Source organism: Perna viridis, chromosome 10, assembly GCF_037379345.1.
Source record: "Perna viridis isolate PV_CMFRI_1.1 ecotype Kerala chromosome 10, ASM3737934v1, whole genome shotgun sequence".
Taxonomy (NCBI): Eukaryota; Metazoa; Mollusca; class Bivalvia; order Mytilida; family Mytilidae; genus Perna; species Perna viridis.
The window spans coordinates 42,067,308-42,174,971 of NC_142454.1; the positions used below are offsets into that span (position 1 = coordinate 42,067,308).

Sequence of the window (107,664 nt, forward strand, 5' to 3'; positions counted from 1 at the left end):
TTTTGTATCGCACTAGAACTATAACAAATAGGCTTCTTGAACAGGGTTATGTTGCTACAAGATTGAAGTCATCACTACAGAAGTTTTATGGTCGTCATCGTAAACTCGTGGATCGTTATAGTGTATCCATCTGCACCATGAAAACTGATTTATTCAACGGGTCAGAGTTTTCCTTTCCTCGTTTGTCTACCCCGGACTTGACTTTTTATGAGCAACTCGGCGAGTGTTTCTAGAAAAGCATAGGACGCTTACCCTACCGGTGCACCTGGTCTATGCTCCCATTTTTAGTGGAGTCCGAGTTGCTCATTTGCTATTGTTACTTTGTATATATGATTTTAGTTACTTTATGTTCTTTGTAGTGTATGTCTGTTTTCCATGTCTGGTCTTTGTCCCTGAATTACATTCTTTTGATTACCGCTATAAACTAGGTTCTCTTGATTACTCTTTCTAAAAGATATATCCGTATTTTCCCGCCAATTATTGAATGACCTTAAATATTGAACACCTGTACTTACCTTTATCTGTGCACCGCACCTCCATAGATATAGTGTTTGCATGTCCTGAACAAATTTTGCTACGTGTGGAGCCCTCGGATTCACCAGCATTGCCGAAGAAAGAGCGATAGCCGGGGTCAATGCTTTGTCTTTGGCCATGCAGAAGTCATCAATATTATACAAACAGAAAATCACACATGTACATTGACTAGGCGTTGAAACAAATTAAATGTATATATAATAACAAACATAAATATTATTATTGAAAACCAACAAGTACTACTGTTATGAAGAGAGGTCTTCAAATGAATACTAGTAAACAACTTTGCCATTAGCATTAGCTGAAATTAAGTACTTACCCGATCAAAGTCTTTTCATTTCCCTCTGTTGTGGCTGCTGCCTTCAAAGCTGTGCTTAGAAGTGGCACATGGTGTGTTATCTGTTTCAGTATTGTAGACCATTTGAAATCATTAAGGTTTTCCAGTGAACATTCATTATTCAGGACACATTCTTTGTCTTTCAACATAGACCTCACACCTTTTCTAATATGTAGCTAGCTGCATAATGTATTCCACAGCTCTTCTGGTACCCGCAAGTTGTTGTAAAGATAGATGAAAGCTTTCTTATACTCATAATGTTCAATGCATCTTGCTGCATAACCAACTGATTTTGTAGGGTGTTATAAAAAAATGAATAAAATCTTTAAATACAACTGATTTTCTAACTGTTTAGAGGAACCTTCATACACCTCACACGTAAATCTTTAACAACTTTAAAGGTCAATGCTAAAAAACTGATCGCAGTTGGGGAGTTTATTGGAATTTAACTTAACCCATTCACTTAATAAACATCGTATAGTTGTACAAAGTTTCGTGTAATGCACGTGTGTACTGCGTCCGCCATAAACATTACATAAACTTACATATGTCTCTGGTTTATACCAAATATCTGAATATATACATGTATTGTATGTCTCCGAATAAACCTTAATGCAAGAATTAAATTTTCATTAACTTTTCTATCTGAAAATGCTAGAACATAACTTTCCCAAGCCTTTTGTAGATTGAGGCTTCCTCCACTTTCTTGGAGTGGTGCCCGATGGTCTGTATATCTTAATTTTCCTTGGCGTTTTCACTGGCGTTCCCAGTGGTCTTTTCTCGCTCATTTTAACGGCATACAGTTTATCGATAGAATGAACACTGCACGGATCCGTAGGATGAATCCATTTCATTGCGGAGTGTTTCAAGTAATGCAATATCGCTGTATTGCAATAGTATTGAAATCGGTGTTTCTGATTTTCAGTTTTGATGTTTGCATTTAACAACAACATATTGTTTTATTCTATTTAATTTTTGAGACCTTTACTTGGTTTGTTTCCCACCCCTCAGTATGAATGGTTCATTCCTCGCCGATTGAGGAGTCCAATGAGACCAGACGATGGAAGAAAAGGATTTATGAGAGTATTTTGAAAGTTCGAAATCTTTCTACCAGCTTGAATTTAGTTTATAGACCGAAGAATTGAATGTTCTATTGGCAATATTGAATGGACAGAATGTATTTGCTGTATTGCCAACTGGGCATGGAAAGACGATATGTATTCGCTCATTGTTGTTGGTTGAGGTAGTTATAATTTTCATTTTAAAATATTTTTCTTCGTCTTCAGTCAGAATTTGTGCCAACTGACAAATTTAGTTGATAAACTTATTATCTGACAGTGTGTACTATTTACTGGATAAACTAATTATCTGTGTCCTATTTGCATTTCATTGAGTGAATTTGGAATTTGAAGGTCGATAAACCACTCGGTAAACCGAAGACGAAAATAATCCATGTTTATGGTTATTTAATCACATGGCCGCAATATATTTCTGTTTTTCCCAAAAAAGGCCACCACATTACGTACTCCGTCCTCTCAAAATTAAAAGTGTCATTGTATATCCAAATATCAGTATACTGTAATTTTTAGATGGATTGGACCATAAATCACATCGCCATTGTGATTTTCCCTTTAAAAGCTTTAATGCGTGACCAGGTTGTTCAGCATGGAAGCTATGGGATTCGAGCTGTATCTGTAGATCCAGAAACAGCAACGGAAACCTTCAATGGTAAATCTCTTCTTATTTTTGTACGATTGTTAAAGGTTAATATTAATAATTATAGAAGACTTCGTAATTAAACTCGGTAGAAAGATGGTATGTCCTCTCTTCGAGTGCCCTTTAATTCGTGATCCAATCCAGAAATTCTTTAATGATGTTCTAGAAGATGTTTTCAGGCTATTATTTGATCTTTTGTCCAAATTTTGGGAAAAATATATTCCTACGCGTGTCCAGTGCAAATATAAGAAAATGCATGTATTTCCTATTGCAAATATAAGATCTGGCAAGTTTTTCGTTGTATTTCTTTCTCCTGAGATGGCAACTTCCCGACAGTGGCGAGAAATATTTTTGAGTAAGATATGGTGTCAAAGATGTGTTTGCTAGCTTGTGATGAAGTTCATTGTCTCTCTGAATGGTGGGTTCACAGCTATTGTGTCAGGAAATAATGTAATGGCATGTAAATTTTTATCCGAGACTACAGACGCGGTTGTTTGATTGTGGCACAAATGTCAGACAACATGCCATACATTTACAGCACGCACATACAGTATACATAGTGGACACGAAAAGGTGATCTTTATGAATGTATATTTCCAGTTAATTAAATACTTAGAACTATGTGTATAATTTTACATAAAAGTGAATGATGAATTTATTAATATCAGAGTGTGTTCATTTTTTTTTTTACACTTTTAGGTCTGTGAACACTGCTGCCAATCTGTACAATTTTGTGAACGATTACCTCATACAAAACAATGATGGAAATGTAATAACCTTGGCAAAAATGTATTAAATGAAACGCAATGTTTGAGACATGGCATACTGCAGATATTGACAATCAAGGCAATGGCTGTAGGTTTGAAAGAAAACACTGGTTGTGATGGTCTGTGTGTTGACAAATGCTCATGTGACTTATGTAAATGTGTAAGCTGTTTTGAAATGTGTAAATGTGGCAAAAAGCTGCAATTTGGGGAAATAATTAGAACCCCTCATATAAAATGAGTACATGCTGGATATGATTATTCACGAGTGACTGCTCAGCTATTAAAACAAATGGCATTTCATTTCATGCTCCCAGTTTTTAGTGGAGTCCGAGTTGCTCATTTACTTTTGTTACTTTTTATGTATGATTTTATGTTCTTTGTTGTGCATGTCTGTTTTCCATGTCTGGTTTTTGTCCCTGGATTACATTCTTTTGATTACCGCTATAACCTTGGTTCCCTTGATTACTATTTAACAATAAACTTTGACATATTGACCCTATGTGTTGTAAAATGTTTTTCCTCTCACATTTTGTGAAATATTGTGTATATATGGTCGAGATGATCGTGGAAAAACACTAGAAATTTCGGTATGAGAAAAAAATTGAAAATGACTTCATTTAAGATGCATAGGCACCTTTTTGATCAGTTTTAAATATAAACAAAGATGGCGGCCTCCAGACAATTTGAAGCGGTCGTCCGAGAAAAACGTGCATTACTAACAAATAAGGTGGACTTCGGTATTCAAATTGATATACTTACATAGCAAAATATGTCTACGTTCGAATCATCTACCGTCCTGGATCCTTGTCGTGATGTTGTCGGTGCAATCAGTTCCGGTTTGAGGGGAGGCCGACTTGTAAAATTTTCCCGAACACTATATATAGGGCATTTTAAGGGATTCGGTGGTGGTCAAAACAAAAAATATCTCCCGCGACGTAGCCCAAAAGGAATTATAGGCATCATATGTTTGGCTGTGATATATTGTTTTCAGTTCAGTTACCTAAAAATGACACATTTCTGAATATTGTTAGGATGCGAACAGTTTTAATTTCAATAACGGTCTAAAATTCGTGTATAAAATATTAAAAACGGCAAAATTGTTATTCTTTTCGAGGTTGCGACGAACGACATACTTCTGCCAATTGAAAGCTAAGGGAATAAACATATTAAACCTTTCTGATTAGTTATATTTATTTTTTCTGCCTTAGCACCTCTTTTTTACTTTCAATAACTTCATACATCTTATAATGGTCAGTCAAAAATCCACAATCATGGCAGATCAGTCTTTGTCGACTAGAATTGTCCCACTTATTTTCAATGTCAAACTTTAAAAATCCCAAGCAATTTGGGTTTAATGATGCATGTTTTCTCATTTCAGTATTGACGAGTTCTTCTACACACCAAGGTACAAAAAGGTGAGAACTATAATTTTTACCAGAAAGATTTGACTCAGCTTCCTGAAGCAACTTCTTTCTTTCACTTGGCACTTTGGTGATCAGAACTAGCTATATGCTAATAAACTGGGCATCAAATTGTAGCAAAATATTATTTGTTTAGCATTTTATCATGATTTTTATTACATTTGTAATATTTTTCCAATTAAAGGCTTTATTTGACCCCTCCCCTATACCTATCATTAAGAGCAGAAAATTCACCTGGTGAGATTATGGTCATGCTGGGGCAGTACGTAATTTGATTATTTGGTTTTATGAACATTTTCAGCTACTTAAGTATATTTTTCATATTTCTAATACAAATTTAAGCAAAAAAATTTAGGAATTTACTGGAAAAGTTGCTTAGAAAGATAAAATTTGAAAAAAATAATTTCAGTGTCTGAGTATGATTATTCTTCTTAAGTTCTGGACTAAAAAAATCTTACCTTTTTTGTGAAGTTTTATTCTTAAATTGTAAATTTATATGTCTGGGTAGTTTGCCAATTTTTGCCGTTTTTTCCTATAGAAATGTATTGTAGCATGGGTGTTAATTTTTCTCAATATTTTCAAAACCGCTCAATTAAGACACCTAAAATTTTGTGTGTTAGGTCGCATAATGCGTTGAAACAAAATAATTTATTTAAAAAAAGTTCCGTAACAGTTGTAACACCACTATTTCGCGAACCAGTCACCTGAACATACAAGAAAGTAGCACTTATGGGACACAAATAAGACCCCCTTTTTTAGTGTATCTGCTGTCTGACTTAACCTACAGTAACTTTCCTTTCATCTGTGGCAACATCCCTTCAGCTCCTGCGTATGGAGTGTTCATATCACAACTCATACGTTATGCCAGAGCTTGCCGAAACTACGCAGACTTTTTGTATCGCGCTAGAACTCTAACAAATAGGCTTATGGAACAGGGTTATGTTGCTACAAGATTGAAGTCATCACTACAGAAGTTTTATGGTCGTCATCAAGAACTCTTGGATCGTTATAGTGTATCCATCAGCACCATGAAAACAGATTTATTCAACGGGTCATAGTTTTCTTTCCTCGTTTGTCTACCCCGGACTTGACTCTTTATGAGCAACTCGGTGGGTGTTTCTAGAAAAGCAGAGGACGCTTACCCTACAGGTGCACCTGGTCCATGCTCCAAGTTTTGAGTGGAGTCCGAGTTGCTCATTTACTTTTGTTACTTTGTATGTATTTTAGTAACTTTATGTTCCTTGTTGTGTATGTCTGTTTTCCATGTCTGGTCTTTGTCCCTGAATTACATTCTTTTAATTACCGCTATAACCTTGGGGGCCTGATTTAGAGGTTCCATAAGTTTGGCAAATTACTCTCAGGAAGTGAGGTTTTGACCCCCTTCCACTTTCACTTTACCGTTTTCTCTTGGAAGGCACATAAAGTATGTTCAATTTTTTATGAAATGCACAGAAGTGGTTGCCCTTCCCAGTGAGACCACTCTCACTCAGCTCGTAAGAAAGACTGTACACATGATCCGGACGGTACTTCGATTGAGCATGCGCGAAAGCGTATTATATATATATATAAGTTCGAATCCCGCAGAGGGAACGGCCAAAAATTTGCTTCGCAAATTTGACAGTTCTAACATCGTTGGGAATTTTTCAGATCTTTCTATACGTTTACATATCTTTCCTGTGTCAATTTGATCCAATGGAGCAGTGTAGCGAATAAAGTCGTCACATTCTGAGACGTTGTATAATATTGATTTGTTGTGACATGCATCATTAATTTGATCCTCTATCCTACATAATAACATCTAAATGAACTGTCCCGTACTACCATACATCGTGTACTAAGTTACAGCCCTAGATTAATCCTAATGTGGCAGAGTGGAATTTAACCAGGAATTGACTGTGGATATAATGTTACTCTTTCTATATATTTTTGTATTGTATTTTATTTAAAATAAGATATATGATTTGAGATTAATAAACGAATGGTTTATATGTTTATTAAAACTTACTCACATTTATAATAAAATGTATACATGTTGTTACTTGCATCAGTGCAATTAATAATCATTTACTTTGACTGATGGATTTACCTATCAGCTGATGAGCTATTTATAGAACTCTTTATTTCTCTTTTATTTATTGGTCTATTCAGGTCACATGTACTTTAAAATTCTCTTTGGGGTTTCCTTTGGAATGTGAGTATTATTCTCATTGAGTTTGCTCAGCTGGATGGCAGACATATTGATTTCCTTGAGATTTTTTATAACTTAGTCTATAGTTTCTGCCTAGTATTTCAACATTAATCTACTTTGGAAGTTTAAATTAAATGATTAGATTTTAATATGTTAAATAATATTTTTATTTAATGATGTACTCAAAGTGTTTGGTGTTTGTAATGAATGTTATTATTGTTCCATGAACACATCAGTTATGAAACATATATTTGCTTCAGGTTTTATATGATGTGCCATACTGTATTATACCAGACAGTTAACCTGACCTTTTCATCTATTTGAGAGGTAAGCAGTAAGTTGTGTTTTATTATAATTTTTTGTGTTAACATACCATTTGTGGCAATGTTTGGCAAACTTATGTTTTGCTGTTATTTTAAATCTTACATGTTGCATACAATTAATAGAGTATAAGAGATCTGTACAGAATACTATTATGTCAGAAGTTACAAAATTATATTGGTATGAGATTTATGTCAATCAAGAATAATTATAATTCATACATGTATACGCAAGATATATTGAGTCTTAGAGACAGACAAACACTTGAAAACATAATCTATATTTTATTCTAACAATATTGTACAGGTTGACAGAATATGTTCTTTATTTAAAAATAGAGTTATCGTTCTTTTCTCTGTACTTAAAAAGTATTTTATTGTATTACAGGGTCAATTAATTTATTTGTAACAGATTCCAATCTGCCTTATCAATAAAAGAACCCTAAATCATCCATGCGTATTTTGTGGATCCCAATATGGTTTCACTACGAGGAGGAATGAAATAAATAAAAATATGTTTTTATATAGCCTAGCTGGCCGAGTGGTCTAGGGCGCTGGACTTAGTGTAGACGCTATTGCCATAGATGTCACAGCGGTACAAGTTCGAGTCCTGCGGAGGGAACGACCAAAAATTTGCTTCGCAAATTTGACAGTTCTAACATCGTTGGGAACTTTTCAGACCCTTCTATACGTTTACATATCTTCCCTGTATCAATTTGATCCGATGGAGCAGTGTAGCGAATAGAGTCGTCACATTCTGAGACGTTGTGTAATATTGATTTGTTGTGACATGCATCATTAATTTGATCCTCTATCCTATATATTAACACCTAGATGAACTGTTCCGTACTACCATACATCGTGTACTAAGTTACAGCCCTAGATTAATCCTACGAGAAGGAATGACCCGGCCAGCAAAAGCTATATTTTTATATAGCCTAGCTGGCCGAGTGGTCTAGGGCGCTGGACTTAGTGCAGGCGGTGTTGCCATAGATGTCACAGCGGTACGAGTTTCAGTCCCGCGGAGGGAACGACCAAAAATTTGCTTCGCAAATTTGACAGTTCTAACATCGTTGGGAATTTTTCAGACCCTTCTATAAGTTTACGTTATCTTCCCTGTATCAATATGATCCGATGGAGCAAACGTATAGAAAAGTCTGAAAAATTCCCAACGATGTTAGAACTGTCAAATTTGTATAGTTTCAGAGGAGTTGCGGCTCAACGAAATCGGTCCCTTCCTTTAGTAGTATAGAAATGAACAAATTTTACTGCGTTGGCTTTCTTGTTTTTTAATTGAACATATTTTATTGCATAATTTAACAGCAAAATGATCGGACAAAAGTTATATCAAATCAAAAGCGACCTCTTCCCATTTTTCAGATCATACTTGTTTTTGATACAAATAACCAATTAATGCCACCATGTGTCTTGACACATAACTGTCCTTTATCTAACCAGCCATTTTTCATTTTCATAACACTTTTCAGAACATTTTCATTTTTTTTTAAATGTTATGAATAGAAATCGACCAATTACGACCTCTCAATGCCTTTGCTAAGACTTGTTCCTGAAAAGTAACTCACAAGATTAACGTTAAAGTACCAGTACAAAGTGTACAAACATTGTCTACTGGAAAACTCTACTTACTGCTTGTTTCCCCTGATAAATTTATGTTGATCGGAATGAAAACACGGCGGAACAAAAGTACTCATACATATCTAACTCGCAGCTATACGTAACAACACATTATACATCACAATAATTATGTGGCTCAATCGTTATTCTAAACAGCCATAAGGCACATATCATTTTCTTCTCTAGGTTTGTAATGGAAGGATTATTATTGAATCATAACACATGTACTTTTTTTACCATGGCTGAGTAATTTATTTTTGCCCTAATTTGGAAAAACTTTATAATTTTAAAAACAATCCGATCCCACAGTATAGAAATGGTCGGTGCCTAACATTGTTCGTAATATAAGTCACCATATCGCAAGGATCCGTGTTTTTACGAAGGTGCGTCATTCGTACAAGGACTCAAAAATGACATTCGTGTAAGTAAAGGTGTACTCATAACTCTGGAATTTGTAACAATGAAAAAATGAGAAAGTGTCCTGTATACGGAATAGTAATGGCACATCTCTTAAAAGAACCAAGTAGTTCATAGTTTTCTGTTCCAACCAGGATTATTTTTATGTATGTGAAAGGGACTCTTACAATGTCATGTAGTGCAGAACTATGATGCGTGTATATCAAACTTTGAAAATAAATAAAGACATTGTTTCCATTTTTTTTTTTGGTCTTTTATATGCATGTACTTTTATTGCTGAAACTGAGAAAATTTTGAAAGGCTTTACTATGTTTGCAAAACATTTTCCGTGCATTATATTTTAACTTCAAATAATAACGGAACCATCCAGGAGTTAGTTTAAACATATTTGTTCAGTCAAATACATTTCTGTTTGGATTTTACACAGTACAATAATACACACTGGATCAGGAAACAAGCAAAGCTTATATTTATATATCCCTCTCATTATAAAGTATGACAATTATAATATTTTATAACATAGTTTGATGCCATTTGTACGAATTTACGATTGGTTAGTACTGCACGCATCATTGACTTTAATTAACGATCGGTGGACATCAAAGAGCTGCTGTCACGGTCGGTCACTCGTGTGATTGCCGGCGCGTGCCGGGGAAATTGCACAAAAGACTAAATAGTGAATGATTCAATGAGTATTTGTATATCAAATTCAGTACAATAGTTGCATTTTTAAATAACCTTTCCAATGGTAGTACTTTTACTTCGGAAAGATGTCATCTTAAAGGTCTTAGTGCTACTTTTGTGGTCTTAGTGCACTAAGACCGATCTTTGCGGTGTTTAGACGTACCCTTTTTGTATAATAACTTGCTATTTACACTAGGATTGTACTGTAGATGAAATCTTAGTCACATGACATTACAGGGATCTATTTTTATACTTGGTCTAATATATCACCATTTAAATGTACGTAAATGTTCTCATACCGCCAAACATTTTATTTATTTCACCCTTTTTTTGAAATACATGTATATTTTATAAATTCGCTTGTTAATGAACATGTATGCTTGGTTTCCGTTTTCATTTCAACAACAAGTATATGGTAAGATGAAATAAGGTCAAACAAGAGAAAACGCCGGTGTTGTACAGTAAAACCGACAATAAATCAATTGTTGAACTGTTATTTGGGACTCAAGTGTCCATATCAAAAGACTGCTGAAAATTGTTATACGATGCATCGTTCATAGATTTACGGGAAGAAATATAGGAATGGGGGATATACTTTAGAAAAATAAAATAAAAAAAATATTCCCTTTTAGAATCCTCTCCATATTATCCAAGCGGAATATCTTACGATGCATATGTACTTTTACAATGGTAAGACAATTTTACAGTAAAATTTTCATCAACACTTAATACAAACCATACTATAAATTTGTAACGAAAAAATTTTGCGCAAAATTAACATGATTTTCCAATAAAAAGGTGAGTTCTAACCCCATGAACGACTCCCCCCTTTTCTTAGTGACACGAATCGCATCACAACCGTCCACAAGTTCGGATTTACACGCGATAGCAAATAGTACCTCATTAATACTTTTGACTCTCTTAAAATAGCATTTCAGTCATTAATTTTAGACTCTCACGGAAATTAAGACTGTGCATAATTTAACATTTTGCTAAAATATGACATGTTGGAAGAATTTTGACTGAAATATATATGTTGCCGTCACGCACATGATAATTATATTGACAAAATTAGCATTTTAGTAAATAATTTTAGAATATCATGGGAATTAAAAGTGCCTGCACTCATTTAGTTTGCAAGAATATGACACTTTCAAAGAATTTTGTGACTTAAATTAATATGTCTCGGCCATCTAATATGAAAGTTATATTGAAAAATTTAACATTTTATTCATTGATTTTATACCCTCATGGAAATTAAAAGTGTGCACACTCAAATATTTGGCAAAAATATGACATTTTTGAAGAATCTTGATTAAAATATATGTGTCACAGTAACCCATGTAATAGTTTCATGTGTCGTAGCCACCAACATATTTTTATTGAAAATTTTCGAAAAGCAGAGGACGCCTTGATTGTTGATTAGGTCGGAAAGTGATTTGCCGTTAGGCATTTTCATTTCGCCGATTTTGTGTGGAACGAACGGGAAATATTAATCATCCTCAACAGGGATGTCTACGACGTACACGTTCTCATTTTCACATATAGACAATGCATCGGGAAGTTGCATTTCATCAGTTTTTTGTACACATAATCAAACGAAAACTGCTGAAGTATTGCCATCCATTGTTCATATATAGCCCCTTTAAATTGCTCTTGATACAGCGGTTTCAGGGCTTGGTGTTTACCTTTGTACCTTTTTAGTAATATCCCTTGAAATATAATAATGTTTTGAAAGAGTAATCAATGGAACCAAGGTTATAGCGGCAATCAAAAGAATGCAATCCAGGAACAAAGACCAGACATGGAAAACAGACATACACAACAAGAACATAAAGTAACTAAAATCAAACAGACGAAGTAACAAAAGCAAATGAGCAACTCGGACTCGGACTAAAAACTGGGAGCATGGACCAGGTGCACCGGTAGGGTAGGCATCCTCTGCTTTTCTAGGAACACCCGCCGAGTTGCTCATAAAAAGTCAAGTCCTGGGTAGTCAAACGAGGAAAGGAAAACTGAACCGTTGAATAAATCAGTTTTCATGGTGCAGATGGATACACCATAACGTTCCACGAATTCATGATGGCGACCATAAAACGTCTGTAGTGATGACTTCTGTCTTGTAGCAACATAACCCTGTTCCAGAAACCTATTTGTTAGAGTTGTTCTAGCGCGATACACAAAGTCTGCGTAGTTTCGACAAGCTCTGGCAGAACGTAGAAGTTATAATATGAACACTCCATACGCAGGTGCTGAAGGGATGTTGCCACAGATGAAAGAAAGGAAAGTTGACAATTCTGAATGAAATGTCATTACGTTTGTCGTAAAATTTGGTCAATAGTTTTCCTTTACAATCGATTTCCAAGTGTACGTCAAGATATGAGGCTGACTTTACAGTGTCTGTAGTATCCTTTATCTCAAGTTCTTTGGGGTAGATGGAAAATCTATGTTTTTGATAATCTGAATCTGTAGAGACATGGGACTTCCATTCATGATCTTTGGTCCATGTAACCTTTCATTTGCAAAAAAAAAAAAAAAAAAAAAAAACCCAAGGTCATAGGTCATAGTGCTATCTTCCAATATTTACTTTGACGTGGCCCTGTTTCGTCATCTTTCAAGTTAACATTACCAAATTTGGACAAACGATACAGGCTGTTTAGGACTTCGATAGTATGACCTTGTCAGGAATTTCATTTTCAATTCTAGGACTTATCTCCGCTTTTTTTTTGTTTTTTTTTTCAACATTATCTACATGGTCCCTCCTATTCATTTTCAGGTTATAATGATCATACTTGGTGAACATGTAGTTAGTTGCTTGTATATTTTATTAGGTTCAAGATAGCACTTACTGTGGTCATCAACCAACAACGTGGCATTGGTTTTTCTGTGCTGTATCCTTGAAACAGATTAAATTGCTGCGAGTTCTACGAAAAAGCTGACTATGAGGTACCTCTGGAACTAGACTATTTGATTATAATTAATTATAAAAAAGTCTTAAAAAACCTAGAAATTCTAAGAAAACTTTAGAACAATTAAGAAAACAATGAATCATTTATGATTCAAATAAACAATACTTGTTTGTTTACAACTTCTTGAAAATACTACTATTAAAATAACACGTATACATATGTACCATTTCTATATAAAAAAAAGGTCAAACAGATCAGGCCAAACAATCTTATACTTATTACAAAACATATGAAAGAATATATAGTATTCCAACACCTCCCCTCTTAAACAAATACTACAATCAACCCAAAACTCGGAGGAAACCAGACGCCAGGTAAGGAAAGCTAACTTTGAGGTTAAGGTTCTTACCTTTTCTCTTCTGGAAGTCTACAAGAAAATGACGGTTTCGGAATTGTCCGGAGTGTGTATTCACCCAGCTGCCGCACTTGATTGATACTCACACGTTTGGATTTCATTGGTTGCAATTAAAAATTCGAATCCACAGTAAGACGCTTATGAAGAGGCGGGTTAAATCCCTCTGACATAAAAGGCATATAATGCTCCATATAAGTACGAAAACTGGACTTAGAAACCTGTTTCTAAGTAGAATTTTGGTTGGTCTTTTCCTCTCGTTTTCTCTGTATCCCGATTTTTAAAACATTCTGAAATCACATGACCTGGCTTCTTACAATAACCACAAGACATAAATTTTTTATCAAATGAATTCTCCCTATGACTAGGCCTATCTGAACTTGACTGGACTTTACCTTTGGAAACACCTGTAGTTGCCTCAACAGTTTTTTTTTCAGATTTTTGATTTTTTTCATACTGCAAACAAAATTGTGACCTCTAGAACTTGGACTCTTGAAACTTGTCTTTGGTGCCAAGCATTAATTATCAGAAGCAATAGCTGTCATAGTAATGGGTCTTTAAATCTAAGTGAACACACTGCTTGAACTGGTGTAGCAAATATCAAATGTCTTTACTATCAAAATGTTTATCTATCTTCTTTGACGTAAGCCATTTATCAAATAAATCTTCAATCTCTCAAGCAAGTTCTTCATAAGTTTAAGAATCATATTTCTAACTAGACCTAACTTCTGTTTGTAAGCGTCAGGTACTAACTGTCATAATCAGAACTGTGTTCGAATGAAAGACATGAATTACGCAGGATAGTTAAGGCATTTTCTGCCTACAGTATGAAATATGACAATTATGACATTGTCTTCCCCCTCAACTCATTAGTATTCACAATATGGCGTCGATACATTGAACGGCGGGAACAGTATAAAATAGTAACACAATTTTACCGTTGAAGGAAAATTAATAAAAATTAGCCTATATTGTAAAATTTGAGCGCTGAAATTTATTCTCTTTGAAAAAACATGACTAAAGTGTGATGTTTATGCATGATTTAGAATAATTCGTCTGCTAACATAACTCCGCCCAACCGCGAAGTTTTGACCAATGAAAAGAAAATCATAGTCAGCTCGAAGCTTTGAAGCGGCCATGTTTCGGAAAGCACCTGCCTATCACTTGGTACCAGTATCGTATTGCATATCCCTGAGCGGGTGTACGTCAAAACATGGATGCCATAAAAATATAGTGCATTTTCTTTTTGCCTCTCTACAAACTAATGTTTTGTCAAAAGACATGAACAATGACTTAAAAAATAGAGCAAACATCACACTGTAAGATGAAGAACTTTTTTAAAAGAAAATCTAACATAATATCATAAAAATGTTCCACTGAAAAGGTTGGTTAGGTGAGTGCAAAACGAAAGTGAAAGTAGGGAAAATGGCTATTTATAGTTCAAGACTACTTTTCTGTCCAATCTTCGTGGACTCACCCTATTTTCTTTGCAGGAAATTATTTTTTCACATGTCCTTAGAAATGCTACATAAGTGAAAGTTTTATTGAATCAATTTACATATTTTTTAAAAAATCCTAAAAATATGCACTTCACTATAGAGGTCTATGGGAAAATTAATACGATACTGAGACCACTTGCTCTGAAGTCTGCGTGAAATTTTGATTTATTGAGAGACTGTTTGATATTGAAATGTCGCGATTTATTGCCAGATTTTTATTTGAATCAACTGCATCTAGGACATTGAGCGTACGTCGTCAAATTCAACGACTATTCTGCATTTTCCTAGGCGTCACCGGATCGTAAGTATTATAGCACATGGTGATTATTTGACAGAAATTATGTCTTTCATTGAGTAGATACGGTCGTCCACACACATAATTTGATTCTTCTAAAACTGATGAAAGGCTAGCAATTGACTGGTATGAAATATTTGATCAACTGTACTGGTCTGTAACGCCCTCCCCTCCCCCTTTACACAAATTGGATTTGATGGAAGTTAACCTAAACAACTTCGCCCTATTTTTGGTCGTAAGCTAATGATTTTTCCTGCAAGATGTCTTTTAATAAAGATCTCCACTATGAATCTGGCACTGTACCTGTTTAGAACGTGTTCTATACTAATGCTCTATTAGTTCTGGTTGTTTAGATTGTGTTGCCGGACCGCCTACATGTACCTTTGTTGTAGAAGGTAGTTAGATTAAAATAATAAGTTAATTGACTTGAATAAAGGATTAATTCTACCAAATTGGGTTGCCGCTGAGCAGTTTAGGGTTTGATCCTCAGTTTTGTGAGTCAAATAATGTTCTCGATCCAGTTACAGATTGTGCTGTCTAAAATTAAATCAAAAGTTTTTTGAAATGTATGTGATGCTGGCAACATCAGTAGTAGCATCAATTATGACAACATTACCAACAGCTTCACAGTAAATTCTTGGAAAATGTCTCAACAAATGCCTTGATGAATGTCATGATTATCTGTACTTCAGAATGTAGTGATTATTATAATACGTGTATTTTAATCCTAGTAACTTGATTTTTTTAAGTGTCATGTCTTCAACTCAAGACATTCTCTTACTGACCACTGCATATTTCTTCTATGGGTTCTATTTTCAAGACAACAACAGTGCACTGACTTGATAAAATGATGTTTGAATTTGGTCAGAACCCTTGAAAAATCAATGAACTGTTATCTGATTCTGAATGAACAGTGTCCCTTAAAAAAACTCAATGAACTCGGCTTCATTATTTCAATAATTATTTCCTGTTTACCAAACTAAGTGTCACGGGTGGCTGGAACGCTTTCTTTGAAAAAAATAGTGTTCAAAGCAGGCAAAATAGTCTGAATAATGGGGCTTGGAATAGGACCTCGGTTCTGTTTTGCTGTTTTTCAGAGTATGGGAATGTTGTAACACCTTAAACACTAGTTGAAATTGACCAGTTCTGATTTCAATACAAATTTAGATATATTAATGAGTAATTAAAATAGCTCTTGAGGGAAAATCTGCCCCACATTATACCAATATTTCCTACATAACTACCATAGAACACCTGGTGATCTTTTGCAATTTGGGAAACCATTTTTTTTCACAACTTGCTATACTGGCTAGTGAAATATTGATCTTTAATAGAAATTCAACTAGCCAAATTCTTTTTGGTTTTTTGTCTTTACTATCATCTATTTTCTCTTTTATTTGACAATTTTCTGCCTTTCTTTTTCTTTCTTCAACTATCTTTTCATTTAGGCTAAAAACCACTAATTCCACTTCCCATAGGCTTCTATGCTAATTTCACACTATTCAATGGCTTCTCTGGACTTTACCTTAACTTTAACCTGCAGATGACTATATATCAGCATGATTCTACATATGTCAGCTCACAATCCTCAGAATGGCATGTGGGGTTAGCAGACTTGCAGTGCAGTACTGGTCACCGGAAGTGAAGTGTCTATAAATAGCATGGGAAATCCCGGTGTTTTCACAAGATAGGGGTATATTTAGAAATCATTATGGAGATTAGGCTTCACGTCACAAGAAGCAAAATGCACCTATAAAATGTACAGAAATGTTTTTCCTTTCAGAAACCGTTTAAATTTTTTAAATGAGATGAGAACTTTTTTCACAGCACTATGAGGAACAGGGGTAATTTCTGCGTAGGACTATTTTTGCGTACGTTCCAAATGCTCATTGGTTGAATTGGTGGTCTGTAACCTAAAGAGTCACTTTCTGTCTTAGAAAAAATAAATAACTATACAAGTATCTTCCTATACACATACTGAATGCATTTGCAAAGTTTCAGTGAAATGTGACAAGCACTTTTTTAAATATTTGATTTTTAAATATAGGGTAACCAAGGTGCACGAGCAAAAAAGTGACAATATTCTACCATACTTAAATGCATTAAATATTTGCAAAGAACTTTTTCTGACTTTTCAAATAAAAAAAATCAATCACAACTTGTTATTTAACAATATTAATAAAGAGATAGCCTTTAAAAGTAGTAATTTTCTGAAAAATTGGTCTATTTTTAAAAATTTATGTCTGACATGCCTCCCCCTTTTTCTTGATCACATGTCAAAAACCCTAAATCTTTAAATTTTCGCAAAAGGTGATATATTTGGCTTTAAATTTGTAAATACAGTGTTTTCACAATAAAACATGACAAGTAAAGGGCACCTAAAGCAAAAAAAGTACTCAAAAATGCATTTTCCATATTGCCATAGGGAAATGCTTATATGTCCTTAACCGCAGTAATGAAAGTGAGTTTTTCCTCATTTCTAATCAAATTTTTGCTCAAATTTACACAAAACTTGATTTCCAGTGCTGATTACCACCATATTTAAGTAAATATAGCCCTCAAAGTTAAATATTTGATATTTTTACTAAATTTTCTACACTTTTCACAAGATAGGACATAAAATTCAGCCAAAAAGACCAATTTTCCATAATTTGGACCTATAACTTAAAAAAATGCATATTTTGAAGGATTTTTGTAGTGTATTCCTCTCATAGCAAAGTTTACAAGATCTTCAAGTAGTTTAAAGCTATTCCAAGAAACTTATCATTTTGCCATGGCCTCAGCTTAAGGCTAAAAACCACTAATTCCACTTCCCATAGGCTTCTATGCTAATTTCACAATATTCAATGGCTTCTCTGGACTTTACCTTAACTGTAACCTGCAGATGACTATATATCAGCATGATTCTACATATGTCAGCTCACAATCCTCAGAATGGCATGTGGGGTTAGCAGACTTGCAGTGCAGTACTGGTCACCGGAAGTGAAGTGTCTATAAATAGCATGGGAAATCCCAGTGTTTTCACAAGATAGGGGTATATTTAGAAATCATTATGGAGATTAGGCTTCACGTCACAAGAAGAAAATGCACCTATAAAATGTACAGAAATGTTTTTCCTTTCAGAAACCGTTTAAATTTTTTAAATGAGATGAGAACTTTTTTCACAGCACTATGAGGAACAGGGGTAATTTCTGCGTAGGACTATTTTTGCGTACGTTCCAAATGCTCATTGGTTGAATTGGTGGTCTGTAACCTAAATTTATCAAAATCTTTTCCATTTTCGAATATTCCCTCCCGTTGAAGTTTTGCAAGTACTTAAAGTACTCCATTTCTGAACTCTTATTTTAAAAATAAAATTATATTTCAACAGATTCATCAGTATGAAACAAGAAAATAATTATCATTTGCTTGTTGTTCAATTTTATTTAGACAATAAACAACTAATTTGCAAGGTAACATTTCATAAATTACCAAGATAATTTCGTTTGACTGCTAATACGAGGTCAGGACCGTTGTGTAGGTTTTGGCACATCCTGTTTACTGGAGATTAAAATGGCAGATCGTAACAATGCTTTACAAGTCAATAAAATTGTGCAAAATTTACTTGACATATTCAAGCTAAACTTCTTAATATGTATGGAACATATATTTAATTATAATATTAAGGAATGTTTAACTAAATAAGCCGTTGGCTGGTTAACTTTACTTGGAACTCGCCAAATTACACATCTACTTGTATTTGGAAAGCTGTCGAGCGATGGTTTCCCACACAGTTTTAGGACAGTTATGGATTGCATAAATGATACTACATTTTGTATGATACTATCTTTTTGATGTGAAGGTCTTAATGGTGTTCCTATTGTAGGCTAACTGGGAACACTACTCAGTAGTATATTCTATTGCTGTAAGTCTACATGTACATGTATATTCAATAGGATTTCAAATTAAAGTATAATTTGTTTAACTGCCCTCAGAGACTTATTTGAAATAATGTAAAGAACAGTTTCATTTTTTCTACTAGTGAACATGCTCTAAAACCTATGTGTATGATCAGTGGTTATGCAAACCTTTTTATTTTTCCTAATTTCTTTACTGTTTTTTTTTCTTTTAAGACAATGACATTTAAATGTCGATGCTTGCAAAAGGGGAAAGACTTTTGATTGTCAGCATTAATACCATTACATTTGAAAGCTCACACATTTTCCTATTCTCCATGTAGCATGGTTTTATTTAATGGTTGATGGACCTTAATGCTTATAAAAATATATGTGTAGCTAAATGTTTTGGTCAGGCAGGCAGTAAATGTCCAAATGTTAGTTTATAATTTTCAACTTTCCGGATGGTTCATAATACTAAATAGCAAAAAATTGCCAAACCTCAATGACAATGTTATTATAAACTAATAATCTATTTTTACCTATTTAAAATCAATATTGAGGTCTTGGTGTGCTGTTGAAATAATGCATTTGATTTTTTTCTTAATATATGTATCTGCCTGAATATTGCCAAGGAGCGTGACTTATTAAGAGTGGTCACTCTGCATTTAAAAGCCCCAATTCAGTTAATAGTAGTATACAGTGTAATAGTATAATACTGTATTACATGTACATATGTACATGTATAATTAATGCCGAACTAAGTTTTGCCCCTTCGAGAGAAAGTTCCCTAATTAAACAAAGTGCTTACATTTTTTAAGTTATTTTACCTGAATTATTGGTTTGATAATACAAAAAATATATGTATGATAACATATTATTTATAATATTTTTGAATTCCTGCCCAGAGAATGAAGTTTTTTTTTTTTTTCAAAATTTTACCTGTACAAGGTTACTAAAAGTTGACATAAGCACTGTGTGTACATCAAATAATATGTAACAGTTAACTAAATCATGTTGAGCTAAAGAATTGTGGCTTTTATTCCAGGCTTGTGACTGGCAAGTTGTGATCAAAACCAACTTGGCTGCATTACCCACCCAACCCTTTTTTATCTTTTTTTCTTTTTTTTATCTTTTTTTCCTTTTATTTTTTTCTTTTCTTTTTTTCTTTTTTTTTCTATTTCTTTAAATATAAATTTCGAAAACAACATGTACAAAATCTAGACACATTCATAAATTCATACACAAACATTTCTATGGTGTAGTTAAGTCAATTTTTATATGCATTTACAATATTTCTTTCATCTCGTTGTTATACCCCATTTTTCTAATTGAGCTTTTGTTTGTTTTTGAAGCATTCCTGTTGACATTTTTCTTAGCCTTCCAAGCATAAGAAATCCAACTACTGCCTTGGCTCGTTCATACTGTTGTGAAAATGATGAGTTCGAAGGATTTTCTCGTGCCAGTCGCCTATAGTTGATGAACTTAATCACATCATCTGTATTCCCAAGTATAATTTTCACAAGCACTGATGCGGATATATATTCTGGAATAAAGGACAAGGATTGAATGTAGTCCTGACAGAACATGCTTATATGGTTAATTTAATTATTATTGAAAGGGGTTAAGTAGTTGTTCAGTTTTCTTTTTCACATGGGGTATCAACATAATGTTAACTTCTGTATTTAATTGCCATCAAAATTCAGATCTGTATCAACTTGAATAGAGTGTCCTTATTTGCCCCAACTCATCAGGATTTGACCCTTGCTGTTGTATCAAGCTGTGCTCTGCAAAGCATTTTACTTGGCATATTGAATTTGAGCATGTATATATCAGTATTTTTTGTTTGATAGAAAAGTACATTAAAAATTTGTACCTGCTTGAGGTGAATTGTCAAAACATGCTTGATCAGCTTCATCATCTGTCAGGTCAAATGGGTTGATACATGTACACTCTAAATCTTCCGCTGCAAGGTTTCAAAAGTAAATTATCAAGAATTTTATATTACATTTTCAAAGTGATTTAATATTAATCTGAGCCCAATTAATATTATTTGTTAATAAATATTAAATTTCATATTGGCCCTGTTATAGGTTTGAGGTCAGTCGTATTGGTCCAGAGGCATCACTGGTAGCCAATACGGCTGTCGAGGCCAGAATGATTGACCGAATTCTACAATAGGGCCAATATGAAATTACATGTTTATTAACAATATTATTAACCAACTTGACAAGATGATTTGTAGAACAGTTGTTTTCCTGTTTTACAAAGAACATGTAGGTTTATTTGCATTAATCAGTCTTTAATATCCTTTTTGTATGAAATGGAAGATTTTTTTATGTTTCTGCAGCTCTTAGTCCTGGTGATCAAAGTTCATGAAATCCAATTTCTAACTTCTTAATAGCGATGTCAAATGACCAGAAGTTGTGATACCATATTAGCCCTGTATAGATGCCCGATTTGAATTCATATCAATTGGTCAGTTTTTGACATATTTTAACGAATTTTGGGTACTTAGTTAATAATAAGGTCAGAATACCCATTTTGAAAGAAAATTTAAAAATAAACATTCTGTCAGGTTTCAGATATAAGATTCCTAATCATGATTTAAAATATTTTCGCCTCAGTTCAGTAGGTTGCTTTGTTCAACTCCTAGCAGTGTCGCACCAAATATTTCAAAATTGGTAAGCACTACTACTCCACCAGTCGTGTGGTATTTAAGGATATTAAATGAATGCTTGTTGGCTTTGATTCATATTTATGTGCCCTAGTGCTTCGGTGAGCTAGCAGTATTAAAGTCTTAACTTGGTGTGTTCGACTTGTACTAAGAAGGGTCTGTTCATTGGATGAATAGTTTTCATTCTGAAATTCTTGAAATGTCTGCCATATAATATTAAGACACAGTCGATCAGTCAATAATGAAAAAACAAATTTCTTGTCACAGATGAAGTATTTCGGCAGTTATTAGTATTCTTCACATACTACTTGGATCATTACAATCTTTCTTTTCTGTGTTGGCCTAAGTATTGTGGTAGAAGGGATTTTCTATTCATTTACATACCTAATGCTTTAACTCTACATTCTTTGCTTTCTTTTCGTGATCTTTTTGGCAGAACTTTGAAAAAGAAAATAATATTTGCAAGCCAATGGTAATGTTGTTTTAACTCCTGTTTACTATTGACACATTAATTAAAAATATATACACATGAGCAGTTAAAAATGTCTTGCGTTAAGAGTTTCATTTAAAGGGTCTATATGTATTATTCACCGTCAATCAGTGATTTTGTTCCTTGTTTTAAAAGCAGCCCAACCCTTTATTTTGTGGAAATTTTTGTTGTATTGGGATGTATGATACAGGGGACAGAAATGCATCATATGCTGATTCGGAACTGAAAACCGATACTGTACTGACAAAAACTCATTAAGTTGCAACTTGCCAAAAAAAATATTCCCTAAGGTACCGAGACTGAGAAATAACATCTTGAGGAACATTTCACTGGCTTCCTTACCTGGTTTTTGAAAATTATGCCTGACAAATGCAAATTTTACCCCCTTTGGGAAAAATATTTTTCAACATTTTGGGAAAAGTCTCCAGGGGCAACAGCCAATAGTCGGCTGCAGTAAAAGGGTAACAATTGCTGTCCATTTGATTCTGCTCTGGTGAAGTTTGTTATTTATTATGCCACACAAAAAATGTATATCTACAAATGTAGGTCAATTTGGGTTCGTAGGACTTTCTTATTTTCAAATCATATATATATTTTTGAATGACTATGTAATACTTACATGTACTTGTAGATTCTGTACAGAATAATTTTCTTTTTACACCTGGTCTGCTTTTTTCTAATGAAATAAAATAAAAATAAATTGTAAGAGTAATCAAGGGAACCAAGGTTATAGTTGTAATCAAAAGAATGTAATCGAGGGACAAAGACAAGACATGGAAAACAGACATACACAACAAAGAACATAAAGTAAATGAGCAATCTGGACTCCACTAAAAACTGGGAGCATGGACCAGGGGCACCAGTAGGGTAAGCATCCTCTGCTTTTCTAGAAACACCCGCTTAGTTGCTCATAAATAGTCAAGTCCGGGGTAAGCTTGTTTATAATGTAGTTAGTGTATTTGAGTATTCATTCTTAATTACAATTAATTTCTGTTGCAATGCATGCACATGATAATAATATAAATAGTTATAAAACCATGCATTTATCTCATGACTGTAAACAAGTCAATATTTGATTTATATTTCGGTCAAGAAGTTACCTGTTTTGTCAAGAGAGTAACTTGTACTTCTGTTTCTTGTCTTTTGTAGATTGGATTGAACATCATGACTACTACTGGGAATATTAGTTGGTCCTGCCATACAATTACATCAAGAATTAGCACATGTGAAGTGTAGGTATAAGTTGAATCACATCTGTAGCATGATTGTTGATTAATATTGTAATTTTTTGTTTAGTACTTTTGGTATGTGAAAAGTGAAGATTATGCAATGAGAGTGATCATTATGACCACGTTTTGAAAAATCCATATAATTCAGGCTCATAAAGCCACTGTTTTCGTTGAGACTGTTTTCCTATATTATTAAGTACTAGTCCATATGAAATTCAGACACTGCCTTTGATAAGGTGATTCATGGTGTAAAAAAATCCAAGGATTAGATGACAAATTTTTTTTTCTAAATACATGTATGCTATTTACTACTTAAAATAAAAAAAGTACTCAAATTGTCTTGCACACCTTGTTTGAACCTTAAAAAAATATTTTATCTTATGGTCTGTATATGGCAAGGTACAAGTTATATTATGAAAGCATGTATATGTAGTAGTCTTCTAAAAAGTTAACTGTACCTTGTGCTTCTTCAATACTGTCTATTTTAGATCCTGTTCCAGCTGTGTTAATTACACCATTGATCAATGGTTTAGAGGGTAAACATCCTGTCATGCAAAGAATGTTTATAAGGTATTAAGTTCAGTGTATACTGGTGAAATAAAAATTGTGCAAGCCCTAATTGCAGCAATATTAGATTGTTTCTAAAAGTTACATATCTCAGTTCATTGTGCTTGTTTTAAATACATCATGTACATGCATTGGAGGCATGGTGTTGTATTTTCAATACCAGTATGCTGATACAATTTTAGGTCCTAATGAAGTACAGAATCTTAATTTGCGAGGACAGTACCTGAACCGATCAGTTTTCGGTCAGTCATCGATCTGTCAAACCGATCCACCCAACTGGTGATCGCATCACGTGACCATAGAGCGGTCAATGTATTTTTACAGTTTTTGTTGTTTTCTTTTGTAATTTCACGCATATTTATATAATGGAATAGATTTAAACATCAATTTTTACCTTTATTTTACGTTTCTTTATTTAAAACAGATCTTACGTCATTTTATATAACAAAACTGCGATCAGATTGGTCACCGGTCATCGATCCGTCAAATGGTTGCACGGATCGGTTCAAGGACTGTACAGGTTGAACTAACATTTCTAGCCTCAATACTACCTACTGATTTTCTAGTACTTAATGTTGCATGTTCCATTTCCTCCTCCTTGCAATCAGTGCATAGTGCTCCTGAAAGTAACATTGACATTTTTATACCCTGCCAAACGTAGCAATGATGTAAACAAATGAGCATCATGGGCATATCAAAATATTTGGACAAAACCTTGTTAAATTTATTGCCCTTGAAAGACAAAATTTAACAGGGTAAGCAATTCAGGCTCCTTGGAGCCTCTTATTAACTGTCTTCCTAGACAGAACATATTATGTTATACTTTACAAGAGATATGATGTTTATAATTTTAAAATTTTATTTATGACCATTTGACTTGGAATTTGTTTTATTTTGTAGTAATGTATACCTGCTACTGAGATAAATGAGTCCTCCTTGTTTGATACTAGTACTAGGTTGTCATTACTAAAGATCATGTTGTGAGTTCTTTCGCCTAAAGTAAAAGGTAAATTTTGTAAAAAATTATTACAAGATAGTAAACTTCACATTTCTCTAAAACAAAAGACACTATACTTCTTTGTTAAATAAGATGATCAGATGGACAGAGTAATAAAAAAGAATTGTAGGTTTCCGACAGTTAACGTCTACTTTTTGGTTTTAAAATAGTCTGATAAGAAATTCAATTTTCTACTTGCAACAGGAAATCGGAACATCATAAATACATTTTTTGTGATGTAGAGTGAAATTCTAGAACACTAGTAATTAAAGATTTTTATATATTACTGTATACCGGGTACATGCAAGTACTTGGCATTCTGTGATATTCATTAAGCCATTTTCTTACCTGGCTTCAAATTAGTTTGTAGATAAGTTATTTTTCCATGCTCTTTTGTTTTGATTTGATGTAAAGGTAGAAAGAAACTTTTGTCATCTTTTACCTTTCTAAGACATGTTTGCCATACAAATTCCATTAATTTTTGTTCTTTTGGAACAGATGTTTGAACAAAATTTGCCAGAGGAGGACCTTCTGGCCTCGAAGACAGTTCCTCAGTACAGTCATGGAAAATGATGTCCTTTCCATTGTAATGCCACCACACATTTTGTCCTGGAAGGAGGAAATCTGAGATTCTTCGAAAATGAGACTGGAAGAGAAATCCTCTGCTGGTAACAAGGGTTTTGGGGAATGAAGTGTTTGGTTTCTTGGTTTCTTGGAAAGAAGCTGTGCTTCTTGACTTATGGTTGAGTCCTGTTTATTGAAATGATTTTTGAAATTTTCAGAATTTTGTTGTTTGTTAAATCTGAGGACAGTAATATCAACAATAAAACCGGGTTTTCTGTGTGTTGAACCAAGAGCGATTTTCCTAAGTGATCCAAAGGATCTTGCTTCTTTTTGTTTTGCGAGGATGGATCTTAAGCTTATTATACAAACTATTTCTGGAAGGTGCACTACAAGACTATGGAAATAGCTGCCATAAAATTTCCTCTCAGTGAGTTTCTCTGGTATGCATATGACAGTTTGTGCCAACATTCCAAAACAAAAGGTAAGGTTGTAAAGCCTTAGAACTGTCCTTGGTGACCTTTTTTTCCGCTGGACTATAAGCGATGTTCTGAATTTGTATCAGAGAGTTGATCATGTTTTTTATGTCCTCTGATATTTTGCCATCAACATGGAGGTCATCAACTTTTTTTGCCAAACGTACCAGATAAATTCTGGCATCTGACCCTTTGACTTGTGTTTTGTCACCTATAGTAGTGGTGTAGAATCTTTCAAGTTCTGTTTTTGTCGATTTGTCAGTAACGTGATTAGGCAACTCAACAATCAGGTTTTGGATGACATTTGTTAAGTCATGCAATGGCTCACAACTCATAACTTCATAATAGTTTATATTGTGCTCTTCAGTTGTTTTTTGTGGTTGATTTAAAAGTAAGGCAGGTGGACGACAAATGCCATGCAGAACTTCATCAAGTTTAGTTTGAAGGTCTTGCTTACTCTTTAGGTCGTATATATCAATGCCCCTCTTGTCCAACTCGCACTCGATCTCATCTTTTTTTAAGTTGTTAAAAGGATTTATACAGTTGTTGGATATGATTTTTTCCCACAGTACCCCTTTGACTACATGCTCCCTCCTTTCTTCTAAAGTCATGTAACTGATATCGAAGCAACGGATCAAGTCCATGTGCTGATTTGAGTTTACCCCACATAGACAACTATAGTGACCACCTCTTTTTTGGCCAGCTTCGAAATGTCTGGCAGGACCATCACCACTGAACAAGCGAAGTTTAAAATCATGTGTCCCATCAATGTTGATGCCATTCAGCAAATCAGAAATGTCCTCACATCTTGGTGTGGTACACAAGGCCTGCTCAACATCCTTTGATGCTTTAAAAGTTTAAAAGTTTCATGATGAAATATTACTTATTATTTTCCAAGGACTCGCTACATAGTTCCTTATTTTTAAAAATTTTCTGTACTCTATTAAAAAAGTGACAGATTTTGTTCAAATTTTGTAGGATTTTTCATCACCATTTCTAGTTGATTCGATTAATTTAAAAGTTATGGGACTAATTACTACATGTACAATGTATGTTGAGTTTGTACATACTACCCTATAGGAAAATATAGTGGACTACAATACTTGAAAACGGCTGGATGGATTTTGTTCAAATGTCGGACAGATTGAAAATGATTTTGCCAGGTCTGAAATAGATATAGTGTTCTTTTTTGTTTCAAAATCAAATGGTCCAGATACATGTATGTGACACATACATGTAGTATAATTTAAAGTTGATATAACATATTTACATGTTGTTGTTAAAATAACTGTGTGTGGCATCGGTCCTTTCACTTGCTCTTACTTGATTTTTTATATACTTAGCTTAAGTACTAGTATATCTATTACATGTATGTAAAGGTTAGAGTGTATTAAGCAACTTTTTAATGAATGAAGAGTGGGCAGTGGCTGCCTCCCCCCTTTATTCATTAAGAATTAACTTAATGTACTCTAACCGGCTTTGATTATAACCTAGTTTTTCATTGGCCAATAAAAAAATAAGGTGTGATTGTTACTTGATATTACTTATTATATCCTTTAGACATGTACACAACTTAAAATACTTTATTTTTCGTTTGAAATTTTCTATTCTTATGACTGTCAGTTATTGACAAGTTCAGCCTGAAAGGTATTTCAGTACATGGGAAATTATGTAGTTTCTTGCAAAATAAGAGTTGGTCAATAGCTGGGACAATAATATTCTATTTGCCAGAGGGAAGATCTAGAAATTTTAAAAAGTGGGTCCAATTAAGAAATTTATACAAATGTTGGGGACAGGTTTTGCAAATTTATTGTAAATCTCTTTCTAAACAAAGGGGGAGGGACCCTTGGAATGTGAGGTATTTACTTTGTCATAATTTTGATGTTCAGGCAGAAAATTTCTTAATGCTACTTAAGGGTTCACTTATCAAACTGAGTGTATGGTTGAAAAACTAGGTTGTATAATCTAGTTAATGACTGTAATAATAGCTTACTTTCTAGCACATTGTAGATATGTGTTCTTTTTTTGTTCATTGTATACTTAGCTTACTACTTTTATACATTAGTTTGATGTGTTTAGCTTACTTACTTGCACATTTTACTTATGATTGGATGTACATTTTTATGTACATGTGCTTATTTAATGATTTTATACTTATCTTACTTGCTGGCATTTAATGACTTTATACTTGACTTGCTTACTAGCACATTGTAGTTAAGATATACTGGACTTACTTACTAGCACATTATAGTAATATATACTTTACTCACTCACTAGCGGTAGCGCATTGTAGTTAGATATACTTGTACTTGGCTTACTTTAACTTGTACAATATATTTTGATGTACTTGTTTAATGATTGTATACTTACTTACTAGCACATTGTGTTTTGATATACACTCCTTGAGATGTTCATGTTTCCCATTTTAGCGTTCGGGCATCATTTATCGTGGGTTTACACATAGTTTTGCATTCGTTTAAACACACGATGGAAGCATTCGTTCAAATGCATGCTGGGAGCGTACGTTTAAAAGGCAAGATAGAAGCATTTGTTTATGTTTGTCCTTTGATTATTTCCTTGATTTAACTGTTATTTTTTATATTTTTTGCTATTATTAATTTATATAATTTCATTCATTTAATTTTTAATTTTTTTCTGTCTACATCATATGTCAATATTATTATTTTTCGTCATTTGATAGGAGCATTTGTTTAAACGCACGATAGAAGCATTCATTTTGGTGAGCATTTATAGTGGAAACGTAAATGTCTCGAGGAGTGTACCATATATAGTCATTTCTCATTTTATTACTTGTGACCCGCCCGTCTGTCCATCCATCCATCCGTCTGTCCGTCCGTCTGTCTGCGTTTTCCACACTTTTTTGTAATGCTTTTACCAAACGAGTTTGTTTTTAGTATTTGGCCCCATTATAAAGCATTTCAGATTAAGTTCAACTTTGGTTACTGTTGAATGATTTTTACGAAAGTTATGGCTCTTGGACTTAGAAAATTTCAGTGAATTTACAGTTTTCCACACTTTTTTGTAATGCTTTTACCTTTTGTATGTAGTCTTACTATGAGAAGTTACAGATTAAGTTTGACTTTGGTTACAGTTGATTGATTTAATGGAAGTTATGACCCTTCGAATTAGAAAGTCTCAGTGAATTTAAAGTTTTCCACACTTTTTTTTACTTACGGGGGACATTGGAACGCTGTTCTTTTATATGGGTTGGTATGATTGTACATGGAGATTACTTTGTTTGAATACTTGGTCATCTAATCAGTGGTAATTTTTTTTATTTTCATTGTATATTTATATGCTTACCTGACTGGCCAAAAATGTATAGGTTAGGTCGCTCGACTGCTGTTTGGACATCAACTGGTTGTCGTTGTGGATAACTTGTTTTATACTCCTCATTTGTTAAAAAAGTGCTGGTTTCATATCATAAGCTTACCATGAAACTAACATATGAGTGATTTAATATTGCAGAGTGATCATGCCATAGTTTAAAGAATAATGTGTGATCGGTTTTTTGTCGTACAACACCTAATTTTTTTAATCTCCTGATTTCTCTTGTAAATATTTTTCTGAGTGAAATTTTTCTGGCTGGTACTTGAACAGTTGTTGTTATAATGTTGCCATCTGGCCCAATTTTGTTTTGCTGTACAGCTTTTGGTGCAATTTTCACTCCAATATCATAGGTGTTGTCTTGGATTTTCTTTTTTAGAATTTTTTTTAAAACATTGATTGGTCTTCTTGATGGGACAGGTAGTTTATGCATTATTCTTTTTTTTTGATTTTCTAATTCTTTGCTTATACTCTCTGCCACTTACTCGTAGGTGTTGGTTAAACTTGGAGATGTCAATTCCTTGATCATATGCATATTTTTTTAAGACCTGACCTCCATTATTTACAGCTTTTCCATTACATGATACCTGGTATTGTTTGGCTAATTGGGACCAGTTGATCTGTTTTGATGCAGTTGTTTTTACATACTCTAAAAACTCATTTCTGTTAAATGTATAATTTTCAATTCTCCCAATATGATCTTTTGTTTTTTTTTTACCTGTTTCTATTTTTGTTTGTTGGGTCATGTTAACTTTTTCAGCTTGTTCCCTACCTATAAAGCAAGAATTAATTCTGTCCCTTTCATATTGGGCAAAGGATTGCCCACTTCCCAAAAGATGGTCTAAGTCATTGTCATTTTCTTGCATTGATTCTTCAATTTGGTGTTTAGTTTGATGAATAATTTTCTGGACTTTTTTTTGCCCCTCTTGCAGTTTCGCTTGGTTGAAGGGACAAGGATTCTGCTACAGCCTTTTTGAAATTAGTATCATACTTCCTTTCAACAACTGATTGTAGAACCTTCCTCATTGTTTCAACTGCTTTCTTTCCATTTTTCTGAGATGGTTTTGTGTTAGGTGGTGTTAAATTTTCAATATTTTTTTCAATAGCATGGAACCAGATTGTACAAGAATGGAAGCATTTGAAAAGCTTTTGTGTAGAGAGGAAGAGCTAGCATGAACTGTCATGCACTGGATGCAGTTGTCTATAGTGTGTTGTTTTTGGTCAGCTTCAGGAAGGTGCAGCCAATTGTTTAGACAGAAGTAGTCTGTGAATTTCTTTTTTTCTCCATTTTTGCTGTTGTTAATGAAATATTTGCTTTCAGTTACATACTTTTGAACCTTTTTTAACATATTTTTGAAAGTATCATAAGATTCAATATTTAGATTCTTGTAATTATTCATGAAGATAGTGTAATTTTCATGTCTCTGAGTTATTGATGTGTAGTTGTTGTATTTTGCCTCAATAAACTTTTCCTCTTTTTTTTCTGATGTTATTTTTGATTGAACTGATTCTGGGAAATTGTTGAATTTTTCAATAGCATTGCCATCTTTGGTCGATCTGGCAAGAATAACTTAAGCAAAGTTGCAAATATTCATAATTTCATACAATATATGGACCAATGAAAATGAAATTGATATATTCCTTAGCGTTTTAAAATCTTGAAAACAAAATGGCAGACATGTCTTCTGGTGTTCTTGCAGCTGATGCCCCTTAAAACACAAAAAAGAAACAAGATACAAAAGGTGTACAAGTTTACACTTAACTTAATATTTATGTTATTTATTTTAAAAGTCAATAAAAAAATGTAGAACTGCAAGTAATAGGAAAAGTTAGATTTTGACCACAAAAATGCTTAAGATGTTGAGAAAAAAAGTAGCATGAATATCCTATTTTTTTATTATATACAATGCATCATGAAGTCACACACATTGAATAAAAAAAATCACGAACACATTGAAATGTTTTGTATGTATGTTCACAAAGTCCTTGGTTCAATCGTTTATGCACAATGGTATGTCATGTCTGTGTCAAATGCACTTGCCTTTACTGGAGATAGATATTCTGCAGATCTACAAGTAAACAAGGTAGGTGAAACGCTTTTTAGTCCATTTTGTGTGGCAGCTTCTAAATTAAAGTAGGTCCAAAATGCATGATAAATACGACTGCGGATACGTTGGTTACAATATGTACAGTTGTATATGGGAAACGGGAAATTGCTAGTTCACTTAATAGAATTACACTTGTAAATTATGAAACAGTTAAAAAACGGATTTTTTATTTGAAACAAAGCAAAATTAGCTATCTTGGAGTAAGGGATAAAATTTACAGTTTTTTTGGAATCATATTTCCCGCATTCCATACGGAAAAACATTCCGGATCCGATTTCAAAATAATTCAGTTAAAATCACCTGAGCCCTTGAAAGTAACGGCAGTGTGCTTCAACTGCCCAAATTACGTGATGAATTACCAAAAATTACTAGTTGTTCCAATGGAACGATATGAATTTATTTTGGGGAATGATTGAATTAGAAGGCAATTTGTATGAAAACAGATGCTCGCAAGAGATATTTTTTTTAGAATCGTGGAAAATTGATAATGTTAATGCAAAAAGTTATCAAATTATGCATACTATTTCCTGAACGAGCACCGATAAACATGAAGGTTGGGCTTTCAATTAAACATGTGTAAAAGTTCGACAAAATCCGTTCAGTGGAAAAACTTGTATTTTTAACTTTTATTCTTAATGAGTTACGCTAGCGCAAAAAGTCACGTGACAATACCTTAATGGGTGTTTTCGTGGACAATTTTTTTTTGCAAATGTTACTTGATACACTCTGAAATAAAAACCACTACACACAAAATACCGTACAAAAATAATTATGCAGAGATATTGCATTTAAAAAAAAAAACCGATTTTCTATCAAAATAGTACCCCGATGTGCCTTAACTATCCTATAACGTCAGCAGCCCTGTCGGAGAAAACACTTTATAGAATTGTAGACCAAATGGGTTTTGGCCATTTTAATATTTTGGAAATTTTCTCAAACTGATGAAAATACCTTTAAACAGCTTTTTTTCGAAAATGTAATGTCCAAACGTATATGTTTAGCTGATTTTGACTTTTCCTAATTCCATTTCTTCATGTTCTGTTTTTTTCTTGCATTTCTCGTTTTTTTATCGCTTGTCCATTGCCATTTGTAATTCTTTTACTTTAAGTTCATGGTCCATTTCCATTTGTTTCAATTTAATCATATCTACATTTTCTATTTTCATGTCAAGAGCATCTTTTCCGAAAATGTCAAATTCAGTCATATTGTTAATTAACAGTTTCTTTTTTTTTCATTGAAACTTATAAGTCAATTGATAAATGATTGGCTAGCAACACTAAAGCTGTTTTTTTCAGCTGATCAAACTCATCTTGATCTGGCTTTTTTTAAAAAAAAATCCTGAGCAACAAAACTATTTTGTTTATTGTTGGCTTACTAAACAGTAAACTGAAATATTTTAAATATGGATCCCGGACAATTTCTGTTATAATTGTACAACACAAAACGTCAAGGTAAGAATTAACCCCTTAGAAACAATCTTATAAGTATAGCAAAACAAATGGAAGAATATTAAGCATCCTAACAGTGTTTAAAAGAGTAATCAAGGGAACAAAGATTCTGGCGGAAATCAAATGACTGCAATCCATTGATAAAGACCAGACATAGAAAACAGCCACAAATAACAAAGAACATAAAATAACCAAACATGTTACATGTTATTGCACCAAAGTATTATTTATAGAATTTTCTGTTTAGGGTGATAGTTTTATAAGAATTCTTGAAATTTATGATAAAAGTTTAAAGACAAAGTTATTAATACATAATGTTTCAAACATGCTAATGAGCAAAATGTCAATTGCTGCAGACTGTTTGCATTTTTATGATTATTAATCAAGTTATTTATATTAGAGAGACAAAGCTGATGAATAATGTTTATTTTACCAACATTTTAGGTCTGTTATAGTTGCAGTGATTCTCAACACGATTTGGAGTTTCATTACAGGACAAGGTAGGTTTGTGAATTTTGAATGAATTCAGATACTTTAGAATGTGGAATGTGCGAGCTACCGTAAAATCGTTATCTTTCATCACATAATCAAGACAAAAAAAAAAAAAAATCTTCAAAATCTCGATTCAAAAATTCTTATAAACATCAAACAGATCGATATCATATAGGACTAAACGGTTTTAGATTGCATTATGGCTGTTTAATGTCGTCATACGAAGTAAAAAGGTCAATCAATAAATAAATAATGGGGTTCTTTGAAGCAAAACCCTGGTTTATCTTAGAGTTTTTATCAACTTTTGCGAATGCTTTTCATGAATATTTTGTATCAATGGATTATTTTAGAATTTTACTTTGATTGATGAATTTGAAAATAAAGAAATCTAGGTTTGCTAACATATGAGTACAATTCCATGTAAAATTAAGACAATGCCTATAGTAAAAGTGATCCATGCTGCTGCAGAAAAGACGCTTTCTGGTTTACATAATCTTTATTTTTACGTACGGTTGCTTTTCTATGTTTGAGAAATCAAAACATTCCTTTTCTACTAAAATCAACAAAATCAAAACAAGCCAAGACTGATAACTCCCCTTAAGGGCTAATTTCATAAACAATCGAAATTATTTATGTCAGAGTGCAGTTACCAAATGATTATATGGTTTGTAACTGTTTGTCATTTAGAAATAAAAGTGAAATGGAAGAGTTTTTGTCCTGCATGAATAACTTCCTGTCTGAATTTAAAGACTGATAATTAATCATCTGGTCCTGTTTGTAAGCACGTGCAGTTAGATTAAGAAGACGACTCCCTGGGAGACAATTTGTTTTCTTGTTTTTTCTCCCTCTTTGGCAATTGTTAAGTCTTCGTGGAAATGTCATCTTTTAACCCAGATGTACAATGTACAAGTCAGAATCGTCTCCGTATTATTATTTCCTGTAAATATTTGTAATGTTGAATAATTTGACTTGGAAAAGCCTTCCGAATAGTTAATCACATAACTAAGACATTGATGCCGCGCCTTTTTGTAAAACAAATAATAGTAGAGATGTCGAATCCGGTATAGATGTGTGTCTGTGAATCTGAAACAATTCTGCATGTGACGTGACCATATGTAAATCTAAAAATATCTCGTCGAAACAGCAAGCCATATATTGCCATTTTTGACTTTTTGTGTGCACAAAACAAACTTACACGGGATCGTCAGGTTACCATAAAAGCTGACGTGCATTGACCTCCAAGTTCACAATAATTCCTGTACGAGGTTAGGACCATAGTGGCTAATTCCATTTTCAGGATATTCTTGTCCTTGTTATTAGATCATTTATTATTATCATGTTCGTTATTTTGTTATACCTGTTTGGGATTTTAATACTTTATGAAATAAAAAAAAAGCTAACAACACTTTATTATCCTTTGATTGCAACTTTCACATTTTAGTCATATGATTGTACTGATAATGCGTCTGTTGTCTTTATTTAGTGGTACCTCGTATATATAATAATACATAACGTTTTTTTCTACAGTAAATGTTGCATGGAACCTCAAAGACATACCTTCGGAACTAGGAAAAACTGTTTATCTGGATTGTTCGATAAAGGGCGAATCTGGAGGCTGTCAGAAATATATTCGCCAATGGATTGGCGGTACAAAATATAAACCGCTGTGTCATAATGAAAAGTGTAGTAATCATGAGAAGTATGAAATAATGAACAACGTCGATAAATGCTCCTATATACTTATGATAAAGAAATTCGATATTGTGGACGGCAATTGCGATTACACATGCCTCTATGGAATTAAAAACTACAGAAAAGGGCTTTATATTAACGACGAATCGTTTGTGTGTAAGTATTCTTGTTTGCCTATTTGTTTGTCGCAACATTCATGATACTGACAAGTTAAAACCTTTACGCTTAGGATTCTTCAAGCTATACTTGTACTATGTTCTCAGTGAAAAAAAAAAACAAAATCTTCTACAGGGGCATACATTCAAATTTTGGCTTGTATTTATTATTCTTCTATTTCAGCTCACCTTGCAAAAGACGAAGTTTGTCATTGCCATCTATTGGCGTCTGTCGTCGTCGTCTTCATCTGTCGTTATTTACAAATTTTCAAAATTCTTCTATTCTGTTAGTACGGGACAGTTCATTTAGGTGTTACTATTTGAGATAGAGGATCAAAGTAACGATACATGTCAAAACAAATCAATATTATACAACTTTTCAAAATGTGACGACTCTAATCCTACACTGCTCCATCGGATTGATACTGTGAGACAATGTAAGCATCGGGTACTAGGGTACAGTTCTAGATAAATCCTATGCGGTTTTGCTATAGATGTCACAGCGGTACAAGTTCGAGTCCCACGGAAAGAACGACCAAACAATTGCTCGCCAATTTGTTAGTTCTAACATCGTTGGGAATTCCCAAGGATGTTAGAACTGTCAAATTTGGACATTTCACTAATATTTAGATTAGTGAAATGTCAAGGGATCTTCACAGCAAACCAACTGATAGTCACCCATTCTTGTCTTCCAATAGTTGTCACCCAAAACATTGTACTAAAAAATACAATACAGCCAGGCACTTCGAATTCAGAATTCAGTGCATTTGCTCATCTGACAAACATCAATCTGATACAACCAACAAACGTCTAAATGAATTCCGTGGTCATTTGTTATCGTGTGGCTACAAATCAATAGATGTAGATAAGGGAAGTGAATGTGCTAACCACATCATCCGTAATGATCGTCCCGTGTACAAATCAAAAGAAAAAGAAAAAAAGGGTTCCTTTTGTGGTTACTTATATAATTACCATCCAGCCTTTGGAAAACTCTCGCAGCTACTTCGTTTGTATTGGGAAGCAATTCAAAAACATCTACGAGCTCTTTACTGGGGCCCGGTCCTGGCATGCCGTAGACATAGGAGTCTAAAAGATGCCCTAGTATGTGCAGAGATTTCATCTCGCCGCCCCCCCTTTCCCCCCAAAAAAATACGACAGGTCAGTGTCGACCATATGAGATAAAACATTTAAGACCTGTACCCAAATACTGCACAACAAAAAGGCTACTGCACTGGAAAGAAATTTGCCACGGTTTTGCGACCTGACTTGCAAAACCGAATACACCATATACCATCTCCAGTGTTGATGTGGTATGCGAAAAAAGATCTAGAACAACCTTTCACAGGCGAATGAACGGTCATCGCAGTGACTACAAATGTAAGAGTAATCAAGGGAGCCAAGGTAATAGCGGTAACCAAAAGAATGTAATCCAGGGACAAAGACCAGACATGGAAAAGAGACATAAACAACAAAGAACATAAAGCAACTAAAATCATACATACAAAGTAACAAAAGCAAATGAGCAATTCGGACTCCACGAAAAACTGGGAGCATGGACCAGGTGCACCGGTAGGGTAAGCGTCCTCTGTTTTCCTAGAAACACCCGCCGAGTTGCTCATAAAAAGTCAAGTCCTAGGTAGACAAACGAGGAAAGGAAAACTATGACACGTTGAATAAATCAGTTTCCATGGTGCAGATGGATACACCATAACGATCCACGAGTTCATGATGACGACCATAAAACTTCTGTAGTGGTGACTTCAATCTTGTAGCAACATACCTCTGTTCCAGAAGCCTATTTGTTAGAGTTCTATCGCCATACAAAATGTCTGCATAGTTTTGGCAAGCTCTGGCATAACGTATGAGTTGTGATATGAACAATCCATACGCAGGTGCCGAAGGGATGTTGCCACAGATGAAAGGAAAGTCATCACGTTTTTCGTAAAATTTGGTCAATAGTTTTCTTTTACCATCGATTTCTAAGTGTAGGTCAAGGTATGAGGATGACGTCACAGTGTCTGTAATATCTTTTGTCTCAAGTTCTTTTCGGTAGATGCGATGTATCAAATCCCCGAAATTAGGATTGTTTAAAGATAATACGTCATCTGTATAGCGGAAACTGAGATTGAAGGTTCTAGCCAAACGATATTCTTTCTTTCTGATCAGATCAGCTATAAAGTCAGCCGCAGAAGAGTGAAGGAGTAGATCAGCTAGTAAAGGAGCACAATCTGTTCCCATTGGAATGCCGACCGTTTGTTGAAAAACACGTCCACCACATTGGACAAATATGTTGTCAATTAAAAATTCCAGCATTTTGTAAACATCTTCCTATGTATATTTGGAAGATGATTGGGAATTATTTCTTGCAAATATGAGGAATCTCTTGGAAAAAAACAACGATGTATAATGTTTTTAAGTCGGGATATTAACTGAATATGGGGAATAGAATTATACAGTGTTAAAAATCATAGGTTTTAATGCTATTATATTCAGATAATAGTCTTGAACTGATTTTTTCCAAAAGATCTTTCGAATTTTTCAGGATCCACATTGAATTAATACCACTACGGGAGTAACAAGTGTTGTTGTAGGACTGCAGACCCTCTTTGACAGTTATGAGTATAGAAGTTAAAAGTTTTGAAAGAGGTTTGGTGGTACATTTTGCAGATCCAGTATATGAAACGTTGTTTGTATGGATTCTTGTTGAGTTTAGGAATTCAGTACATTGACGCTAAATCACAATCATCGTCCTTGGTAGAGAGACCAAAAGAGGATAGCACAGATTTATGGTTTTCCACAATCTCTTCTTTGGAGAGAGTGGTAGCAGTATAGGTCTTATCACTACTATTATTTTCTATGCCTACCTCTGATAATAAACATTGGATGCAGAACGTTTTGCAGACAAAAACAATGTTGTTTTGGGCTTTTTCTGATGGTACGACAACATATTTGTCATGTATAGTGGACAATGTTTTTGCTACATCGGGGTCTTTGAAAACTGATGTAGCCTTGGCACTCATTGACCTACTTAAAACTTTCATTCGTTTCAAAATGAAAGACCTCACGGCCGTTAACCACTCTGACAGAGAATCAATGTCTTCTTGTTCTCGTTTTATCCATTTTCTTGCATAGTCCTCGACGGCATCCGTAAGAACTTTAAAGTTATAATTCCAATTTATGGAACGTGGTTCACGGTACTTGGGACCTTTAGAAAGGATATTACGCAGAGATTCGTTTTCGATAATGGTGAAATCTCCCGTAACGACGTGACCAGAAGGACCATATTTGAATGGAGAGATTTTGCAAGAACAGTCAGGTGGTTTAGCCTTGAAGTCCTCAATCTCGAGGTTCTGCAATAACCTTTTATAATTGACAATTTTGGATGCAATGGGTGAAGTATAGGAATATGAAACCAGACCTTCCTCTTAAGTCGCCATCTGAAATCTACCACACACACCCAGGAAGATCTCCACAACACTGTTGTTACGATCATAGAACATAATAAAAATAGGTCAAAATGTAAAAGAATGCCTCGGGAAAGCTTTTCGATGAAAACATTACAGACAACGTCTTTTCTAGGTTTTGATAAAAACACCGGCCCCTTTCTTTCAGATTTCTTATCATTTGCTTATTTGTGCCTTTGATAAGGTACTATCACCCACAGTGTGCGTGATTCAGCTTCTGAATCTACGTTTTGATCTTAAACTTTATTAGTTTTATGCTGAAAGAATAATCAAGAGAACCAAAATTATAGTGGTAATCAAAAGAATGTAATCCAGGGACAAAGACCAGACATGGAAAACAGATATAAACAACAAAAAACATGAAGTACTAAAATCATACATACAAAGTTACAAAAGCAAATGAGCAACTCGGACTCTGAAAAATGGGAGCATGGACCAGGTACACAGGTAGGGTAAGCGTCCTCTGCTTATTAAGAAACATCCGCCGAGTTGCTCGTATAAAGCCAAGTCCGGGGTAGACAAGCTGAAGAAGTATTTCGGTTATCCGAAATATTCAATGTAAATTTTACCATATTTAGATATATATCATTATAGAAAAAAATGTTTTTATCATTTAGCGTATAAAAAGTTGTTGACGCAATCATGTGCACGGTCAAGGAATTTGATTTATTTACAGACAAACCACGTGAAAATGATACGGAAGTTTCTATTGGGTCACCAGTTGACGGGATGATAGACGTGTCGATTTATATTCCAATGGTTTACCCATCTCCAATATGTTTTATGCTGCTTTCAAATACAGTAAGTGACACTTAAATTGTTTTAAGTTAGCAAAATAGATGGACAATTCAGAGACAAGATAATTCAAGAACATGGCCTTAACGTGTAAAAAGGGAAGAAAGCTTACGTGCGCAATAAAAACAAACATATTTAAGGTAACATAATACAATCTAACTGCATATCGAATCAGAAGATATGATAAACAAGACATCAGATACATAAATGTAGCACTCGCAATCTAGGAGTGATATCAGATGCTTCAAAAGGGTAAGCCTGTCATACCTAGCCGAAATTAGATTTTATATGTTGGGTGTTTACAAATTTTAGTGATAATTATTGGAACAAACCAATCACCAAAGTTTACAAGAAATTTGTGAAAAGGGGGATCTTATATTTAGGCCACAAAGTGCAATTCTGGGCGGACGCAAGTACGAACGGAAAACAAAGTGATTTTCCCAAGCAACTTGTTGATGACTTGACAAAACTGATATGACGACAGATCGTCAATATTCAGTCTGGCACTCTATGTATGCATTCAATGTTTGATAGACGAACGCTGCACATGTGTTCATTGTATGGCTGACGATCGCTGTGCATGCGTTCATTGAATGTTAGACGAACAGTGTGGTTGTGCTTAGTGTAAACAAGCGCTGCGCATGCGTTCATTGTGTGGTGGACGCTGGCTTTGCATGCGCTCATTGAATGTTAGACTTTTGTGGTGCATGCGCTCAGTGTATGTTAAACGAACACCATCCATGTATTCAGTGTATGTTAGCCATGCATGTGATAATTGTATGTTTGACAAATGCTATACTACCATTCATTGTATGTAATCCGCTCATGCACGCAGTATTACTGTATATTGGACGCATGTTGTACATTCGCTCAGTGTGTTCTTAGTTATGGATAAAATAATGCTATACATGCATTCAACATTTGTTAGACAAATGCTGTGCATGTGCTTAGTTTATGATAGATAATGCTGTACATGGGCTCCGTTTATGTTAGAAAAAACGCTGTGCATGCGCTCCGTGTATGTTCGACAGACGGTAAGTACTAAAATAACGCTAGCTTTAGACTCGTTGGCATACGCTTAACATTACACGCTTTAAAAGCGCTATACGTTTTGAACATGTTTCGTGTGTTGTACAGCGGATCGTAAGTTTGATATTATGAATGCGTTCAACAAGAAAATGTCTTTAAATTCAACAGAGTGTGCCAGTGTATATGATATTTTATACCAATTTCGCCGCACGTTGGCCTAAAATGTGTAGTGTGATAGGGCTATTGGACAACATTTACCTCACTGAGATATCTGTATTCTTAATTTTGTGTCCTCGTTTTTGAATGAAAGTTAAGGTTCCACGAAACGAAAGTGTCAGTTGTTAATTTCTTCGTTATTACACCATAAAAAGTCTTGAAACATGGCCAAGAAGTTAATTTTGTTACTATCTTCATATTTTTAATGTTATGTTGATGTGCCACTTATCAAAAATAGTGTAATTATGGGAAAAAATGTAGTTATTTTGAGAATTTAAAAAAAAGTAGGGTCACTACAGTACGAGTTATTTTGAGAATTTAAAAAAAGTAGGGTCACTACAGTACGCATTTAAATGATACAAAATCGTTACCAGTTACTCATTAGACCCTTATCTAGTACAGGTAATCCTTTACATGTAACGAATTTCTGTATTTCACGCCTTTCATGGTTACTTTCACTTTCAAGTCAACATGGCAGAAGCCGCCATTTTTAAATTCTTGGGACCCGTGCAGGTCCGGGTGTCAAAAGAATAGGCCTGCAGCAGCGCTAAGCTTGTCGTAAAAGGCGACTAAAAAGTGCTCAGAACCTTAGCCGGGGGCGGCTAGGGCGCTCTGCTCACAGAACAACTGGGTTGTGTGCCCCAGGTGGTGGAATGGGGTACCTCTGGTGTGTTATATGCTGGAGTTATCAGGCTATAATACAGAAAACCTGACTGCAAACCATAGTGGTGCACCGTGTTGGGAAAGATGTCACGTATCTCGCACGTTAAATAACCCTACTGTGGTATTCTCCCGGGGTAGGAACCATGGGGCTCCGCCACAGGAGGCTAGGTTGCCCGCCCTTGCCCATCCCTCCCTTTTTCTAGTGGCAATCAAAATTTGTCGACCCTATTATCCTTGTGTCCCATCCCTTTTTTTCATTTCATCATCATTTCCTGTTCATTGTATCATCCATTTCATCGTCTGAATATAGTTGAAATATTGCTGCTCGGACGTTAAACCCCAACAATCAATCAATCAATCATTTAAAATCTTGGTGGGCATTGTAAAAACCAATCTGAAATCTCGGGTGATACTGAACCGATCTGGTCAGTGCCGACAAAATTTCACCCAAAAAATAATTTTGCATAACTGTAACTAAAATCATTTGTAATAGTTTTTATCAGAAGCTGCTGTTTGCATCCTGCACAACTAGATCTGTCCAAATAGAAAGTAGATTGATGTATCAATCCGCTCTAAAATGTATTGTTAACTATTTTTAATTTTACAATGAAGATAAGATAACTCTTCTAATTGGGGAAAAATATTCATCTTATTTACTGTCACGTGTACTTATACTACATTGTTTCGCTGTCGTTTTTTTTACGACGAATGACATCCGGTTACGTGTGAGCTGTTATTCGGTGACGCCAAGGATGTAAACACAGAGACAAAATGTTTGATCATTGAAAATCGGTGAGTATATAAGGGTATTCATCTACTTTTTATTTACAATTGACTTTGATTTAAACTTTTCGTCAGGTTGCCAACGCAATCAGATGCGAAAATTCAACAATTCTCGATCATTTAAATGTTCAAATGGTTTCATGCCCCATCATCAGCAATATTTACCACGCTTTTGGGGCAAATAATTTACTTCATTTAAACAATTTGTAAAATTTAACTGTTAAGATTTCAGTCGTAAATATGTATATAATGTTACTATTTAACGATTAAAAAGTATTTTTTTATGATTCTCTGTGATGTTTGTCGTATGGACATATAATGTATGGAGGGCATTTTCTTACATGTTGTCATGTCTTTAGTACAAAATACCACAAATTTGGCTAAAACTCCTGTTTAGGGGATCCATTAAAGTGTTTATTTTTTTAATTATAGAATAAATCAACTTTAGCATACATGTACTGTCTGTAAGACTCGTAAAAATAATGACATTACCAAGAATGGAGTTGTCAGCCAAGATGAAAATTTTGCTGGCAAGTGCAATATTTTTATTCATATTTAAGCAGCAAGCAAAATCTATGTTTCTATTTGAAAATATGTCTTGTTAATGGGGGAGTTTTCTTTTCAATAAATGAATAACTTGAAATTTTTTTTCCAAAAGTTCCAACCCCATGAGTACACTCCCTTTTCCCTCGCTCTCAAAATGGTCAATAACTTTGTAGCACTTCGCAATACTTTACATTTTTTATCCCTTAAGGGCATCCATTTCAGTTTTGACCTGTCCGATCAATCTGCACAGATACCAGAAATATTACAGTTCTCCACGGATGGTGGGAATATTTTACACATGTGACGTAAACACAATTCAGACGACACTGCAAATTCCAAACAAGAAAATGATTGTCTTTCATATCTTAGAAAAGCTATACTTCGATTTTGATTTTATAATCAGAGTTATATTTTACCGAGGCGGGTTAGGTTCTTCACAACAGCAACAGTGGAATAGTAAAGGAAATATATTTTTATTTTCCTTATTTTTAGAAAAAATATGGGAAATCGTGTCCCACGAACAAACAGACTGTTGTTAGACAACTCGTACTATGATATGATTTAAATGATATACAAGAATTAAAATTTACGTTTCCACGAAACGTATAGAAGTTGCCTCCCGTTTCCTGGTCAGTCTTTTTAGAAACATTTCGTCAATGAAACTGCTTATAATTTATCAAGGCAGCATAGGGAATCTGGATATCAAATTTCATCGAAATCGAACAACTTTGAATTTTTTATCGCGGTGGCGGCCATTTTGAAAATGGCGGCCGAGACGCACGCAATTTTTTTTTCGAGATTTTTTTTGGACTATTGAGCTTACTATGTACACCAAGTTTCGTCAAATTCTAATGAGCAGTTTTCGAGATATGTGACGTTCTATTATCCGGTGTAAAAAATGGGTATGTCCAGTCTGGCGGCCATTTAGAAGAAATGGCGGCAACTGGAATAAAAATATTGGCGTTCTGCATCTTTTAATAGGTATTTCTAACTTCCTGTGAAGTTTCATCTTAATCAGATTAGGCGTTTTTGAGAAAACTTGCGGACAAATCAATGAATTTTTATGACAGGACAATTAAAATAATAATTAAAATTTCCATTTCCACGAAAAGTGTGGAAGTCGCCTCCCATTTCCTGATCTGTCTTTTGAGAAAGATATCATCATCTGAACTACGAATTATTAATCGAGGCAGAGTAAAGAACGTGGATATCAATTTTCAACCAAACCGGAAAACTTTGAATTTTCGACCGCAGTGGCGGCGAATTTTTGAAAATAGCAGCTGATCCGTAGCTCAAATTGCCGATTTAGCCACAATCTATTAATCGGGACGGCTAAACAACCGGAGATGTCAATTTTCTTCAAAATCGGACAAATTTAAATTTTACTGCAGTGGCAGCCATTTTGAAAATGACAGCCGATACGTAAGTCCAATTGCGAATTGAGCCACAAATTATTAATTTGGATTGCTCAGAAAACCTAGATATTAATTTTCATCGAAATCCGATAAATTTCAATTTTCGACCGTGTTGGCAGCCATTTTGAAAATGGCACGACAATTTTTGAGTGGTAATTTTGTTTGTACTATTGAGCTTAATATATACACCAAGCCAGCACTCCAGAGTTTAGTTTAGTTACGCACTTTTGGCTAGGGATGAAAAATGACATAAATGGAAACCGGTGGTTGCTTTAGTGATTAAAAATGAAGAATCTATTGTTGATAAAACATTTTCTGAAAAAGGGGACTTTTAAAAGTATTTTGCAATGTTTTATATATTTTCATTGTTGAAGGGGCTTTTTTTCAATGACAATTTGACTTCATCGTGAAAGTGAAAGTAAGTCAGTTTTTTACCATGGTAAATTTAATAAGTGGATTACAAAGTGAAATAGCTCAAAATCTAACCGACGATGCCCATAGGAGGAAGGGGTTTTTGAAGGGAAAAGTTTGAACAGTTTCATGGATTGAAATAAAAATTTCAGATATTTTGCGGGAAATTTGATATTTTTAAACCTGACGCTTGACAATTTTTTAAAGTGATAAATGTTACAAAGCATCAGATTACAAGACCAAAATTAGGCAGTTCTACAATACTGTGGAGTGCTAGCCAAGTTAGTCAAATTCTGATCAGCAGTTTTCGAGATATTCGATGTTCATTTTGGTGGCCATTTTGAAAAAAAATGGCGGTAGCTGAAAAAAATAATTTGGAGTTCTGCATCCTTCGAAGAGTAGTTCTAACTTCCTGTGAAGTTTCATCTCAATCAGATGAAGCGTTGTTGAGAAAACGTGCGGAGAAAACAATATATTTTGTGACAGGAGAATTAAAATAATAGCAAGTAATACTGTGTTTTCAAGCAAAGGTCGTCAAAACCTGCAAATGGTCGGATTTAGTCACATTCTGAAGCCGCCATTGAATTTAGAATGCAATCTTTGCCTTAGATTTCAATTTTCATTGAAATCCAACAAAGTTTAAATTTTGCCCATTTCGGTGGCCATATTGAAAAGAAATGGCGGCTTTAAGATAAAATCTGGCCATTTTGAAATCGGCAGCCATTTTGAAATTCCGGAAGTGGCTTACACACCCCCTCAGCTTGCTGGATTTTTTAGCAAAGTTTGATATGAATCGAATAGACTGTCTCCGAGAAATTGGCATATCTTTACGTGCAGAAGAAGCATAATAACAATAATAAGAAGAAACGGAGCAAAAACAGTAAGACGCAAAACTTCGTTTTTGCGACCTTATAATATTAAAAAACGCAGTTAAAGCGATAAGTTTCCGCCACTTCATGGTCGACGACTTAATAAGAAACATAGTAAATGCAATAAAGCTCCGCCACTTCGTGGTCGGCGACTTAATAATAACTGGAATTGCCCTTGCGAGCAATGGCGAATGTCGCCCCCGGCAACCGTTTAAGTTTCCACTTTTTAATATTGTATTATTATGCCTATTCAACTCATTTGACAGACCTATTTTCCAATTTGTTGCTATTCATGTTGTTGAGATAATGCAATATCCCGGATTGTGACCTAAGGCAGCCATTTTGAAAATGGAGACTTTTCGTTAGAATTTTTGTTTAATCATCAAATTTTCAGTTTTTTGTTGCCATGACAACAGACAACATATCGATTCACTTTTTTTGCTTTATTTTATTAGGCTCTTTTTACTGTATCGTCATACCAAATTTCAAGTTTCAAGCCACCTAGGTTTCCGAGATATTGACATATCCTAGATTATGAACTTTGGTAGCCATTTTGAAAATGGTGGCATATCGGCGAATATTTTTTATGCAAATTTCGAGATATTAATGACGCGCAGCATACAACACAGTTTCATTAAAATTGCCTAATAAATAAAAAAAGTTGTAAGTGTGAGAAAAAAGTGGATTTTGTTATCCATAAAATTTTCACATTTTTCGTTGCCAGGGTAACTGACAACATATCGATTCACATCTTTTGCTTAATTTTATTAGGCACATTAAGTTCTACCACCATTCCAAATTTCAAATTTCTAGTAACCTAGGTTTCCGATATATTGCAATGTCCTAGATTATGAACTTTTCACGTTTCCATGGAAACGGTAGCCATTTTCTTTTCGGCAAAAGTTCTGGTGCACCCCTTCTCATTACCATCTACCTCCATCCCTGGTTTCAATTTATTTCCTTCATTGATGCTCTCTAAAAACTCCGGACTAAAATCATTGGAAGAAATATAATAACGATAATAATAATAATAATAATAATAAACAGTACAATAGCAACATGTCGCCCAAACATTCGTCTGTGGCATAATAATAATAATAATAATAATAATAATAATAATAATTATAATAATTATAAGAAGAAGACGAAGAAGAAGAAACGGAGCAAAAACTATAACTTTGAATTTTCGACCGCAGTGGCGGCCATTTTATAAATGGCGGCCGACAGGTAGTTCCAATTGCAAATTGAGCCCAAAATTATTAATCGGGACGGTTAGGAGAACCTAGAAATTAATTTGTTTCGTTACCATGGCAACACATGAAATACCAATTCACTTTTTTTGGATAATATTATACAGATCACCAAACTCTACCACCACACCAATTTTCAAGTTGATAGCCACGAAGATTTTTGAGATGGCGCAATGTCCTATATCATGACCAATACCCCTGTTCGACTGAAGCACCCCTCCTTTTATTATTATAATTTGTTTGTGAAGTGAATATGGGTTAACTTTCCAAAGTAGTTGAATTCAATTTTAAGCCTAAATATTAAGTTTCCTAAAATTCTAATGACATTTACATAATTTTCTATGAGGGTACCTTACTTTGAATGGTGGCCATTTTAAATTGGCGACCAACTAAAAAATATGAATTAGGCATTCAATCACAGTTAGATAGTTTTATATAGTTCTTAAGTTTGGTGAAGATATCTCAAGTCATTTTTCCTACATAATGAAAAAAATAACATCTGAAAAATCACAAAAATGGTGTTTTTTTTTTTGGCGTGCACATCTGTGGGATGAGGATCAACTTCTCGGCAAGTTTCGTTTCAATCCCTGTTATTTTCCGAGAAAACGCGCGGACAAGTTCACCGGTAAGAAAAATGATAATAATACAGAAAAAAAACGGTGCAAAAACAATATAATGAGAAACACAGACTTAATAATGACTTAATAATGAGAAACACAGTAAAAACAATAAGTCACCGCCACTTCGTGGTCGGCTACTTAATTATACTTGATACTTCGAGAATTTTCAAAGTACCAATTGGGCCCGTCAACAAAAATACATTTGTACAACGTAAAAGTAATAGGGACTCACACCCATTTATAATGGAGTAAATGTTATGAATAAATAAATAATATTTAAAACTAAATTATGATTGGCTGTTAATATCGCTGACCATCAAGTATAAATGACAAACTAAAGAAATGACATTGAGTTTGAACAGAAGAAGAGATATGGAAAGACAAGAAAGATGTTAAAATCCATTTAACAGATACATATTTGCAAAGTTTTATGCGCGGATAATTGGACAAATTGGATTTCAAATTCAATAACAATCTAAATGAATAATTATCCAATCTTTTGTTATATTAACATTTTGTCACATTAAGAGAATATTAACAGGTTTTCTTTAGAAAAGAGCATGTAAAACTGAAATTTTGGTATAGTGAGTAAAACTGAAAGGTGGTAACTTTGGAAAAAATCCGAAAAGCGGAATGAAATGTAAACACGATGGTCATCTCATCAAGATAGACTCACTTAACAAAAATCAGCTCAATATCTGCAAGCGTTTAGAAAAAAAGTGTGGAAAACTTCAATTTCGGTAGATTCAAGGGCCATAACTCTGACGAAAAAAAGTGAAGCGGAACGAAATCTATACTTGATCTGTAACTCATCAGGGTAGACTCACAAACCAAAAATTAGCTCAATATCTACAAGCGTTTAAAAAGTGTGGAAACCTTTAATTTCGGTCATATATTGGTATGAGGCTGTTGTCATTAAAAAACTCCAAAAGGGAGGTTCGTATTGATATTGGGGTTTATAGCCCAACCGTTTTCGAAGAAGGGGCCTAAAAGAGGCATAAAAAGCATAGAATTCAACTTCAGAACTCCAGTACAATGTCTATGATATTGTTTAATATTCTATACAATGGTCAGACTTGGATTGATTTTTTGGGATAAAGATATGAAGATATTAGGGACCAGAAACATACATTTTCGTGATGACCAAACAATATCTTGACTATTAGGAATGAATCTCTTTGACATTGTATTTCAAGGTGTACAATGTACCACCAAAGGAAGAGTGGAATTGACTTTCGGAGTTAAGACTTGAATCTTGTAGGAATTAGGGGCCTGAAATAAGCATGTTTCTCATATGTCTTTATAGTAACTTGAATAAAAGTGAACGGATCTCATATAAGGTGCCATACCACGAAAAAAGACTGGGATTGATTTTTGTGGTTGTGATTTGAGTTAAGTAAGAATAAGGGGTCACAAACGGGCCATGAAAAACAAATTATGATTTCTGGACAATAACTTTAGTGGAAAGAAGTGGATCACTCTGAAATTGTACCACAAGGTGCCATTTTTCCACAGGAATTTGGGATTGATTTTTACAGGTTTTTACTGGAACCATTTTGTTAATAATGGCAAAAATGTGACCAAATTGGTTCTGGTCAAACTTTTATCCTGTGTCAAATATCTAATCGTAATCAAATTTTGTAGCTGTGTCAAGTTTAAATGGCGTGTCCATACTTGCCCCAAATGTTCAGGGTTCAACCTCTGCAGTCACATCAAACTGCACCCTGCAAAGCATTTTATTTGAGTTTACCTTCAAATGTGTTAAGTAGTTGGCAGCAATACAACTTTAATAGAATTGATTCAACAGTTGAGCATAAAAGGAGGGTCGACTTTACTTTGGGTGTTAGAATTGAATGTGAGTGAAAATGTGTGGTCATGGGATAAATGTTATCATGCTCACCAAGTTTATTTGATTCAACCATTTATCAGGGGCCAATTGTACAAAATTTACAGTTTGTTTCAAAATTTTGAACCCCTTTAACCCCTTTATTCTGCTCCCAAAATGGCATATTGAATGAAAAATTTTCCAATATTAACCTGAAATCCCAATTCCTTATTTACCCTGAAAAGTCTGTAAATCAAATCAACAACATTGTCCTTATTTTAAGGGTTGCAAAAAGAAATTTGTTTAAGGTAATGTGTTTATTTTTCACATGTACATGTCCTTTATCATTTCAGCAAACTTTTTTTAACTTGCAAAGCTCTATCATGTTTTTTTAAAACATTGTAGTAGTTGCTTTAATTGGTTAATTTAATTTCTATTATATAAACCTAACACATTGAATTAGATCCAAATGGCCTTCCATATTAGAAAGTGAAAGTAGAAATAAATAGAATTAAAAGAAGTCCCAATATAAATGGTTTCCATTTAAATTCATTTTGAGTAATTTACTTGTTACAATTAAGTATAGTTTTAAGATTTAGAATCCGTTAAATAGGGTAACTTGCACTAGATACATGTTTGATAAATATTTGTTTACTTTTTATAGATAAATATGGAATTACAACAGATGTGTATTTAATGGCAGTCTGGCACCTTTATATGCAAGATTCAAGGATTACAGTAATGGAAAAATGTTTTTAAATGGCTTAGAATGGGAGGAACATTTTGGTATATGATATGATGTTATTATGGCATACACTTATAAAATATTGAACTTTCAGTTTTTGGTTTGTTTTCCTTTAGCCGAACCTTAAAGAATAGTGTATGTAAGTATTGATAACAAGTCTCAGTCGTCCGTATTAATCATAACTTTTCAGTTTCGGTCTGCATAAGAAATTAATTCCTGCACGCAAATATACATATATCTTGAAAAATATATATTTCCCTTAGGATTCGGTATTTTTATTGTATTTTAATCATCGTTTTCAAATGCAAATAAGCAGACATGTTACTCTAAAAACAACATTTAGAAATTCAAACCATGTTTAATGCTGAACGTGTTTAGGAATATATTAGAAATCTAAACAACGTCTTAGATTGAATTTAAACACGTTTATATGTTAAACATGTTTCATATTCAATTTGGTAAGTGTTATTGTATTATACAAAAATCACAGCTTAACATTCAGACACACATGTCTAAACATCGAAGCACTTTTAACTTGAAATATTAATTAAGATAATAAGAAAGCATTTTGAAATGCACACATTTAACTTGTTTCTAATAGCTTTAAACATAATTCAACTACACTTTAAAGAACGTATATGTCTCTTAATGTTTTTTTTATTATTATTATTGAATTAATTACGATTTCGTAAACGTTATGTTGTTCTTGTGTTCTGCTTTTTGTATAATTTGCTTTATTTTGCTCCTCATTTTTTTATTCTATATCATTTCAAATCACCGGAATCATTGTTTTTTTTTTCGTCAACGTTTCGGAATTACTTTATGCGTCATGAGGTATATGCTGGCACCGACTGTCTACTCACTTTTGTATCATAGACGCTTGTCGGGTACCAGCGTACAAGAGTAATCGGCCTTTGTAATTTAAACATAACTTAGGCCCGGAATTCGTAGCGACAAAATGTAGTCGACCAGGAGCTCTGTCAATAATTTCTTCGATTCCACTAGATCCCGACAAGAAGAAACGTTATAAAACCAACAAAAACACAATGGGTTTTTGCAATATTCAGCATTTGTAGGTATGTTAGTGCCAACATTTTGGTTATATTGGTCAAGGAGAATTCCTCACTAGTTTTTTGTCCATAATATCAGACAAAATGTCTAACAGATTACTGATATTTTGCCTTTCAAATACTCTATCATACACTTTTCATTGAGGAATAAAATTTTGAGGAAATTAGCGAAAAGTGCTTCTTTCTTGAAAACGTCGAGATATACATTGACAGTACATTAATGTGCACTGCATTATCGGTGTACCTGTCTACTTAATTACATCAGGGCCATTTATCGTGTCTCCTGATTTCACATATACCTAATTCCTTTTCATAATAACCCTTGTATATACATTGTTTATCTCATTGAAAAATAAGTCATGGGTGACCAATTTTATTGAGATTTTTGTACTTTTGTACAAGTGATGTGAAAATTCTTTTTGTTGAGATCTCGGTCTTTGTTTATCTCACAGACTTTACCCACTCTAACAGAGAATCAATGTGTTCTTGTTCTCGTTTTGATTAAGAAATTTAATAGTCTTCAATTGTATCTGTAGGTGTAGGGGGCTTTATATTAGTTTCGGTCAAGCAAGCAATATTTGTTGCTTATTGTGGACAAACAAAATTTATTCATAAATTCTAAATTTAAATATATATGAGGATCTGAACCAATGGGACATTTTCTATGAGCTCCCAAAACCTCATGTCCATATGAAATGGCGTTACTAGGATGTCAAGTAGTTTTCTAACAAGTTGCAAAGGTTGTCTAATGACACACCTTTTTTAATCTTATACAAGGGTTTTCTGTCTTTTTCCACGAAAATAGTTTTGACTAGATTTAAATTACCAGTATAATGTATTGTAATGCAAGATAACAGTATGTTTTAACCGTTTCTACGATTTCATTTTCGGTCTTAAAATCTCAACAATAAGTAGGTCACTCATCTTGTTAACAAGCGCGTAAATGTCAAACATAAATTGTCACTCATCTTGTTCACAAGCACCAATAATTTAACAATAAGTTTGTCAGTCATCTTGTAAACAATCGCCAAGATGTTTAATCATCTTGTACACAATCAGCAAGATTCAAACAAAAAGCTGGTCACTTTAATTGTACACAAGAACTAAGATCTCATTAAAAATTTTGTTACTTTCGAGGCATGACTTTTTTTCGGTAGTATATTGGGGAACCTTAAGGGAAATTTAGATAGTTAATGTAATAATTGTAGAGCGCACAACGCTTCGCGGCGTTCGCCATTCTATTTCAATGAGACATTCAATGTATATATACTTGATAAAATATGAAAAGAAATAACATAAGGTTTGTACATAAATGAAACATATTGTTTATGTACATCGATTATGCAGTGTATATATAACCCAGATGTTTACTTACCTAAGAATGCTGAATGTATGACAAAGACCACTTTGCGTCTTCGTTTTATGTTGTCTGGAACAGAGCTCCTAGTTGACTTCATTTTTGTAGGTATGAAGTTCGGCACCTTGCTGTTCAAATCTCAAAGACCGATAACACATAATACAAAACGCAATGCCGAGAGGTTCACGGAACAAAAGCCTTAATATTCCGAGAATATGATTATATGATGACAGGCTTGAAATGTCATAAAATGAAAAGAAATGACGAGCTTTATCAAACATGCGGTATTTCTGAAGGAAACACAAAATGAGAACGTGTAGAGTAATAATGTTCTTAAATTAAAATATAAAACATCATTTTTGTAAGTTTATATGTATAAAAAATACAAAAAAAAAAAAAACAAAAAAAAAAAAAAAAAAAAAACAAGGACGTTCAGGATTTACTCTTAGTTGATTCATGTTTGAAGCCAATAGAAGCAAGTTAAATGAGCAAACATCAAAATGCCATCAAATTATCTTAAAAGTAATATTTGTTTGCTTTCCATCATTCACTGCGGACAATATCGTTGAAAGATGAATTGACATTTCTTTCGTGGAGCAAGATGAAGATCCTGCAATATACCTTTCTTTGTATGGATTCTTATGAAGTTTTGGAATTCAATACAAGTAAAGCAAGTCCTCTCATTTTATTTTGATGTTGAAAAGAAACATGAAGAACTTGTGTTTATGTATTATTTCATCTTTGTCAAAAGTAGTACGTTTGTATGTGGCATTACTTGGGATGTGACTATCAATGCCTAATTCCTTAATAAGGCAACTGATGTAAAGCGCTTTACAAACAAATACAATGTTCGAAGCTTTGTACACAGAATCAATAACATATTTATCATGTAGTAAGAAAAGGTATTCAAATGCCTCACAATCACTGAATACGGTCTGTTATTGACACATTTCTGAAGATTGTCAATGCAATTCCGTACCAAAGATCGGATGGCTCCTATCCAATCTGACAGGGACTTGACTTCTGGTTCTTGGGGCCCTTTTCGCTCTTTATCCACGATTTAGCATAATATTAAACAACATCTATTATGGTTTTGAAATAAAGTTTCCAATCGAGGCGCTGTGGTTCTCTGTAATTTGGACAAGGAGAAACTACCGTAGGTGTTCATTCTCAATGGTATTCAAATTTCTAGTGCATGATGACATGACCAGAAGGACTGTAATTAAAGAGAGAAGAAGCACAGTCACATAAAAATAGAATAAGACTTCTCTCCTCTATCTTTAGGTCTACAAATAGTGCAAACACTTTTTTGTATTTGTGGTGCTCAGTTATTGATTTCATTGAGAATATATTGTCAGCTGTTGCTTTTGGTCTAAATCAAGTTTGGTTTTTATTGTTTGTCTAACAAATGTCAGAAGTATATCATGTATAATTTTGTTGAATAATTTACCAAGATTTGAGATTATTGATATTCTCTGTAATTTGATGGGTCCATTTCATTCCATTTTTATGTATCAAGGATAGCAACTTTCATTATATATTATTGGGAAGGTTCCTTCATTTAATATTAGATTAAACAGTCTACAAAAAGGTTTGAGCATTATTTGGTGTGTTCACGTTTCTCCAGCATTTGATAATTAGACTAAAACAACATTCCATTAAGGTAAGGGATAACAAGTTCACGTCTCCAATCTTAGCGTTCCTGTATCATCTACCGTGCGTTTACACATCGTTTGTTTAAACGCACGACAAACGCACGATATGAGCGTTCGTCTATCGTGTGTTTATAAACGCATGCTAGGAGCGTTCGTTTACCGTGCATGTGTTGAGCGTGTAGTGTGCGTCTGGGTATCGTGCCTGTGGTGAACCTAAACGTCTGAAGGAATGTACGGAAGCCTATTGAGCTCATTTTCTTAGATTAACAAATTGCGTTAAAACTTACACGATACCTTTATGTAATAATGCGAAATAATGCAAAACTTACGCGAATTAACTCGATACTTTTTTGTACTTAAGCGAAACCTGTGCGAACTTACGCGATGATTTCGCGTTATTCTTGGAACTTACGCAAAAATAAGGCGCAACTTACACGAATTAACGTGAAACGTTTTTCTTTGTTTGTATATATAATATAAAAAAAAAAACGTTTGATTTGTCTGCATGTATTTTTTCACTTGGACTTTCTAATTTTTTAGCTCACCTGGCCAAAGGCCATGTAAGCTATTGCCATCACTTGGCTTCCGTCGTCGTCATCGTCCTTCGTCATTAACAATTTTTCAAAACCGTTGAAACCAAAAAATTATATGAATGTTCCTGTGGGTATTCTGTGGGGAGTTTTAATTCGTCGTGAATAGATCCGCCGTTACTAAAAGATATAACATAGGGGTCAGACGGAATAGTTTGCAACGTTTTCCGTTTTGATAATTGTTTTGTTAATGCGTATTTTGGGAGGAAACAGGATAGCTTCAAGATTCAGGTGAGGATGTTTCACATCATAATCTTTGTCTGTACTAACATTTATACATTAATGAAACGAATAATACTCTTTTGCCCTCGTTAATATTTTAGAGGTCATATCTTCTTATACAAAAGATGGTTGTTGTTCCTAATTTCAGTTGTTTTTTTAGGTCTTTCCCCACAGGAATTATCTTACTGGATTTCCTATGATGATGATGATGATGATTATTATTATTATTATTATTATTATTATTCCGTAAATTATTACAATTGATTTGGCAAGAACAGTATGCGACACATTGTTGACACTTTAGCAAATAGTTCTGATTCAACAGGACTATGCGTTTCAAACTTGCATGGAATTGACATGTGTTTTATTATTTTTGTGCCGCGGGTCGCGTTGTGAGGGGACATGGAAATGCCGGGAGTCCGTCCGTTCGCGTTTTACAGTCTCGGGTCAAAAGTATTTCTGCAATATGGCCGACTTCATTCAACGTCATTTACTTTATACCACTAAATAAATCAATAAAAGGGCATTTTAAAGACAAAATAAATGAGATACTAACTTTAATATTTTGTTATTGCACCATTGGCTCTCAATACACGACGAATTCTAGTTGGAATAGAATTATATAATGTCCTTATATAGACTGGTTCAATGTCCATCCACACACGTTTAGACTCCCTGATCAAGTCCTCCTTCGTTTTGATCCTGTGCACCACCTTCTGTAACCGGATTTTAATGTACCTCCAAACATTCTCAATAATGTTGATATCTGGGCTTTGCGCAGGCCACACCATTCCTTCGATATCATTGTCTGCCTTCCATCGAATCGTGTGTCTAGATCGGTGGGGGGTAGCATTGTCATCTTGGAAGATCCACCTCCCTGTCGGAAAAGTTTTAGCCACAACTGGCCAAAGATGTTCATCCAGAATGTCTGTATATTTCTATGAATTAATTGTCCCATTCACTGGTACAAAAGTTCTAACACCGTCAAATGTTACACATCCCCAAAACATAACACTCACAACAGGACTGGCTGTGTCGTCACCCTTCTCTCCAAGGCAAGAATTAAACCACTTTTCATCGTCTCTCCGCCAAATATGAACTTTGCTATGCTTTCCTATACATATTTGAGTCTCATCAGAGAAAATTATATTCTTCCAGTAAGTGTTCACAGTCATATGAAGCTTTGATCTACACCAAGCCCTCCTTTTGAACCTGTTTCCATCATTGATCACAATTTTCTTCTTCACAACTCGTTTTTTGAATCCATAAAACTTAAGCCTCCTCTTAACAGTTGATTCACTTATCTTAACTGGTGTTCTCTCATTCAAAAGGTTAGTAACATCCTTTAAGTTCTTTCTACGCTCCGTTTTCACAATCCGTAGCAACTGCCTGTCCGTCCTGGCGTCACATTTTCTGGGTCGACCACTTCGTGTCCTGTTTTCTTCATTTTCACGGATCCGATAACGTTTTAAAAACTTTTGAACTGTAGAGGGATTCAAACCCAACTTCTGAGCGATTTTTCGTCCACTATGTCCATCTTCATCTAATTTTACAATGCATTTTTTCGTATCAACACTCATCTCTTTTCCTCTCCGTGCCATTTTTTTGCAGACGACAAGTAAACAAAAGAGAGACAACTCTATGCATCCCTTCGATTTCCGGAAAATACTCTATAAATAAACCTTTTCAAAAACCAAATCTATTTTCACTTTGTTACAGGTCATGACAACAATATCGGCATTTGGTTCACGAACCTGTCGGGCACGGATAACGTCGGCCGCCATTGTGCGGAAATACTTATGACCCGAGACTGTACATACTTGTTTTGTTATGCTTTTTCCAAATATTTTTTTTTGGTATGTTGCCTTATTATGAACAGTTACAGATTAAGTTCGATTTTGGATACGGTTGAAAGATTTTTTACGGAAGTTACGGCCTTTAAATTTTAACAAGTTTGGTTATGGTTAATTGATTTTAACGGAAGTAACGACCCTTGGACTTTGAAAATTTAAGTGAATTTAAAGGGGTTTTTTTTGCACTTCGTTTTTGCGGGGGGGGATACATTGGAACGATGTTCTTTTATTGATGTTATTTCTTTCAAAAAATCTTATCCTCTGACCCTAATTGACCAATTAGAACCAAGATGTTCCTTAGGGTATCCTTCATAGAACTCATGTGTGGATTTTTGATCTGTCGCGATGGGACATGGAAATGCCGGGAGTCCGTCCGTTCGCGTTTACACACTTGTTTTGTTATGCTTTTTTCCAAATAAATTTGTTTTTTGGTATGTTGCCTTATCATGAACAGTTACAGATTAAATTCGACTTTGGATACAGTTGAAAGATTTTTTACGGAAGTTACGGCCCGTGGACTTAAACAATTTCAATTAATTTACAGTTTTCCGCTCTTTTCTGTAATGCTTTTACCAACTCATTTTATATTTTATATGTAGTTTTACTATGAGAAGTTACAGATTAAGTTCGACTTTGGCTATGGTTGAATGACTTTTACGGATGTTATGGCCTTTCGACTTCGAAAATTAAAAGGGTTTTTGCACGTCGTTTTTGCAGGCGGGGGATGCATTTGAACGATGGTCTTTTATTGATGTTATTTCTTTCAAAAAATCTTCTCCTGTGACACTACTTGACCAATTAGAAGCAAAATGTTTCTACGGGTATCCTGCATATAACTCATGTGGGGATTTTTTGTCTGTTCAAAGACATGGCCTCTGTTACTAAAAATAGAACATAAGGGGATAAGGCAGTTGTTTTTCGCATATATTTCTTAAACCTTTAACTTTAGCAAAATTCTTGCAATAGCTGAAATGATCGTTATTATTAAGACTACAAACGTTTTCAGGAATAAAAATTGTCAGACGACTCCTTGTAAGAGTTATTGCCATTGAAAGGGGAAAAATAAGGGCTATTTGACAGTTTTTGGCCAATACTTCGAAAACTATAATAGATAGAAATTTTCAATTGCTGAAATGATCCTTATGATAAATCCTACCAAAGTCTTTTTGAGTCAAAATTGTTGGGCAACTTAAATTTATTGCCCTTAAAAGACAAAATTCGACCAGGTTAGCAATTCAGGCTCCTGGGAGCCTCTTGTTGATTACAGATTATTTTGTTTCAATTCAATGCAGTCATGATCGGTGAAGTTTAATGATCCTGAAAGGGATTTTATTCCAAATTTTACATTTCAAACTTTGAAAATTACTTTTGGAAATTTAACTCGATTCGTAGGAGAAATCGAAAGTAATACAAAACACTCACGGATGTAAACTAAATACCTTCGCCGTTTAAGGCCTCTATTGAATCTTTGAAGAATCGGTAGATTTTAATAAATTTCGGCAGAAAAATTAGCCAACGAAAACATCTGATTAGCTTTCTTACCGAAAGATTATAAAGGGAGCTAACTTGTCATATGGGGACAAATTGAGATGCCTCGTTTAGCTAGATCCTTTAATCTCAGTTTCCGCTATATAGATGACGTATTATCTTTAAACAATCCTAACTTTCGGGGATTTGATACATCGCATCTATCCCAAAGAACTTGCGATAAAGAATACTACAGACAATGTGAAGTCAGCCTCATATCTTGACCTATACATAGAAATCGATGGTAAAGGAAAACTATTGACCAAACTTTACGACAAACGTGATGACTTTTCATTCAAAATTGTCAACTTTCCTTTCGTCTGTGGCAACATCCCTTCAGCACCTGCGTATGGATTGTTCATATCACATCTCATACGTTATGCCAGAGCTTGCCGAAACTACACAGACATTTTGTATCGCACTAGAACTCTAACAAATAGGCCTCTTGAACAGGGTTATATTGCTACAAGCTTGAAGTCATCACTACAGAAGTTTTATGGTCGTCGTCATGAACTCGTGCATCGTTACGGTGTACCCATCTGCACCATGAAAACTGATTTATTCAACGTGTCATAGTTTTCCTTTCCTCGTTTGTATACCCCAAACTTGACTTTTTATGAGCAACTCGGCTGGTGTTTCTAGAAAAGCAGAAGACGCTTACCCTACCGGTGCACCTGGTCTATGCTCCCAGTTTTTAGTGGAGTCCTAGTTGCTCATTTGTTTTTGTTACTTTGTATTTATGATTTTAGTTACTTTATGTTCTTTGTTGTGTATGTCTGTTTTCCATGTCTGGTCTTTGTCCCTGGATTATATTCTTTTGATTACCGCTATAACCTTGTTCCCTTGATTACTCTTTAACATTGATTCTGCCATATGGTCCATACTATACGATGAATAGTTGAGGACATTCTTATAACGAAAAAAAAAAGCGCTCGTATATTGGTATTGCGCTGTCGTCGTTGTTTGAACATTTTTATTTGAATTTAAAATTTTCTGCAATATAGTGTTCAAACCAGTGGTCGTGTCCATAATGAATTGTAAGTCCCTATTCTTAAGTATTTCCAAAACTGATATTGTGTCCACATTTGCCCAAACCTTTCAGGTCATTAATATTCCCATGGACTTCTATAGTGAAGTGCCTATGTTTAGTATTTTAGAATAAAAATATGTAAATTGATTCAGTAAAACTTTCATTTATGTAGCATGTCTAAGGACACATGAAAAAATAATTTTCCGCAAAAAAGAGTAGGGTGAGTCCACGAAGATCGTAAATAGAAGTAGTATTGAACTATAAATGATTGTTTTCTGTTTTTTATCTTTTGATAAAACATTAGTTCTTAGAAAGGCAAAAAGAAAATGCCACATTTTAGTACCTTCCATGACGTACACCCGCTCATGAACATAAAATACACGTATCTACAGGGTTTGACCAATGTGGTCCTATCATGCTGCACTCAGCGAAGCTTTCTATAATGGTTAACCCCATACCCATGATTTCCACTTTTTTTAAGTATCTCGTATAATAATTACTGAGGTTTTTTTTCCTGAAGTTTTCGTGATAGACGAGAAACAAATTAAGATAAAATGTATGGCTATGTTAAATGTCAATATGAATTAAGTATATGTGTTTTAAAAATGTTTTCAATAACATTAATAATGGGATTCCCCCTTTCTAAATTAGACAAGCTTTTAGTGGTGCAATTCGCAGTCGATATCCTGTTTTGGATCGAGTCCATATCTTTTTTATTCATAATTCTCTCCATGTAATGGTAGTAATGTTTTAGTATTTATATTTTATAGAATAATAAACAACGTTTTCTTCAAAAAGAAATTAAATGGAATGAAGACAGTAGTATGATTCAAAGTGTTATATTACATGGACAATTCAGAATAACAGTTTGTCCAACGGATGCAAATATCAGCTGTACAGTTGGAAATATTACCAGTCCTTTATATTATGAAAAGATACAAATGTGTGATGGTGAGTCAAAATTTACTGTTTACCTATATTATTAAGATGAGACTAATATGTGTGACAATGATAACTGATTTAATATCTTAACGTGTATTTTCTCATAAAATCTCAAGGATCAGGAAAAATAATAACATAAATAAATGTAGACTAATTTAAATATATGACATGTGGACACAACTGCTTTGGTATATGGTAGTAGAGTAGAAGTAATGGCTTCTCCACCAGCTGCCCGATATTTAAGAGATAATGTTACGACAGGTTGGGAGTTGGAATGACGTGCAATTCGATTGGTGTGAAATTGTGCAATCCTGCGGACGAATGTTTTTATACAAAGAAAGGTTATCTCGATTTATCAAATATCTTGTCTATTTTTTTTTTCTATCAAATTGATAAAAACGCCACTTTTTCGACAATGTGGTACACATCATAAATGAATGTGCATTTAGTACATTACTATTATACATTACAATTTTATATGTTTGCCTTCTAACATTAATATCTTTCGGTCGATATATTGGTAAATAGTATACCGACTATTAGAAAATGTTATGGACCGCCTCGCTTTTAGATTTAAAACGTGGTGGTGATATATGGTTTTTACTTTTCTCCATATTAAAGTAAACCTGCGTAAACTACATGTACATTGACAAAGTAGAAATAAGCAAATATTTCGTCATATTTCGGAATAAATTAGCCTTACAGCCTATGATTTGTCAACTTTTTATCCTTCTATTCCCCATACTCAGTTACACCCGACTCAAAAACATTATACGTTGTCGTTACTACAAAGTAGTCTGTACACCTAGATACAGATATGTAGTTCTTTGCAAGGATTTCTCATACTTTGTAAAAACAAATTCAAATCACCTTCCAAATATACCGAAGAGGATGTTTTTAAATGCTGGAGGTTTTGATCGATAACATAGTCGTCCAGTGTGGTTTTCAACAAACGGTCGGCATTCCACAGGAACAAATTGTACTCCTCTACATGCGGACCTTTATTGTCACTCTAATGATGCCGAGCTAATAGCTGATCAGGTCCAAAATAAGGAACGTCGTTTAGCAAGAGGCTTTAATCTCAGTTTTCGCTACATAGATGACGTGTTATCGTTAAACAATTCTTATTTGGGGGATTTTACTCATCACAGCCTCATATCTTCACCTATACTTAAAGATCGATGGTAACTATTAACAAAGCTATATATCAAACGCCATAACTTTTTATTCCGTATTATCAACTTTATGTTTATCTGTGGCAACATCCCTTCAACACCTTCGTATTTAGTTTTCATATCACAACTTAGACATGATGCCAGAGTCTGTTGTAACTGCGCAGACTTTTTGTATCGCGCTAGACTTCATACAATAAGGCTTCTGGAACAAGGTTATGTTGCTAGAAAAAGCAGAGGACGTTTACCCTCCTGGTTAATCTGGTCCGTTCCCCCATTTTTAGTGGAGTCCATTGCTCATTTACTTTTTACAATTTATTTTGGTTATTTTATTATCTTTGTTTTTTGTGTCTGTTTTTCATGTCTGTTCATTGTCCCTAAATCACATTCTTTTGATTTCCACTTTTGTATTGGTTCACTTGATTACACGAATATATGAATAGTTTGGTCTATCAAAACGCTTCGGTCCAGATAAATATTAGGAACGAGCTACCGTTACAAAGATGGATCCAGGTACTTGAAAAGAAATGGTGCCAGCCGAGGTTCCTCAGAAAAAGGGGGTGCTAGGACATTATTTTCCATTTCTTTTATCAATTTTACAAATGAAAATGACATTTTTTTCTATTAAAAAGAAGGGATCCCAATCCTATGCACCCAGGATTCGCCACTGCATTCAAAAGGTCATTTATGCAAAATTTTGTATTGGAAATATGCAGTTATATTGCTTAGATAATTGACCATAAATGTCATATAATTCTATAATAAAGAATGACAAATTCTATATTATCAAATACAGCAAAGCTGTTAGATTCTCTTTTTTTGTTGACATTTTCATTTGTTTGTCTATTTAGCCATTAAGCATTATACATTTTCCCTTTAATTGAATAATATGTGAACAATAGGTTATTACAGGCATTTTCCATATCCACCAAGTATCAGGTTTGGATACATATCGCCTTGGTACAACTACGTCTAGGTAATGATATGGGAATCTCGGGCCGATACCAGGGAGTATGGAATATGCCTAGTAATAACCAATAATCTTAGGCTGCACTTTGTTGTATTTATGATGGGTTAAAAAGATCTTTGAACAACCAATATAAGGAACAAAACGTTTATAAACAAAGAAATCATTGAGATATTTAACAATTATTATCATCAGTATATGCTTGAAAGGTATTAAATGAATAATGGAGAATGATGAAGAAAGTGAATAAAGTTTGAACTCGTGTAGACCAATGTAAATTTTATCTATAAAATAATATTGTGTTTTAACTCATCCATATCTTAAGTTAAACACAACATTACTATAATTATCATAAAGACTGTGTTGATATTTAGAAAGTAGTCAGTAGATTGCGATGCTGCCAAATGTAGTGGCTGTCTAAATAACCATAGAGGGTCACCTAGGAGCATGCAATTTTTTCTACGGTTTCGCTTGCGGAATAAATACAATTTGAATCTTTGTATCGAACTATATTTCTTTCGGAGGTTTTTGGTAGTAATTTGACTGTTACTTGGAATGAGTTCGAACGGTGGCTGCAAAACAATAAATTAAGCCCCAGCCATCACTAGTAATCGAACTTTTTACTGAATCGGCCATTATCTACTTGACATCTACTGAAAACTCTTGACAAATTTAATTTCAGTAGTTTTAAGAGTTTCAGTGCCTTTTAAGTAGAAATTCAGTGCAAATTCAGTATATGTCGTTAAGAGTTGTCAAGTGCAATTTCAGTAAACTCAGTAGCTTCATTCAACATCGATTCAGTAGTGTTAAGAGTGTTCAGTATTTTCTGTCAAGGGAAAACAAGTATATGTCTAGTATTGTTAAGTGCGCACAATTACAACAGACTAAAAATATATTTATACTAGAATTATACATTAAATCAGATTGAGTTACCTCCCTTAAATTAAATCCATTTTCAAGTGCAAATTTAAAGGTCTCGTAAGGAAGGCTAAATTTTTTAGGGCCTGAATCATAATTATTTTTCTTATTTTCTTCATCACAGTAAGGAAAATAAATAGATATATAAACGAATAAACTAACAAATTAATTAATAAATGAGGAAAAAATTTATATTTTTTATTAGTAATAAAATGATCAAAATTGTAATTCAGGGATGAATACAGAATATTTATGAGGAAAAAAAACAATTGAGCTAAATTTACAATTTGAAAGTGCCAACAGCTCCGTAGACTTGTGGAAGCCTATGATAATAAAATCTATATGAATAGTTCAGTAGTTGGTTTTTTACCAGAGAGCTGAAAAAGATAACCGATTTTTTTTAATTAGGTCATTTTAAAAGGTTACACCAGACGTTTATTTTTTTTAATCAAAGGGGCATATGTCAATATATATGAAATGAATTATTATAATAGAAAGTTGTAGAATAATAAGGTTACATTTAATTGGTTGTTATCGAACTCCTAGCATAAATATAAATCTAAGGAAAAATAAATGTCCATAAGTTCTAAAAAATGTTGCTTGTCTTATGAATGTGAAAAAAATGTGTGAGGTGCTCAGCCAAACTTAGACAATCATCTTTGTCATATATAGTAACCTTATGGAAATGTCTTATTTAGATGTTCTTTATTAATCATTTCAGTGAACACGCCCTGGGTATACATTTACATATATAGGAGACAGGCGGTACAATGAGCAAACGTGTCAACTTTCCATTAATTAAATCACAACCTTGTTAATATTATTAATGATATTGAAAATATCGAAGCACCTTCCTTTATCTAAATGAAAAAGAAAAAAAGACATTCAAAATGCCTAGACATATTGTTTTTTCGTGGATCTATTTTCCTTAGGTCCTGATTAGGTACATGTACAATGTAGTAATAAAACGCTAGTTTACTTGTGAATGTTTCATCTACTTAAAAATTGCTTTAAAATAAAGGTGTGACGGCATCCATTTAGTAAACCTAATACATTTTCGCCAGTCAAGTCTGAGTGTGAAGTTGTGTTTCATTTTTCAAACAAAAATAAGTTCTCAAAATGTAAATACTTCCATTAAATAGAACTAAATCAATCATTGTTTTATAATAATTAGAGATTTAACTACATGTATGTTGTGAGGCACTGTCTTTGACTATTCTAATTTCGTGATAATTTGCGGACAAAATGTGAAGATTATAGCTTTAATCCCTTTCCATGAAAACATCTGAGACCCTTTTTTCAAATACGTTCATCATTATAGTTGAAAAATATATACGAGTATTAACACTATTTAGACAATATACCATACAGCCGCCCGGTACGCGGCAGAGTTCTTACGATCCGCGAAATAATCACAGTATACCTGTAACTTTAATTAATAAGAGATTAACATGGTGACGTGTAAAATGATAATTTTATACCATTGACCTACAATTTTGTTACAGATCTATGGTGATCCTGTGAAAGATTAATTAAAAAAAAATGATAGTTTTCTTCTTTTCTTTTATTTTTGTGTTGTTTATGTTGTGTGTGTTTTATTTATTCATTTTAAAATAATAAAAATTATAAAAGAAATGAGTAGGTTACAATCCAGAATGATCATATGTTAAAGTTAACAAATACTATCAACTCCGGTAGAGAAACAAAAATATAAATCAGGCCTTAAAAAAGATATGAGAGATGAGAGATAAGTCCCCAACGTAGCAGAAGAAAGGAAGTACGGACAGGCGGAGGGATGGACACCCTATCACTGTATTTCTCCACTTTGCAAGTTGGGGTACAAAAACAATCTATAAACATCTGACCATTTACTGATATGGAGCACAAAGAACAAGAACGACTTTACCAATCGAACAGTCGAACAGACCCTGCTCTGAACTAGTCGTACAGTCAAAATAAAGGCAGTTGACAATCTCGCTTGTATAACAGTATGAAGATCTGTTCCTGTTACCTTCCATGGCCGTGATCAAAAAGCAGACGTACGACTGGTACTTTTATTATTCAGCAGTCACAATACAACAGCAATGTACAAACAATTAGAAGAGAGAAAGACTCCCTTCTTGAGGGCGAACCCTCTTGAACTTGAATCTCTTAAGTTCTCTCTTGAATAAGTTCCTTCTTAGTCCTCTTTTCTAAGTTCCCTATCTCCCTATATATACTAACGATTATGTAAAACTATGTATTAGTCAAACCCACTGTTCATGTCTATTGGATCATTGATTCATTATGTTTATTTCCTCCCTTTTAATTTGTCATTTATTTATTCATATATTACCCTCTAAATTGTAAATGAACCTGTACAACTACCATTTTCCTCATGTGCCCTGGTCATCTTAATGGTTGTTTATGTATATGGGTATGTCATGTGTACATGTAACACCTTTTTGATTTGTACAAGTATGTGGTTATAATTTGTTTTATTATTTGTTGTCCACATTGGAATTTCATTATGTATTGGGAGTTATTTTGTACCTGTTCTCATGTTTTGTGTCATGTTTTACCCCTTATACATATCTATTTAACCAAAAGTTCACATAATAAAATATCAGTTATAAAGTCTCAAAATGTCTATACACTCTTCTCCCTTTCTCAAAGACTAACATCATTTAATCAAGAATGTCTAACCACTGTCCTATCACACTTGTACCAAAAACTATATTGGTCCTGAATAGGTTGGCAGAAAGAACGAGAACGACTTTCCCAATCGGAACTAGTCGTACAGTCAAAAGCAAGGAAGTTGACACTCTTGCTTGCACCGGAAGCAATGTGCCTGGCTAGATATTTGTAAAGATATGTAACATACAAGTTTTACGGGACGCGTATTCAAAATCTGTAGCTGATGTTTCACGTGTGATGATTTTTAGATGCAAAACTTTGCATGATAACACAAACATTAGTAATAATGATAATCTGTTTAGTTGACGCTAATACGCCTCCGTGGTTACATGTTTGACATCTGCCTACACTAAAGGTGTGTGAAATATCTCAATTTTTGTCTAGTAAGAAAATGTTGAATCTATGTTGGAACTTGTTAACAGTAAAACCGATCATCATCTGAAATGTAAGTGGATTGCTGCTATGGTTTATAAGCTTTTCATTTTTAAAACGGTAGTTTAGGTGAACTAAGATTTTAAGTGAACATGTTCTTTGTGTTTATTTGGGTCATAAAGGAGTTAGTAACACAGGAGTATAGAGGTTAAAAATATTTTTTCTTACAGAGTAAATTTATTGACCTTTGCGTTTATATACAAGTATAGATCTGTGTAATGAATTGTCAACCTAACGCTGATGCACAATTTTATTAAACTGTGTTTCTATATATTAGTCTTTATCATATTACACGTATGTTTTATTTCTGTATTTAAGGATCGTATAAAGATTTTGTCAACATATTATAATCAAAGTACTCATGTTCTGAGTCAATTTATATCGAACGTGTGAATTTTTACGCCCAAAATAATAGTCATTTGCAAAAATATTGGATAAAAGCATTTGTGAAAAATCAAGATTTTATGCAAAAAAAAAAATTTTTTTTTTTTCAATTTAAGGGGGAGCGTACGTCGGGTACGCTTGTCGTTGGATCCGCCCCTGTATATTTATGTCTGTCTATATATATATATATATATATATATATATATATATATATATATATATAAGGTAATTTTAAATGTATGTGAAGTATCTGAAAATATGTCCTTAAGCAATAAACGATTGTCTTTGGATATTAAATAATGCAATACACACACCAAGGATTTAATCATTTTGCATAGCTAATTGCATTGGGTTAAATGTATTACTATCATGCATTCTAATTAATGTAGGTCTATCTAGAGCTCCATTCGTAAATATTTGAACAAAGTTTAATGATCACAATTAGTATCTTAAGTAGATACTTGATAGAACCAGTTCTGATAACTTAAACTAAAACGCACTTATTTGATAAATGTACACTAAATATAATACTGAACACACTGAACGGTATACTAAATACACTGAACTCGACCCGGGCAAAACGCACTGAATTTGCACTGAATTACTAAATTACACTGAACGATTTTATCATGTTTCTGTTCAGTAAATTCAGTGCATGTTCAGTGCCGTTTCAGTAAATATATGGCCTACTAGTGCATTCTGGTTCTTTCCATTGCGTTCATTGGTCAAGGTCAATGTATTGAAAAATAGACTGATTCTATAACTATTGTTATCATTGGTTGATTGTGGTTTTCCCTTCTCTATTGTTCATTGATTTGATATTTCAAATATTTCCATCAATGGCGTATCAACTTTCTGTGTATGGTTTTTATTTGCATACTGCTGTACTTCTGTTATTTCTAAGACAGATATTTAATTATAAATGTATTGTATTCACATGTAAAATCATTGGGATATACATTTTTGGTATCGGAAGTCTGCGATATTGCAAGTTTTATTTGACAAAAAAAAAAGAATTCTTCTAAATCCACTTTTTTTAAAACTGCTTTTGTCAAATGGATTATCAGTAAATCTACTCTACAGCAATGATAGTAAGTCTTATCTGCATTGTAAGGCTGTCCTCGTATACGCAGAGTGTATACTATTACACAGCAACGGAGACAATGCTGTATATTGCTTTCTGAATAAATGCGAAAAATTAAAAAAAAATATGTCCAAGAACCTCCTTACAGGATGCATTATTCTGCATTGTGTATTGTGCAGGACACATGCACATGTGCTATTTTGCACCAGAGACATAATGAAACTTATTAAGGATAAATCCGTTCTTTTTGAAACCTTCACTAAACTAACCTCTTTCAGACACTACTTTTAGTCTACCAACAGCTTTAATTTTTGTCATGGTAACGCTTGCTAAAATATTCAAAACCGTTTGGTTATAACACTTAAGGTATCACATGATCCTAACCTAAATGAACAGACCAATACAATGCTGCATTAAAATTGTAAAAATGTATGCAAATTCTGGTTTAGTTTTGATTGTCATAGGAAAAAAAATAGATGAGTACGTACTTACCATATAACAACCAAATGTCTCCTCAATAAGAATTACCTATGGATTAATTACATACGGATTTTTTTTATCCCCATACATGATGCAGAATTCGCTTTAATGTTTTATCTTAATGACAAACAACATGTTATGTCGTTATTTTACGTTTCAGTTTGATTTTAGGAATTGTCAGTCTTATCGGATGTGGAATTTTTTACTGGTCTTGCCGGGGCCTTTCAGAGCCCACTTAAAGATTTTGTTTAAAATTGCTGAACACCTTTTTGCGATCTTTGAAAGTATATACTTTTTGGTATATTAATGTAGGTTATGTATGGATGCATTTGCTGCCTTCAACCATATCCGTATTATTTTATCATTTCTGTATTTCAATTCCTATCTTTGTAGCTCACTTGAACCAAAGGTCAACATGTACGTATACCAAAATTTACATCCGTCCTCCTTCGTCTTCAATATTTTCACATTTTGTTAACTACATGACAACCCTTTGATCAGTTCGGAAGATATCAACTCCCAACGACCGACTAATGGTTCCATGTAATCAAACAATATTGCTTCAGAGGATTTTTTAAGCTTTTAGTTGGCCTAATTCTCTATATCAGCACCTTCTTTAACCATGAATGTCAGTGTTCTGATATTAGGTTTCTTAACATAATTCATTCTACAAACGAGTCAATGGTGACCAAAATATGCAAACTTCCGATACAAAAGTTGTTCCGCTTAAGTAAACAATAGTGCATCCAATGCTCCATCGCTTTCGAAAGAGAAATTTCTCTGAAACAATCCCCCGGTGCTAATGATTGGACTTTTTACCGTAGTGTGCTCTTTAAAGGATCCTTTTTTGTGTGGCTCAAGTGGCTCGGGGGTCTCAGAGCTGACGTACATTTGTAAGTATTGGAACCTCTTTAAATGTTGAATCTGGTGCTTCTTTGGATGAAAGTTATTCAACTTTCTCCATAGAATCATCAAATCAAAGGGTAGATTAAAACGCCTTGTGTACATTGCAAGTCTATAGAATGGATAATACACGGCTGCGACATTTTACATAACTAATTTGAAAATGAATAATGTATTTCTCTATTTTCAGAAAACAATTCAGCAGAACCAAACAATATTTGGGTGTATGTACTAGTCATTACAGTTATAATAGTTATGTTTGTCGTCTCTGCGTCGATTTATCGATGGAGGTATGTTTGAAGGATATTGTTTGTGTAATTTATTTAATCAAGAGAAACTATAATGTTTTTATCAAGCATTTTCCACCAATAATCATATACATTAAGACAGGGTTTTCCTCGAAAAATGTATTTGTACCATGTGGTGTCAAATCAAAATTTTGAAAAACATATTTTGTGATATTGTTTTATTGGATTCCTTATGGAAATTCCTGCCTGCATTTTTCGTCTTACTTTTTATGACAAAGATCGAAGGTATGAATCTTTGATAAGCACTCTGAAATTATGAACTTCACTGCATTCAATTTTTGTGCCAAATTGTGTCCATAATAAATTTTAAACCCTATGCTTAAGTGTGTCAATTATATGGTGTCAACACTTGCTACAAGTGAACAGAGTTTAACATGCAGCGGACGTTTCATTTTGTGCTCAGCGAAGATCTTTTTGTTAAAAAAAAACTTTTTACTTTAGATTATGGGTATCAACCGTATCTTTTGCAACACTAATTTTCCATAGTTTAACATGAATATATTGAGAAACAAGTACGTTTGCATTAAATCTGACCTTCTTATTTACAGGGAACAGCTTTGGTTGAAATTATGTCAAGAAGGTATGATATAGAAAACACAATGTGCTGTTTAAGATTCCACCAACTTTCGTAAACATAAAATCGTTGTGTAGTAATAAGTTCAGCTTATCTTTTGAACAATGTTTGAGGCTTAACACCCTTACCTCATTAACACTTACATGCTAATTCGAATTGCAACTGAAATACAATCAAAGAATGCGTACATGTAAAAACATTGTGCAGACTCAAAACATAAGCATTGAAATAGTGTTATTCAAAAACGTGTATATACATAATGAAGATTTTCACTTCCTATCATGGAAAATTGACATTTTTATATGGTATCCCAACTCATTATACGACTGCAAGGAGTGCGGTCGTATCACTGTATGGTACTGTCGTCGTGTGTAGATATAACTCAAGCATAATCGTTTTGATGTTTGTATAATACATTTTGTAGCTGAAATATAGTTTAGTAAAAGTAATCAGAAACAAGTCTGTTCTGATGCACGGACAGTAACCGTTTAAATGCATGGATTTCTACGACGTTTACCACGAGGTTTTATACCACAGAAGGTTTTGGTTGATTTTTAAAAATGCTAAAACTCTTCCCAATTGAGGCAAATTGTATACAAAAAAAGCAAGCGTTTTATAAGTCTTAACTGTATTATTTTCGTATGTGTGTATTAATTGCCATGGAATTGTATGGTATACACGTAAGACCGATTTAAGGTGGATTTTGTAACCATGAGATGATATATAAAGACAGGCAAACTGTTTTTGGTTTCAATGTAATAGATTGAATACATTTGTACTGATCTCCATGTAATTCCATTATTACATTCCTCCACAATAGGAAGGTTTTGGTGGATATAGGTAATAACCCTTATATTTTAGGAATGAACGCCAAAAGGAGGACAATGCATTAAAATTATGGAAATCCGTTTCTCTCTTGAAATCTGTAGACGACAATTTGGAAAATGAAAAAAGTGAAAAAAAGTCGCAGGAATTTAATTACCGTCCAGATATTAAAATGTTGTGCTTTTTAATACGACTTAGAATAGTATACAATTTTTTGCTTCCGGAAACATTTTTTTTTGATTATGTTAATAATAATAAATATATATTTATATCATATATCTCATCTTTCAGCGCATCGAGGAAAATATACATCAACTGGTGGCAAAGAAACACATATTTAATGATGATTTTATGATGATTGAATAAAGACAAAGACATACCTTGAGATACCCTTCATGCCCTGTGACGATTTTTTTGTGATATATGAGTTGGGGATGGGGCGAAGGGAAACTTTTGAATGGTCAATCGAAAATATTTTGTCTGCCTTTTTCCGCCAGCAATGTAACTATATGTCTATGAGAGCAAATGTAATATTTCATTATCATGTAATTTAGTTTAATTCTTAACTCGGAGTAAACTCCCTTTTAATAGTTTCATTTATATTGTAGACAATTGTAATATAGTCGCTGTATAGTCATAGTCATTTCCCATTTTACTGTTTCCAAGTATTTTGTCTAAAGGGATTAAATTTCCTAGAAGTTTAATCAGTAATAATCTTTACATTTTATTTGATACATTTGACTTGCAAAATATTACTAATAATGTGACTATCATATACGACGAGCAGTCGATAGTCAAGTACTTTTGTGATTTGATTTGTTTTAGGATACCAAGGCCGGAAAAACAGTAGCTTGATTTTTAAAACAAATTGAACCATCTTTATTCTTCAAGGGGTTCAAAAATAATTATAGCGAACGGGTGTTCCCAAGAGAAAAGGATAAACAGAGGATCATACGAGTGACATCAATTTTCTACTTAGACAACCAACATAGTACCATAATGAATCAGGTTTTCCGAATTAATTGGAGCTCCGTATAAGACTTGACACAATACTAATGAATTCATTGTTTTGTGGATATGAGGGAAATGATAGATGTCACAGCGGTACGAGTTCTAGTCCCGTAGAGGAACCGACCAAAAATTTGCATCGCAAATTTGACAGTTCTAACATCTTTGGGAATTTTTCAGACCTTTCTATACGTTTATATATCTTCCCTGTATCAATTTGATCCGATGGAGCAGTGTAGCGAATAGAGTCGTCACATTCTGAGACGTTTGTATAATATTGATTTGTTGTGACATGCATCATTAATTTGATCCTCTATCCTACATAATAACATATAAAATGAACTGTCCCATACTACCATACATCGTGTACAAAGTTACAGCCCTAGATTAATCGTACGAGGAGGAATGACCCGGCCAGCGAAAGCTATATTTGTATAGCCTAGCTGGCCGAGCGGTCTAGGGCGCTGGACTTAGTGCAGGCGGTGTTGCCATAGATGTCACAGCGGTACGAGTTCGAGTCCCGCAGAGGGAACGACCAAAAATTTGCATCGCAAATATGACAGTTCTAACATCGTTGGGAATTTTTCAGACCATTCTATACGTTTATATATCTTCCCTGTATCAATTTGATCCGATGGAGCAGTGTAGCGAATAGAGTCGTCACATTCTGAGACGTTTATATATATATATATATAATTTGACAAATTCGACAGTTCTAACATCGTTGGGAATTTTTCAGACCCTTCTATATATATATATATATATATATATATATGTTTGTATTGTGTGTTAATTTCTGTGCATTTCAACTCCTCAATACCCTTTTTGTATACTTTCCTATCTATCCCTCTTCAATTTAGATACATATTCTTTATTCAACTTTTACTTCTTCAATAGATACTTGCATCAAAAATACATAATTATACAAGAGCATGCTATAATTATTGTCTTAAGATAGTTCGTTGTTTATTAGGAGACGGATCAGCATAAGCTTCAACTTGTTTCCGAATCCTTGTGTTGTATTATAATATCGTCATTTCATATATTGATGTATTCTTTGAAATAAAAAATATGTTTAAACCAAAAAAGACATAAGAAAAAATCAATTAGAAAACAATAATGTAGTGTTTCGTTATGTGCAATAAAACAAACGTATAACGAGGTGTTGCTTCTGTTTTTTTTTCTTTGAACTGCATTCATTGCATTATTGATTTTATTTGTGATTTGAAATAATACATGCTTTCCATTTCTCAACAAATTGACAGTTTTTGTTGTAGCCAGGACAACAAGAAATTATAGTTAAGTGGTGTTGTTTAAGTTAATGAAAAATTCCTTGTAAATTCATTTTTTTTCAAGATCTGAGATGGTTATATAAAACTTAGGCCAAATAAACAGTTTTACGTATTCCCTGTCTTTTATTACTTTTATTTTCATTGCTGTCAATTTTATGGCGACACGCCCACTTTTGCCGGAACTGGTTTTTTACTGATCCTAAAATTCTAGTACTTCCTTCATTTTCAACAATGCGATTAAAATTAAAGAAAATGAAGTTTTGTACAATTATTTGTTGCCTCCCAATCATTTAAAAATAATATCCCTTCCTACAAAGCCCCTGACGTATGACCCCCGTCCTCCTGTCGTCTGCTTTAATAGAACGAGTAAAACAAACATCGCAGAGGGGCTGGATTTCGACATCGGTGGGGGTTAAAAGTTGCTTGAAATGAAGACAGGGGACTAATACACTGAAGAAGATTTATCAGGATGGCTTTTTAAAGGTGACATTCAAAATATTGAGCTGGTGGAGATGGACATTCCTGACATTGCCGCAGAAAATCCTGAAAAAACACAATTAGAGACGCAGGCCCCATCTCAGTTTCAGTTAACACCCCAGCCAGAGACGCAGGCCCCCACACAGATTCCGTTGGCACCCCAGCCAGAGACACTGGCCCCACCGTCATCGCAGGTTAATAAACGATTTAAAACTGTTAGTCCAGAATAGCTAAAATAACTGCAAGACAGTAGACATGCCCCGTCTACAAAACAAAACACCAACTGGGCAGTGAAAGTTTTCTAAGGTAAACAAAAACTCATCCAACCTTTGGACATCCTATTTATAGTTTTGCCATACTCCATAAATGTGTAAAAATATAGAAATTCAGACCAGGATTTGAACCTGGGACCTCTAAAGAAAACTTGATTGCTCTGCAACTGAGCTATCTGAATCTGAATTAATATTTGCTCTTTTGCTACCATTAAGTTGGAAAAATTTCTTGCCTTTGTCATGTACTAATTTTTTTTTAAGTCAAATTGAATATATCTGTTTTGTTGATTTTCAGAGTGGTATATGGAAGCCCTGGATCAGGTAATAGATTTTGAAATTGTGTCAACAAAAGAATTGAACAAAGTGTTGGCTAAATTTTACGCTGAAGCATCCCCAGAATTTTCCGAAAAAAGATGCTAGGAAATGTCAGTTGCCCAGTCCAAAGAATACCACAAAAACTCAATGAAAAGCATTCGAGCCGCAATAAACCGACTCATCCATGATTTTGAACGGGATATTGATTTCGTTCGCGATAAGGAATTTAGGAAAGCAAATAAAACCCTTGACGGAAAATTGATAAAAGAACCTCGCAAAGGGTCTCTCTCGTCCTACCAAACATAAACAGATTATTACAATGAATGACTTGGAAAAGATAAATTCTTACCTGTACTCATCTGATGTAGAGCCAATTATCCTTAGATTCCATGTTTGGTAAAATATTGCCATGCATTTTGTCAACCGTGGAATTGAATTTCACCAACAACTCCAGTTAAACTCGTTTGAATTCCACTTTCATGAAAATAATCGTGAATATGCCTGTTTGTCACATGAAATGACACAAACAAAATTGGGAAGGCGGACTATACCCTGGAGACACTATAAATGACAAGCGAATGTATTCGTGTGAAGGCAATCGCTGCCCAGTTGCTTCATTGAAATGGTTGATTTCAAAAATAGATCCGGATGCGACTTCAATTTTCAATCACATAAACAAAGATGTGTTGTCGACCAAATGTCCGCAAGATTTACATCTTTGGTACACAAACAAATCGGTAAAATCTTACCAAATCAGTGACTTCCTGGCAGATGCACCCTGTAGTGTAATATGCACTGCTCATTGTCTCCGTGCAAGAGCGATTCAAGCAATGGGTGACGCTGCCTTCGAAATCGGGCATATTGTGTACATGAGCGGTCATCGGAATGAGGCATCAGTACGAAGCTATAGTCGTATTGTTCTACCGTCCAAAAGACGTCAATGAGTGACACACTGTTGACTCTATCTACAGGACGCGTACCGCCTTCAACGTCAATGCCAGTGGCTATAGAAAACAATCCTGCCGGTGAAACTGTGAGGTCAGCTTTGGCGGTCCGTGACACTCCAGACGATAACACTATGAACACCGCATTATCATCAAACAACTTCATGTCGTCTGGGTTTATTTCCATCTCAGCTTTCCATAACTGCACTTTTCATTTCAATAATCAACAGTAATACGTTGTTTTGAAAAAAAATCTTGTCACATAACATTCAAATGACGTCACGGCGGCTTTGACAGTTCATTCATTCTTCGCACGCTGATGTGTATTCACACGCCAACGTGTGTTCGTTGTTATTGTTACTAAATATAGTAGAAAAAAGTTTTTTAATTTTATTCTGAGTCTAATTTGAACAAGAATTTATTTATAATGAATGGCTATGTTTTTTTAAAATTTTATTGAACCATAGAATTAATTTTTGACTCTTCACATTTCACATAATCTGGTTCGCGGATTATTCAATATGAGGAGTAAAAAAATAATTTGATTGTTCAATAAAATAAAAATAAATAAAAGCCATTCATTAGTTATATCATTATCTTTGCAAAATATACGAACTATTCACACACTGGACCAAATGGGATTTTTTCAACAAATGGAGAAATGACGCTTTCATAGCAGCATTTAAATAGAAAATTCAATATTTTACTGCAAATATTTGATATTAAAAAAATAAATTCAAAATTTATCTTTTAAATATTTACTTTTTAGTTTTATATTTCGATACCTCAAAGGTCAATATCGGCCATTCATTTTGGACTGCTAAAAGTTTTTGACTTGTTTAACAAGTTTATTTTCCGGTGCATTAAAATTCTAAAAAATCTATAGCCTGCTTACATTAGCAAAACTAAACTCAATGGGATATGTGTGCTAATTTTATTTTCATGATTCTGCAAAAAGGAAAATCTTTCAGTTATATGCTTTTTAAAAAAGAATAATATACAAGTTGGTTTGATAAAATAAGATAAAACGTCATTAATGAAATACAATAGAGTCAACATTTTTAAGATTGATATTTGACGACAAAAAAGTAAGGCAACTATTATAGTGTATTTAGTGTATACATCTATTTTGTAAATAAAACTTTCTTTTTTAAAAAAGTAATCAAGGGAACCAAGGTTATAGCGGTAATCAAAATAATGTAATCCAGGGACAAAGACCAGACATGGAAAACAGACATACACAACAAAGAACATAAAGTAACTAAAATCATACATAAAATGTAACAAAAGTAAATGAGTAAGTCGGACTCCACTAAAAACTGGGAGCATGGACCAGGTGCATCGGTAGGGTAAGCATCCTCTGCTTTTCTAGAAACACCCGCCGAGTTGCTCATAAAAAGTCAAGTCCGGGGTAGACAAACGAGGGAAGGAAAAATATGACCCGTTGAATAACATGGTGCAGATGGATACACCATAACGATCCACGAGTTCATGATGACGACCATAAAACTTCTGTAGTGATAACTTCAGTCTTGTAGCAACTTAACCCTGTTCCAGAAGCCTATTTGTTAGAGTTCTAACGCGATACAAAATGTCTGCGTAATTTCGGCAAGCTCTGGCATAACGTATGAGTTGTGATATGAACACTCCATACGCAGGTGCCGAAGGGATGTTGCCACTGATGAAAGGAAAGTTGACAATTCTGAATGAAAAGTCCTCACGTTTGTCGTAGAGTTTGGTCAATAGTTTTCCTTTACCATCGATTTCTAAGTGTAGGTCAAGATATGAGGCTGACTTCACAGTGTCTCTAGTATACTTTATCTCAAATTCTTTTGAGTAGATGCGATGTATCAAATCCCCGAAATTAGGATTGTTAAAAGATAATACGTCATTTATATAACGGAAACTGAGATTGAAGGATCTAGCCAAGCGATATTCTTTCTTTCTGATCAGATCAGCTATAAAGTCAGCCTGGTAAGAGTGAAGAAATAGGTCAGCAAGTAAAGGAGCACAATTTTTTCCCATTGGAATGCCGATTGTTTGTTGAAAAACACGTCCACCACACTGGACAAATATGTTGTCAATATAAACAGAACAATTATCCGTTGTACTGCAACTTTTCTTTAAAACTACTTTGGTTTTCTTTTAAGATCAAGAAGTAATCATAGTATTTATTCAGACTCTCGGTTAAGACAGCGGTGAAAAGTTTTCCAAGACAGCTGACAATGGTAATCGGAACAGACCTGTCACCCTTATTGTGTATCGGTAGAATATTTCCAACCACCCAGGTGTCCGATATCATACCGGTATCAACAGTAAGGTTGAAGAGCCTTCAATAAATATCTATAAACTTGCTTGGGGTTGTTTTGATATATTTGTTTATAATTGCATCCTCTCCACCAGCTTTACTATTTTTTTTAGCTTCATGATATAATTGAGAATCTTTTCTTCTTTTATATGCGAGTTAAGATCATTATGCAACCGATCCTCATGTTGAACATTAATAACAGGAAGTTATAATAATATATAATAATAATAGAGCAGAGTTAAGATTCTTGAAAAAATTCAAACAAACGATCAACTGGAATGTCCGTTTTTTTGTTTTGTTTTTTTTGTCCTGTTTCAATATTTTCTACAAAATCTCTGGGATCTTATGTTTTCATTGATTCAAGTTCTCTTTTATAATATTTTTGGCATCCGTCAAGCTTTGCTTGTGTGCAGCAGTGCGGTTTCTCTTATACTTTCACGTTGCTTCTTCCAGATTTGCAATCGGAATTAAACCATGGTTTATCGTTAACCTTACTCAGAGAAAATGTAACAAAAGTTATTCATATTATTTCTACTAACATGCATGTAGTAATTTACAAGTTAACACTAAGCTGGCGTTCTTTTTCTTCATCTATGTTTAATTGATAATCTGAAGTTTTGTCGATGTTTCAATGATTCAATTTCTCTTTGACATCAAATTCATGTATGAATTTTCTAACCAATACAGATAGAGGACAATGAACAACAGAAAATAAAGCGGAAAATCAAGTACAGTCATGTTTTAAAATTACCAATTAAGTGCATATTACTGATACAATGATCGACGACATTAACACTTTAACATGTATAGTTTCCTCCAGTATCACCCGTTATTCTCTCAATCAATATAAAAAAAATCGTTCCCTCTACACACATATAACAACATAGCACCATATCTATTTTATACAAATATTGTTACGTGCTAGTGGGATTCCCAGGGCATCTAGTATACTTATTTCATAACCAATGCAAGACAAAATATGTTAAAACTGATCGTTTTTGCTCTTTTTTCAATTGGTGTTCTGCTATTAAAGTCGTCAAATAAAGAAACATTTTTGCATATTGATGAGAACTGAAGTTATTCACTTTCCAAATGACTAAAGTCATGATCTGAGGAAAAAAAAACCTAATTTTCTTGGGGTAAACACAATACCAAACATTGAATCTTATTTTGTGAAAGTATTTTTGAACTAACCTTGAACCATAACACATATCTACAGTTAGTCTCAAGAACTTAAATACAATTGTCAAACTTTAATTAAAACCTAATAAAATACCTCTAGATCGGACTTTTCGCTCTTTTTCTTGTGCTTAAGTTTAAAGTTATAATACCCCTTCAATTTTATATCCTCTCTGTCATCAGTTTCAATAATACATACAATATCATGACGATTCCTGCGTTTCTTATATTCTATTGTATACGTTTGTTTTGCTTGACTGGTACCTTTACCTGGCGTCCACTTCACAAAAATCTTAGTTTCGTATTCAATGAACTGTACACGGGTCGGAATAGATGGTGGGGATACTATCAATAAATGGTTTATTTTAGACGAAGTTAAAACCAAACAATATATATATAGTAAACAGTTTATTATCTGGCTTAAATGATACTAATATCTGCGTGATATTCGCCAATGTTTTCAAATAAACAAGGGACAACAAAATATATATTTGTATACTTATAGTACAAGGCAGAGAAAACGTGGTAATATTTCTTTTAAATCTGTTTCTATAAAGCTTGCTTTCATAAGGTGCTATAACATGTACATTTCTTTATATTTAGTAGATATTGTACTAGTTCCGACTTATTTTAGCTCTCACAAATACAAACATCTACGCGACCAAACTTAGTTCATTCCACCATTTCCATCTGTTATAACTTGCAATAAGTGCGTAGAAAGGAGTAGAAACTTTCAGGAGCACATTATATCACTATACTATCACAGGGGAGTGGAAGTGCTTCAGTATGTTTTTTTTTTTGGGGGGGGGGTGGGGGGGGGTGGGGGTGTGCAATCTTTGATTCTTCATATTCAATTTCATATATTATTATGTTTTCATTCTGTTCATTCCTCTTAATTTCTTACGTAGGTGTACGTATTTGCTGATATGTTTATCATTTAATAAAAGAAATGTGTTTACTAAACTAAGCACATCTTCATAAATTAATACAGACTTTTGACTTGACGTTTTCATAGTTTAGATTTAGACACATTGATTATATAATATCGACAGTAGGGGCGATTCATTTTGCATGCACTTACTATTTATATGAAGGACAACGTTTTCGGTCAGCACTATTCCACCTTCTTCATTTAAAGCCTCACATCTATAAACACTACCACTTTCTAATGTTTTTGATCTTAATTCTAGTCTTAAGTTGTCTGTGTAATTCCAAACCATAATTTCATTATCTAGAACCCACTGTAACTTGCCTATCGGATCACCTTGAGTAATTATACAATCCAAAGCTACATCTTCGTTTTCATTTATACATAATTGTCCGTTTTTTCCTGCGTTGACAATTGTCATGTTCGCTGGGTTACCTGTAAAAATCAACCAAAGCATAATTGTGCATGGATATTGACCAAGATGTGAATGGCGCTTAGTGGAACAAATAATTAAAACTTATTACATAGAATACATCTAATGCCCATTGTGTAATAAATTTGGACTCAATTCATCAGTTGTAAACTCGGATATGATCAGATTAAATTCATACAAGTTGTTCTTTTTTGACCTCAGCTATGTTTGAAATCATACATGATTAGAAATTTCAATCCACTTTCAATTACATTCTTTAAGAAACTTTGCAAAATGGAAATAAATTAAGAGATACAATCTTTAAAATAAAAAAAAAGTAAAAATGATTGGCAGTTGTAAATAATGAAACTGCAACTACCCTTGCTGAGACTGCTTGTAAATGTGTTTCCTACAGTGTACAAATGCCCCGAATTCGTACATTCTAATAATATATATATATATATATATATATATATATATATCTATATATATATATATATATATATATATATATATATATATATATATAAATAATAATGGTAAAATAACAATGCCAGTGATATGAACAAAAATGATGTTGACTTTGTATGACAACGAAAATGGCTTGTGTAATATATTATAAGACATGGGGAATCATTACACAAATGTAATAAAATGATTAAGAAAACGTGATTTTTTCTATTTTATACGGGGTTTATATATACTTTTGATTGGATAATAGAATTAAACAATTGTTGTCTTCTATCTCAATAAAAGTGAGAGAGAGCCCTACAGGTAGGAGGAATGTATGTTTTCCCAAAGTCAATAATACATATTAATAAGAGTAATCAAGAGAACCAAGGTCATAGCGGTAATCAAAAGAATGTAATGCAGGGACAATGACCAGACATGGAAAACAGACATACACAACAAAGAACATAAAGTAACTAAAATCATACGTACAAAGTAACAAAAGTATATGAGTCCACTGAAAACTGGAAGCATGGACCAGGTGCACCGGTAGGGTAAGCGTCCTCTGCTTTTCTAGAAACACCCGCCGAGTTGCTCATAAAAAGTCAAGTCCGGGGTAAACAAACGAGGAAAGGAAATTTATGACCAATTGAATAAATCAGTTTTCATGGTACTGATGGATACACCATAAACATAACAATCCATGAGTTCATGATGACGGCTCCTGCGTATGGAGTGTTCATATCACAATTCATACGTTATGCCAGAGCTTGCCGGAACTACGCAGACTTTTTGTATCGCGCTAGAACTCTTACAAATAGGCTTCTGGAACAGGGTTATGTTGCTACAAGATTGAAGTCATCACTACAAAAGTTTTATGGCCGTCATCATAAACTCGTGGATCGTTACGGTGTATCCATCAGCGCCATGAAAACTGATTTGTTCAATATGTCATAGTTTATCTTTCCTCTTTCTTCTTCCCCGGACTTGACTTTTTATGAGCAACTCGGCTGATGTTTTTAGAAAAGCAGAGGATGCTTACCATACCGATGCACCTGGTCCATGCTCCCAGATTTTAGTTGAGTCCGAGTTTATTTGCTTTTGTTACTTTGTATGTATGAGTTTAGTTACTCTATGTTCTTTGTTATGTGTGTCTGTTTTTTATGTCTGATCTTTGTCCCTGTATTACATTACCGCTATAACCTTGGTTCCCTTGAATACTCTATCATATTGGCCCCGTATAGATGTCCGGTTTGAATTTATACCATTTGGTCGGTTTTTGACATATTTTAACGTATTTTGGGTGGTTGGTTAATAACAATAGACATTATCCACAACAAAAGACAGCAATTGTATAACATTCTTAACGTTTTCGTTTACAGTAAATAAAAAATACATAAATACTTAGTGAGTCTTACTTACGTTGTTCTGTTACAGTATAACGAAATCTGTTATTAAGATCACTTCCATAACATGTATACGTTCCGAGATGTTTATTTGATACTTTAGTTATGCACAATACACTACGATTATTACTGACATTGACCTCTATAAACGGATAGACCATATCCACTTCTTGTCCAACAGCATAAGCCATATCATTGGGGGGACCAAGCCAAGTGATCTTATCTATGGAATCATCAACAGCGCACTTTAAACACGTTCTTTTACCATTCTGAACGTAATGAACATCTGATAAAGTGCCTAAAATATTTCAATTATCTAACTGAATTTTCTATACGATACATCTATTTGTAAATTTTATATTATTTCGTCGACATACAAAATAATTATCGAAATTGACGTTTTGTATCTTAACGCTGTAATAAAGCTTAGAAATACAAATAATTTTAGAGCAGGCATATTGTGAAAGTAAAATAATAATTACAAACACTATCAAAAATTCTTTAAACTGATACATAGAAGTTTTGTAAAAAAAACATACAACAGTCAGTACAAAGATTTAATCACGGGTAAGCTGAACACAAAAATATGAAAATATTTAGTTTTTAAACGGCTTATTATCTACTTTCATAACTCTGAAACAATAATATAGCAAAAAAGTTCCGACCTTCAAAAATGAGTGACAGAAATACCAATAGAACGTACAATTTCATTTTTGTAGAATCAAGGTAACGCATTGAACGAGTATTTGCATTTAAGTGTAAAGTTGTCTTCCTTTACACGTAAATGCAAATACTCGTTCAATGCGTTACCTTGATTCTACAAAAATGAAATTGTTCTTTCAATTGGGTATTCTGTCAATATTGTTTACTTCCTTATGTTACGGACGTGGCCTTTAAAACTCTGTAAAACTATATTGCTCGTAGCATCGACCACGAAGTTCAGAACGAAATAATCTTTACTTTGCAAACTTACATAGTGTACACCTTATTGCTAATACATATATATTTCACTGTTTAAAATATCAGTTTTTAATTTTACAAATATTACCTCGTGAACTACCAGCAAAGATACCGATGCGAACACAATCACACATTTCAAAATACCTTATAACCAAGTATATGGCCTTGAACGTAAAACCAAGAAACAAAGACATTGTACACATTATAGCGAAGCGAATAAAATAGAATACACATAAAAACTGAAGATACACTTGCGATCACCTCTTATTGCTATTATCCTGAAAGGAAACTATTACCGGTATATGACAGCAGGTAGATCAGAAATATGTCTGATCCTGACAGCAACTCTCCAAGGCATTGACAAAGAAATACGAAATCTGTCCTTACTTATCTTATCTGCCATAACTCTTGACAGTTGCTTACACTAATTCAATGCAATTTGATTTAGAACAGGTTCTATTAATAATGGAAAATGTTGTAAATAGTAAATATTTTGTCTCATGTAATTTAGGCCATTTTAGAATTCTTAAATGTGCATTGAACGATAATTTCATGATATACTACTCATCGCTCAAATTTCATTTCTAACACTTGACGCCCATGACTCAATCAGTCATCGTTCAAAGTCATATAATTATATGCATTCTGTCATAGACCTGTTAGTTTTTTAAATTAATTTTATTTTTAATTACAAGTCTATGATTTTATTTAAGTGTAGCAACTTTAGATGATAGGCAGATGCTAGTCAAATAACCTATCTATTATTGACAGGCTATTTAACCAGGCTTTAACATGTAACGCTATCTGCATTTTACTACCAGACAATCAATTAATATAATCATGTATACAATCACCAAGAAACATTGCTGATATTATTTGGTAATATAATTGTAGTATTCAAAGTCGTAAGTTATTAGTTTACTTATAAAGCTGCTAAAATGCTTCCGAGATTTCTACTCCTTACAAGAAGAAAAAAGAAACTTTGACTTAGGTATCTTTTTTCACCTGACACATGGCCAATGAACCTAAATCTGAACACGTATGACGAATGGTGTTGTTTATCGTACACATATGAATGACACGCGAAATTAATCAGAATTCAGATATCTATGGGATAACAACATTATCAATGGTTCATGGACTGTTATCTATGGTTTACATACCGTAACTGACAACATCACCTGTGATCGATAATTAAATTCCGCTGTCTATGGATTAGCAACCGGCTAACGCAAAGATAACTATAGGATACCGCGGAATTAATTCACTGACAACACTTTGAACAATCAAATGACGTGTTACCTACATTTGGGTAAGAACTGAGGTGCAATCAGTTTTATGTTCGCTGTACGTGCCCCTTGGAAAGGGTCTACATAATATGTTAACTGAAATATTGATCTTGACGTAAAACTGTTTTTTGAATAAAATCACACCATTAAATTTACTGTTGGGAAAATAGTCAGATTAAAGGAAAAGTGATTGGTAATATAAAAAACCACCTTGTGCGTCCCATATCAAACAGCCACAAGTCAGTACCATACTCTATGTGTCTATTAATATTTCCTGCCTAGGTTTTAATTGTTAGAGACAAAAGAGAAAAAAATGTTATGATCCTTCTCCAGCCAATTACCAAATTGCTTTTAATTCCATTGACCCCTCCATAATGCAAATGTTCACCATTTCAGATATGCTGCATTCATATAGAACATTCAAATGATAAAAGAAGTTGTACAGTAGGAGTTCGGACTACTTTGAAACTTTTTGTTGTTAGCATCAAACAGTTCTTTTCGAACATTTAAGGGGGTGTAACCGCTTGGGTCCAACGTACGGCATCAATTTTGACCATGCCTAGCGCACAATTTACAACTCCGCATCTGAATCCAAGAAGTTGTTTTGCATCCGGTACACATATGAGAGAATATTGCGAAAGCTTAACAAACTGACAGAATCCTGCATACGAAAAGGGGGTGGTACCCTCATTTAGCAAATTTAAAGAGCAATATATGAACTTGCCCATTTGGTTGCCCACGAAAAATCATATACATATAGCCCAAAGCATTACTGAGGTCCATTGAATTTTGAAAACCAACTACTCCATATGTGTTGCCATGTAAACTGAAGTATCAGAAACTAGTGTAGTTTATTATAAATCATCAGTTTGGAAAAGGACAGTGAAAAACATACACAGTTCTTAAATTACGGTTTCACGTTCTTAATTTAAAAGCAAGGCGGCCCATATAATATCCTACTAGTCCAAATTAAGGACCGGCAGCTATATCTTAGAAAGTAATGAAATCTTAAATAATAAAAAAGATGTGGCTTCTTGTCCACCTTATATATATGACCTAATATTTTAGAAGTTCACCTGTTAGTGTCATGTTTTATTAGCTTTGTGATTTGTGATGCTCAATATAATTCAGTTTTTGCGTTAACATAAAACAAAGTTTTAAATGTGTGTATGTGTGTGTGTGTGTGTGTGTGTGTGATAAAATCCCAACCCGACCAGATATTTCATTTTGTATTTCACATATTTCACAAGTACTTTCACTGCTTGCGCAGATCTTCATGTGAATGAATACATATAGTAACTCGGTAACGTTATTGTGACGTTACGTATAATAGAACAACATAGTTACGTAAAAAATAGAAAACGAATGTATAAAAATAAATTGTATAAATAGACAATCTAAATATAAATATAAATTTATAAATAGCCATTAATTCTTTAATGTCCATTCAATGTCGCCTTGAAGTTTTTAATAAAATTTGTTTCCTTTATTTCTCTTAGAGAATCACTATCTATGTTCATTTTATAGAAAGGAAAAAAAACATGGATACTTGTGATAAGATAAGTCTGAGGTAGACGAAAGAGGAAAGTAAAACTATTACACGATGAACAAATCAATTTTCATAGTGCAGATACATACATATATATATATATATATATATATATATATATATATATATATATATATATATATATATATATATATATATATATATTCAAATTAAAGTAATTTGCGAATGAAGGTACATTTTTATTACAATGTGGTATAAAATGTTAAAATTGTCCATATTAGTGTCGTAGATTGTAGTGGAAGAGTAATCAAGAGAACCGAGGTTCTATCGGAAATCAACCGAATGTAATCCAGGGACAAAGACCAAACATGGAAAATAGACATACACAACAAATACCCTTAAGTAACTAAAAGTAAAGTACATACAAAGTAACAAAGTCAAAAAAATAACTCGGACTCATCTAAAACTAGGAGCATAGGCCAGGTACACCTGTAGCGTGAGCGTTCTCTGCTTCATAAGTTCATAAGTTCATGATAACGACCATAAAACTTCTGTATTGATGACCTCAATTTTGTAGCAACATAATCCTGTTCCAGAAGCATATTTGTTAGAATTCTAGAGCGGTATACTTTTGCAGAAGATTATGGTCATCAAGTTATAAGTTTTATGGTCGTCATCATGAACTCGTAGATCGTTACCTTATATCAATCTACACCATAAGAATCAATTTGATCGCCGTGTTAAAAATTTCCTTCCCTCTTTCTTCTACCTTGAATTTTACATTTCATGAGGTACTCGGAGGGTGATTGTAGAAAAGCAGAGGACGCTTACACTACCTGTGCACCTAGTTTATGCTCTGTCAAGTCTGAGGTAGACGAAAGAGGAAAGTAAAACTATGACACGATGAAGAAATCAGTTGTCATAGTGCAGATGGATACGATCCACCAGATTATGATGACGACCATAAAACTTCTGTAGTGATGCCTTCAATCTTGTAGCAACATAACCCTTTTCCAGAAGCCTATTTTTTTTTAGAATTGCAGCGCGATATAAAAAAAATGTACGTAGTTTCGGCAAGCTCTGTCATTATGTATGAGTTGTGATATGAAAATGCCATACGCAGGTGCTGAAGGGATGTTGCAACAAATGAAAGGAAATTTGACAAGTCTGAATGAAAAGTCATGACGTTTGTCGTATAGTTTGGTCAGTAGTTTTCCTTTACCATAGATCTCTAAATGTAGGTCGAGATATGAAGCTGATCAAGTTCTTTTGGGTAGATGCCATGCATCAAGTCCCTGAAACTATGATTGTTTAAATATAGTAAGTCTTCTATAAAGCGGAAATTGAGATTTAATGATCTAGTTCAACGATGTTCTTTCTTTCGGATCAGATCAGCTATAACGTCAGCCTCATAAGAGTGTTTATTTGATACTTTAGTTATTCACAATACACTACGATTATTACTGACATTAACTTCTATTGAAGAGTGGCTTGCATCCACATCTAGTCCAACAATATATGCCATATCATTGGGTGGACCAAGCCAAGTAATCGTATCAGTGGGTGCATCTAAAGCACCCTTGAAACATGTGTTTGAAACACTCTTAATATGAATAACATCAGATATAATACCTGAAAGAAAAACTGTCAATTATAAAAATGTTTTTTTGTTTCTATACGATGCTTATTATAATTTTCTATTATTATTATTATTTCGTTGTAATATCAAAAGTAGAAAAACACTGTGAGAAATAAAACACATGCAAACTACCCAGATGTTTGATGTAAGTCTGACACCAAAACCACTAAAACCTCATAATCAAATATAAACATACAGAAATACAGATGTATATATGAGGCAAAAGAAAAAAAATATTTCTCATCTTAACATCTACATCAATAAATCCACAAAGAGAGTTGATAAGAGATAACTACCATGACATTTTACATATATTCAAAGAAAAACAAAATTAAAATTAATTTCCATTTTTTACAGTCATTGAAACACATTGACTCTATTTTTATGTTTATGTATATATTTGTCGGAGGCAAAAGTATATTTTTATTTTACAGTACGTTTTATTTCCTTCTTCGCAATGTGACAAATATTTCCGTTTTGAAGCCATACTACATACATATAATTTGAGAACATTGATATATGTAGCATCAACGACATATAATCAAAACGATATTTTGAAGTCATCACTACATTAGTTTTATGGTCGTCATCATAAACTCGTGGATCACTGGGATGTATCCATCTGCACCATGGAATCTGATTTGTTCAACGTATCATAGTTTTTCTTCCTCTTTTATCCACCCTGACTTGCTCCTTTTTAAGTAACAATTCGACGGGTGTTTCTAGAAAAGCAGATGATGCTTATCCTACCGGTAACCTGGTACATGCTCCCAGTTTGTTTGTAGTGGCATCTGCGTTGTTCATTTACTTTTGTCACTTTGTATGTATTATTTTAGTTACTTTATGTTCTTTCAAATTTCCCTTATTCCCCACCCCCTTATTTCATAGAATGGGAAGTTTTACCCTAACGCGATGATTGTTGCTGTTTGTGCATTTACATTGCGTTTTATTGCGAGGTGACAAACATTTCAGTCTTCAACGGTTGAGGAAAAAAAGATAAATTGGCTAAAAATATATAACGTTGTATATATAATTAGGAAAAGGACAAATGTCGAAAGTTTATGCTTAGTGAACAGTTATACTCTTTTCTATGATAAACAATTATCGGTCACGGTCGGGTATTGATGATTGGTGTTGATGATTAGCACAACTATACTTTCGACATATAAGAAGTTCCTTAAATTCTTGTCTGTTGAAATACAGAGTCACCACACTGGAAATTATATGTTGTGGGTAAAAAAACTCAAGTATTTCGACGACATATTATGAAGAAGTTTTGAAGGGACGCTTTCAATAAGCCAAGAAAAATGTGATGTAGTGCAGTTATAATAAGTGGTTACACTAACAGTCTGTATTACCAATTTTCAAGAATGACAACTCTTTACCCTTCAATAATAGACCCATTTATCTGTTGTGACCTGTGTTGGGAAGGTAAAGAGAAGCTTGTATATAAATATCGCTACAACCATCTTCATTCAAACTGTTTACTTTATAAGTTTCATTCAGGATATTTTCCAGAACGATCTACAGTTCATCAATTACTTAAAATGTATAATGAGAAAAAATAATGCAAAAATATTTTTAAAACTGTAGAAATATGTATAAAACCTGAACGAATTTTTATTTTATTTCAAATAAGCAATAGGGAAACAATGATTTCAAAGGTATACATATTCTGTCCAAGTGCAATAAAATTGCATATTTCTGTAAACGGTATGGGTGCAAACAAATTAAATTTCAATAATGGACAGACATGATTGTTTGAAATGTACACATTGTTAAAATAAGCTTCTCGTGTGTGGCTGTGACGCTGACCTAAAGTTAGAAATCGATGGTAAAGGAAAACTATTGACCAAACTTTACGACAAACGTGATGACTTTTCATTAAAAATTGTCAATTTTCCTTTTATCTGTGGCAAAAGCCCTTCAGCATCTGCGTGTGGAGTGTCCATATCACAAGTCAAACATTTTCCAGAGCTTGCCGAAACTACTACCTTCTGCACCATGAAAACTGATTTATTCAACGAGTCATCGTTTTCCTTTCCTCGTTTGTCTACCCCGGACTTGACTTTTTATGAGCAACTCGGCGGGTTGCTCATTTGCTTTTGTTACTTTGTATGTATGATTTAAATTAATATATGTTCTTTGTTGTGTATGTCTGTTTTCCATGTCCGGTCTTTGTCCCTAGATTACATTCTTTTGATTACCGCTATAACCTTGGTTCCCTTGATTACTCTTCTGCAAATGGCATGGGTGCAAACTATTTTAATTTCAAAAATGGTTAAATATAATTGTCTAAAATATCAAAAATGGCAATAATAGTATCGAGTTTGTAGTTGCAAGACTCATATTTCAGAAAAAATCTTCAAAATAATATATTTCTGTAAGTGCGCGAACACATTTATTAATACCTATCAGGCTAAAATTATTGTAAAAGATGTTAAAATTATCAATATAAGTAATGTGTGGATTGTTCAGTTGGTGTTTTCCGCACTAACATTTCAGTCTAAAATCTTCAAAATAACATATTTCAGCAGACTGTAAGGGTGCAAACAGTTTTAATTTCGATAATAGTCTAAAATTATTATTTAGAATACTGAAAATGGCATTAGCAGTATCCAGTTGGTGGTTGCGACACATATATTTCAGTCAAAAATCTTCAAAATGACATTTGTTTCTAAGCGTATGTGTGCGAACACTTTTAATATTCCTATCAGTCTATTACTATTGTATACAATGTTGTTATTGTCAATATAGGTACTTTGTGGGTTGCTGTAAAAACATATTTTTCAAATTCTTAAATATGAGACATATTTGCAAAATGAATGAGTGCTAACACTTAGAGTTTCCTTAATGGTCTTAAATCATTGATTTTAAATGTTAAATTTGTCAAAATAAGCATCAAATGTGTGGCTGTGACACATTAATTTCAGTACAACTTTTGTTTAAAATATTAAAAATGTCAATAGCAGTATCCAGTTAGTGGTTGCGACACTCATATTACAGTCCAAAATCTGCAAACAAATGACATAATTCAGCAGATTGTAAGGATGCAAACAGTTTTAATTTTGATAATGGTCAAAACTTTTTGTTTAAAAATATGAAAACTGGCAATATTTGTATCTAGTCGACGGTTGTGACAGTCATATTTCAGTCCAAAATTTGCAAAAAAGACGTCATTCAGCAGATTGTAAGGGTGCAAACAGTATTAATTTCAATAATGGCCCATAATTTTTGTTTAAAATATGAAAAATAGCAATATTGGTATGCAGTTGACGGTTGTGACACTTATATTTCAGTCCAAAATCCATCCTCAAAATAGCATATTTCTACAGATTGCAACGGTGCGAACAGTTTTAATTTCTATAATGCTCCAAAATTATTGTTTAAAGTACTAAAAATGGCAATAGTAGTATCCAGTTGGTGGTTGCGACAAATTTATATCAGTCAAATATCTTCACAATGACATAGTTTTGCTAAGTGTGAATGTACTATCACTTTTAATATAGATATTAGTCTAAAACTATGGTATAAAATGTTGAAATTGTCAATCTAAATATTGTGTGGATTGCTTAACGTTTTATGGTGGTTTATTTTTCAATATTTAAATCTAATTATCCATTTTGAATATCGTCTACCACGTCCGCATCGTTGACATTAGTTACATCATATTGTTGTTGAATTGATAGATATAGCACCAGTATGAATTGCATGTGACAAGACCCCTCTGTGACTTATGTCGTGGAGCCGCGGATCCGAATTTTTGTTCCTATACTATTATTGAATTTATTCATACTACCTTGTGAGGGCGTCAAAATTACACATTAAGCTTCTTTTGTTTTTTATGAACATTTTTATTTATTACTTGGTTTATCAAGTTGAAGTTGTCCCATGTACAGATATCTAGCGTTAAACTACAACAATCAATCGATCAATCTAGTTCTTGGCCTTGGATCAGGGTGAAACTGCAGAATATTCTGGACCCTCAGAAAGTCAGCTTCCACTGCTCTGTCCGAAGCGTCAATGTCAAAGATGAACTGATCTAGTGCTGGGAATAGCTAGCACAGGTGCAGACAAAAAAAAAAACGTCTTAAGGCTTGGAAGGGTTCCTGTTGATTTGTACCTCACTGATAAAGCCGCTTGGAGTGTGATAGCTAATTTGGAATAATCCCAAATAAAGGCGTGGTGGCAACTGTCAAACTCCAGGAGCCGTTACTTCTTCTTCGTGTTTCAGAAAACGGACCCTTTCCCAACATCCTCTGAGTATCTGGGACCTATTTTCATCCAATGCAGGCCCAGTTTCCTTCCCAAGAACTCAACTTCCAGTTGGAACAGCTAACATTTCTTAGTCATATGCTTAAGCTTTATGCCCTATTCCCTGAATCTTTCAAATACCGACTTTATGTTGTCATAGTGCTCATCGACATCTTTGCTTAAAACCAGGATATCGTCCAAAAAGCTAAAACTACTCCCCATGCCAATCCCCTTAGGACGAGATTCACCACCCGGGCATATGAAGCCGGCGAATTGCACAGACCAACGATCATACAGGCAAACTCAAACAGTCCATACTTTGTGATATAGGCCGTTTTGGGGAGGTCAGACTCCTTAATCTGAAATTGCCAATAGGCAGGGATAGTATTCAGTATAGAGAACCAGAAATAACCTGATAGGGAATCGAGACACTTAAGGGGAAGGGAGAAATAATTTTTGTGAGTAAGTTGGTTTAGTTTTCTATAATCTATACACCTCCTTACAAAACAATCTTTCGTACGTATAAAACCGGAGCCGGTGCCCACTCTGAAAAGTGGTTTGAGTCACCCGTGCATCACATATTTATTTTTAGATGAGCTTCTTCTTCATGGGCACAATTATGGGGCGGGGAGGAGTGCGATTCATACGCTGTTTAATTAGGGTGTGGTTCCCAGTGTCAATCTTATGTTCTATGCGGTTGAAATCCCCTAGATCAAATTTATCCTTTGCGAATGCATCCAGAAACTCCCAGAAGAACGCAGCTAACATAGGGTGTTTTTCCTTCCAACTCGCAACCAACAAAATAGGCTCCCACACACCTTTTTAAGTATACGTGGGATCAAAGTCTCTTTAACGGTACTCGCCTTACGACATAGTTCTGGTCAAGAGATTCACTTAGGGTACCCTTCAATTGTTCAGCGGGACTGATATCCCCTTTGCTAGTTGTACGTCAACACCTTGCTGGTTTAAAAAAAATATATGCCTAACAGCATTTCATCACTTGACTGAGTTACATGCACATCCGCTGCGAACGTTTGCATCTCACTACCCGCTGTGTTTATTACTAACTCTCGCTTAATTGGTAGGATATTGTTAAAGCAATTAAACACGTCATGAGAGGTGAATTCTGCAGCAGCGTCTACTATCTTCTTTGTCCACTGTCGATGTGATTCTTAGCATATTCCCTCCCACTACATGCCCTCCTATTTCTTCAGATTCTAATTCTAATCCTCAAGGTTTATAAAATCCACCTACTCCCATATTTCTGTTACACAAAAGGCTTTTCCTGTCCTGTTCTATTCTTTTCAATGACCATTGCACAATGATCCCCTGTGCTGTCCTCGTATTACCTTTTTTAAGCTTACTAAGACATCCTGTAAGGTCTGGGGAGGTGGGGTCCCCGTTTACTACTATGCTTCGTCCCATTTTAATTCTTTATTCTACTCATCAGCATCATTCTCTGCTGTAATCTCCGCTTCTTGCAGACCTAAATATGGTTTCATCACTTCTGGAGGAGTCGTCCATATTGGTCGACGCCCCAAAGAAATATTTTCCACTTCCTAATCTAACTCACTGTTTACAGACCAATCAGACTCATACCCTTTTCCTGGACTTGAGATGGCATTAGGTGGATCATCATGGAGTGAGTACTTCTTTGTCTCCATTGGGGTTATGCATGTGATAATGTATAGCTTCCAGGGCTGGCTATTTTGAAATACCCTGGCATGGGACTGGGTGAACGCTTTGGAATGTGTCTACATACGGTTTAACTAGAGCTGAGTGTGCTGAGAGAATGGGTCACCGGCTTACCTCTTTTTCAGCTGGTCTCCACTCTTAATGGGGTCCTTGCTGGGCCTTCTCTTTTCCTATCTTATGTCGTGGACTGTTATGTTGTGCTTTAGCCCTCCCTGGATGAAACTTGTCTAATTTCACGAAGTGAGCTTACCCCAGTTCTGGTCTGGGGTTGAGACTTTACTTTAAATCGGGCCCTCTTTGCAGAGGGAAATTTGTCTCCCCTGGCTTTCAAATTAAGTCTCTCACTTGGGTTGTTTCTTTAGAATGGACACGTGCACCCTCAGTGAACTGTCTGACTTAATTTTCTCCCTTCATGGGTGACTTTTTGGTTCAAAGGTCGGGCTCAGATCTCGTGAACCGACTGTTGCTGTTTAACCGCCTCTTATAGAAACTAATATGTTTTTGGCTTTGGTTATTTGGGCCTGATATTGGAACATTCTCTGTTAATTTGGCCTTCCCGTTGGCATTGAAAACACTTATATAGTTTGCTGAAGTAGCTCCTAGAAACCGTGGGTCTTGGTGAGCTAGCAATATTAATAACCAGGCTCTTTAACTCTTCGATTTTTCTCTTCAAGCGTTCAGTCTCATTTTTACAAGCATATTTTGCCCTCCCTCACCTGCAGTTGCACATACTTAGAGTAGCTCTTCCCACTCTGAGTGGGAGGTCCACACTGATTCTGCTCCCACCATCTTAACTTCCCTTCTCGGCCTCTACCGTAAATCACTTGAATGGTATATTAGAACTAGCTTATTTTATCAACTGCCTCTTCTATGCTGGTGATCGAATATTTGAAGCGTAGCTCTCTGCTTCTTCGTCTGAGGCACCCTGGCAGATTTTGAAAATCTGGCTGGGACATGAATGACTTTGTGGCACGAGTTTATACTCTGATTGCCCATTCTACGAGGTTTTTTTCTCGGGCTTGTCGTGCATTGTTAAATTGTTCATGAGCTGTCACATGGAGCACATTGGACCAAAATCGTTTCTCTAACTTACTTACTAAATCAACATAGGCTATGTTGTGGATACAATCCACCAGAAAAGCGTTGTACTCGCTGGCATTTTCTTGAAGGACCCAGCACCGCTAATTAAAGCACTCCTGGAGGACCAATCATTTACCTCTGAGTACCGGAAAAACTTAAAAGGCATGTTATTGGAAATTCCCATCATTTTCAGGGCCTTTGGCATTGCGAAATCCTTGTTGATTCCCATTCCCTCATCATCTCCAACATCTCTTCCCAATGCCGATTATTTGTTTCTCTATACTTCACTTATTGCATCCAAAATTTTGCTGGGCCTCGAGATTGAGGACTTCACGGGTTAAGCTTCTGACTGTTTTTGCAAAAACTTAGATATGGTCCTTCCGGTTACATCATTACGGGAGTTTTAAACATCGTAAACAAATCTCTTTATAAGGTCCTTTCTAAAGGTCCCAAAAGTACTATGAAGCACGTATAAAAATTTATAGATACAGTGGAGGACTACGAAAGATAATAGATACAACGAAAACAAAAAGACATTGATAAACTGTCAGAGTGGGTATAGGCCTTTTATAGTCTTTGATTTTGAAACATATGAAAGTTTTAAGTAGGCAGATAACTGCCCGCGGTATCAATTGCAGTTTTTATTGCTATCGTGAACATTTAATATTGATCGCATATATGTTCAGTTGTGTAGATTTGTGTTTCAACAGACAATACGTATCCCGATAGGCACCTTATATGTGCATCTGACTTTTTTACATCCTATTCGACAGCCAAACAATACGGGGATTTTGCATCAAAACCCGTATGTTTACACCGATTTCCTACATAGAGTACAATGGCTCACGCAAAATCTTAGAAACGTTTTTAGTTTTTTTCTGCATGTGTGTATAAATATATATATATATATATATATATATATATATATATAAGTCATATAGCTACGTATTCTTATCAATGTACTTTATGTTGCACTTATTTTTCATTTTTTTACTAGACTATAAGATTCGACGACAAGAATTTATGCCTATTAATGGAATATGAGATGCAAAAAATAGTAATAATAAAAACGATCGTCACTATATGTATTATCTATTTTACAGATATTGAGTGTACCTTTTTAATGTTAGAAACTTTATTTGTGAATTACTAGTATGGGGAAAGTTTCCAATTCTATGGTGTATGGGGGATTGGGATGGTGTAAGGGGGTTATTGGGATTTTTTTGGGTATGATTGGGTAGGATAGGAAATAAGTTTTTTATGTATTTATTTAGATGAACAAATATATATCAAATTTAATTAAGAAAAACAGCTAAATATTTTAAGAATTTAAAAACATAACATCTAATTTAATAATATAAATATTTGATAGTAAAAATGCAATGGGGATTGTATGGGGGATGATGGCTTTTCTATGGGGAAAGGGGAATCATCAATTGAGTATTAGGGGATGGTATATGGTATGAGTTAGAATCTTAGGGTAATTCTGAAAGTTAACCACCACTTTATATAGTATTACATTAACTGACCCCGATCAGGTGCTTTATTTCATGACTAATTTTTGAAAATACCAGGAAAAAATGACGATTAATTAGTGAAAATTTTAATGACAACAGCACAGTTATGATCTCAATCAATAACACCCAAACTGTGGATGTTCACAACAATGTTCCCATGTCCTATTGACGCAGTTAGTCAATGTTCCAAGTATATAAGTACTTGTGTATAAATATGTTGTATCGATTAGTCAATAAAAGACTGTCATCTAAAACCACGTGATTTAATATTGGTTACCGTTAGACGTATAGTTTACATATTAGAAATAAAGCTAACTATGATATATTCTAGTTTTTACACCAGCGTTAATCAAAATAATAACAATTAATTTGCGTTCAAGTATCTGAAAACTTATACATTAAATTCACACATGTACTAAAATTGTATGCACTTTTACAATATTCAAAAGTGATTCATGATGTAGAAGAATCCACCAAACAAACGATGCTTTTTCAGTCTACAGTCGCATAACGATAATCAATTCTACATTAAGATTTGAACTTTTTTTGTTTCCCACTAAAATCAACCAAATGACACCAAATCAAGAACGATAACTCTTGGAAAGTGCAAATTTCAAGTACAATCAAAAGTACAACATCCAATTGAAAAACTAAAACTGATTATGTGATTGGTAACAGTTTGTGAACAAGAAATAAAACTGAATTCGGCGTTTTTTTTTTTACATGCATGAATCACCTTCTAATTTTTATAAAGACTGATAAATGATTAAAGCGGCATTAACAATATTTTTCAGGGGTTGAGTCTACCATTGAAAAGTAAAGACAATTTACATTATGAAAGTTTAACTGTTTTTGTTTTTAGTTTAAAGAGTATACATGTTGTTATTGCACGAAAGCTACAAACTAAATCAGTATACATTACAATCAATGAAGATTCAGGCACACGTTTCGTAAGAACTTATTTAAATCCGTCTCCTGAGAAGACAATTTTATTTTAAGTATTAACAGCATCGTTAATTAATTTTAAACCATTAATACATATATTCAAAATATGAAAAAGTGGAAGTAATACAAGTCAGTTAGCAATCCTTTGAAGTCTACCACAGCGATTCGATACATATTTTAAATTGAGGCCTATGATCATATCGTTATCAATTTACATTCTTTTTGCAGCGCATGTGTTTTTAATTTTTGAAACGAGAACATGATGCAGTAGCAATGATTGAAGTGGATGACGAAAAAAAAACAAAAACAAACAAAAACATGCATTTTTTAATGTTAATATGTTTTAAATAGCAACACAAAACATTTGTTACTCACTTGAAAATATGTTAGGTTAATTGATAAAACTAAAAAACTATTTAATTTATTCAAAACAGTCTACTCTATCAGAGTATCGATATGTTATTGTAAAACAAATCTAACGAACCGCAGCTTCACACCTAACATTTAAAAAAAAATCATTCCAATCGAAGCTATTACATGTGTATATGCAAAATATAAAAGGGCGGTCTAATATAAATTTATTTGTCAGATCTTTTACACACTAACGATGTTTTGAGATTATATACAATAAGAAGTCAAAGAGTAATTTATATTACCTGAATACATGGAACAAACAAATAAAAACCTCTGAATAAATAAATCCATTTCACTAACTTTAAGAAGTTAAATGTATATATTACATTGTTTTTGAAACCAAATTTCAACTGAGTATTTCCGTTAATGTTACGAATGAAACGCAGACATTTAATGTACCACAAATCAATTGATCACTTCCTTGTAATGGAAATAAAACATACATGCATGTATGTTTCAAAAGTGTTTTTTTCGCACTGAGCAGATATGGTGAATGCTGACAAATCGCCAAATACCTGGAGAAAAGTTATCTTATCAGGAAATTGATAAAGTTAAGAGTTTGAAGTGGTCAGGCGGCATTATGACTTTTCGTTTTTAAACCGTCATTTAAAAAGAGTGTATACTTCACATTGTGATACTTAAATAGTTTTTATTTTCATACCAAGCTATTACCAGAAACTTTGACTTCTCTTTCAAATAATATTATTGTCTGATCTGATCAGTGAAATGCGATCCACCATATGTAAATTGGGTTATTAATTTGTTTTAATATTTCGAATGTATACTTATTTCCCTTTTGCAGCAGTTACGCACATCACAATGTTAGGTGAGCAACAGGAATATTTGGCATCATTTAATGTGATAAGCTGTTCTTGCGACTCTACTTATAGTCTTAAGCATCAATACATTTGTATCAAATATAGAAACATGAAAAAATATAAATTAATTGGTTTAAATTTCGCCCTCTGTTTTTGTGACCCCCAATTATACCGTTGTAATATCCAATCACGACGATCCATAACAAGGTATGAAGGCGTGCAATTTTGTGATTTTGATTTGCCTGTAATTCTAGTATTTTAAATGATTTTAAATAATTTATTGGAACTTTTATTTTGGAAAAAATAAGTGTTTTCATTCTTCTGACCGTTGAATTATATTTAAAAAATTATCGACGTCTTACAAGATTGACTACTCACCTACTAGCCACATTAATGCATTACTTTAACACAAGTCAAAGTAGCTAGGTCATATGATAACTGAAGGCGGTGTTGCCATCGTGCCGATATTGAAATTTAATAAATTCTTATGAAATTTAAAAATACAATACCAGTATATAAAGGACGTCAAGGCTAAATCCATCGGTACTGACTCACAATTAACACCTCAAGATCAAAATTTCAACCAAATCTTGTATCAAACAATTTTATCTAATAATAAATAGTCGCATACACTTGTCGTCTGAAAAATGTTTCCTTGGATCAAAACTGTATACTTGTTTTACAGCTGTATAAAATATATCAAGAGGCACTGCCAGTATCATTTGGTTTCAGAACCAACATAACAGACATACACAACAAAGAACATAAGGTAACTAAAATCATACATACAAAGAAACAAAAGTAAATAAGCAACTCGGACTCCACTAAAAACGGGGGGTATGGACCAGGTGCACTGGTAGGGTGAGCGTCCTCTGCTTTTCTAGAAACACCCGCCGAGTTGCTCATAAAAAGTCAAGTCCGGGGTAGACAAAAACGAGGAAAAGAAAACTATGACTCGTTGAATAATTCCGTTTTCATGGTATTGATGGATACACCATAACGATCCACGAGTTCATGATGACGACTATAAAACTTCTGTAGTGATGACTTCAATCTTGTAGCAACATTACCCTGTTCCAGAAGCCTATTTGTTAGAGTTATTTGTTTGTAATATATACTTTATTGATACACATTTCATTACTGATAATGAAAACAGTATTAGGTCCATGTGGGGTTATTATTGCTTTTTTCCAACTATTCATCTAATTCAAGAGGAGTAGCAATTCGTCTAAATAATAATTTTGAATGTATGGTTTTAAAAAAGAGAAAAAGATCTTAATGGAAACTACTTAGCAGTAGATATAATTGTAGATAAAGACAGATTAACATTGTTATCTTTATATGGTTCCAATACAGATTATCCTCACTTTTCCAACAATTATTGTGTGTTAAACAGGATCTGGGAAATGACAACTTTATACTGTGTGATGATTGTAATCCAGTAATTGAACCATAAATGGATTATTGTAACTATTTGCATTTAAATAACTCAAAAGCAAGAGATAAGTGTTAGATATGATTCATCAGTATTGTCCGGTTGACCCAAAGAATTATTTCCTAATACAAAGAGGTACACATGGAGAAAAAAAACTTCAATGAAAAAAGCAAGACTAGACGTTTTTTCTTTTGACGGATAGCTTTTTGACAGCTCCCAAAATTGTGGAATCGAGCTACATATCTGAACATTCAATTTAGGATTAGAATTTGTCTATTTTTTCCTGGCAAAGGACTATGGAAGTTTAATAACTCTTTGTTATACGATTAAGATTACATGAATGTGTTAAAAAATATTGAGATTAAAAGACAATATTGTGCTCTGGTTTACAATTTAGAAAATATTGAAAATGTTTGTAGTGAACATCTACAGTTTGACTATTAATAAGCATTTATGTTTTTTAAACTTTGATAATGCTAGTTATAAGAAAAAGGAATAGGGAAAAAAAGAAATGGAATTACAGAAAGAAATAGAAATACATAAGATAAATTTAGGTGAGTTACAGGTTAATGATTTGGAAGATAAACAATTTGAATTGGAAAATATCAGAAAATATTTAAGTTAAGTGGATAGAAGAAGGTGAAAAGCCCATAAAATACTTGTGGACTGGAATCATGAAACTTTACTAGTAAAATTATATCTAAGATTGAAAGAGAGAAGGTACTATTGTCCCCAATCAGTTTGATATACTTATGGAGACTAAAATTTTATATGAAAAAATTGTATGTAAGTAGAGATAATCCTATGAACAGATGTACTGTTAATACATTACAATATGATTTACAAGACTAAGTTTGTAGAAAATTAATGGAAGAAGAAAAATTATGTTTAGAAGGGGAGATTAATGTAACTGAAGCTGGTTTTACATTAAACAAAAGTGAAATATAATAAATCACCAGGTTCTGGGGGCTTTTCTATAGAGTTGTTTGTTTCAATTTTTGTGGAAGGATTTAAGTCTTTTTATTGTGATTCTTTAAATTATGGCTTACATATTGGACGATTATCAGTCACCAATAAAAAAAAACATGGAATAATCACTTGCCTTGTGTAAGATAATAAACCAAGACATTTTCTGAAAAAAAATGGTGCCCTATTTCTTTATTAAAACAGAATATTAAATAGGGTCTGTCGTTATTGCAAATAGATTTAAACAAGTTTTTGATAAACCAATCAATTTGGATCAGACAGGCTTTATTAGTGGGAGATTTATTGGAGATAATATTAGATTGATATATGATATATTGGAATATACAGAAGATAAAATATTCCTGGCTTATCGCTACATGTATTTATTGACTTTGAGAAGGCATTTTATTCAGTATCTTGGGACTTTCTTATAAGCGTTTCGCATTTTTTTTTAATTTTGGAGATTCTATTAAAAGTTGGGTTAAGGTTTTGCCGTGGTTGTAGACGAGGATATCCTCTATCCCCTTATCTTTTTTTTTTTGTACAGAAATTGTAGCTATTAAGATAAGGGGAAACATACAGTAGGATTTAAGGTATAGAAGTAACACAAGTAGAGCATAAGTTTGCTGATGACACCTCCCTTATTTTAGATGGAAGAGACGGTTCTCTTAGTGAGGCTTTGGGAGAACTAGATTGGTATGCTAAACTATCTGGGCTAAAAAAATTTTTTTCTAAAACACAAGTGGTATGGATTGGAAGCAAGAAGTATAGTGAAGAAATATCATGTCACGACAGAAACATGTCATGGGGGTTAAATACTTTTAGACTTTTGGGTACTAATGTTGACGTAATTCTAAATGAAACATTAGCCTTAAACTACGAAGATAGACTGCTTCAAATAAAAAAACCTTGCCACAACTTGGTCCAAAAGAAACTTGACAGTTATAGGGAAATATCTGTAGTCAAAAGACTGATGCTTCCTGTTCTGAACTATTTGTTTTTGACATTGCTTAATCCTACAGTAGATACTATTAGGAAAATAAATGAGTTATTTTTTTTTGTTTTATATGGAATTCTCCAGTTGTATATGGATTATATGCATGGTGGCTTAAAGATAATAGATGTTAGTTCTTTTATTACTAAACTTAAATGCACATGGATAAAATAAATATTCAATTCAGAATGTAAATGATTAAATATTCTGTATACAAAGTTAGATAAAGAAAGGCTATATAATTTAAGAAAACACTATACTACAAAAATGTTATCAAGTATAAGAAATAATTTTGGTATGATGCATTTAGTGCATGACAATTATTTTTAGAAAGAGATGAAAATACAAATTGGAATTATTTATTATCTACACCAATATGAATGAATAAGAATATTTTTGTTGAAAATAAATCTATATTTTATAGATAATGGTTTTTGTTAATGATATAGTGAATGAGGATGGAACTTTTCTCTCCACTCAAGAATTCCATAATAGATTTTATATTTTCCTAAACATTATGAAGTATAACAGTGTTACATCAGCTCTATCTAGACTGGCAAGATCATATTCATCAGGGGAAAGTAAACTTTAATACCCCTTTGTTCCATCATTCATATAAACTATTATAAAAAGACAAAGGGTGCAGGAGATATTTATTGGAAGACATATATTAAGATTTATACACGTTATTTTGTGAATGAAATGTAAGAACAAAAACTAACAACTATATTAATTACGATAATTTTAGTATGATACTTATGTTAACGAGGCCGGGATAGGATACCGGTACTTAATGTTTTTGACTAACAAATGTACAAATTGCAAATAAAAGATTAAAAAAATAAAAAAAATATTTGAATGTGATATGATCTCAGATACCTCTACCACCCAGTTGAGCATGTAATACAGGTATTTGACCAAGCTGATTGTTAATGATTACAATCAACATTTTGCTCATTCAACCCGGTTTCTATTTTATGAATAATAACACATGCAATAATGCAGATTCTGCAAGGTTTTTTTCTGGTGACATCTTGATCTGCAATTGTCAAACACACATCTTATATGTGCCGATTAAATGGCCTAGAGGTAAAGCGAGTAAAAAAAAATATGTTGAAAGCACAAACTGTATTGATTGTAATCTTACACCTACACTTACATCAAACGGCCATGTATCTTTTATTTCAAACATTAGATACAACGATACATTCCCAAATCATTAATATCACCATTATCATCACAATCTTTCCTGTATGAAAGACTAAACACAAAGACCATGCTTTCTACTAGGCCGATACGCTATGTCAGATTATAAGGAACCTGAATTGCTTTCATTTTTCATCTTTCAATGTCAATAACTCTTACAAGGAGTCGTCTAACAACTTTGACCCCTTGAAAACTTTTGTAAGCCTTATAATAAGGAACTTGTCAGAAAGAATTTGGCTAAAGTTAATGGTTTTGGAGATAGACGATGCAAAAAAACTACTGTCTGATCCCTATATTCTATTTTTAGTAACGGCAGCCTATTGTTGACGGATCAATAATCTCCACATCAACTCTACGCAGGATACCTAAAAAAACACATTCAAGTTTTTTTCCAATTGGTCAAGTGGTGTCAGAGGAGAACAGTTTTGAAAAGGAAATTATTAACGACGACGACGACGGACGTGTGGCAAAAGCTCACATGGCCTTTGGCTGGGTGAACTAGAAATTAAATCTGTGAATATTTGCAATATACCATCCAATACCGCGGATGTATATACAGTACAGGAAACACATTCCCTAATAAAGCTCCAAATTAATTTCCTGGAAGTTTGATGCATATCATTAAGACAAAAATAACATACAGTTTTTGCTATAGTTATATAATAGTTCTCACCTTGTAATTTAATACGAAATTAATCAAAACGACCCTTTATTTATACTAAATTTATACATGCTATGGGTAGCAATCAAATGACACCAGTTTGTTGGTTTTGGACTGGTTTAAGGTTATTGGAACTATTTATTTGAAATACAGAAGTTCAAAATCTGTTGTAAATATAAATCCTTTATTCGAGGTAATAGAATATTCATAGGCGATGTGGCTGGGGGAGCACATAATGTCACCGCAGTTTCTTTGTGGCAGTTCATATTAATAGTTCTTATGTATGTTTTACGCCTTGTTTTGTTTATCTCCAGTTTTTATGTGTAACCCTTTTCATTCGGTTCGCTACATTGTGTATGTAGATAGCCTTTATTTCCTGTTTTCACATTTAATCAGTATATTTTTCTTATTTTGACATATTTGACGTATCCCACTGTTGACATATCTATATTCGAATGTTAATAGTACACACTAGAAAATTGTTTAGTCCGAATAATATAAGGAAATTAATCGATGTACTTTCCCATCCAAAATGGTACGGAAACATTCAAATTGCAAATAAATCAGTCAAAACAATAATGTGACAGAATTGATCAAACAGGAAGGCTAAGTGCTTCGTCAAAAATCTGGCGGAAATAATACCTAACTTTGTCGACAGATGTTTGAACTTTTCAATAAGTTTAACCTTCAATATGAATAATTCAAGAATGGGAATCTTGTCATAACTCAATTCCAATTTCGAGTCTTTCATTTTTGTTTCTTTGATCTCTTACATCGTTGAGTTTCGCTTTTATCGTCTTCGTAAATCCAAAGTGGCTATTAACAATCTTAATGAACTACAGACATACTAACAAATAGATACATGTTATAGTGTTCTTTTAATATTTTATTTTATAATATACAGTGACGAATTTCATAAACTTAAAAGTTATTTTGTTTCCACTATACCCTTTCTGGGTCAAGCGAACGGTTCTTCATGTTTTGTTTAAAAAACTGATCCACTGAACTAAACAGAAATGTTGTATACGAATCAGGATAGTGATGTGATTCATATTCGATGTAACTGTTATTGAATTTTAAGAAATTTGAAAAAAAAAGATAATTGCTTTACAGGAATTAATTGCAGTCTTTATAAAAATCAGACAGGAGAAGATTTCTGCATATGAAATACCCACAGAATTCACTTTTATTTTTTGTTCAAAAGCAGTCACTGGTCACATTATCAGTCTTAGTATTTCATTTGGTTGTTTCGGTTTTACGAAAACAAAAATCATATAGATTCTACATGAAATTGGCCCTTTCCAAGACTTATCGTTCTCGATTATGTTTGATTTGGTTGATTTTAGTGGGAGCTAAAGGTATGATTTTCTCAAAAGTACATATCGGGATACAAGAAGTATTGTTGTTTTGTTTTGTTTTGTAAGAATATAGCATATGTAGATCAAAACGGCATCCTGAATAACAATTGGCTGTATGTTTGTATGTTATCTGAAGTGGTACTTAAAACCCGGGTTTATCATTCCTTGCATTAAAACTCAATGAAAATTTGTCATATGTTCTTTAATTTTTGACGAAATGTTATCCTTTTAATTATAAGTTTTATCGGGTTTTTAATTCACATTTATTTTGTCTAAATCATAGAAAGTGTCAAACTAATTTTAGCCACAATCATCTTAGTTACAAGCTTTGAATAGGATTTGGTTGTACACTTTGGAAGAGTAATCAAGGGAACCAAGATTATAGCAGAAATCAAAACAATGAAATCCAGACATGACAAAAAAACTTCACTAGAAACTTGGAGCATGGACCAGGTGCACCGGCAAGGTAAGCGTCCTCTGCTTTTCTACACACACCAGTCGAGCTGCTCATAAAACAGTTAAGTCCGGAGAAGACAAAAGAGGAAAGGAAAACTATAACACGTTGAACAAATCAGTTTTCATGGTGCAGATAGATACACCGTATCTATCCATGAGTTCACGACCATAAAACTTGTGTAGTGATGACTTCAATCTTACAAAAACCTTAATCCTGCAAAGAAAATTGGTTTGGTATGAATTGATATAAAATAAAGGAAATTCATAGTATTCTCACTTGTAGAAATTACCAATAAAGATTAAAATGACTTCTGATTTTGAAAGATTTGATTGCAGATCATGTTTATACCCTGGAAATAAAACACATAGTGGACGTTTCAGACTTTTTGGGTTTCATACTTTTCCGTTTCATTAACGCCTACGCTTGATGTGAAACTCTAGAAAAACAGATAACACCAGGTTTGAGGCGAAGTAGGGATTGCTCATTATCCTTATGCTGCTATATGTACATGCTTTTTGTTGTTAATTTCATGTTCTTTTTATGTTTTTTACTTTCGTTGTCTAACCCCTAAAAGATTGCAGACTGTTTAAGCAGCACTCGTTTTATTTTGTTTCTTTAGTTTTGATATTATATATTATTACATTTATGCAAAAGAAAACAATAAGAGCAATAGAAACAACTTTCTTAGCAACTATTAACTTTTATATAGATTATTGTCGTGCAACGTTTCATTGTATACCAAAACTCAAAACGTTGGGTGGAATTCAATTTGGAAACTCAAATTTAAGTTTATGATCAACGTACATTATCATATTTTAGTTCTATATTTTTGTAGTTGTGTTCACTTTTGTTTTTTACTGCAACCTGTTCATACTTCAAGGCAGATTTTACACTTGTTTGACTTCCATCACTAGTAGAAGTAGAATATCATGTACCAACCAGGTTCATCTGAGTTTTATTGAGTTTATCTTTACGACTCAGTTGTGTCAAATAGCCCGATGAAACCTGGTCCAGTTTGGTGTTCTCTGATGAATGGGCATCGCATGAAAGTTTTTTTGTTAGTTTGTTGGGGTTTAACGTCCAAGCAGCAATATTTCAGCTATATTCAGACGATGAACATGAAAGTGATGATAAAATGAACATGAAATGATGATGAAATGAAAAAGGGATGGGACACAAGGACAATGGGGTCGACAAGTTTTGATTGCCACTGGAAATAGGGAGAGGTGGGTAGGGTCGGGCAATTTAGCCTCCTCTGGCGGAGACCTACGGTTCCTACGCCGGAATAATACCACAGTAGGGCTTTTTAACGTACGAGAAACGTGGCATCTTTCCTAACACGGTGCACCACTATGGTTTGTGGTCAGGTTTTCCGTATTATAGCCTGACAACCCAAGCATGTAACACGCCAGGGGTACCCCATTTCCACCACCTGGGGCACACATCCAAGATGCTCTGTGGACAACTAAACTACAAGTTTTCAATCTTCAAATTAATTACAATATCTATACGGTGTATCCATCTGCACTATGAAAACTGATTTGTTTAACGTGTTATAGTTTTTCTTTCCTCTTTCATCTACTCCAGACTTGACTTTTTGCAAGCAACTCGGCGGGGGTTTCTAGAAAAGCAGAGGACGCTTACCCTATCGGTGCACCTGGTCTGGTCCATGCTCCCAGTTTTCAGTGAAGTCTGAGTTGCTTATTCACATTTATTACTTTGTATGTATAATTTTAGTTTCTTTATGTTCTTTGTTGTTTTTGCCTGTTTTTCCTGTCTGGTTTTTATCCCTGGATTACATTTTTTAAATTTCCGCTAGAATCTTGGTTCCCTTGTTTTCTCTTGCATTAAACTCAATCATAAATGGGATGTAACAAAGTTTTACATAACAAACACCATCAAACAATACAGTAAAGAAGAACATAAAAATGCAAAAATTGAACTAGGACAACTATGGAAAAAATTCTAAACCTTCTTCCGGTTTGTATTATACAGTGAATGGCGTTTTGACATGCCACAATAACGAAGGTGCTAACTAGTTAATCCTTCCGATATGTATGCTTTTTAATACAATTAAACTCATGTTGTATTCCTGAATTATTGATTACTGCACTTTAAATGAATAAGATGAAAATACTGAAAAACTATTGGTACCGTTTGTATTGCATTTCTTAGTAAAAAAGCGAGAAACAAAAACATGAACAACACACACATCCATAAAAAATTAAGATTACTTTATATGTCTTAAAATGCTCTGCCCCTTAAACAAATCAAATATGCAGCGAGTCGGGTGAGCTTAGACAAAACCAATCGTCTATAAGAAATTTAAGCGTCGTATTTATGTCAGTTCCTTATGTCAACCGTTAAATATTTGGAGTGTTGACAGTTATCTTTTTACTATAAAATTCTGGCTAATACTTTTTTGTTTAGGCTACTTTGCACTCTTAAACATATTGTGAAGGCTCGATGTATCAAGGAACTTGAGTTGTTAGATATATACATCAAACGCTAAACATCTAGCTTTATTATATATAGGAAATAAATACAGAGAAAGGAATAAAACAAAAACAAGAAAAGGTCGTCTTGATGGTTATGGGTGCGTTCCTCAATCGCTAATATTAAGGGA

General features: G+C 33.8%; 4 protein-coding genes, 1 long non-coding RNA gene and 1 pseudogene across 10 annotated transcripts in view; 3 read left to right on the plus strand and 3 right to left on the minus strand.

Annotated features, from left to right (window-relative positions):
- The window catches only part of LOC148605958 (uncharacterized), a 3,899-nt gene extending 2,822 nt beyond the window's left edge, over positions 1-1,077 (minus strand). The window contains exon 1 of the mRNA XM_088549623.1: positions 516-1,077. Coding sequence (XP_088405749.1) covers positions 516-540 — 25 coding nt within the window. The 5' untranslated portion in view covers positions 541-1,077. The remainder of the gene's footprint in view (positions 1-515) is intronic.
- Positions 1,078-10,216: 9,139 nt separating this feature from the next.
- Positions 10,217-73,261, plus strand: LOC148605959 (uncharacterized). Of its 3 annotated transcripts, none has more exons than XM_088547496.1 (9): positions 10,217-10,298; positions 12,851-12,965; positions 33,355-33,410; positions 34,930-35,250; positions 39,390-39,514; positions 59,955-60,135; positions 69,333-69,432; positions 69,999-70,030; positions 71,141-73,261. In XM_088547496.1, exons 2-9 carry the CDS (start codon positions 12,961-12,963, stop codon positions 71,188-71,190), a joined length of 870 nt encoding a protein of 289 aa, XP_088403622.1. In that variant the 5' UTR covers positions 10,217-10,298; positions 12,851-12,960; the 3' UTR covers positions 71,191-73,261. The 3 variants fall into 3 exon arrangements, with proteins under 3 accessions (XP_088403622.1, XP_088403623.1, XP_088403624.1); XM_088547497.1 differs by having other exon boundaries at positions 10,281-10,302; XM_088547498.1 differs by lacking the exon at positions 10,217-10,298 and adding an exon at positions 10,688-10,709.
- LOC148605960 (uncharacterized) lies at positions 12,976-25,646 on the plus strand. Of its 2 annotated transcripts, none has more exons than XR_015915758.1 (5): positions 12,976-15,140; positions 23,326-23,408; positions 23,894-23,975; positions 24,873-24,978; positions 25,468-25,646. It is a non-coding gene; the product is annotated as an uncharacterized LOC148605960 (long non-coding RNA). The 2 variants fall into 2 exon arrangements; XR_015915759.1 differs by lacking the exon at positions 12,976-15,140 and adding an exon at positions 20,528-20,607.
- On the minus strand, positions 20,163-23,990 carry LOC148605961 (uncharacterized). Of its 3 annotated transcripts, XM_088547499.1 has the most exons (6): positions 23,864-23,990; positions 23,277-23,369; positions 22,796-22,852; positions 22,071-22,124; positions 20,886-20,975; positions 20,163-20,555 (listed from the first exon to the last, which is right to left on the minus strand). In XM_088547499.1, the coding sequence occupies exons 1-6, from the start codon at positions 23,955-23,957 to the stop codon at positions 20,311-20,313; spliced, it is 633 nt and encodes a 210-aa protein (XP_088403625.1). In that variant the 5' UTR covers positions 23,958-23,990; the 3' UTR covers positions 20,163-20,310. The 3 variants fall into 3 exon arrangements, with proteins under 3 accessions (XP_088403625.1, XP_088403626.1, XP_088403627.1); XM_088547500.1 differs by lacking the exon at positions 22,796-22,852; XM_088547501.1 differs by lacking the exons at positions 22,071-22,124; positions 22,796-22,852.
- A 334-nt stretch (positions 73,262-73,595) lies between the features above and the next one.
- LOC148605962 (uncharacterized) lies at positions 73,596-75,460 on the plus strand (annotated as a pseudogene).
- Positions 75,461-78,189: 2,729 nt separating this feature from the next.
- LOC148605963 (uncharacterized) lies at positions 78,190-97,603 on the minus strand. The gene is made up of 4 exons (XM_088550511.1): positions 97,386-97,603; positions 81,857-82,138; positions 79,726-80,007; positions 78,190-78,989 (listed from the first exon to the last, which is right to left on the minus strand). The coding sequence occupies exons 1-4, from the start codon at positions 97,432-97,434 to the stop codon at positions 78,730-78,732; spliced, it is 873 nt and encodes a 290-aa protein (XP_088406637.1). The 5' UTR covers positions 97,435-97,603; the 3' UTR covers positions 78,190-78,729.
- Positions 97,604-107,664: the final 10,061 nt, after the last annotated feature.

What these genes read in the sequence shown, in the direction of transcription:
- LOC148605959 (XM_088547496.1), top strand. An exon ending in TAACGACGAATCGTTTGTGT is followed by an intron (nt 35,251 to 39,389) that starts GTAAGTATTCTT and finishes ATTTATTTACAG; the next exon opens with ACAAACCACGTGAAAATGAT. An exon ending in AAAGATACAAATGTGTGATG is followed by an intron (nt 60,136 to 69,332) that starts GTGAGTCAAAAT and finishes CTCTATTTTCAG; the next exon opens with AAAACAATTCAGCAGAACCA.
- LOC148605963 (XM_088550511.1), bottom strand. Translation starts at nt 97,434, where the DNA reads ATGGATTTATTTATTCAGAGGTTTTTATTTGTTTGTTCCATGTATTCA. An exon ending in TTATACTGTAACAGAACAAC is followed by an intron (nt 80,008 to 81,856) that starts GTAAGTAAGACT and finishes TGATTTTTACAG; the next exon opens with GTAACCCAGCGAACATGACA. An exon ending in CGTTGTCCTTCATATAAATA is followed by an intron (nt 78,990 to 79,725) that starts GTAAGTGCATGC and finishes ATTTATTGATAG; the next exon opens with TATCCCCACCATCTATTCCG.
- LOC148605961 (XM_088547499.1), bottom strand. Translation starts at nt 23,957, where the DNA reads ATGACAGGATGTTTACCCTCTAAACCATTGATCAATGGTGTAATTAAC. An exon ending in TTACTCTCTTGACAAAACAG is followed by an intron (nt 22,853 to 23,276) that starts GTAACTTCTTGA and finishes TTATTTCATTAG; the next exon opens with AAAAAAGCAGACCAGGTGTA. An exon ending in ATGTAGAGTTAAAGCATTAG is followed by an intron (nt 20,976 to 22,070) that starts GTATGTAAATGA and finishes GAAACCTTGCAG; the next exon opens with CGGAAGATTTAGAGTGTACA.